The sequence below is a fragment of the Primulina eburnea genome, chromosome 2 (assembly GCF_022965805.1).
Source record: "Primulina eburnea isolate SZY01 chromosome 2, ASM2296580v1, whole genome shotgun sequence".
Lineage (NCBI taxonomy): Eukaryota > Viridiplantae > Streptophyta > Magnoliopsida > Lamiales > Gesneriaceae > Primulina > Primulina eburnea.
In genome coordinates this window covers 1174926-1310756 of record NC_133102.1, presented here as the reverse complement: position 1 = coordinate 1310756, position 135831 = coordinate 1174926, and the positions used below count along the sequence as shown (strand labels likewise).

The 135831-nt window shown below is 34.5% G+C and overlaps 24 protein-coding genes, 2 long non-coding RNA genes, 1 other non-coding gene and 1 pseudogene across 44 annotated transcripts in view; 15 read left to right on the top strand and 13 right to left on the bottom strand.

Annotated features, from left to right (window-relative positions):
• The window catches only part of LOC140824441 (protein CHROMOSOME TRANSMISSION FIDELITY 7-like), a 2996-nt gene extending 24 nt beyond the window's left edge, over positions 1-2972 (top strand). Inside the window, exons 1-6 of the mRNA XM_073186031.1 lie at positions 1-239; positions 709-970; positions 1063-1152; positions 1243-1311; positions 1633-1970; positions 2480-2972. The exon at positions 1-239 is cut by the window's left edge and continues 24 nt beyond it. Coding sequence (XP_073042132.1) covers positions 73-239; positions 709-970; positions 1063-1152; positions 1243-1311; positions 1633-1970; positions 2480-2618 — 1065 coding nt within the window. The 5' untranslated portion in view covers positions 1-72 and the 3' untranslated portion in view covers positions 2619-2972. The remainder of the gene's footprint in view (positions 240-708; positions 971-1062; positions 1153-1242; positions 1312-1632; positions 1971-2479) is intronic.
• Positions 2973-4649: 1677 nt separating this feature from the next.
• On the top strand, positions 4650-11323 carry LOC140824440 (exocyst complex component EXO70A1-like). Its single transcript, XM_073186030.1, has 11 exons — positions 4650-4935; positions 5094-5189; positions 5937-6142; positions 7171-7416; positions 8158-8296; positions 8379-8591; positions 9692-9897; positions 10082-10279; positions 10359-10458; positions 10708-10958; positions 11084-11323. Exons 1-11 carry the CDS (start codon positions 4741-4743, stop codon positions 11199-11201), a joined length of 1968 nt encoding a protein of 655 aa, XP_073042131.1. The 5' UTR covers positions 4650-4740; the 3' UTR covers positions 11202-11323.
• A 416-nt stretch (positions 11324-11739) lies between these two features.
• On the top strand, positions 11740-13203 carry LOC140824438 (NDR1/HIN1-like protein 10). The gene is made up of 2 exons (XM_073186029.1): positions 11740-12788; positions 12992-13203. Exons 1-2 carry the CDS (start codon positions 11919-11921, stop codon positions 12995-12997), a joined length of 876 nt encoding a protein of 291 aa, XP_073042130.1. The 5' UTR covers positions 11740-11918; the 3' UTR covers positions 12998-13203.
• Positions 13204-14811: 1608 nt separating this feature from the next.
• On the bottom strand, positions 14812-15489 carry LOC140823976 (uncharacterized). The gene has a single exon (XM_073185581.1). It carries the CDS (start codon positions 15487-15489, stop codon positions 14812-14814), a length of 678 nt encoding a protein of 225 aa, XP_073041682.1.
• Positions 15490-19667: 4178 nt separating this feature from the next.
• On the top strand, positions 19668-23839 carry LOC140817101 (transcription factor E2FA-like). The gene is made up of 14 exons (XM_073176696.1): positions 19668-20092; positions 20573-20765; positions 20988-21041; positions 21129-21209; positions 21284-21377; positions 21496-21550; positions 21743-21795; positions 21885-21935; positions 22028-22076; positions 22628-22693; positions 22773-22849; positions 22963-23188; positions 23461-23527; positions 23613-23839. Exons 1-14 carry the CDS (start codon positions 19841-19843, stop codon positions 23750-23752), a joined length of 1458 nt encoding a protein of 485 aa, XP_073032797.1. The 5' UTR covers positions 19668-19840; the 3' UTR covers positions 23753-23839.
• Positions 23840-23927: 88 nt separating this feature from the next.
• Positions 23928-28903, bottom strand: LOC140817092 (strigolactones hydrolase CXE15). The gene is made up of 2 exons (XM_073176685.1): positions 28101-28903; positions 23928-25004 (listed from the first exon to the last, which is right to left on the bottom strand). Exons 1-2 carry the CDS (start codon positions 28772-28774, stop codon positions 24698-24700), a joined length of 981 nt encoding a protein of 326 aa, XP_073032786.1. The 5' UTR covers positions 28775-28903; the 3' UTR covers positions 23928-24697.
• A 1518-nt stretch (positions 28904-30421) lies between these two features.
• LOC140817087 (D-lactate dehydrogenase [cytochrome], mitochondrial) lies at positions 30422-37798 on the bottom strand. The gene is made up of 18 exons (XM_073176671.1): positions 37423-37798; positions 37218-37320; positions 36913-37013; positions 36064-36112; positions 35794-35886; positions 35556-35670; positions 34982-35042; positions 34681-34717; positions 34549-34610; positions 33885-33981; positions 33292-33366; positions 32693-32801; positions 32207-32316; positions 31957-32019; positions 31227-31306; positions 30994-31124; positions 30805-30848; positions 30422-30694 (listed from the first exon to the last, which is right to left on the bottom strand). Exons 1-18 carry the CDS (start codon positions 37677-37679, stop codon positions 30575-30577), a joined length of 1707 nt encoding a protein of 568 aa, XP_073032772.1. The 5' UTR covers positions 37680-37798; the 3' UTR covers positions 30422-30574.
• A 2453-nt stretch (positions 37799-40251) lies between these two features.
• Positions 40252-40962, bottom strand: LOC140824437 (RING-H2 finger protein ATL70-like). The gene has a single exon (XM_073186028.1). The coding sequence runs from the start codon at positions 40896-40898 to the stop codon at positions 40392-40394; it is 507 nt and encodes a 168-aa protein (XP_073042129.1). The 5' UTR covers positions 40899-40962; the 3' UTR covers positions 40252-40391.
• A 1577-nt stretch (positions 40963-42539) lies between these two features.
• Positions 42540-44972, top strand: LOC140817083 (uncharacterized). Its single transcript, XM_073176659.1, has 3 exons — positions 42540-42903; positions 44291-44398; positions 44482-44972. The coding sequence occupies exons 1-3, from the start codon at positions 42601-42603 to the stop codon at positions 44791-44793; spliced, it is 723 nt and encodes a 240-aa protein (XP_073032760.1). The 5' UTR covers positions 42540-42600; the 3' UTR covers positions 44794-44972.
• A 128-nt stretch (positions 44973-45100) lies between these two features.
• LOC140817074 (myosin-binding protein 7) lies at positions 45101-49314 on the top strand. The gene is given in 5 exon segments (XM_073176646.1): positions 45101-45662; positions 45761-46384; positions 46386-47378; positions 48454-48500; positions 48922-49314. Coding segments are annotated over 4 exon segments (1545 nt in total). The 5' UTR covers positions 45101-45662; positions 45761-45982; the 3' UTR covers positions 49025-49314.
• Positions 49315-51702: 2388 nt separating this feature from the next.
• LOC140817065 (arginine-specific demethylase JMJ22) lies at positions 51703-54250 on the top strand. The gene is made up of 2 exons (XM_073176635.1): positions 51703-53180; positions 53811-54250. Exons 1-2 carry the CDS (start codon positions 51850-51852, stop codon positions 54049-54051), a joined length of 1572 nt encoding a protein of 523 aa, XP_073032736.1. The 5' UTR covers positions 51703-51849; the 3' UTR covers positions 54052-54250.
• A 991-nt stretch (positions 54251-55241) lies between these two features.
• LOC140817035 (calcium-dependent protein kinase 20-like) lies at positions 55242-59202 on the top strand. Of its 2 annotated transcripts, XM_073176606.1 has the most exons (8): positions 55242-55577; positions 55665-56807; positions 57118-57261; positions 57372-57524; positions 57904-58019; positions 58200-58367; positions 58540-58764; positions 58838-59202. In XM_073176606.1, exons 2-8 carry the CDS (start codon positions 55886-55888, stop codon positions 58916-58918), a joined length of 1809 nt encoding a protein of 602 aa, XP_073032707.1. In that variant the 5' UTR covers positions 55242-55577; positions 55665-55885; the 3' UTR covers positions 58919-59202. The 2 variants fall into 2 exon arrangements, with proteins under 2 accessions (XP_073032707.1, XP_073032699.1); XM_073176598.1 differs by having other exon boundaries at positions 55242-56807.
• LOC140817058 (uncharacterized) lies at positions 57904-58639 on the bottom strand. Its single transcript, XR_012114713.1, has 2 exons — positions 58517-58639; positions 57904-58056 (listed from the first exon to the last, which is right to left on the bottom strand). It is a non-coding gene; the product is annotated as an uncharacterized lncRNA (long non-coding RNA).
• Positions 59203-61428: 2226 nt separating the features above from the next.
• LOC140817047 (sucrose-phosphatase 2-like) lies at positions 61429-65849 on the top strand. Its single transcript, XM_073176617.1, has 9 exons — positions 61429-61600; positions 62815-62898; positions 62965-63264; positions 63376-63477; positions 63643-63837; positions 63918-64208; positions 65021-65207; positions 65368-65414; positions 65500-65849. Exons 1-9 carry the CDS (start codon positions 61445-61447, stop codon positions 65590-65592), a joined length of 1455 nt encoding a protein of 484 aa, XP_073032718.1. The 5' UTR covers positions 61429-61444; the 3' UTR covers positions 65593-65849.
• A 534-nt stretch (positions 65850-66383) lies between these two features.
• Positions 66384-69253, bottom strand: LOC140816989 (uncharacterized). 9 transcript variants are annotated; one of them, XR_012114707.1, is made up of 9 exons: positions 68954-69238; positions 68106-68669; positions 67953-68005; positions 67785-67877; positions 67625-67700; positions 67456-67527; positions 67260-67367; positions 66531-67012; positions 66384-66484 (listed from the first exon to the last, which is right to left on the bottom strand). XR_012114707.1 is itself a non-coding variant. In XM_073176572.1 (9 exons), exons 3-9 carry the CDS (start codon positions 68649-68651, stop codon positions 66686-66688), a joined length of 1275 nt encoding a protein of 424 aa, XP_073032673.1. In that variant the 5' UTR covers positions 68652-68669; positions 68970-69010; positions 69110-69246; the 3' UTR covers positions 66502-66685. The 9 variants fall into 9 exon arrangements, 8 of the variants coding, with proteins under 8 accessions (XP_073032673.1, XP_073032644.1, XP_073032658.1 ...); XM_073176572.1 differs by lacking the exon at positions 66384-66484 and having other exon boundaries at positions 66502-67012; positions 68970-69010; positions 69110-69246; XM_073176543.1 differs by lacking the exon at positions 66384-66484 and having other exon boundaries at positions 66502-67012; positions 68954-69010; positions 69110-69245.
• Positions 69254-72386: 3133 nt separating this feature from the next.
• Positions 72387-77307, bottom strand: LOC140816977 (uncharacterized). Of its 3 annotated transcripts, none has more exons than XM_073176508.1 (11): positions 76948-77307; positions 76257-76400; positions 76042-76166; positions 75539-75647; positions 75387-75426; positions 74995-75084; positions 74804-74903; positions 74592-74731; positions 74197-74299; positions 73285-74006; positions 72387-72971 (listed from the first exon to the last, which is right to left on the bottom strand). In XM_073176508.1, exons 2-11 carry the CDS (start codon positions 76393-76395, stop codon positions 72707-72709), a joined length of 1833 nt encoding a protein of 610 aa, XP_073032609.1. In that variant the 5' UTR covers positions 76396-76400; positions 76948-77307; the 3' UTR covers positions 72387-72706. The 3 variants fall into 3 exon arrangements, with proteins under 3 accessions (XP_073032609.1, XP_073032601.1, XP_073032620.1); XM_073176500.1 differs by having other exon boundaries at positions 76257-76437; positions 76948-77306; XM_073176519.1 differs by having other exon boundaries at positions 72388-72971; positions 76042-76151; positions 76257-76437; positions 76948-77305.
• Positions 77308-86742: 9435 nt separating this feature from the next.
• LOC140816971 (uncharacterized) lies at positions 86743-88030 on the bottom strand. The gene is made up of 2 exons (XR_012114701.1): positions 87909-88030; positions 86743-87334 (listed from the first exon to the last, which is right to left on the bottom strand). It is a non-coding gene; the product is annotated as an uncharacterized lncRNA (long non-coding RNA).
• Positions 88031-91318: 3288 nt separating this feature from the next.
• Positions 91319-96443, top strand: LOC140816959 (uncharacterized). Its single transcript, XM_073176484.1, has 4 exons — positions 91319-92045; positions 93673-93828; positions 93916-94602; positions 95008-96443. The coding sequence occupies exons 1-4, from the start codon at positions 91698-91700 to the stop codon at positions 96118-96120; spliced, it is 2304 nt and encodes a 767-aa protein (XP_073032585.1). The 5' UTR covers positions 91319-91697; the 3' UTR covers positions 96121-96443.
• Positions 96444-97039: 596 nt separating this feature from the next.
• Positions 97040-97112, bottom strand: TRNAR-CCU (transfer RNA arginine (anticodon CCU)). The gene has a single exon. It is a non-coding gene; the product is annotated as a tRNA-Arg (tRNA).
• Positions 97113-97211: 99 nt separating this feature from the next.
• Positions 97212-99399, top strand: LOC140824436 (uncharacterized). Its single transcript, XM_073186027.1, has 8 exons — positions 97212-97391; positions 97466-97672; positions 97806-97917; positions 98108-98178; positions 98263-98322; positions 98419-98525; positions 98834-98927; positions 99283-99399. Exons 1-8 carry the CDS (start codon positions 97271-97273, stop codon positions 99381-99383), a joined length of 873 nt encoding a protein of 290 aa, XP_073042128.1. The 5' UTR covers positions 97212-97270; the 3' UTR covers positions 99384-99399.
• Positions 99400-99531: 132 nt separating this feature from the next.
• LOC140823974 (uncharacterized) lies at positions 99532-100610 on the bottom strand. The gene is given in 4 exon segments (XM_073185580.1): positions 99532-99679; positions 99681-99702; positions 99790-99924; positions 100601-100610. Coding segments are annotated over 4 exon segments (315 nt in total).
• Positions 100611-101068: 458 nt separating this feature from the next.
• LOC140824435 (universal stress protein A-like protein) lies at positions 101069-102352 on the top strand. Its single transcript, XM_073186026.1, has 4 exons — positions 101069-101407; positions 101515-101618; positions 101730-101848; positions 101946-102352. The coding sequence occupies exons 1-4, from the start codon at positions 101122-101124 to the stop codon at positions 102037-102039; spliced, it is 603 nt and encodes a 200-aa protein (XP_073042127.1). The 5' UTR covers positions 101069-101121; the 3' UTR covers positions 102040-102352.
• A 444-nt stretch (positions 102353-102796) lies between these two features.
• On the top strand, positions 102797-105446 carry LOC140816950 (probable glycosyltransferase At5g03795). Its single transcript, XM_073176474.1, has 3 exons — positions 102797-103301; positions 103965-104529; positions 104741-105446. The coding sequence occupies exons 1-3, from the start codon at positions 102938-102940 to the stop codon at positions 105228-105230; spliced, it is 1419 nt and encodes a 472-aa protein (XP_073032575.1). The 5' UTR covers positions 102797-102937; the 3' UTR covers positions 105231-105446.
• A 2936-nt stretch (positions 105447-108382) lies between these two features.
• LOC140816940 (binding partner of ACD11 1-like) lies at positions 108383-111892 on the bottom strand. 2 transcript variants are annotated; one of them, XM_073176453.1, is made up of 8 exons: positions 111673-111892; positions 111494-111597; positions 111331-111406; positions 110234-110305; positions 110087-110149; positions 109491-109831; positions 109228-109351; positions 108383-108628 (listed from the first exon to the last, which is right to left on the bottom strand). In XM_073176453.1, the coding sequence occupies exons 1-8, from the start codon at positions 111676-111678 to the stop codon at positions 108608-108610; spliced, it is 807 nt and encodes a 268-aa protein (XP_073032554.1). In that variant the 5' UTR covers positions 111679-111892; the 3' UTR covers positions 108383-108607. The 2 variants fall into 2 exon arrangements, with proteins under 2 accessions (XP_073032554.1, XP_073032564.1); XM_073176463.1 differs by having other exon boundaries at positions 109491-109828.
• Positions 111893-113511: 1619 nt separating this feature from the next.
• On the bottom strand, positions 113512-118671 carry LOC140816915 (double-stranded RNA-binding protein 1-like). Of its 5 annotated transcripts, XM_073176424.1 has the most exons (7): positions 118147-118671; positions 117751-117870; positions 116041-116276; positions 115733-115949; positions 115286-115408; positions 113991-114289; positions 113512-113828 (listed from the first exon to the last, which is right to left on the bottom strand). In XM_073176424.1, the coding sequence occupies exons 1-6, from the start codon at positions 118502-118504 to the stop codon at positions 114024-114026; spliced, it is 1320 nt and encodes a 439-aa protein (XP_073032525.1). In that variant the 5' UTR covers positions 118505-118671; the 3' UTR covers positions 113512-113828; positions 113991-114023. The 5 variants fall into 5 exon arrangements, with proteins under 5 accessions (XP_073032525.1, XP_073032515.1, XP_073032531.1 ...); XM_073176414.1 differs by lacking the exon at positions 113512-113828 and having other exon boundaries at positions 113859-114289; XM_073176430.1 differs by lacking the exon at positions 113512-113828 and having other exon boundaries at positions 113859-114289; positions 116041-116189.
• A 2441-nt stretch (positions 118672-121112) lies between these two features.
• On the top strand, positions 121113-123552 carry LOC140816906 (membrin-11-like). Its single transcript, XM_073176404.1, has 4 exons — positions 121113-121480; positions 122464-122584; positions 122676-122822; positions 123052-123552. The coding sequence occupies exons 1-4, from the start codon at positions 121221-121223 to the stop codon at positions 123211-123213; spliced, it is 690 nt and encodes a 229-aa protein (XP_073032505.1). The 5' UTR covers positions 121113-121220; the 3' UTR covers positions 123214-123552.
• Positions 123553-124808: 1256 nt separating this feature from the next.
• Positions 124809-126974, top strand: LOC140816893 (large ribosomal subunit protein uL30x-like). 2 transcript variants are annotated; one of them, XM_073176389.1, is made up of 7 exons: positions 124809-124966; positions 125684-125867; positions 125951-126048; positions 126129-126186; positions 126308-126387; positions 126481-126583; positions 126671-126974. In XM_073176389.1, the coding sequence occupies exons 2-7, from the start codon at positions 125688-125690 to the stop codon at positions 126884-126886; spliced, it is 735 nt and encodes a 244-aa protein (XP_073032490.1). In that variant the 5' UTR covers positions 124809-124966; positions 125684-125687; the 3' UTR covers positions 126887-126974. The 2 variants fall into 2 exon arrangements, with proteins under 2 accessions (XP_073032490.1, XP_073032497.1); XM_073176396.1 differs by lacking the exon at positions 124809-124966 and having other exon boundaries at positions 125660-125867.
• A 1766-nt stretch (positions 126975-128740) lies between these two features.
• LOC140816884 (uncharacterized membrane protein At1g16860-like) lies at positions 128741-133209 on the bottom strand (annotated as a pseudogene).
• Positions 133210-135831: the final 2622 nt, after the last annotated feature.

Here is a 135831-nt window from a genome sequence, read left to right as displayed (position 1 = left end):
TGACAGTACCTACAATCCTCTCAATCATCAACATATCCAACGACGAGACAAAATTGGAGAGAAATCGGAGGAATGCAATCGAAGATTAGTACCTTCTTCAAATCCTCTCCTTCTCTGCGCCAGAAATCTCCCGACCGAGCTTCTCATCCAGATCATTTATTTAGCTTTGACGCCCAAAATTTGACCAAAGAGCCAGACATCACTGTCACGATCAAACGAAAAAGCCCAGACTCCAACAGGTACGTATCAAAATTGGTTTTTGTTGGGATCTAGCTAATGTAATACAACGCCTTTCGCATTTTAGTTCGTTTTAGAATTTGTTGGTTTGCTTGAACTTTTTGTGTTACTGCATTTTCAGGTTCAATTAAGATCATTTAAATGTTGGGGGAAATTTTTTTCTATATTTTAAATAATTTTCACCACTTTATATATATAGAAAAGAGCGCAATCGATTACTGTCACTAAATGTGAGTTGATTCCCTAAAAAATTGATGTTGAACTAAGGGCTTTTCAGTTATTCTTTTACATCAGTTATACCCTGTTTTGCACACGAGTCAGCTGTTTCAAACAAATCGCTATGTAGCCTGTACTTAGTATATGTAATAAGGTATGCCTATATATTAAAGCATGTGCGATCTTATGGTAAATACACGTGTACACTAAATTAACAGCTTTACCAAGCTCCATAATACTTTTTTGGATTGGTAGTGCGAATAATCACGCATCAAATCAGAAGGCATCGAAGAAACAGGATTCCGAAGGGAAAATGGACAAATTTGGGCTGGTTAAGTGTAAAAATGTTTTAAACAAGAAGAGAAATTATGCCCAGCTTTACTTGGAGGTCGGGCAGTCTGATTTTCTTCTACATACATGTAAAACATGCGGGTTCAGGTATTCTACCGGGGATGAAGGTGACGAGAAGGTTCACAAGACATTTCATAAGAATTACACTCATGGTATCCCTTTCAAGGTTGCAAGAAACTGGCTGCACGATCAATTGTGTACCTACAATTTACATTAATATCAATCGATTTAAATGATGCCATTTTTTATCATTTCAAGGGTTGGCGTAGCGAAAGGATTATTGATTCGCTCGAGAATGGACGTGTAATTTTGGTGCAAGAGGGTGATCCTGTCACACAACAAAAGAAGGTTGCTCAAGGCTATACTTTTCGCTGTTTGCATGACTTGAATTTGGTACAGTTTTTTTCTGTGATGTATATCCAATATTCCACTTTTCAGGTTCAGGATGTTGTGCACATGATGGAGATGGAGCTTGGAGAGGGGTGGATACTTCATAAGCAGTGTAAGGTTGCAAGCTGATATCATACTCTCGATATATTTCTCCTCATTTTTTGTTTAGATTCTTTATCATTCTTGTATCTTACAGTGTTATTAGCATCAAGTGTCAAATTTTCTGACTGACGCTCCTTACCAGGGATTGGCCTCTTGATTATTTTGTATATCTGGTCCTTTGTCATCACATAACCCAAAACTGCTGTTAGTTTCTCTACACGATTGGTAGAGAGTATATTTTTTTTCCTGTTGATTGAACTGGCAAAATTTCTGGAATCACTCGTTTGCTGAAAGTTGCAACTGGGGAGATGCTTTATGCATTGTTTTTTGTAGCAGGTATACATGTTTGTTTCATCTCAAAGGTTATCAGGATGTCTGGTTGCTGAACCAATAAAGAAAGCTCACAAGATTATCCCAGGCACAGTAGATGAAAAATACAACAACGTGCCTGCAAAAGAAGCAAGAAGTACGGTTGCACTTGTATTTGGCGGTGTTAATCTTCAGAGAGAAATCATGAGAAAATCTTCTGCTAAACCTTACAAAGAAGGGAGCCCTGATGGAGTGATTTTATGCGAGAAGGATTCTGTGCCTGCTGCTTGTGGGATTAGAGCCATTTGGGTTGCTCCATGTAACAGAAGAAAGCACATAGCCTCTTTTCTGCTTGATGCTGCCAGGTATGTCAGGACTGGTATATTTTACAAAATGCTGGCTTTTAATACTGCCCATAAAATTTTATCCGCGGTGGGGGCAAATGATACAATCTGGTTTTTGAGGTTTTGGAGCTGGTTTGTACTTAGAATCAAATTGAGTCAAAATAGAGCTTGGAAACAAAAGTTCCAGCCCAAACCCAATCTATAATGTTACTAGGAGTGAAATTCCAGTTCAAAATAGTTATTTCTCAAACTGAGCTCAAAAGAATTAGATGAAATTTTAGCTTAAACAAAATAGAAAATTTCGAATGATGATCAATTTGATTCATGCTGGCAAAACGACTCCAACTGTTGAAGCAGAGTAGGTTTGCTCCATTGATATGCATACGACATCATACCATGAGAAATGTGGCAATGGCGCTAAAATTCTTTTCTAAATGAATCTATAGACATTTTATAAGCGAAAATTTTGTTTATTTTCTTTCTCGAATATTTCTAACAATGCCTCTCCCATCTGTATATCCTGCCTTCAGGAAAAGTTTCTGCACAGACGTATATCTGGAGCAAATGCAATTGGCGTTTTCTCAACCCACCTCACTTGGGAAAGCTTTCATATCCAGTTATACTCGAACCACTTCTTTCTTGGTGTATAAAACAAGTAACGACGAGTAAGAGACGATTAAACAAGTGTACAAATACCACATACGGTAGGATCTGTCAACACTTTTGTTTGAACTTGTGCTTTCAGAATGTTGCATGGTTTCAGATTCTTATTACTTTAAAGAATCTCAATCTCTAAGGAGGTTAGAACTTAGAAGCATCCTACTGACTGCATCTATCTCACAGCAATATTATGAACACGGTCTGTTTGTTTTGTGGTAGTTTGAGAAGATTATACGGTATACCTCTTCTAGTTCAACTGCTTTCTCGCTACTGCTAGTTCCTAGTCCTTGAAGAGAATATACGGGGTGTTTGAAATGTTTCTAATATCATATGCTGAGTGATGATGATGATTTTTATCCCAAGTACAGTACTAATAAGAGTGAGGCTAACTATAATTTTCATTCAACCATTAAGCTAAATTTAGTAAACCTTTCGTATTCGATTTGAATTTTTTTAATGAATATGACTCGTCTATGTAAAAAAATGAACCATCTCGTCCTATTTAATGTATTTTATTTCTGTATTATTTCTCAAATGATAAATAAAACTGCTCCAAACTCCACTTTGTCCTGACTCACTATTATCTATTATCATTGCTCTTCTTTTTTTTTGTCCGAATATAGTTTTGATGTACACCAAGATTTCAAATTTGGAATGAAGTTTCAGTTCAATGCGAACAATATTTTTTCCAACTAAAAAAGACATGGTTTACGTAAAAATATTTGTAAGATACTAATTAATCATTCCTAAGAAAAAGTGACCGCAATTTTTTTTTAACATAGTAACATTAGAGAGTGAAGCTTTTTTTTTCCCCCAAAGGGGAAAATTTTACTACACTATTTGAAAAACACGATTGTGATAATAGTCTGAAATCGGAAATCTCCCATTACACGAAAATCTAATGTCCATTGTTTTAAAAAAAACATTCGAGAAGATAATAACCCAATAGTCACGCGTTGTGGCGGAGTTGTTGGTTAATAAGATCCTACCCATGTGGGCATTGCCTCCATGAGAGGATGGATGGCCAAGATCTTGCCAAACATACAATTTCAAAAAAAAAAAAGTGGGTCCTATATATGCATGGACAAATCTTGACCATCCATCCTATCATGGAGGCAATGTCCGCGATGAAATAAACCGGAGTTGTTGCTGGAAAACCAAGTAATCTCCCGGAGTCAATGGGCGAGTTGGCATGCGGCAGCTTTCGGATTGGCAGTGCTTTCGATTTACGCTTCTTTAGGAGTGATTCTAAATAAAAATAGTGAATAAAAAAAGCAAAAGTCACACAAAATATTTTTGTAGTTCCACTTCCACATTATGTTACAAGAACTTTTGGGATTTATAGAATGAAAACTACACACACATACACACATACACACACACACACATATATATATATATATATATATATATATATATATATATATATATTATGTTACAAGAACTTTTGGGGTTTATAGAATGAAAACCACACACACACACACACACATATATATATTTATATATATATATATTTATATATATGACAAAAAAATTGTGTGAGACGGTCTCACAAGTTGTATTTTGTGAGATGAATATCTTATTCGTGTCAACCATGAAAAAGTATTACTTTTTATGCTAAGAGTATCATTTTTTATTGTGAATATCGATAGAGTTGACCCGTATCACAGATAAAAATTCGTGAAATTGTGTCACAAGAGACCTACTCTATATATACACACACATAAAAGCTGGTGAATTTAATTAAATTTTTTCACATTACACTACCAGATCTAAATAATAATTTTTCAGTTATTATTATTATTATTATTATTATTATCTATATTCAATAATTATATTAAGACCGTAGTTTTTTTTGTTTTTTGTTTTGTTATTTGTCAATATTACTCCTATTCATTTTGATATTGCAAGTTTAACTCTGAAAAATCTGGCAAATGTAAAATTATCATATTGTTTTTATTCTATAATAATACCAAAATTTGTATGAAAATTGAATTAATCAAAGATAAAATTCCAATACGTTGGATATTAGAAATGAGTAGCAAGCAGTTAGATCAACAGCAGAAAACTATATAAAGCGCAGCCTCTCGATCCCACTCCCCCCCAGACGTTTTCCTTTTCGTTTCGCAGAATGATCCATAAATCTGTTCGGAAACCTGAAAAAATGGCGACACGCGACGCAGAAATTGAAACCCTAAGCGAACGAGCGGCTCAGATGAGAGAATCCATGGAGAAAACGCAGGCTATCACCGATAACATGGTGACCATTCTCGGCTCCTTCGACCACCGCCTCTCTGCCTTAGAGACCGCCATGCGCCCCACTCAGGCACTTTTACTGATTTTCTCTTCTCCGAATTTTTTAAGTTGACGGAGGATGGCACTGAGATAATAATCGCAATAATTGTTTTTTTTTTGGCACATGAATGCATGAACGTTTGCCGGTGGATATGTGTGATATAATTCAAGTTTTTGCTTCTCGTTTAGTTGAGAACGCATTCAATAAGGAGGGCGCACGAGAACATCGACAAAACGCTCAAGGCCGCTGAGATTATTCTTAGTCAGTTTGATCTCTCACGCAAGGTCCTTTCTCTCTCGCTCTTTTTAAATTTTTTTTAATCTTTTTGCTCCATCCTTTTTCATAATTTCATTTTGATTTTTGTCTTTGGTTCACTTCACTGCTTAATCTGCTGGTAATTTATTTCTTATACTATTTCAGTTTGATTTTTTAAGGGTCGATGCAATGAATTGTCATTGTTGTTATTATTCAAATCGTATCAAGGAGTATTGAATTGCTGTTATCAATTTCATATTCAAATCAAATTTCTTTGCATTTTTCTATGATAGTGATTTTATTGCTTAGGTGGCGAGTAATTATAAAATTTTTACGATGATTTTGATAGGCAATGGCCATTTAAATATCTTGGAAAATATGGGAAGTATCCAAGTCTCGAAGTAATGGCACAGGTTTTTGAATTGATCAGTGTTAATTAGCTGCCAGCTGGAGCGAACATTGTTTAGTGCTAACACTGTTCTTCTGGTCCAACTGTATCTTGTGACTTTCTACAGAAGCATGCCCTCGAACAACATTGTTTAGTGCTAACATTGGCCTCATACAAATGCTAGAGCAGTATGCATACATTATAGGTTCTTTTTACATTAAATTTGTATATAGGATATAGCTGCTGTATATGATATACACTTTGTGTTTCAAGTCTTTATGGAGTTTGGGAACCAAAGTTCTTACTTTTTAGCTGCTGCGCATACATATTAGCCCTAAATATGTGTGTGGCTTTCCACGCCCTTATCTCCACGAGTATTAACTTTCAGGCTGAGGCTAAAATATTAAGGGGTCCACATGAGGATTTAGAAAGTTACCTAGAAGCAGTTGATCAACTGAGGAGTATTACCCGTTTCTTCAGTAGCAACAAAAACCTTAAAAGTAGCATTGGGGTGATCAACCAAGCCAACACCTTACTTGGAAAGGCAATCTTCAAACTGGAAGAAGAGTTTAGACAGCTTCTCACATCATACAGGTTCTCAAACCCTTGAGCAATTATCTAACACCGTTTATATTTCCATTTTTTAAAAAGTTTACAAACCATTTTTATTGGCCAGTAGATGTCTCCTAGTTATAAATCTAACTTTTATTTCCCTTTTACAAAAAAAAAAAACCCATTTGCCGCACATGCTCCGTTACTACGTAATGTCCAAATTCTCATTGAGCTCTATTTAGTATCAATATGACTTCCTCATATATCCAAAGGGTAGTGCTAAATGATCATGCATGAAACAGTTGTTGACTTTGTTTGAGAGTACTTATACGAACAGACTTATTTTGGTCAGTGATTCAGTTCATTCAATGGTTATTTTAGGGCCTCCCATAAACATTTCCCACGCAAATCAAGTCCTGTTATTTGTATATTCAGTGTAGTGCCATTAGCGAACGACTGTATCATAAAACTTAATGTGAGTGCCAAAACAGTTCTGAAAGGATCGTTGATGTAATAATTTCAGATCAGGACTATTTCCTGGAAACAAAATTTCCTTCTAGTCTCGAACAGATCTTTTCTGGAAAAAAGATTAGCATGTTATGTGATTTTCTCCACTCAAAAGGAAACTTCACTTATCAATCGCGAGCTTGCACATATTATGGATTCTTTTTATACGCTAATTTATGTAAATTGTTGGATGCAATGTGTAAAAGAGGTAATTGAGATGCATGTGTCATTTGCATTGCCTTATGAACCAAGTTAAGCGTGCAATGCCAATTAACTGTTTGAAACTGTTGCTTGTAGCTGTAGAATATAAGAAAAATCTGCATACAATGCCAACTATGGAAAAACCATCGTATGTCCTCTATGAACAACCTTAAACCATGGATATTTTGCATCTCATAGGATATGAAATGATTCTGATTCAAGTCTTTTGTTTTCAAACCCCCTCCGCGATTCAACTTTATATTTTTATGGCTGTTATTAACATGGTTATTAAGTCCACGCCTCAGTATGAACCAAAACTATTAGTAAATTTTTTGGTGATATATGGTCTTATGCATTTTCAGCAAACCTGTGGAATCTGACCGCCTTACAGATTGCCTGCCAAACTCCACAAAGCCATCTTCAACAGCACATGGGCATGATGATTCCGCTGGACTGAAATCATCTCCAGAACATCTAAATAAAAGTTTGGAAACTGTTATTCGTCCCCCTCCAGCTCTAATTCCGCCCAGAATTATTCCCTTGCTACGTGATATTGCTCAGCAAATGATTCAAGCCGGCCATCAACAGCAACTACTCAATATATACAGGTAATATTCTAGATTTTTTATCTGATTTGATTTGTTTCTAAGAACTTTATAAGGCCATCTCTGGTTGGAAAACACACAGTGTTTCTTCCCAAAATGATGAGGAAAGTACAGAAGCTTTGTGAAATCCCAAAATCCTATAACATGGACTCATTAACAATAACACTCTGTTGTTTTCCATAATTATCACTGGGAAGAAAGTATGTCTTCAGATATCAGGAAATAATTAATTAACTTTATTTCATTTATGCGTAATTACCGAACATAGCTATGATAACAAACATTCTTCGTGGACTACTAATAATCCTGTAAAAATAATTAAATATAGACTGCCTCACTTAACATCCACCTTCACCTGGACCCAACAAAAAAAATGTAAGATTTATGTATTTGAAAAACATATCATTCCTGTGGGAAAAGTCGAATTAATTCAAAATAATTAGGCTTGAGTTTCTACTTGCTTCTTATAGAACCTTCGGAATCTTGAAATGTAATTAATGCGAGTGTCAGAATCAAACAAGAAGAGGTATTGTGAAGTAACCTTTTCCATCTCATTTAAAAATAACTCTCATTGAATCATCTAGTGAAGTGAATGTGTATGCTAGTGTAAATGTTGTGTTTATGAGCAATATGTCTTTGATATAGTATGCGTATATTTGATATATCTCATTCCCAATCCCTCTGTGTGTGCGCGCAAGCTCAGATGTACCTTGATCTAATTGTTGTCATGATCATTCTGTTTAGGGAAGCTCGAGCTTCAGCTATAGAACTGACCCTCAGAAAACTGGGCGTGGAAAGATTGAGTAAAGAGGATGTACAGAAGATGCAGTGGGAAGTTCTGGAGGCAAAGATTGGAAGCTGGATTAATTTTATGCGAGTTGTTGTAAGAATTTATACACAAATGCTTTGCCTTTTATATGCTAATTTCACATTTCACAAATGAGTTGTTTCTTTTTTTAAAACAGGTCAAAGTTTTGTTTGCTGGTGAAAAGAAAATATGTGATGAGATATTTGAGGGTCACGCTACTCTTAGAGATCAGTGCTTTTCGGAAGTTACAGCTAACAGTGTAACAGTGCTCCTTAGTTTTGGAGAAGCTATAGCGAAGAGCAAACGATCGCCTGAAAAATTGTTTGTCCTCCTAGACATGTATGAGATAATGCGAGAACTTCAGTCAGAGGTAGGACTGAGGAGGGTATCAGCTGTTTTTGGCTTGATGCTGTCTTGCTTTTCTTAATTAAAAAGAATATCAATTATGTGTTGAACTACTTCTTGTTATTCTGATGAATTTTATTTCCATTATTTATTTATTTCCCTTTGGAAAGCGGCCTTACTGCATGTGAGGACACTCAGCATGTGGTGATGGGAGAGGGTTTACCCCTAGGAAAAAAATCAATTTTTCACTTGTTATTTTCCTAAACATGCAAGTTTTGTCCGCATAAATCTATGAATCAACTCCCTGACTCAGTATATGACGATGGGGGCGGGTTTAAAATATTTCAAATTTTATATGTTATTTTCCTAAAAATCATTATAAAGTTTTGCCCCGTGTAAATCTGTGAAATTCACTGCTTGCAGGTTCAGTCTCTTTGCTATATTACTGCTCTAATCTGCTAGCATTTAAAACTTTGAACTGAAATGATCTTTGAGACTACGAATGATGGGGTAATGGATTAGATTAAGCCATTACGTTTCTTTATTTATTTATCTTACAGTTCCCCGTTTGCTATGTATTTGGAGCACCTCTTTTACGTTACATGTGAACCACATTAAGTTGAATTCTTTTCAACTTCTTTGCAACTTATCCTTCTGACCGGAGTTCAATTGCATTTTCTCAATCTTACTCTTATTGGTTCTGAACAGTACTCTTGCTTGGGGATTTTCGTATCATGTCGGTTTATTTCACCCTACCTTGTGAGGCACTGCCCCCATGAGGTGATCAAAAGCCCAGATTTAAACACATATACACCCCATGAAATGATCAAAGGCCCAGATTTAATCACCATGTAAAATCAATGGCTGAGATCCTGTGAGGGCACTGCCCCCACAGGTAGCATCTACTCTAACTATCATGTCTTACTTGGTGATTTTCTATTCAAAACTATTGTTGAGCACTGATGCTTTGTCTTTTGTCTAGTCTGTCAGGACAATGCTGTCTACTAAAAGCAGTCTCTGCAATAAATTTCAATATTTATTTTCACAATATGGAAGGAGATTAGATCTATATATATTCTTTGTTTTCTATTGTGTGACGTGGATTGGGGTTTTTGTTGTTGACAGATGGATACCATATTCAAGAGTAAATATTGTGGTGAAACGCGAGAAGCTGCCGTAGTATTGACAAAACGTCTGGCTCAGACGGCACGGGAAACCTTCAGCGATTTTGAGGAAGCAGTTGAAAAAGATGCCACAAAAACTGCTGTTCTAGATGGAACAGTCCATCCTCTGACCAGCTATGTAATTAACTATGTGAAGTTTCTGTTTGAGTAAGTTTTTATAGACGATTTTTTTTTTATGTCAGTACACAATATGATGTCTTTACTTTAGCCAACAACGTACATTCAACGGACTATATATTATTAAAAATTCCCACGCCTGCACATAGCTCAAATCCAGTACCCAAGTCTTAAAAGCCCAAACCGCTCCATCACTTGTATTTCTTGTTCTCAGCTATCAATCAACTCTAAAGCAACTCTTCGGAGAGTTTGGTGATGGTGATGTGGAAGAGCAATTGGCTTCTATAACAACACGTATAATGCAGGCTCTTCAAAGTAACCTTGATGGCAAATCCAAACTTTATAAAGATTCATCTCTAACTCAGTTATTTCTGATGAACAATATTCACTATATTGTAAGATCTGTGCGCAGGTATGGGTTAGTTCCCACATGATCCAAACATTCAGACTTTCATAGAAAATAATCCATCCTTCATGAAATTTTGTCTCAGGTCAGAAGCGAAAGATCTGTTAGGTGATGACTGGGTGCAAATAAATAGAAGAATTGTGCAGCAGCATGCAAATCAGTACAAGAGGATCTCTTGGTCTAAGGTTTTGTATTCCTTGCGAAAGTTTTTACGGAAGCTGTTAGTACGTACTTACAGAGTCCAATACAATAATGTTGATGCACTCAAATGCTAATTGTCCATGAGTGTAACTCTGCCCTTGTTTAATTCATATATTTCTTTTAATACTCTCAGCACCATCTTGATTATTTTAACTAGCTAGGCAATATATTCTGTAAAATCACTTATATTTGACTTGTAGCATTTTCTGATATCTAGAAATCGATACCTGCAGATTCTACAGTGCCTCTCCATTCAGGGATTGCAGACTGGTGGGAGTGGTTCCTTTGGAGAAGGTGGTAGCACGAGCGGTGTTTCCCGTGCAACGGTGAAAGACAGATTCAAAAACTTCAACATGCTCTTTGAGGAGCTTCATCAAAGACAGTCTCAATGGACAGTACCAGACAGTGAATTACGTGAGTCTTTGCGGCTCGCAGTTGCTGAGGTCCTACTTCCTGCATATAGATCCTTCATTAAACGTTTTGGGTACGATATTTTCATCATCATCCACCACAAATCTTATTTTGCAACTTATTTAGAAAAAGGATTTGGAATTGTCTTTTTAATTATGCGTATAGAATAACAATCTTTTGGAAATTTTCTTTTCTCAGACCTTTAATCGAGGGTGGAAAGAATCCACAGAAGTACATCAGATACAGTCCAGAAGATCTCGAAAGAATGCTGGCTGAGTTTTTTGAAGGGAAGACCTGGAACGAACCGAGGCGATAGACACTACTCATCCTCCTAGCTTTAGATGTTATTCAGTGTCAAACTGATGGATCATATAGATAATAAGTACCTAGCTAGTTCAATCTTGTAACATTTACTGCTCCAATTTCTCTCGTATAAATAAAAGATCATACGTATAATCTCTTTTGTTTTCTTAAATAGACCTTTAAATATTAATTGTATTTCATTCAACCCAATAATCTTCCTATCCTCCTTTATAATTTTAGGACAACAGATTAAAATCTGTAGTCTAAATCTTCCTGTTTGAAGTTTTCATATCTTATTTCACGTCAAAGAATGAAAGATATTTTTACGATAAAATCCAAATTATTTAACACACGTGTTACTTAATAAGCTATTGGATAATTTTGTTTTCTTCAATGGTCGTATGAATATATCTGCAAGGGTGGTTCAAATTAATGGTTCCATCTCAAGTTTGACTCACCCTAAAAACCAGGCCAAGCCATTTACAAACAGCTGACTCTCAATCCTCCCACACCAGTTATTCCGTTGACCATATCGTTTCATTACCACCTTTTATCTTCCCAGCACACACACTTGAACCAACATATTTTATACCATCACCAGATATATTATATCATTCCAAATCTTGAAATCCATTAATCCTCTTGATCCCATCTCACACCAAGATTCTTCTGCCTGTCCCCTTTCCGTCCCTACTTTGGTCGGAAAATTACAGGGAGAAGAATCTCAAAAATGGCTACCTCGACAACTTCAACATCGTTAGACCCGAAACAGAAAAAGGCACTCGGATACCCTTCCATGGACAGATACCATCTCTCACATTCACCTTACCCACAATTGCACCCTGAATATCCCGTTCCATTCCAGCCTCAGACCTCCCCTTCATCATCGTCTTTTCACAAACAAGGGAGATGTCCCAATTACGCAGCACAAAGTTCGCAGTCAGCATCATTTAACGGGTATTATTATCAACAACCATATTTGCCTATGATGCCTGAGGACAATAAAAATGTTTCATTTGGCCGTGTTATGCTAATCTTGATGCTTGTACTCGTTGCTGGAATGTGCATGATGAGCCTAGTCATGTGGTACCTTTTCGGTACCTACATTCCCCAATTCGAGGTCTCGTCTCTCAATGTTTCAAACTTCAGTGCCACAAATACTGTCTTAACAGGGAAATGGGATGCCAGTGTCGTGGTTTCTAATGCTAACGAAAAACTTGAAATCCATTTCGATCACATCAGATCATCGATTTTCTACAGGCAGGCTATGATGGGGATTTCTATATTGCAGCCTTTTCTGGTGCAGAAGAAGCAAAATATGGGACTTAACGTGAGTGTACCTGCAGAACCGGTTGTGAGCGAAGACGACTTTCAAAGACTAGTGCTGCCAACTCTTGCTCAGGATCAGAAAAATGGGTTGGTAGTTTTTAGCTTGAGGATGGCTTTTAATGCAGATTTTACATCTTCTGATATAGTATACAGAAAGGAGGCTCTGAGGGTATACTGTGATAATTTGCGAGTTAACTTTTCGTCGTCCGGTGAAGGGGCATTGACTCCGGGATCAGGGAGTGAGTGTTCGATGCGTATACGTAACGACGGAGTAAGCACATGAACTCCTATGTCGTATAATTTTTTTTCAATCTAATTTTGTCTTCCAGGATTTGTGCATGTTAATTCAATAATTCCTCTTCGGGCAAACCAAAAATAAAATAGTTGACGTGTTTGTTTCTTTGATATTTTGGTTTGTTTTTCGGAAACAGGCTTGTAGCCGGCTTCTAACCGATGTTTGTTTCTATTATGCAGTACTAGTCATGGTTTCGGACACGTATCTTGCTCGGACCTCCCTGAAGCAGTGGATTTGTTAGAAGGAAGGAAGAGTCTTCATCTTTAAATCAATACTACCGCAACTCAAATAATTGCAACTAGATATTGGACATAATTTTAGATTTGTCGAATTTTACCTTGAAGTCACGTAATTTCGGGACGGTTGATAATAAATCAACCAATAGACGAGAATGTCATTTGTGAGGATGTTTTAATTTATATTTTTTAGCATGGATCTAAAAAAAATAAGAAAATAAAAATTGGTTGGACGGTAGCCCATCTTAACTCAACGGTGACTCCGCCCCTGGTTTTGTGTCAATTTCATCTCATTTTTTCCCTAATATCTGAAATTCATAGTTTATAAAAAAAAAACCTGAGGATGATTTTGCAGCAATGTTTGCCGCAGGTACACTGTAGAATCCACACATTCATTTAAAAGCTAATTAGCCTTTTGGAATTAATTAATATATTGGCCGTCCATGTCTTTTCTTAATGAAGTTTATTGCATAACCTAAATTAACTACCCAAGATTCCTTATATATATATATATATATAATTAAAATAATATCTTCTTAAAAAAAAATTGGTAGGTAAAAAGATAAGAACATGGCCAAGTAAAATGTGAGCAATTGTAACAATAATTCAATAAAAAGTAGTTAGAAATTGGACTTTAATTATTTCCAATTATAGCATAATTATTGTATCTTGTAAACTAGATCCTTTATTAAATGAGTGGATCTCATGCTCTTAGCATAAAAAGTAATAATTTTTCATTGATGATCCAAATAAGATATACGTCTTACAAATACGACGACCGTCTCACAAATTTTTTTTATCTTATTTTTAAATAATTATTATAATGAAAACATTATTTTTGATTGCATTCGACCCTTTAATTGTTTTTAAATCAAAGTGATATAGATTATTTTGTTTGCAATATTACTTTGTTGTTGCTAACTTTCTACTTATTACATGACAAGTTATTCAACCAAAAGTTCAACCAAAAGTCGTTTAAAATTGGACATATATGCACATATATGTGTAATATATATATATATATATATGATATTTGAATTATGATAAAGACAAAATCGTGTCATGACATGATGTTACATGTTAGAACATCCAAATATTTCCTTTTTCAGTCTTTCTATTTTTTTTCCACGAATAATATTAAACAAATCTAAAAAACATATTAAAACCAGAAATTTTAAATTTCATATTTAAAAAAAAAACCATTGAACATACACAAGCTAATATAGTATAATATTTAAGATAAATGCATTGCTATCAACTATACTATATATAAACCCATGGATATTACATTATTTAAAAGAGTAGGTCTCTTGTGAGACGGTCTCACGAATCTTTATCTGTGAGACGGATCAATCAAACTGATATTCACAATAAAAAGTATTAATCTTAGCATAAAAAATAATATTTTTTCATGGATAACCCAAATACTCTCATAGAATACGACTCGTGAGACCGTCTCACACAAATTTTTGACTATTAATAATCTAAAATATAAGATATTATGTCTCGCATCATTGCGTAGATTTGGAATAATACAATAAATAAAACGACGATGATTAGTATCTTATTGTAATTAAAACGGGGATGAGCTGTTACTTATCAGTCCAAAATTATATCAATCTTTCATGCAACATTTGACTAATAAAATATTTACAAAATTACAAATAAAACTTTGTAAAAAAAAAATTACAAACAAAAGAAAATAGTAAAAAACAAAAAAAAAAATTAACGCAGAAGACACTCACCAGCGATGGCCGCTTACCCTACTGATCTCCAAAGAGACGCCGTTTTACTTCCGTAGACCCCGCGGTCTCCGTTGACCGCCCGTTGACTACCTCGTAAACTGGTGAGGCGGAGGGAGTGAAATACATAGGTGAATCATAGGGGGTCGAAAACGGCGTAGCATCACTCCAGTAGTGATCGTCGATCTCCACCGCCACGACCTCCGGAGGCTCATCCGCCTCCTCGAAACACTCCTGCAAGGTCACCCTGCTCCTACTGCTATCATCGACCTTCTTAACCTCCTCCGCAGAGAAACGAAGAGAAATCTCGGCAGGTGATTCCGTATGTTCCCCCTCCTCTTCTTTGATGGTGAACAGAAATCTCGGCGGTCCAAACATGCCATGAATTTTCAAGAGGTCAACGTCGATTACCTCAATCTCCGGCCGCGGATTCGAACCGAGGCCATCGGCTGTATCTGGAGCAGGTACAGAGTTGGGGTGCGACCTTACACAGAAGAAGTAGAGAAGCTCTTTGGAGGAGAAGGATGATCCCGACGACGAATGCTGTGAGAAGCGATCTCCTCCGCCCTCGTGACGGTGGAAGACGCGGCGCCGCCATAAGACATAAAATAGCTGGGTGAGTAGCATCACAAGTGAGACAGCGAAGATTATAATCAGCACAATTCCCACCATGCTCAGTCTGCCGCCGCCGCCACTCATTTTGCTCCGTGTTCTTGTTTAGCTATTAATCGCTAAATAATATATAGCGCAACCAATTAAACGGAGAATTGATGTCTTCCGGAATAAATAATATTTTTGTTTTAATATATTTTGTACGGTTGCCATATTTAGTTTCATTATAGGATTCGCGAAATGTTGTAACAGCAGTAGGAGCCACGTACAGCGTATATTTAATATATATTATATTATTAAATCTGAAACAAAATAACTAATTTTTAATGTTATATATATTAATAAAAATATTAAAATTTTAATCTAAATTACAAATAACTCGATAGATATAATTTTTATTTTCTATGCATCAAATTATATATTCAAGTCTTACTCGAATTTTTTTCTCTTACTTTTCTATTTATTTTTTTAATTCATACAAATTCTTACAATTAAATTTTTTATCCTCATTTAAATATAAATCAAATGAATTATAAAAATACTAGGTATAATAAATTTTGAATTTATATATTAATTAAACTCATCTTTAAATAAATAAAAAATAGGAGTAAATATATAAATTATAGACTATAGTTATTATTTCACGAAGAAATATCGCTTCCAAATCAGATTTTTGTGGGTATAGTTTGTTTGGAAAGCCGGTGAGATTTTTCAAAAAAGAAACACTATACTTGATATTTTAATTTATATATTATGAGATATTTAAATATCACTTCCATTACCATAAAACTTGCTTTATAAATAAAGGTATAAGTAAATGCATATTATCTCTATTTTTTTTCAAAAAATAATAATTATTATATATTACATTTATCGTTTTATATTTAACATATTCTAACTTATTCATATTTCAATGTCGATTTATGACATTTCTAATATATTTCTACTTATTGTGTATTATAGTAATAGATAGAAGTGAGGGAAATATTTTTGGCATTAAAATGACGACAAAAATTTGTTTGAGATGGTCTTACGGGTCGTATTTTATGAGACATATATATTTTTTGGGTCATCCATGAAAATGTATTACTTTTTATTGTAAATATCGTATGGTTGACCCGTCACACAGATAAAGATTCGTGAGACCTAATCTAAAATGACAGAAATGCGAGGTTACAATATTTCAATCCTTCCATCAATTCTATAAACTAATATATATTTAAAATAATGAATCTTGATAAATAACCCAAAATTAAAAGTAATTAACTTTTTTTGACAGCATGTGAAATTAGGACTTTTATTGGTAATGTGGATGCTTGAAATATAGTTGGCAAATTTATAGTGAAAAGGACGTGAAAGCGTAAACCATGTGAGCAGTTGCATGTCAAATTTGCAACTAAGCCAATAGTAACCTAACATCGTCTAAGCACTCATTAATGAGTGGATCTCATGTGAGACCGTCTCACGGATTTTAATCTGTGAGACGGGTCAACCCTACTCGTATTCACAATAAAAAGTAATACTCTTAGTATAAAAAAGTAATACGTTTTCATGAGTGACCCAAATAAGAGATCCGTCTCACAAATACGACCCGTGAGACAGTCTCATACAAGTTTTTGTCCTCAGTTAATAGGCAGGAAACAACAACAATACACCAGGTCAACGGCCCCTCTACAAATTAATTACGATATTTAGAATTTTGTTCCATCCCATTAATTTGTATTTACCTATTTTCGACAAATAGTTATAAGTTCATAATATTTATAGTCAAATATACAAATTAATATATATATATATATATATATATATATATATATATATATATATATATATATATATATATAGTGTATACGTGTGCGTGCTTGAATTTCGTCCGTTGTGTCGAGTGGTCATTTCGAATTGAGAAAATCGGTTTTCACAAAATTAAAGAAGTGTCTAATGTCACTTAAATAAATATCATCGAGTCGATTTGAAGTGTTCTTAAACTCATATTATGTGTTAGTTTATGTTTAATTTGATTGAAATAAAAAATAATAATCCGATTTTGATTCTGTTTCTACAAAAGTGATTATAGTAAAAATTATTATTATAATAACTTATTTATCAAACACTATCCATTTTTAAATTTAGTTTTTTATTTTTATTTTCAAACACTACTTCTCGTCTTTCTTTTGTAAGAATGGATGGTGACAGATTCAATCTAAAGGAAGAGATCTATTTGAGAAAACTTATTAGTTACTCACAACATTTATATAAAAAATATATAGAATCTCTCGTCAAATAAACATGTAATTCAGTTTAGTTATAGCTATATTCATATTGCCGTCGAAGACCTGTAATTTCATAATTTTACTACCCTTTTAATTTTATGAATTTACATACATAATCTAAATAGAGTAGGTTTTTATCTCTGAGATGATCTCACGAATATTTATTTGTGACACGAGTCAATCCTACCGATATTCACAATAAAAAAATAATACTCTTAACATTAAAAATAATAATTTTTCGTAGACGACCCAAATAAAATATATGTCTTACAGATGTGACCATCTCACTTGTCCTCTTTTGTATTATCAGCTTATGCGGTTTATTTTGAATCTGATCTCTATCATGAACTAGTTTAGTGAGCTGGTGCTCGATATCGAATAACTAATAGAGTGAGTCTCATGTGAGACCGTTTCACGGATCATAATCTGTGAGACGGGTCAACAATACCCATATTCAGAATAAAAAATAGTACTCTTAGCATAAAAAGTAATACTCTTTTATGGGTGACCCAAATAAGAGATCCGTCTCACAAATAATACCCGTGAGACCGTCTCACATAAGTTTTTGCCTAACAAAATTATGATTACATTTTTCACACTCATGATTCGAGCTATAATTTTGTGTAGATTTTACAATAGAAACAAGGAGAACATGCGATACCACAATTTTCATAGGATAGCCTTGCCAATTTTAGTGAATTTTAAAAACGAGAATATGCAAGCGACGCAAATTCTATAATCGTAATAAATGAAAAATGTACGAATATCAAGATAAGCGTTTTCAAACTCGAAAAATGATCCATAATTTAATGATTCTTTTATGTGATGTGTTTATAATGTTAATACACACTCCTTCGATGAATTTTTAACCACTCCCGATTTGGAATTTATCAAATCTTCAACAAACCAATGATTCACACGTGTATTTGATTATATTGGCGTGGTATACACGAGATCAAATCCCAACAAAATGTGTGTACGATTTATCGTTAGGCAAAAATTCGTGTGAGACGATTTCACGGGTCGTATTTTGTGAGACGAATTTTTTTATCTTGGGTCAACATGTCCTGATGATTAATAATCGCAATTAGCCTGGCATATATATATATATATAATAATATATTATATTATATATTATATGGATAATATATTAATAATATGGAATTTCATTATTTATAAAAATTCATATGAAACAATCTTATTAGCCAATTGTATGAGATAACTATCCGATCCTATCTGTGATATAAGATACGTACTATCAACTATTTGAATATTTAAAAGCACATGGATTTATATTAACACATATAACTTAAATCCATGGAAAAATACGACATTAATATTGACAATTGACTATCGATCAAAGGCAATAGAGTAGGACTTTTGTGAGACGGTCTCACGAATCTTTATCTGTGAGACATATCAACCTTACTGATATTCAAAATAAAAGTAGGCAAAAACTTGTATGAGATGGTCTCACGGATTGTATTTTGTGAGACATATATCTTATTTGGGTTATCTATGAAAAAGTATCACTTTTATGCTAAGAGTATTATTTTTTATTGTGAAAATCGGTAGAATTGACTCGTCTCACAGATAAATATTCGTGAGACCGTCTCACAAGATATCTACTCTAAAAAGTAATATTTTTTCATGGATGACCCAAATAAGATATCCGTCTCACAAAATACGACCCTTGAGACCGTCTCATATAAATTTTTTGCCAAGACAATATATATAAAAACTCGATCCACATTTGTGAAAAAAGAAACAAAAAATATAAAGAGAGAGAGATGAGTACAATTTTAATACAAAAAACATAGGCCAAATTTTGTCTGACTTTTAACTTGTAAATTGCGCTTTTTGGAAATTATGTAGATATAAGTTCAAAGATACGTCAAAGAGGGGCAAATATATAATAAATTCGTAATAAACGGACTAAAGTGCAAAACCGTGGGGAATGATTAATTTCATTTTCTCTACACTTCCCTCCACACTATCCGAACCAAAAATTCCCTCCCTTTCCTCGTTTTCTGCTTCCCCTAACCAAATACTTTCTCCCAGAAAAATATCAAACATAAAACCCTCATTTTCCCTCTTCGCTCCAATTCCCAAAACACTTCCAAAATTCTGTCCAACCGTGCTAATCTGTTCCATTTGATTGGAAGAAAATGGCTGGGACTGGAATTTCCACCCGTGACGCGGCGGCGACGCCTCCAGCCCCAGCCGCGGAGAACGGGCGGATCTTCCCACTGCAGCAGACGCCGCCGACTGCGATCAGGAGACACCTCCCCTTCGCGTCTATGAAGCCGCCGTTTGCTCCGCCTGATGACTATCACCACTTCTCCACACCGGCGCGCGCCGCCGCCTCGTCCGGCTCTGCGGCTGATCAGCTGCCGGATGCGGTCGTCGTCAAGTCTACCGTGGGTCCTCCATTTCCGTTGCTAATTTTTTCGTTTTAATTTTGTTTGTGATGTTGGTTGCCAAATTTTTTGTTTTTGGATTTCGACTGTGCTATTACTTTCTGTATATATAGCAATTAATTGAGTTTTATTGTTCGCGGGCTCTTTAAATAATTGATCACGAAGATAGCTTGATGAATTGTAAACTTAGGGGTGGTTAGATCTGTGAATATGGCTGAAACAACGAGAATATTGATACTCTATTGATGAAATGGGGGAGTTCCATTATTTTGAAAATTTAATTGGTAAAATGTGCTAGCCTGCAGTTGAATCGTATGGATTGTTAATTCTTCCGTTATATATCATGTATGCAAAAGTGAATCATCGAAAATATCCTTTCTCATCGTTGACATGATTTACCATATCATCCTAGTCGAATTACTTTGATTCAATGTCTTTTTGAAGAGCTGATTCATAGTGCTCCAAATTGGCCTTTAACAGCCTTTGAAGAGGAAGAATGGGAGTGAGAAAAACGAAGCTGAGTCTAATGAGTGGACAACAAGTCCTGGCTTCAGTGATATGGCTAACAGTCGCTTCCGAACTCCTGTATCTGGTAAAGGAGGAAGGCCAAATGGTCGGTCAAAAGTTACCAAAAACAACAGATCTATCCCTTCAACCCCCATTTCCAATATTGGTGAGATACTCTTATAGTTTTGTGACAAATCAATTCAGAATCATTTTACTGATTTCATTGTTCTTGAGTGAAGCAACTTATTGACAGGTGTCAATGTTCCAAAAAAGATAAAATTCGATAACAAACATGAGCATATCTCGATATATGGTCATTGCTCTCTGTACTCTGCATAATTTGTTTGTTTACGATCTGTATTAACGGTATTGTGACATTAATTTGCAGACGCTCCATCTCCTCTTACTCCTGCCAGCAGTTGCCGTTATGATAGCTCCTTGAGTAATTACATCATTCCGTATCTAGGTTTGAATAGTGAACGATAGTTTCACGAGATTAATACTGACAACTATCTGTGATGTTTCTTAGGTCTTCTGACAAAAAAGTTTGTCAACTTAATAAAGCACGCAGAAGATGGCGAACTTGATTTGAACAAAGCTGCTGACTACTTTACAGGTGATCAACCGGTAGACTTGTATGTATTTTTATAGCGTGACTCAGATAATTCAAATGAAAATATGTTGTACAGGTTCAGAAGAGAAGGATATATGACATAACCAATGTCCTTGAAGGGATTGGTCTTATAGAAAAAAAGCTTAAAAACAGAATCCACTGGAAGTAAGGATGAATTGCGTCTAAAGATAAATCTTGAGCTTTGAGATCCCGTATTATAATCCATATAGGGGATGACACCGAGTAGTAGAGCTTAATGAAAATTCAATATATTGCTTTCTAGGGGACTCGATAATTCGAAACCCAGAGAAGCGGACGAGGATGCCGCTCTTTTGCAGGTATGTACATAAAGACTGGTTTCATGGAAAGTATCCTTGTTTGTCCTTTGTGTCTTTAAAGTTTAACCATGGACTAATTTGCACAAGGTAATTTCCGTTTATCGCCTCATCTAAATTTACTTGTAACGAGGATTCTACTAGTTTGAGTAGATTTGAAGCATTAGCTATGTCATTTGTTTTACATGTTTTCAGGCAGAAATTGAAAACCTTTCTATGGAAGAAAGAAGTTTGGATGAACAAACGAGGTAATAAAATCCGAATGTTGAGAAACTACATGGTGCAGCTGTTATCTGTTATGATATGTGCTTACTGCTCAATTTTCACAATGTTGCAGGCAAATGCAGGAAAAATTAAGATGCTTGAGCGAAGATGAACACAATCAAAAGTAATTGTCTGGATAGCTTTAAATTCTGTTATTCAACTTGACTAAATGATTTTCTAGTTTACTAATGTTATTATTTCACTTTGGCTGTTTAGATGGCTTTTTGTGACCGAAGATGACATTAAAGGTTTACCCTGCTTCCAGGTTCATTCCTTGTCCTCCCATGGTGCTTATATGTTACTCTGTGTGTATATATTATGTGTATATATAAGATGACTTGAAGAAAGGATGGGTGCAAGATTTCTATATCAATTTTCAGAAGTTGTTGAATTGACCAAGTCTTTGTTTCCGTGGATTCAAGAGGGGTGACCAACTCTTTTTGATTACTGAGTTGTCAGTCGTTTGTCATTAATTGTCAACCATTTCCACAGAGAAAGTTGTTATCTCATTGTCATTATTCGAGTTTAGTTTTCTTTTTTATTTTTGCTATTTTTTAGTTCCTCCTGCGAGTTTGGAACATAAGACGTTCTTTGTTGTACTTCGATAGGAGTGTTGATAGAATATTTTTAATAGTATTTTGTTCTTGGTAGGTTCAATGTACTAAGACAGTTGAGTATGTAATTGTTTTATGTCACACTTTAAGTTCGAGTGAAAAAATATAGAAGAATATTCAGATACCTTTATTGACAGATGCATGGACCAGGATGGTCTCCTCATCTCTCCTGAATTTTAACTTTAAAGTTTAATTGTGACAGAATGAGACCCTTGTAGCAATCAAAGCTCCACATGGAACCACTTTGGAAGTTCCAGATCCTGATGAGGTATTGGTAGAATGGATCTTAAGCGAGCTTTACTACTGATGTTTCTTGTCATTTGTTCAAACTATACTTCTGTCTTTAGGCTGTTGATTATCCCCAGAGAAGATATAGAATTATACTCAGAAGTACAATGGGTCCTATTGATGTTTACCTTGTCAGGTATCATCTTATATTTAATTAGCCATGAAAATTAATGGTCTACCTCCTTGTGTTAGAAAACTTGTTCCTTTATTATCTGTCACTGTTCTGAAATATTTTCATTTTGGCTCAAGCCAATTCGAGGAAAAATTCGACGAGATGAATGCAGTTGAACAATCAACAAGCTTTCCCATTGCCTCAATCTCAAATGAAAATCCAGCAATGCAGAGGACCTGCTTGCCAGACAACTGCCAAGAAATTGAAGCTGCGGCACCAGAGAGTCGAGGATTTGATTCTAGTTTTGCTGCTTCACAAGAATTTGCCGGAGGCATGACAAAGATAGTCCCATCAAGCATTGGTGTAAGTGTTTTCTGGATGTTTAAATCTTACTTTGTTAAACAAGTATGTTGATCCTTGGTGTTGTTTCGTAAGGATTTTTCACTTTTACTCTGTTGTTGCATCACAAGTGTCTGAAATCTGCCATCTACGAACAAAAATGTTGATGGAACTTTGTGGATTTTGATTGTTAAACCCTGAAACTTGTTTATTTCTTTCGATTTCAGTTAGATTTTTTTTTAATATTGCCATGTTTCTATAACTCATCCATCCTAAAGTCGTGTTCTTTTTTATAGGATGAAACAGACTATTGGCTTCTATCGGATGCAGATGTCAGCATCACAGACATGTGGAAGACAGATTGTATCGTTCTGTCCATGCTCGTTGTAGTTTCCGTAGTTCTAATATCCTAACCACTTTTTAATGCTTGATTTTCTGATATTGACAGCGGGTATCGATTGGAATGGGATGGATATACTTCACGAGGAGTTGAATATAGCTGCAACTGGTGCAACAACACAACTGACCCAACCATCATCATCTGGTACTGCTGATGTACCACCTGGGGTCGATTTGCTACCTAGATGATAGGCTTTGTTTTATTTGTCCGACAAACAGAGTTGTGTCAAATTCAGATGATAAAAGCGCATACTGTTTCATTCTGCATTGCTGATTCTCATCTACAGCCAATTGAAGGCATTTGGTCGATTGGCAATGGATTTACTGAATGAACTGCAAAACAAGGAGCAAATACAGATTCCTGATAGCTGAGGATTTGCTTGCCCATCTGTGGTTCAGAGGTGAATAATTTGTTCATTTTCCAACAATTCCATGTAATGTGGTAAATTGTTTGAAATGATCTGCATTTACCGATCTGGGATCGAATTCTAGCAACTATAGGCCTCGGAAATAACATTCTATTGCAAATTTTAACAATTTTCTAAGCAGTCTGTTGGTATATGACGACGCTGAATATCCCATGTATGGTTGAACAGTTTGAAACCAAATCAAAGCAAGGAAATCTAGTGCTACATTCGCTACTCAGAATTTAAATGTAAGTTCTTAAGATTCTAAGTTTTAGTTCCCCCTTTTCTTCAATTGTTGGATTATTACATGTGTAATTTTGCTCAAGATCTTGATTTGTTAACTCTCATCAAAATTAGTGGAAGTCATCCTTGGTATGTTTTGTGAAGTTCCGTCCTGCATGCATGACCTGATACGTAATTAGACTTATGATTAATTTTGGTTTAAATATACTTATGAACGGAAAATGACAAGGGACAAATATGTATCTTATATGAAAATTTCCTCGACCTTTTCAATTTCAATAATATAAAAGTACTTATTTTAGAAGTTTTTTTTTCATGCTATAGTTTCAATCATGGGCGAAAACAGTTGAATTCAATAGAATATCAAGATATTTTTCATATTCGAATTGAGGTGGAGTCTTACTAGAAATGCCAACGAGCTCCAATAATTTACTCAAGCATCAAACTCATACAAAACAAGAAGTGCATTAAGTCAACTCTATTATCAATAAGAATTTTTAAGCATGAAGTTTCGAATCTCCTCCAAAACTTTGTTGCCCACTTCTGAGAAAGGTTCATTTACGAAGAACCCATGCTGCATCCCTTGATACTCTATGTAGTCAACTTCTTTGCCCATCTCCTTCAATTTCTTGGAGTAATTGTCTATTCTGTCCTTCATCACTTCTCTTCCTCCCACTAAAACCAATATTGGGTCGAGCTTTATACTATCTAGTCTTGGGCTTTCTGGTCCAAATGGGTTGGCCCATGGATGGTCTGAATTGTTTCCTTCTGGCAATGATAGCCTCCAAAATCTAATCTTAGGAATTTTTAAACAATTAATAAAGATGGACATCAAAAGTAGCCAACTTCGTCAATATAATAGTGATACGGCACGTAAGAAATAAATATGACAATGATTAAATTAATACTGGGAATTTTTTTTTAAAAAAAATTCAAATAATTTTTTTCTCCCACCCGAGTGGCCCACGTTCTACACACATTTAAAAAAATTTAACGTCGTATTGACTTAGTTTCAGTACAAAGAGTGAGTCTCTCACGGTCATAATCCGTGAGACGAGTCAACCCTATCCATATTCACAATAAAAAGTAATCCTCTTAGCATAAAAAGTAATATTTTTTCATGGTTGACTCAAATAAGAGATCCTGTCTCACAAATACGACCCGTGAGACCGTCTCACACAAATTTTTGCCTTATATGAAACTATGACACGAATTTCTTGAACCATTCAATAATAATTGACTAATTGTATAAAATTGAAATAGGATAAACTTATCCAAATCCAATCAATTAAAAATAGTAAATCCTATCCCCTAATATTTTTGGCTACTAGTATGTTTTCGGATGAGGATACAATAATCTTATCACGGGGTAAGTCACTACCTTTAACAATAAATTCCAATAGGTCAATTATTAAATTCCTTCCTTAAAAATTATTGCTGAAATTAAATATTTCATCCAATGACACTATTATTTTTATTCCTTTTTTTCGTCTAAGTGTGCCCGCTACCCGATTTTAGAAAAAATGAACACACAATATATATTCCGTATGTCCGCACACACTCATTCACACGTGCGCATGCGTGCTTAAATATGAAATTTGATTTCAAGCATATTAAATTTTGACCATGTTTTCATAAAAAATGCATCTAGAATGCCGAAATCGATCCTCTAAAAGTTATTTTCTTGTAGTGTTTGTAAATATTTTAAAAAGTGATTATGAATTTGTATTTCAAATAAATTTTGTATATTTGTAAAGAAAAAGTTCATAATAAATTTTTAAACATTTATAAACACTACCTTAATTAATATTGCATTACAATGATATAAATACATTTACGAAATAACTGCTTAATCTAATTAAATATATAACATCATTATATGAGAATTTGCAGTCGCTATTTTTCGATATCTATTAGGTAAAACCCTGAGTTTAAAGCAGTAACCTGGAAGTCACGTTAACATGTAAACCGTACTGGACAAATTCTGTATGATAAACTCACACGAAAAAGTGTTAATCGAAGATATCGAGATCCTAAACCATTTATCAAACAAATACGTAATCCACCTGCATTTTTTTTATATTTTGGTTCGATATAATATAAGGCGTCTAAATTTAGAAGATATAGCGAATCTCGTGACAACGAAACATATCGTCCCCATAAATGTGGAGTCATCCTCAGCAGAGGTGTCATTTGCATTTTGCAGTATAAAAGATTTTACGGATTGGGACTTTTCGAATTTATATTATTAATCAGAGTGGGAAAATAAAAGATTTTTATGGATTGAGACTTTTCGAATTTTATTATTATTCAAAGTGGGATTTTCCTTTGGTCTACAAAAAAAGGTAGGAATTTTCTTATGATGCATTATTATTGGTGGACCATTTCCATTTTCAATGTCGTATCCTTTATTTTGGGATTTTTCTTATTATACATTATTATTGGTGGGCCCTTTTCATTTTCAACGTGGTCGAAAACTTACCTGAGACGATCTTACGGATCATATACTATTAATATCTGGTTCACTAGGAGTTTTAGAGATTAACAAATTTAATCAAACCGATATACGAGAACATGAAATTTGTTTTGAATTGAGAATTTGATGGTAGATGAATTATAAAAATGAATTTCAGAATTAGAAATTTAATATATTAAAAAGATGATTTAATATGTTATTTTGTAAACCGATGCTCAAAATTCATTTGAGGGTACACGAAGAAGCTAAAAACCTAGAGCAAATAATTGCTAGGTGTATGTTAGTATGGATGTGTGTATGTATATATATTCCAAGAAATGAGATTGTCCAATCATATAAAAGCTAGATAAGATAGGAGAAAAAGGTTGCAATAACCTTTGGGAATAATGTTATATTCAAACACAGACTAAGCACATGTGTGATGTAACACGAGCCCTACACAATTAATCATATAAAATATATATCATAAAATTTTATGTTACGTGTAATTTATTCAAGGCACACACATTTAACATATATTATTTCTTGATATTTTAGCAATATTTCAATTATATATGTATATATATTATCCAAACAAAATTTTAAAAAATTGGCACGCGCATGCATTCAGCTTTCTTGATGGGATGACAACATTTGTCTTGAAGCTCAAATCCCTCAACCTTTAGACTGTCTTTGTCATAATAAAGTTGATATCAAGAAAAGATTCTAAGATCCAAATTTCATCACTTAGTCCCCACTCTCATCAGCCATCACACAAATTTAAACCCACCATTGATTTAATTTTGATATGAAATTATAATTTGCGTACTCTTCAATTAATCGTTTTAAAATCGTGAAAATAAGGAGAAAAGTAAGTTTCTTACGAGACGATATCACAAATCTATATTCAATAGACAATTCGATCATGTCTATATTGTAGTGAAAAAATGTCACAAAAATAATATGTTTTGGGTCAAGTCAGGTCGGGTCGAAATTTGTCTCACGATCTCATAATCTTCATATGAAAACTATTACATTTAGGGTTTCTTCCTGCTATAGCTATATGCTTTAAAACTATATATATCCATGATTTTTTTTTTTTAATTACAGAGAGAATATGAATACTGTAAATTTTTATGTATGTTTGAAGTCATAAAGGATAAACTATTAGGTGTAAGTATAAATTAGGTGTGTGGGGTAAGTGTGCAATAGAAGGGGCATGTGCAAGAAAATTGATTTTCAGTTGCATTTTTTCTTATGTATATGGCTTGAGATTTCTGGGATCCATCAAATTATTATGAAGATATGATTTGGTTTCGAAATCTCTCTCTTTTTTTTTTTTAAGAAAAAAAAGAGAATCAAAATTAAGGCGCAGCTCATTCCCATGCAAATGAAATAACACGTAAAGATAAAACGAAAAGGCTTAAATTACCTGTCGAGAATCTCCAAATTCAAGAATGGTTCCAGCGGGTCTTCTTCCTCAGACTTGGTTCTTACAGTGCCTCCGAAAAATGGAGCCATCAGAACGTAACCCCGCACACTTATCGGTGCCAACTCCGGAGACCCGCGCCGGAGCTGCACCGCCAGATGGTGGGCCAGATTACCGCCTGACGAGTCGCCCACGATGAAAACCCTATCAAAGTCAACCCCTCTATTCGCAAACCATCCATCACCAGCACCACCACTGTTCGATAGAAGCGCCTGGTTTCGGAGCCACTCCACGGAGCTCACAGCATCTTCCATAGCAGCGGGTAGCCTGTGCTCTGGCGCCAACCGGTAGTCAGGAGCCACCACAAGAGCATGCAGACCTGAGGAGAGGCGGAGGCAACAGCTGTGACAGTTGGGCCAGGTTCTCGAGCAAATGCAAAAGCCGCCGCCGTGGAAAAAGAAGACGATGGGGAGCTTGGCAGTGGAGGGTGACCGGGGTTTGTATAAGCGGAGATGGAGGTTATGTTTTTTATCGAACAAACAGTCTTTCCAGACAGCAGAGCCGTCGTCCTGAACTTTCATTGGGAAGTTAATGTCCGAGGGTCGGGAAATGGAGCCGTCGCTGTATACTAGGACAATTCCGAAGCAGTCTTCAACTATACGAGGAAGAGATCCCATGATTATCTCTCAATATGTATATAATAAGCTAATCAGCTTCTCTCTCTACTGTAATTTTTCCCTGATCTGCTTGAGGATGGTTGATAAAGAAGAGTAGGAGATCAACCCATATAAATAGGACGAATGGCATAGAGCAAATTAAAGAGCTCATAATAATTAGTTTTATTTGATTATTGGTTTTTTTTAAAAGAAAATATTGACGTGACGTCATATATATCAATAAGATATGATGTCATATTAGCAATGATTGACATCACATTAACAATATATGACATCATCGTCAATACAAAAATGATTAAAAATAAAAAAAAAATCAAATTACTGTGCTAAAATCAAACTTTAATTATTGTGCAGACCAAAGGCGAGAGCAACTTGAATTTTGTAATTTTTTCCTTATGGCCACACTACAAAGTTCCATATAGTAATATTCATCCTACATGCTATAGGACCAATATATATATATATATATATATATATATATATATATATATATATATATATATATATATATATATATATATATATATATATATATATATATCCTCCAGTAAGGTATAATTCATCTATCGTGTATACAAAATAGATGAGTGAAACATCTTTGATGAACACGAAATGAGGGGAGAATTAATTCCGTACTATAAGCGAAGTGAGAAATTAAATTTTTTTTTTCACGCAATCCTAATTTTAGTATTTTAGAATAGGCCAGATATATAATATGATAGAAAATGTTGATTTGTAAAAAAATCAATTTGTATAATTTTTGCTATCGCTATAACGATTCACAGTCACACCACATATATTTTATCACATACATCAAAAATACTCACTTTATTATTCTATATATATCATCAATCAAACCCTAATTTTTCATGGAACAACATGGTTATCAACAATTAAATGCAACGACTACGCTCGCTATTCGTGACTTGATATCTATAAAGACAAAAACTTGTGTAAGACGGTCTCACAGGTCGTAACTCTTATTTGGGTCATCCATGAAAAAAATATTATTTTTTATGTTAAGAGCATTAATTTTTATTGTGAATATCAGTATGGTTGACCCGTATCACAGATAAAGATTCGTGAAAACCTACTCATCTATAAAAAGTAAGAAATACAACACAAAATAATAGTCATATCTAATTTTAAAAAATTGCAATCAAATCAATTAGACTGGTTTTTGTCCGATATTACAATTTCTACCTTGAGGAGTGATTGAATAAAAATAAACCTTTGGATGTGCATGGTACAACTCATGCTGCCTTGGTTATTATTTTTTACAAATAATATTTATATATTGCATGTTACTTAAACAATATTTGCACTCGATGCACATGCTTTTACCTTTTGCCATAACAAATTAATAATATAGAAATGCTCGATTATTTATTAATGTACATTTAATTTAAACCATTTTGGCGTTTAGCTAGGGTTTTGATTAAGTCAAGTCAATTTGGTTTCTTGTTTGATCAATGCATAAAAAATTTAATCCTTTCCATCTGCCGTGTTTGTCTTGTTCACAACTTTCAAACGAAATGGCACAATTCAATATTCATTATATCTATACTGGTGAATTATATATACATATACATATATATGTGTGTGTGTATGTGGGAGAGATATATATAACATAATTTTGTTTAATATATAGGAGCAGACATTTGTCCGACTTCTATTTCCCAGGAAAAATAGGACGAACATGTCTAAAATCTCTTTTCCAAAAATGAGATACAACACAATTGTGTCCTAAAAATGATATTATTAATTTCCAAAATGTGATGATGGAAAAGCAAAAAATTATTACAAACAAACATGTGGAGGAATGAGTTTTCCTGGATTCATTATATTGTTGGGATCTAAAGCAACTTTGATCTTCTTCATAGTCTGTAAAGCCTCCATCCCAAGTTCTTTTTCCAGATACTGACACAAGAATTAGCACTATTATTTACATGTCATAAAAGAAGAGACTATCTTGGCTAATGAAACGTGTATTCAAGAACTGGAGTAGAAGAAAGTACGAATCAAAATACCTTCATTTTCCCAGTGCCAACGCCATGTTCCCCGGTGCACGTTCCTGCTCATCGTACAATTACAAAATATAGGTAAACTCCATATATATCTAGCTCATCAGTGGTCAATAACACCAGTATTGTAGGATATAAAATTACTTGGATTTACTTTATTAATGCTAAAAGGTGTAAAGAATTTGATCCCAATACCTTCCATGGCTAAAGCTGTATGAACCATGAAGTGGTTTAATCTCTCAGCTTCCCTTCGTTGTTCGTCATTATCGGGATCAAATAATACAACGGTGTGGAAGTTTCCATCACCAGCATGAGCGATAACCGTGCTGTACTTGCACAGATGCAGAGTTGGACTAAATCCTAAATAAATGATTAAATATCGCTACCTATTAGCAAAAGGTGTCAGGGATCACTCAGCAAGTACTTACCATATTAAAGAAGAAGAATCTAGCTCTTTTTTGGACGTTGATATCAGTTCTGCAAGGTGTGACAGCGGAACACACACATCCTGCAAGGGTGCGAAAACATAAAGTTTCAACGCCAAAACGAATTATGAAAATGTTACACTCTTTCCTGTTTGTTTTATATAATCTGTTATAAATCGAGAATTTGCAAGATAAATGGAAAGTTTACTTTAGAAAAATATATTCTGATCTCCATTAAATTAAACAGTGCAACTGTCAGGGCCATTACGTATGAAAAGCATACGAGGTCCATATGAATTACACAGGAACACAGCAAAATGAGAAAATGAAGTATGTTCTACCAAGGCCATGGGTTTTCACTCCACTCCACTTGCACAATCAGAGTGATATTCGAGGAGACTGATGAAAATTGAGCTTGGTTTGAAGCATTGATTTTAAATGGAGATTTAAAAGTAAGTCGCAGTCAACTCGAATTGCCATCAACCCTACATGTCTCGTATTCCATTCCCATGCCGAGAACCATAAACAGACAAGATTTACATGGCCAGGGCAGAAAAAAACTGAACAAGATTCAAAACTGACGCAACACAAGGTTACAAACATCATAATTGCATCATGCCCATCGAAAAGTTATTTCAAGGGAACCCTAAAGTGGGTTTCAAGAATTGGCAAACTAGATGCAAATAAGGAATCATGCACAAGATAAATTCAAAAACTAAGAAAAAATACTGACAGTTATCATTGCTTCAAAAGTTGGTTCCATGGCAAAGCAAGCCCAGAGTGCTTCCTTTCTTATCTACATGGTAAACATACGCGAACAGTTATATTAAATTACAATCGATATAAGTGTTTGATTCAAATTTAACTTCCAAGAGAATAGCATTTGGAGGCATACAATATAAATTAGCAACATAAAGAATAAAGAAAGGAAGATAAACCACGAAATATTCGAGTACATCAATGCAACATATCCAACCACAAACCTTCCAGAGTTCCTTTTTTGCTTCAGGATCCTCTGCAAAAACAAAATCAGAGCCATTGTGTTCTGAAGCTATCTTTTGAACTATTAGTGTTTGTTCACGAGAGTATGCTTCTGTCAGTAAGAACAACAAAAACTACATTAGCAATCACAGAGATAAGATCGATTCAACAGCAGATATGCGAAGCCTGTGCATGTAGACCAGAGGCTGACCTTAGCTAAAAAAAATGTGAGCCTAGTTTTAAGCAATCTAGTTACTTGTTAGTTTCAGGGGCAATAGTTTACATGGCTAGCAAGGTTAACCTAACAAGCCTCACAGTCATTAAAATGCCCATCCGAGAGCAGGAAACAAGTTCACTCTAGTCCATTGCCTAGCCAGCAACCGGGCTGTCACCGGGGCAATATATTTAAAATTTTCTCAAGGAAGTATTTAAAAGTACGACAAATCCAAGTACAACCAAAATTAATTGTACAACAAATGATATTTTACCAGTGCCAATAAATTCAAATAGCAGAGTTGGGACTTCAGGTAAAGTTTTTCCATTAGCAACATTGATTGCCTTCACTTGAACTTCATCCAAAAGCTCCACCCTTGATACCTAATGATAATAATTGAAAATGTTACAGAAAACAAAAGTGTGAGGATCTTCCTTACTGTTATAATTGTAGTTATTCTTAGTGATTCGTGTTGAATAGCAAACATAAACCTAATTTCCTCCTCCCATGAAGTTTAAATAGATGAGCAAATGCATCGAGCAAAATTTTTTATCGATAAGAGATGCGGTTAATAAACTACAAAATGTGAGTAGGCATTAGGCTACCATGTGCTGCAATTGTTTCATGCCCTAACCCTCTATAACTATCATCATAACATTTACATTGAAAGCTGAGAGCACTAGATGGGCTGAAAGAAAACCAATAACAACAATGGACAACATACAGCGCTAAGAGTACTACACAAAATGAATTTGGTAGAAGAAATAAACAAGCATCACGGCATAGAAAACGAACACAAAAATCATGATTTAACTCGTGTATAGAAAGATGACCTGATGCAGATAACATATATTGTATGATAAGTTTTCTTACCTGTATACCAGACAGCATGGTGGCAATGGCAACATCTGCTGCATCTTTAACTGTAGGAAAGTTACACATTGCAACCTACCCATGATATTGAAATAAAAATCAATGATCACGAAGATATCAAATATAAATAGCCCGTCGATCCTGTATTCCTCATAATAGATATAGTGATGAAGGTGTGCAAAATGAATAATGGGAAAATCCAAGAGATAAAGTGATGGAGCTGCAGAAGGCAAAAACTTCCAAACAAAATTATCAGACTAAAGCCTAAAGGTATCTTAGTCATACTTCAAAGAACTCCTAAATTTGCATAAATCCTACCCGAGGAATGTTAACCCTATGAATTTTCAGCCCATGAGATTATCAACCTGGTAACATCAATAATTACTATATTATCCTGTTATCTTTATGTAGAAACATGTATATATATCTCTAAGTTTTAAACTGACGTGCAGGATTTTTCTCTAGAACCTAAGCCAAAATAAGGCAAAAAAATATCACGATATAATGTCATGATTATGATAAGAAGGGAACTAAAAGAATCTTCGTACAATACATAAGAGAGAAACGCCATCACGCAAGGACTAAAGAACTACCACTGAGTGTTGAGGAATCTTCTGCAGGCGCAATGTAACTTCAGTTATAACACCCAAGGTTCCTTCACTCCCAATCATGAGACGAGTCAGATCATACCTATTCAATAGAACTCTGTAAGCTGAGAGCACTAGATGGGCTGAAAGCTGAGGGCACTAGAGAATGCACATAAAAAGGAAAAAATTTTGTAAAGCGATGCACATAAAAAGTTATTTTTTGTTCTTTCTTGTTACCTCAACAAGAGATCAATACAACATAAAGTCTCAGATTAAATAAATGGGACTAGGATTGTTACTTCGAAATGTCACTGTGTGTGGACAAGCAGAGGTTTGTGCAGACAGGAAGCATCTACCGTCTAAAATAGAGAAACACAATAAAAGAAACTAAGCCTAAGAGCCAGGCTGTCAAAGAAAAATTATTTGTTTCTCTCAGTTAAACACAAGAGAGAATTTTTCATAATAATTAGCTATATCTGCGGTTTTCCATTCTGAAAGAAATTTAATAAAACATAAATGTTACCCACTGAAGCTACCATAGAAAGATAGAAGTAAAAAAGGTAAATGGGTCATGTGTGCGCTGACAATGTCTGCGAGTTCACAAGGAAATGGTGGATAGACAAATACAGATTAGAAAGAAATTTGAAAAAACCAAGAAAAGGAAACGCACCCTGCAGCACTCTTCCTGGCACGGGAACCTGTCTTGACAATATCTCCATTGGCTAGAACAACCTGTGAGATAAGAAGCATTAGGACAGTGAAGTTGCTGACCATGATGAATTTATTAATGTTTGTCACTAACCTTCAGGTTGATGACATTATCACGCATAGTCCCATATCTACATGCTAGGAAAACCATGATAAGCTCAATTAAGCAGTAACAAAATTACACCACCAATAAGACTAGGGTAAAATCATTAACTAGATAACAATTCATAAAGATGAAAAAATTGTATACTTCACGTGGTAACTCAGCAGCCAAAAGCATACATAAATGATATTACATGCATTCAGACTTCAAGATTGTGAAGATTGAACCCTCAGCAGGCACGGTTCCAGTGATAAATGATATCCGGATTAAAAAATTGAAACAGAGCAACTACCTCACTGCTAAAGAACCAGAGCATCGTGTAGCACACATTCCCCCAATTGTTGCCCCTGGACCTGCGAATCAAATGGTTTCGGTTACATAAAAATTCAACATGAAAGCGATAAATGTCATTCTAGACCAGAAAAAGCAAAGCTGAAAAATAATATCCACTTAAACTCCACTGGGGAAATCAGTCTTAATCAGTTATATGGTTGACATGAAAAGATGGAGTGTACATGCAAAACATAGGGAAAGGCCACACAGGTACAATTTTCTCTTTCGTTATAGTATCAAAATGTATGTCTTATACATATCATCTATATATTAATAATGCATACCTCAAATTAAATAAAATATTTAGAACTTGTTCCTTAAAATAATTAGAAAGGAGCCTATAGAAGTTGGCTTAACGATGTGCATTATTGAAAGCCTTCACTGTTTATGAGAAACATAAATATAGAAGCTTCTGGTTCAAAGAAATACTCATTTCATTAAACATAGCTTATTCTATAACGTAATAGCTCAACTAAAATGAAATTCTATTAAAAACATAAGCATAGCATCAGAAAAACAAAAAGGAAACTCACCAGGATCCAGAGGAAAGAATAAACCATAAGGCTCCAAGTATTCATTAAGCTCCATCCAACCAATCCCAGGTTCAACCACCACATCCATGTCCTTAACATTTAATGTTTTGACACGCTGCACACCAAATAGCTTGGGAGGTCATCAACAGTGCGACTTCCAATAATTGTTGCAGTTAATACTGAGACCAGTGGTAGGAAGATAAAAAAAAGTTATTATCGAAATTAAATCTACTCATACTTTCATTAATGACATGTCAATGCAGACACCACCATTAGGGGACAAGGTATGGCCCTCAATGGACGTTGCACCACCATAAGGCACAATGGGAACCTGCTAACAACAAAATATTTTGAGGAGATCTGGTCATGACTCACTCCATTATCAATTAGTTCACTTCCACATTTCATTGCTCAAATTACAGTAAAATCTTCAGTGCAATTTGAAAGCAATTACTCTAAAAACAAGGGTATTATGCCTGCAATATTGTCATATAACAGAAGCTCCAACCTTGTGCTTGTCACAGGATTTAAGTATTTTAGACACCTCCTCTTCAGACCTGAATAATAAAAATTACAGATATAAACATAGACACCATGTATAACATGATATATACTCTACTTTTATTCATTATTCTTCAAGGAAGAAATAACTCGACATTGAATCATCATACCTTTTCATTCGTGTGAAAAGTATGAACAGAAGAGTTCAGGTCAACATATTTTTTCATCCGTATCAATAATATTTAAAACTTAACTGGTGTAGCCTAACAAAGTGAAGAAAAGCCAAAGACTACAACGGATAAAACACATTCACCCCTGGTTGAATAACAAATCACTCAGCATCAAATCTGACCTTATATACCATAATAATAACTATTTTGTAAGATAAAACCTCAAGCCCTGTTTGTTTAAGGTATCCAGCTCATCTCAAATCCATTCAACTAAAAAATTCATCATTTTGTAAAATCGAGTCTAAAATCTTTACTCGACATATCGACTGTAAAAGTTTCAATCAAATCATTAGTTTAAACTTTAAATGAACTATTCAAAATCATCGTATCATCACATACTTTTCGCACTACTTTTTTCTCAAATAGTCGTTACTTATTTCTCCTTTTCCATTCAAAAGTAGCAACCAACCTAAGGACTTGGTAATTTGGTTTCCACATCACCCTACATCAAGAACTCAAATTTAACTCATCATAGAAGCATGTCCTAATCACCTATATATTTCATTCAGCGGTAAAATTTCACTCCTAATATTCAGAAACTGCAAATATCTCCACAAGTCTATGTAAAACGAAAATGCAAGCAATAGAAGTACACAAAATTCTGAGAGTAGATGAATCGTCCCCACCTTGGAAACACAACTACATCAGGAATATTCACTGCTCTGTGAAAGCTATTCTGCGGCTTCCCGTGGAAATATCTCTCATCGTAATCCAAAGTCATATTGTCCTGTACATGGTAGTCAGATAGCAAACTATTGGTCTCAAAACAAAGCTTTCCAAAAATATAGTTTACGGTTCACAGTGAGAATGCAAGGCAAGAATGAATACGCAGAAGGTTTCAGAGGAAAAAAATAGAAATCATATCAGAAGTTACAAAAAGCACAAAACTTTAGTAGTGAAGTTCAGAGTGAGCACCAAACGATGCTACTACCTTACAAATGGCCTTCAATTCTTCGATAAGCTCTTGTGGTACCTTTTTATGTGAACCTTTCACCAAATAGTCTGTGCTTTCTTTACCACCAAACCTCTTACCTCTAAATTACAAAAGAAAAACTTTAACAACACACACACACACACAAAATTTTAAAGCACCGAACTTTACCCATAACCAAAAAACGATACATTGAGATATTTACGTTTGATCAAGATTTGGAGCATCACAGAATGATGCAGAGTCATTGTATTGTGATTGAAGAGCAACAGAACCCGCAGAGACGGCGAGGGCCATTGGAAGCAAGGAGATGATCCACGAAGATTTCCTAATGCTTTCAGAGCTCTGTATACCTGAGTTAAGACTTGTGGATAGAGTTGTGTGGATAAAAGAGTTTCTGAATTTGGTGAAAATTGGTCTAGAGTGAGACCGCAGACGAAAGAACCATGAAGGGAACGCCATGACACGACGGTGCGACGGCGGATATCGGCGCGGAATAGTGATGAGTGGGGTCAACTGAGCGACAGGAAGAGCCTTTGTTAGCTGAATTTAGTGTTAATTGCATTTCTTCCCCTCAAAAAGTGTAAATGTTGAGAAAACTCCCACTTAAACTATAATAATTCAATATGTACCTGAAAACACGGAACATATAAAGCAATTTTTCTGTCATGGACTGTTGGGTACTACCAACCAAGTTATTCATGGAGTTTGTTATGTTTTCAAGGTTTAAACTTCTATAAATCCTAATGCCCGCCAAGTTTATCTATTTGCCAGTATATCGTGAACACGGAACATATTTCCTGGCCTTTGTAGAATGTTCGTAGATGCACTATTTTACAACAATTTTGAGAAAACTCCGCGACGTTATCTCAGTTTATTTGAGACAACTCTTACTCCGAAGTTCTGATCCTCATTTATGAGTATATACCGCATTATGCCATTTGAAACTTAATTTGTTTTACTAGTTTTAGACTGTAATTAGATTGTCTCAGCCAGCTTCATTTTCAAAAGTTATATGTCAAATTCAAATTCTGGAGATTCTTTGTTTTTGCTTTTCTCTCAACTATTAGGTTCTTCTGTAACATATGCCGCCTACCGCATGACTGGCAGGGAAACCATTGCTACGTAGTACTCCCGTATTCTTGAATTACTGATAAATGTTTGGGCATATCATAGCGGTAGACGAACGATGTATGTAGACCCCGAGACAGGTTCAATGCAAGAACAGCACATGCTAGAAAGTCGAAGAGGTCGAATATTGATTGAATGGTTCGAGTTCAGCACTGTCAAGAGCATGGATCAAGACTTGGCCGAGGAGTTTGACTATGCAAACCCGGAAAGACACTGGCAATGGCCGTCAAAGGGTGAAGTGTTTTGGAAAATTGCGGTATAAAGAAAAAGAAAGGAGGCAGCTGCAATGACTTAGAGAAAGAATACAGCGGCTGAAGCAACGAACCCCGTCAGAAAGCCTTGGGAAAGTACGTTAATCCAGATGAGTCAAACTCAACCAAATCTTACTGAAGACTACGTACTTTGAATGGCATTAATTAATATGTACCCTGTGAATCCAGATGGGAAAGCTTTCAGTTTTGTCAGCAGGATTGAAAGAATAACATGCATATATAATATAAGGTTATTGGATTATTAGAATTAAATTATTTAAAGATTGCTTTGATTCACAAACACGTTCGGTTTTTTTATTTTTTTTATTTTTTATCGATGATTTTAATTTTGAAGCATGTAAATCATGTATAATACTGATATTTACCACATATAATTTCATGTTAAATATTACTGTATATCATAGTAAGTAAAATAATTCATATTTCTATATTATTACAAATGATGGAAGGTGAAAAATAATTAATTTTGTGTCAATTAATTAAAAGCACCCCAAACAATTATTCTCTACATATTGATAGTCAACAAAATAAGTATACATTAATTAAAATAACCAAAATGTCAAACTTTTAAAATATTCACATAACCCTGTCACGACAATTATTATATTCTAATTGATAATAAGAGATTTTGTTTTGTTCTCTTCGCAATTTTGGTCATCTACGTTGTCAAATTTCAATTTTAATATGTTATATTTTTTTTGAAAATTTTAGTCTTTTATTTTCCAACGTGAGACTGACGTACCAATGTAATGCTAATTTGACGTTGACGTGTTTAATACCACATCAGTACTCCTGATAAAAAAGATTATAATTGTTAAAAATAAGAAGATAAAGGACTAAATTTATATTTGATAACATGGATGACGAAAATCACAATCTTATATGACCAAAAAAAATAGTTTTCCCTTGTAATAATACACACAATAACACATACTAAAATAAACATATCATTCCAACTAGTTATAAGCAAATTTTACTAAAAAAAATACCTTGAAATTTCTTGTCATTCTAATGTTTTCTCAATCATTTATAATTTTATATATTAACTGATTTAACTACCAAAAATATTTTTTAAAAAAAACAATGAACCATTACATGACTACAGTATTTAATGTCATGGTGTGTTAACAAAATAATCACATCACTTACGATTTCTTCTTTTTTTCTTTCATTTTTTTTAAAATATGTTATAAAAGACGAATGCTGGTCGATAAGGATGGATGGGGCAAATAAAAGGGCGAGCTAACGGTGAGGTGGAGGCCTTCGCCGTCGCCAAGACTGAACTGACGTTGAGGATTAAACTGAGCTGAGACGGTGGCCGTTGGAGGTGGAGTCGCGATGTGCGAGATTGTAGTCGAGAATGATTCGAAGCCAACTGCGGATTGATTGAGATCATGCTGAGGAGGTGATCCAGACCAAACTGATATTGAGACTAAGCTAAGGAGGTAGTTGTGAGTTGTGACTGAATTACTAAAGTTATGTGGGTAAATTTTACATGATATTTTTATAAATATGATATATTAAATATACTTTCAGATTTTTATTGAAATATTTACAGAGTATTCAGTTTAATTTTCAATATTCAATAATTAATGTTAGTCGAAGTCTCTTGAATAAAAAAGATCGTAACAAATCGGAAATCTTGGTAGAGACTATGAGAGATTTATATATGTCTGATCTATACAACAAAAAAGTTGCAGAAATAGAAACTAAAACAAGTAACTCAATTCATAGCGCGCAGGTTTCACCGCCAGTTATCGTGTATATATAATCAACCAATAGGCCTGGTTGCCAATGGAACCACCTCCGCCAACGGCGTCGGCAGAGGCGTAGGAATCGGCGACGTACGGCAAACCGGGCAAGTAGGGTGGTGGCGCAGCCATGGATCGACGCACTTCAAATGGAAGAGATGACCGCACTCGGGCAGTCTCCTGAGCATGTCCGTATTCTTGTAATCTGCCAAACATATGGAGCAGCACGACACCGTCGAATCCTTGTGGTTCACCTTCGCTTCAGAGTACATCATCTTCGGGTACCCATTCAGCGTAGCATCATCCAGCCCCATCTCCACCACCCAGTGCCGAGGATCATCAGCCCCCTGAGGATCCCGCGGCGGTGTCGTTGTTAACGAGGTCGTATTGTTCCTGGTGCAGTAGTAAGAGGCCAAGGTTATGGTGGTGATGAGCAGGAGGATCCCCACCGAAACTCCGATGCCGTAACCGAATCCGCCTATGTTATCTGAACCCTGGAAGCCTCCGGAGGCGTCCGTGCTATTCATGTTGGTAATGAAGAGATTTCAGATGGTCGGCCATGACAGGAGGTGTTATGAGAAGGGTGTGTAGCTGTAATATATAGAAAGTCAACAGATGCAACATGAGATGAGGTTGATTGCATACTTGGGGAAAACTTTATCGAGGGAGTTGTTCGAGATTATTCTATGTTATATTCACATTTTTTTAAATAATTATATATATATATATATATATATATATATATAAATTTACGTTATCTAATAAAATTGAAATATGAATATAAATGTTTTTAATATAAATTAGACTAAGAATTTTATATGGCAACGTGTCACTATTTTATGTGACTATATATATATATAATTTTTCTCTATTATTATATTTAAATAAATACTGTAAATTTTAATTTCTCGACCTAGATGTATATCATATTATTCAACTTGTATAAAAAAAAGTCGTGTCCGATGCAAAATTTATCTGAAACTAATATATTTCTATCAGAAATCTAATACGTTTACGTTGACTATTTCTTGTTATTATAAAAATCATATAAAATTCATTTTACAAGGAAAAAAGAAGTACAATTTGTCTTTCTTCTCCCACCCCATAATAATAATAATAATAATAATACAAGTCTGATTTTCAACTCTGTGGCTCTTGCATGTACATTGCACGATCTAGGTCGCACTCACTTCCAAATATCTATTTAAGTAGCATTTGAATGCTGCAATAAAACAACTACCACGCAAGGTTTGGTTGATTTAATGTATTTGCATTAATTAATTACAAGATGGTAGCAACTAGCTATTTATTTTATTTTTTTTATGTGTATATTACAAATGGGATATTTAGTTTTTCACCTAATTGTTTTTTTTTTTTAAAAAACAACAGATATCTAATTTCATCATTTTGCATAATTTTTTGGTTCCCCCGCCTTGAAAATTTCAAATATATTGACTTCCGCTACAGATATTTTTATGACACTAATAAAAATATTTCAATTCTTACAACATAAATATCAATGACAAAAATTTGTGTGAGATCATCTCACGGATCGTATTTTATGAGAGGATATCTTATTTGGGTTATCCACGAAAAATATTACTTTTTATACTAAGGGTATTATTTTTTATTGTGAATATCGGTAGAGTTGACTCGTCTCACAGATAAAGATTCGTGAGACCGTTTCACGAAAAACCTACTCAATATCAATAGAAAAAGACTTTTTTGGGTTCTAATGTTGACTGTGTAATATGAATTGAATTTATTTGAAAGTTTTTCTGAAAAAATAATAATAATTTAAGGGTGTGTTTGGTTGAGTGGATTAAATAAGGATAGATTAATAGTCCAATATTTATCGTTAAAATTTTAAGTTGTTTTAATAATCATTTTGACCCGATTTAAGATCCAATTTTATGGATAACTATTTGATTAATAAAATTGGATCTTAAACCGGGTCAAAATGATTATTAAACCATCTTAAAATTTTAACGATATATATTTGACTATTAATCTATCTTTATTTAATCCACTCAACCAAACACACCCTAAGGACTAAAAATATCGAGGTGTTAATGAATACAGTTAATTTATGAGGTATGGATTTGTAGTTTTGAAGCATTGAAGGGGCTGTTGGGAATTATTAATTAATCAAACCGAAAAAAGCACACATTTTTGATTTAACAGCGAAGCTTTCCCTTGAATCCTCTTTTCCGAAGGATTCGACCAAAAATGGCGATTTCGAGATCATCGTTGAGCTTACTTTTGGCGATTTTAAGCTTAATCTCGTTGGGAGAATCGAGAAGTGATACAAACAACGTGTACTCTCCTTGTGCCGACGCGTCGGTTCAGAGATCCGACGGATTTACTTTTGGAATAGCGTTTGCGGACAGATCCGCTTTCTTTGTCAACGCATCCGTTCAGCTTTCTCCGTGCGATCACCGCCTCTCACTGTCTAACTCACAGCTCGCCGCCTTCCGTCCCAAAGTCGACGAGATCTCCCTCCTCACTATCAATACCTCCAACTTCATGCCGGTACTATTGCTGTTTCTGAAATAGAACATTCATACTTTATTGCTTTATTGATTGGCAGGATGATGTAATATGTGTAGACTCCTGAGCTTGTTCTGTTTGTGAATTTGGAGATTGTGTGGTTTCGGCTTTAATGTGGTTCCTATGATTTTTTAATTTTTGTGTATTTGATTTTGAAAAGGTTTGATTCTTGTTTTTGTGGAGGATTATGGCGTCTGATTATCTTTTTTTTTTTAAAAAAACTTGAAACTGTCTTTTACCGATTCTGCCTGGGAGATGTAAACAATAATATCAACAAGGCTCAGGGAAAATGTTGAAAGTGAATGCCTAGAAATATGTCTTAGCTTGTGCTTGAGTGACAGCCGAATACTTTTAATCGTATAGAGCTTATATCAGAGTTTTAGCTTTCATTTGGGAACTTAGCAAATGCCAACCTTTGGTCTCTATCTCACAGATTTCTTTTGTTTCCTTATTTGTTTGTTTTTTTGGAGTAATTTGCCAAGAAAGGTGACAGGGGTCAGAAGAGGTATTTGTGGTGATATTAGCTTAGAACTTTAGGTATTTAGTGACATATAAGTTCACAGCTGCGCAAAGGAGTTTATGCTTGATTGTATCTTGCCTGTAAGTGTGGGCTGCTAGTGGTAAATTATGTCATGAAACTGAGTAGAGTGCACGGATTGAGTGTGTCCATTATGTCTTATGAGTTATGTCTTAGATGTGTATTTTATGAGGCACTGATGGAGACATGCTATTCTAAAACTACTTATTTACAGGCATTCATATATTATAAATATTTGGCCAGTGTTGCTTGGATGTCCTTTTTGCGTTGAGTTTGCTGTACAATATTATGTGTTATATATTGGTAATAATTAATAAAGAGAGCGTGCACAGACATAACAATTTCACACTCATGTGTTTTTGGTATACAACAAGGAACTTACATACACAGTAACTCTTTCTGTCTTGAGTGTACGAAATTAGAGAGGCTGTTTATGATAAGGTTTTAAAAAATTAACCAGGAAGAAGGCTTTTGAAGTTGTTTGAGTATTTCCTTTTTTTCGTTTAGCCTCAGTCCTACTTGAAATGTGCATCTGTTTTCCGCAAGATGGTTAACCACGAAACTGGTATATCTGGTCAAATGATGGTGATTTATAGACAAAGAAAAAGGTAATTCAAGAATTTGGTTTATTCAACATTTTAACGCTGGATGAATTGTTGATGTCGCAATAGGAATCCAATCATTTCTTTATTAGCCTCTCCATCGAGTATTTTCTATATTTGTTAATCTGTGGAGTGTATCAGGTTTCTGAATTTTGTGATACTGATACTGTTACCCTCGTTATCTTTCATCTGCGGTAATTACTTACAAGTTTTGATTTATAATTCCTAGGATTCTGTCGGAGGATATATGGTGGCATTTGCGGGTCGAAAATATGCTGCAAGGTCAATCCCTGCTTTTGTCGCGAATAACACCTACATCGTGACCAGTTTTACTCTGGTAAGAAGCTAATCAATGCCAAGTCAATTTTACAAAGAATTAATATATATTCTTGTTACCTCATCGATTTTATAATGATTCAGGTTCTTGAATTCAAAAAAGGAAGACTGGAAAACTTGTTCTGGAAAAGAGACGGTTGTGCTTCATGTAAGGGTCAATCCAGCTTCGTTTGCCTAAACAATCAAGACTGTGCAATAAAATCTGGCGATTGTAAAAACCGAGGGGGGCCTGTAGACTGTAGCCTTGCCATACAACTAGCATTCTCCGGCACAGACAAGCACCATGCCGTTTTCAATTCGTGGTATGAGGTTAGCAACCTTCGACAATATTCCCTCGTTAACCTTTATTCCAGTCTCAGGGACTCTCTCACCAGCCAATACAACAGATTCATCTAGAAGTTTGTGTGGTATTAGATTTATCAGTGTTGTAATTTTTCGCTTACGCTTGTCATCTTGAGATCCAAACCACTGTTTTGTATTTTATTTGATGTCGACTGGTTTTGTAAATTTGCTCATTTTTCACTTACTAGACACTGATTATCCATCTCATTGTTTGGAAAGTTGTATTGACGCCCCATTCAAATGACTTGTTTATAATCGCTTAATATACTTATGGGTAAATCGAATATATCTTTTTTCTTGTTAGAGGTGGATACGTACAAATACAATTGGGTTGATATATAAATCTCACTAGATTGCGAGGATAAAATTCATCTCTGATTGACATCAGGAAATATGGGTCTCATATTATCAATGTTTTATTTTATTTATAAATATAGAACGGATAAAATTTTATTTCTAAAGAGAGAAGTTAATTTGGGTGGCCATTTTTCAATTGAAAATTCCCAGTCAAAGGAGTGCTGCCCATTGGTAAATGTCCATATCATTACCCCTTGTTCTCCACTACCATTCAAACACCTCTCCGAAATAACCAACCATACAGAATATACGTAACTAATTTCTCTCTCCCTACAAACAGAAGCCAAAGATTTTCACGAAACACGAAGCAAATCCGATCAACAGCTTCAACGAGCTAGAGAATAATCTAGGGTTTCGAATTCCGTATCCAGCTCCACCTCACCTCCGCAATATACTATTCCCCTCGTTTTTTTTTCAACTTCAATTTCCAGGAAGATTGTTGTCCATTTCAGATCAGGATTCCCGGGAAAATTCCTGCACGATTTTTGCAGCAACTGTTTCCGTTTCTGAGCTGCAAGATAAAGAGAAGATGCATGCACGCGTGCATTTGACATGTATCGGTATTGGTATTGGAATTGTATTCGATCATACGTTTTCATGAGGGAAAAAATCCTGAGGTTTCGAAGTTATGCCATTTCATGATCTTTTGTTTTTATTTTTGTAGGGATTAACATTTTGATCTGAAATTTTGATTGCAAATTGAGGTTGTCAGTAAGAAGGGGGAATTTTCATACATAACGGGAATGAAACTTATGGGTATATGCAGAGGAAGGTGTTAGAGCTTTATATCAAGCCGTGAGGAAAATTTCTGTAGTTTTATGTGAAATTTTTTTTCATTGTTGAATTTGAATCACCGGGTTTGAGGTTTGCTGGATGTTTTTGGCATATGGAGTCTAAGAGCTCGCCCCCTTCAGCCAGCCTGGTCAAATGTTGCGACTGCGATTGTAGCTGTTCGGTGATGAACAGGTCTCTTTCAGGGACCTATCTCCGGTCTGTGAAGCGCAAGTACGATGATTTCGAGGAAGAAACTGAGTTCAAGATCCCAGGGTTTGTTATACCGCAAAATGCACGTGTGGAGATAGGAAATGAATGTGCGGCACTGCGTGAAACAGTCAGCAGTCAGCAGGTTACCATTCAGGACCTAATTTCAGAGTTGGAGGAGGAGAGGAATGCTTCATCTTCAGCTGCCAATGAGGCCATGTCTATGATTCTGAGGTTGCAGCGGGAAAAGGCAGAGATTCAGATGGAGGCAAGACAATTTAAAAGGTATGCGGAGGAGAAAATAGGCCCATGATCAGCAGGAGACATTGGCACTGGAGGAATTGTTGTATAAGAGGGAGCAAACCATCCAGTCACTTACTTGTGAGGTTCAGGCTTATAGACACAGGATGATGAGTTATGGTCTCACAGAAGCTGAGGCTGATGGAGAGAAGGGTATGAGCAGAAATAATAGCATGATTGAGAACCTAGAAGGGCAACTTGAGATTCCTCCTTATGAGATTTATCCTCCTCTGAAGTGCTATTCGCAGGCTTATGTGGATGGCAATGATGAAGCTGGTGACATTGAGAAATATGCCTTTGGAGAAACTCCACGTTCTCGAGATCAATTAAAGGACTTGGAGTATCGAATCAATCAATTGGAGAAAAGTCCTAGGACCATTCAACCTGATGGGGACTATAGTAGCGCAAAAAATGTGTTTGAAAAGGTAATAGTTGGTCAATCTCCTAGGCGACCTAGGCATCTCAGAAAATTCTCAACTGACAGCTCAAATTCACTTTTTGTGATGAGTAAAGAAGCATACCCTGATTTTACCACTGACTCTCCAAATTATGTTGGTAGTTTCAAAAAGACGGAATTTTCTCGCATCGATGAAACTTCTAATTTAAAGAAAGTGGGTAATGCATCAGAAATTGGGGATGACATGAGTGACAGGGTTTACACAATTGATTCTGTTCATCAGGAGGCTTCATTGAATGGCGTCATGGGCCTAAAGACTTCAGTTGCACTTGGTGATGACTTTATGATGACTCCAAGGGAGTCACCCAGCTATTCTCGCCTTAGAGATATAGAGATTCAGAAGCTGTATGCGAGGCTTCATGCTCTTGAGGCTGATAGAGAATCAATGAGGCAGGCCATTATTTCCATGGGCACCGATAAAGCACAGATGGTGTTGTTGAAAGAGATAGCTCAGAACTTGTGTAAAGAAATGTTGCCAGGAAAAAGCATGCCAGCCAGGAAACCATCAGTGGTTGAGAGTTTCTCCTTCATATCAATATTTAAGGTGAGCGTGATGAATTGAATACTATTTATTTTTTCTTTGATCAAAATCGAGTTTAAATCATACTGATTTTCCTCAAGCATGTTTCTTTCATTGACTTTGTCCCTGAATTTATTCTTGTTTGATTTGCAGCTGTCTTTAATTGGGTGATGTGATTGTAATGCCCTTTCACCAATCACCATAATTCAAAACCTTTCAAGCCAGCACATTGATCATATTTCTAATGTTCAGGGCTAGAACATTCCCAATGGACTGTTAATGAAATATGAATATGTAGGAAGAAATTGGTACTTACTAGTGTGCATCAAATAATTCTAGAAATCACTGGTAGCGTGTTCATATCGTTTAGGACTGTTACCTTCACTATGGTCCCATTAATAAAATATGGTAATGTGGGTCATATTTGGTACTTACTAGTGCAGTAGCGCTGGTCTACCTTGAGTTCGTGATAATTGATTTCAGAGTCAATGATAGAGTTGGTGGTGAAGACAATAGTCCACGAATCTAAGTTTCTTCCAAGTAACATTATGTTTTCCACTTCAGAGTGTAAAAATTCCAATTTGTTGTGTGGCCACTGATTATAATATTAAATCCGTCATTTGGTATAGGATTCTGTATGCGTTATTATGTGGTTGAAATCACCATCGTGAGAAGGCTGCTATTTGTTCGTATTCTCCATTCTTCAAGTCTGCTCCATGAGTTTTCTCTCTCTGGATTGACTATATTTCTCTTATCTCTCGAGTTATTAAATTTCTCATCTCTCGCTATGTGATTCCAACAGATGTGTTTTCACCATGGAGTCTGTTGAGATGTTCACTGTGCATATTGCATCTGTTTTGGCTATTAAACTATAGAAGTTACCTGTTCGGTCTCATAGTCATGGCTATGTTAAAAAATTTTTCTTAAGCAATTTCAATTCTTTGAATCTTCAATTGATTTTTCCTGGGATTGTGCACGAGAAAAGAAAATTGTAGTGTTGTATAAATTTCAGCATGATTATTGCTGCATGTAAGCATCAATCGAAGAACATTTTTGTATCTCAGACAGCTGACTATTATTTCTCCTGTTTCTTGTTCAGTGGGTAACATCTTTTGTTTTCTGGAGAAGAAAAACACACAAATGCAGGTGAGTACATGCATACAAACTTCCAAACAACTGAATTCTAATTTGTATGCTCTTGTTAATTGATACTTGATTGCTATAAGAATATACTTACCAAGCATTGTGTGTCTACTTGATTACATCTTTCCCATTGCCATATTAAATTTGACATTTTTGGTTGAATATTTTGATATATCAAATTCATGTTGTCAAAAATAATATTTAACTAGCGGGGCTAGGAAACAAAAAGGATGAAAAAGACAGCTCGCACAATGCAATTGCCGTGGTACGATTGTATAATGTGTTGTGCGCACAAATAGGGTATCCCTGGTTTTCTGTGTGCATTGAATTGTTTTTTCTGCTTGATTAAGCTTCTTAGAGACTGAATATTAACAGCATTCTTGAGAAATTGTAGCACTTGCTAAATATTATATTGTTGGTTCAGGCACATGTTTGGATTATCAGCCAATAATGCAGGCTTGCTTGTGCTTTTAGAGCGAGGACCTCGTGGGAGGCAGTGGAAACCTGTATCACGTATACGCTTGTGAAATGGAAACTTCATCGACAATATCAGCACAAGACTGATTCAAATACCTCGACTTTTTTTCTGTGATTACTATTTTCTCTGGCTTCTTCATTGTCACGGAATTTGATTCGATTAATTTGTTCATATTGTTCATCCACTTCTAAGTATCCTTGTAGGAATTGATTAGCTCATTTGGCTTTGTTGTTTTCAGCTAGTTTCGAGTTCCATTGTGAATCACTTCAATGTCTACATGCTACAAATATGTATTTTCATTCTTTCTTTCTTTTTTCTTTTTACTTATGTAACTTGCATCGAGCTGAATGTAAAGAAAATATTTTACGTATACTGTTAAAAAAAAAACTGATGAATTGTCGTTTTTATTAATTCATAATATATTGGATCACAATAAAGTTGTATCAACTAATAATTACAAAAATATATGATATTATTATGTTTATTATTCTCAAGTTATAACTCAAAATTTTGTTAGCTCGCTATTGTATCAACTGACCATCTTTTTTAAAAAATAAAATATTGATCACAATAGAAAGTTGTATCAACTAATAAGAATATAACAAAACACATTTGTAAAAAGAAATATCAGTTGATAGTTCATAAAAAAAAAACTCTCAAATGATAATATATAAAACTCAATGAGATCATGATCGTTGTTACACAATATACATGATGATATTGATTCACAAAATATACAATATATTTTTTTCTTCAGTTGATGGCGTTGCAACCTCACATTTATAAATTTATTCAATAGTATATGCAGTTCATCAAATCACTATTCATAAAAAATATTGACAAATGATAAATCATGCTTATTTTATTTAAGACAAAAAAACTTGTGTGAGACGGTCTCACGGGTCGTATTTTGTGAGACATATCTCTTATTTGGGTAATCCGTGAAAAAATATTACTTTTTATTGTGAATATCGACAGGGTTGACACGTCTCACAGATAAAGATTCGTGAGACCGTCTCACAAGAGTTTACTCTTTATTACATTCATAACAGATATATTATTTAAATCAATATAATGTCAATATTCTTTAATAAATCTTAAAGTATTGGGTATCATGTGAGACCGTCTCATGGATACCAATCCGTGAGACGGGTCAACCCTACTCATATTCACAATAAAAAGTAATACCTCTTAGCATTAAAAATAATACTTTTTCATAGATGATCCAAATAAGAGACTTGTCTCACAAATACGACCCATGAGACCGTCTCACATAAGTTTTTGTCATCTTAAAGTATTTACGTCTTCTTTAGAAATATTGACAACTTTATATCTTACATGGAATTTCTTTAATAAATCATAATGAATTTCTATATTTATAAATCCTCAAAATTTTTTCAACCAAAAAGAAATTAAATTAATATTTTCAAGAATATTAACAAATCTTACACATGTGAACAAATATTTCTTTATAAATATTGATATAATTGACATTAGATTTATTTATTTTGATAATATTTATAGATCTTGAATATCATATCAGGTCTCAATAATAAATCTTTTTTAGAGTTTCAATATCTTATATTGTATCTTTATTATTATGCTCTTTAGATTTTCATTATATTAATAGCGAGTCTTATGTGAGACCGTCTCACAGATTAAGTATGCTCTTTAGATTTTCTTTATATTAATAGTGAGTCTTATGTGAGACCGTCTCACATATCTTAATCTGTGAGACGGGTCAACTCTATCGATATTCACAATAAAAAGAAATACTCTTTACATAAAAAGTAATACTTTTTCATGGATGACCCAAATAAGAGATCCGTCTCACAAATACGACCCGTGACAGTCTCACACAAATTTTTGCCCTATATTAAATATTATATAAGATCGTAATCATGAATTTTTCTCAATATAAAATCATGTTATACTACTTTAGAGTCATAAACATTATTAACACGAAAATTCTCGCGTGATCATCTCACGAGTTAATTTCCGTGAGACGGATCTCCAACATGACCCAACTCATGAAAAAACATTACTTTTTATAGCAAAAATAATATTTTTCATGGTAATTATGTATCAGATTGACCTATTCACATATATAGATCCATAAAAATGTCTTACAAAAAACCAACTTGTTATTAAATCATGATACTTCATGAGCATCATGTATAAATAATCATATTGTGCTACTTCTAGAGTACCATCAAATCTCTCATAAGTATTGACAACATATTGTATTTTTTCAGGAACATCAATATAATGAGATTTATCTTCATTATCAATTTACAACATCGTGTTGATATCGTGTTATGAAACATATATAACAGAGATAAATTGAAAGAATTCATACGAGTACATACTCAGCTCAATTTTCAATGAACTCAATTACTAATTAAGCGGAAAAATTACCAACTACAATACAAAAAGTTTGGTGTAATGTGTGTAAATAAATTTTCAATAAAAAATATTTTAACCCCAAAAAATGTTTCCTAAACTAAAAAATTGACATATTTTGTATCCACTAAACAAAATTCGATTAAAAACATGCATCAACTTACTGATGCATGCTTGAATTGCGGAAACATGAAATTAGGGATTTAGGTTTTATAAGTTAGGACTGAAAACTTCGGGCTTTAGCCGTCGATTTAACGGCAGGAGCAACTCGGGTGCATTTTTGAAAGATTATGGATTATTTCGGTCCATCCAAAACATCAAGAATGAACCGGAAAAGTCATAAAACATTGGGACTTTTGCGGTGTAGCGATCGTACCCGCATTCGACGGGGTTTCCCTTAGGAAAATTCCTTGCCAAAACTTCCTCCGGCGGCGCGAATCTCACTCCGTTCGCCATTGCCAATGTTAAAAAATGCTTAGACAGAGGAATCTGTTGCTCAAGAAGAAATCGAAGAAAAGAAAACTATCCCGCGAATCTTCTTCTTCCAAGCAATATATCAGCACCCAAAAACAGAAACTTGCTTCCAAAAATCGATACTCGGTGTCACCAACAGTAACCCAGATAGAATCCGAAGATGAAGAACATGAAAAGGTAGAAGGAGGAGAGGAGGGTAAATTTGACTTGAAAAACTCAGCACCATCGCACTCACATGGTGTCCAACCATTGGGTAATCTTTACTTCAGCGCTTCATCCGTTAATTCGAGAAACACCGGTCTTGGAAATCTTCGAACCCTCACGGATGAGCTTATTCTTGAAGTCCTTGGACTTTTGAGCGGGACTCAATTAGGGGTTTTATCAACTGTGAGCAAATCTTTCTATATTTTCTGCAACCATGAGCCCCTATGGAGGAGTCTTGTGTTGGAAAGTTGTAAAGGTGGGTTCGTGTATAAGGGTTCTTGGAGAAACACCTGGCTTGGCGAATTCAAGTGTTCGTATAACATGGTCAGTTCTGGAATTAAGGTTAGAGATTTTTATTCTGATTACCTGTTTCAAAGTTGGCTCTGTGCTAATCTTGAGATGAAGTCTGAGTGGCTTGAAAGGGATAATATAGTAAGGAGGAAGGAAATTTCTGTTGAGGAATTTGTGTCGACCTTTGAGGAGCCGAATAAGCCGGTGTTATTGGAGGGTTGCTTGGATAACTGGCCTGCATTGAAGAAATGGGATAGAGAATATTTGCTCAAAGTGTGTGATGATGTAAAATTCTCAGCTGGGCCGGTGGAGATGAAGCTCGATGACTACTTCAGGTACTCAGATCAGTTGAGGGAAGAAAGGCCATTGTACCTTTTTGATCCAAAGTTTGCTGAAAAAGTTCCTCAATTGGGTATGGATTATGATACTCCAGCTTACTTTAATGAGGACTTGTTCAGTGTTTTGGGTGATGTGAGACCAGATTATAGATGGATTATTATAGGACCAGCGGGATCTGGATCATCATTCCACATCGACCCTAATTCGACGTCTGCTTGGAATGCAGTGATCAAAGGTTCCAAAAAATGGGTATTGTTCCCACCTGATGTGGTGCCACCAGGGGTTCATCCAAGCCCAGACGGTGCAGAGGTGGCATGCCCTGTTTCTATAATTGAGTGGTTTATGAACTTCTACGCTGATACCAAAAGCTGGAAAAAGAAACCCATCGAGTGTGTCTGCAAGGCAGGAGAAGTAGTCTTTGTGCCAAATGGGTGGTGGCATTTGGTCATTAACCTTGAAGATTCTATTGCAATAACTCAAAATTTTGTTAGCAGGTTTGTCGCTTTTATTTCTGTTCTTTTATAATTACGTTCTGATTTTCATTTTCCTAACGTGGATCCATCTCATGATTAACAATCGGTCTCCTAGTATTTTTGGGGAACTAAGTTAATAGTAGGTTTTAAATTTTAATCACTAGTAACGTGCGCAGATATGGCCGAGAAATAGCAAATTACCAACTTTCTTGGCTTCTTCTAATATGTAGAATAAAGAGTGAAGACCATTCTCTGATTTAGGTTCCGAGTTTTATGTATCAGGTGGAAATGGATAATTAGCATGTGTGTGTGTGTGTGTGTCAGCAGTATATAGAGATTTTAGAACCTTTAAGAAGTCAATGAAAAGCTCACTCTCCATGTTTGTCTCTGGACAGTAACACTTAATATTCCTTGAACAAGTGGATATAAATTTAATGTTTCCTTTTTTTTCTTTAGCTGGAACTGTATTCAGGTTCTCGGTGCTATTGATGGCTAATGATAGTCGAGAGGTGCCTGAGGATGATAATCTAGCGATGATATAATGATATGGGAAAACTTGAAAATTTATGTGGGTTATCTTATAATTTACATGTACGATGCATGGTTTTGCAGAAGAATTGGAGGTCTGTGATATTTTTTATCCTCTTGCAGGAGGAATATATTGAATGTTTTGGATTTTCTAAAGAGGCCTAATGCATGTACTCTAGTGTCCGGCACAAGAGATAGAGTGAATTTGCACGAAAAGTTTAAGAAAGCTATCGAGTCATGGCTGCCCGGAACCTTGGATCAATTGAGAATGAAAGCAGACGAGAAAAACAATCAGGAGAAAAAACTCTCTTTCTGGGAGTCGGCAACCGATTCCAAGGCAGGTGCCTTCAAGTTTTCCTTTTAAAAACTCATCTAAGGCAGCCTCCAGGACAAGGTCAAGGGTGATACTTCTTAATTTGATTTTAGTTTCATATTTTTTGCAACCGTAGAAGAATTGAGGAACAATTTTGATTTTTAAGTTTTGTTTCACATTACCAAATAATAGTTTTTACAAAAGAGTCGACATTATTGATTTAAGCAAACTGATCTCTTTCCTTCTGTTCGCTGCATGGATTTTTTATTTGATCAAGAGTATATTGTGTTGACACTTCTCTGTATTTCTGCTCGATGCCGTGAAGTTTCCATTAGTTTAAACGTTCTACCATGGATAAATTTTGCAGAAACTCCACTATTTTCAGCAGCTAGAATGTGTTTATCAGAGTGTTGATTTCGTAGGAACCCGGAAAGTTTTTGCATGAACTAAATATGCCACTTTTCATGATCATTTCACACTACATATCAAGATATAACAACTTAAAATCGGGTTGAGAATTCAACGTTTATGGGCAAAATTAACCCAAAAACTAATCGAAACAAATTGGGTTCAAGTAAATAGCTTTGAATATATGATATGTTACTCACAAAGTCATTAAAACTAATTAAAAAAAATCCTTGAAAAATTCTTCGACTGTTAAACACAAAATATTTAAATAAAACTATTAACGATAGTTTTTGGTAAAATAACAAACGGTTCTCCGCCAAACCCAAGAATAAAAAAAAACCTAACAGAAATAACAGAAATAAACAAAAGGAGAAGGTGGAAACATTTTTTGATAAATACGTGAGACTAAAATTAACATTCACTTGAGATCGGGCTTTGTCCAAGTGGTTTCACCCTCTTTTCCACTGTAAACGGCTGGAGTTCGAGCTCTCCCCACCCTATAGTTTAGGAAATAAAAAAAAAAAATTTAACATTCACCCATTCAATTCGACATGTCAGGGTAACTATCTTATGCTAGTTTCTCGTTAAACGATAATTCGGTAATTACCTTTATAAACACCAATTTCCACATTTGTCCGAATAATCTTAGTTTCCAAAATATTATTAAGTAATGTTTCTTTCATACGTAAAACGTGATTACCAAATATATTGTTTTCCAACAGAATTATGATTTGATTGAAAAATAAATTTTTTATTACAAATTTAGTATATAATAATTTCCTTGTTTGTATTATTTTTTGAATAATGGAATGAGAAAAATGGAAGCTTGCCACCATACATGCATTTATTTACGTGGAATAATATTTCCTGTCCAACTTCATCTTCATTTTTCGAGAATCCAAAACCAATCAAACGAATCGATCCATTGATGTTTCCGGCCGAGTTGACTCAACAACTCACTTTTCACATTCCCCATTTTCCTCACTTCTTCCTCCATTCATTTTTCTGTTGATCTTTTTTTTTTTTTTTGGTTTTGATCCATGATTCCTTAGGCTTATAATAAAATATACGCGTTCATTTGCGTCCCCAGATTCTTATTATCATTAATGATTGAATTTTGTTGTTCGTAATTCATTATCGCGCAGGCTTTAAAGTTGCATTCGTTTACGGTACTGCAAATTATTGGGTTTCTTGTTCAAGATTAATATCGTGTTGTATTGCTTCAGAAATATTTTGTTTTTCTTGCTTCAATTTAGGTTCCATTCATCAAAAAGATTGAGATTTTCCGGGTAGTTTCTCTGTTACATAGTCAAGATCGTCTTTCGGGGTTGAATTGTTTGAGGGCTTTTAGATTAAGGTTGTCTTGATCTGATATTGATGGTTGAAACCTATGTGGATACAATGCTGTGAACGAGATCAACGAGGGCATGTTTGGATTCAAGAGGGTTAGGTATTATTTGAGGCTATCCAGCATTTGATGGGGAACACATGTGTAGGTCCAAACTTGGGCAAAAATGGCTTCTTACAATCCGTGACAGCTGCGGTGTGGAAAACTCGGCAGCCGGAGACCCTTCCGCCTCCCAATCAAGAACAGGAAGCCAGCAGTACTAAACACAAGAATGGCGATCAAAACAGTGTCAGCTCAGTTAGTCCAGATATCAAAATCTCTGATTCCGATCAGGCTTGTGTACAAAGCGTCCCGCCAACACCAATTAAAATTGCGGCCGAGGAAGCCAACTTCGTGGATCCCCAAAATCTGGTGAAGTCAGAGGTGAAGGGAGGTGATCATAGTAGTACATATACTGACAATACCAGTAACAATCCCAAAGATGAGACAAAACATAATAAGCCTAGTCATATCAAGAGAGTTTCGAGTGTAGGACTGCAAATTGAATCAGTTTTACAACGAAAAACAGAAAATCTAAAAGAGATATATAGTTTAGGGAAGAAGTTAGGACAAGGGCAATTTGGAACAACATATCTATGCGTGGAGAAGGGAACCAACAAAGAGTTTGCCTGCAAATCTATTCCAAAGAGGAAGTTAACTACGGAGGAGGATGTGGAGGATGTTAGGAGAGAGATTCAAATAATGCATCACTTGGCTGGACATCCTAATGTAATATCTATTGTAGGAGCTTATGAGGATGCCATGGCTGTTCATGTTGTTATGGAGCTTTGTGCGGGAGGAGAACTATTTGACAGGATCATACAAAGGGGCCATTATACAGAAAGAAAGGCCGCAGAGCTTGCTAGGATAATAGTTGGTGTTGTAGAAGCGTGTCATTCCTTGGGGGTTATGCATAGAGACCTGAAACCTGAGAATTTTCTTTTCGTTAATGAGCAAGAGGAGTCACCTCTTAAGACCATTGACTTTGGGCTTTCAATGTTCTTCAAACCTGGTACTCATGCATGGGACTTTGATCTAGTTTTGTTTTGTGTATTTAGATATATGTCTTAGAGTTTCAGGTAATTCTGGAATAGACCTCACAGAAATGGCCATTATTATGATTGTGTGAATTAAATGAGGATGGAATGTTGTATAATCTTATCATTAACCTTTGTTATTAATTTTACGTGATCTTGAATGATTTAGTGCAGAAATGCATGAATTTTCGAGATTAGCTAGACTCCCTCTCTCTGTAGACCTATATTTTGTATTCTAGTCTTGTTTTCTCAGTCCTGATTAGGTTTGAAATTATGATTTTTCAGGTGAAACATTTTCTGATGTGGTTGGAAGCCCATACTATGTAGCCCCTGAGGTTTTAAGGAAGCACTATGGCCCAGAATGTGATGTCTGGAGCGCAGGAGTTATTATTTACATTTTGTTGTGTGGAGTTCCACCTTTTTGGGATGGTAAGCAATTTTTCTCCATATTTCTTGTTTTCTCTCTTCATACGTATCTTATTATGCTTGAATCTAGCAGTTATCTGATTCCTTGCTTGAAATCTTGTGTTTTGAATCAGAATCGGAACAAGGAATATTCGAGCAGGTTCTTAAAGGGGAACTTGACTTTGTATCGGAACCTTGGCCTTGTATATCTGAAAGTGCAAAAGATCTAGTCAGAAAAATGCTTGTGCGAGATCCCAAGAAGAGGCTCACAGCCCATCAAGTTCTTTGTGAGTATACAGCATGTACATTTATGAATAGCTTTATAATATAACACCTCCTATTTACTACTGCTGTCCTCTTGAGAAAATGCAGTTTCGTAGAAGGCCCGAAGAATTAATTAAGAGTTGACCTAGATATGCATAAGAAATTGTTGATGGTGTTGACAAGGCTCATCATTCTGAAGGAAATGCATGCAATAGAATAGAAACTTTCATGAGTTGCAATCGAGCATTTATTTAAAAGAATTTATTGTACTAACTACTTCCTCATACATCTGCATATTTGGAGGAAGATTTGATAGAGCATGTGAGCTGTAGTCTTTTGACTGCTTAAGGGTGAATGGATTCAAATTGTGAATGAATTTATAAACACAATACATTTGTGCAGGCCATCCATGGTTACAAGTTAATAGTGAAACTCCAGATAAGCCTCTTGATTCAGCTGTTCTCTCTCGTCTGAAGCAATTTTCTGCCATGAATAAACTCAAGAAGATAGCCATCAGGGTATTTTATTACAGTTTTTTGTTGTTTTACAGCCCACCTGTGGCAAAAAAAAAATGAACGCGTTGAATTCACCAGACTTCATTCACTGAAAATCTGCCAGTGTTTTTCGTCCTAAAAGAGAGCAAAAAGTATGGTAGATGCATTTTTCTACTTTTTACAAATCGATTATCTCATCACTAGGTTATAGCTGAAAGTCTCTCAGAGGAGGAGATTGCTGGGCTGAAGGAAATGTTTAAAATGATAGATGTGGATAACAGTGGACAGATCACTCTCGAAGAACTGAAAAATGGTTTGGAAAGAGTTGGTGCCGATCTGAAAGAGACTGAAATAGTTAGCCTGATGCAAGCTGTAAGTACAGATTATTATCTTTGAGAGAAATTTCATTCTTTAATCGTTAATCCTAACAATGAATCTTTGAAGTATGACTAATCCCCAGATGACTTCCTGAATAAGGGATCTGACATCAAGAAAATTTCTACCAGTCAACATCCTAACACCTTTTATTTCCTTGATAATTCAGGCTGATATTGACAATAGTGGAACCATAGACTATGGAGAATTTGTGGCAGCAATGCTGAATTTAAACAAAGTTCAGAGAGAAGATCACTTGTTTGCGGCTTTTTCGTATTTTGACAAAGATGGTAGTGGTTATATCACACGGGATGAGCTCCAACTGGCTTGTGAGCAATTTGGACTAGGAGATGTTCACCTAGAAGAAATAATACGCGAAGTTGATCAGGATAATGTATATTATTTTCTCTAATATGAACTCACATTTGGAAGAAAAGATTGTCTTACCAGTTTCACACATTTTTCAGGATGGTCGGATTGACTACAGTGAATTTGTGGCCATGATGCAAGACACTGGTTTTGGGAAGAAGGGACTCAAAACAGTTTAAAGATGGGGCTAAAGGGCACTTGTAAGTCAAATAATCCTTGAAACAGTCATGTTCGTTACTTGTGTAAATTTTGCTTTTGATATGAAAGGAAAATTTGATGCATTTTGTTGTAAAGATCAGGTTGGAATTTAGATCAGGAACATGAGCATTGCCCTGTCCTTTTAGTTCGAACTTTTTTTTTGTTCTTTCCATAGGTGGTTTTTTTTGTCATGAAATTGTTGATCTGCAATTCCATTTAATTTTCTTAATTTATATGATCTGAGCCATGTAACTGATTATGACAATCACCGACTCCTTTCTGGTTGTTAGACAGTATAATATACTATTAAGTCTAACCTCTAGTAGGAAGTGGGAATTAAAAAACTTATAAGATAATGTAATTTTTGGATCAAAACTTTCATTAGTAGGGAAAATAATTAAAATCCTCTCTTTTTCCCGGAGATGAGTTGTACCTGTTATGTGCTTGTTGTGTCAGTTTACCCCCATTCAACGTGTTTTCAGTTGCTCTTCACAGCTTTTATTAAAGGGGGTAATTGGCTAAACAACCTCGGTAACTCTTTTTTTAAGAAAATGATCTCCTCAAGTGTATTTGAATTATATTTGAGGAGGTCATTTTTCTAAAAAAATAGTTGACCGAGGTTAAAAAATAAAATACCCCATTTTAAAGCTGATCTAGAAGGTTGCTCTACGGTATGATTGACTGATATTATTCAATCCTGTGCTTCGTTTACTCTCATTTCAGATTATCGAAATTTGTTATTGGCCACAAAACGGTAAATATAACTTGACATTTTGACTTTCTCCAAATCTAACAGCCATTAAGAAATGATAAAGAGAGTTTATATTGTAATCATAGACAAGATGGACAGGTCATATAAACAGCCCTCATCGACACGCCACACCCGATGCCCACCTGTTGAACCTTCTCATGCAAGTATCCTTAACCAACCAAGTAATCGAAGAAGTTGTAAAAATGTGAAGAATGTGGTTTCCTTCTGGAATCAAGAATGGTTGGAATGCTAAAAAAATATACTTCCATAAGAATCTTCTAAAATTTTCCAATCAGCCTACAAATCGGGTATCAGGAAGGCGAGATAAATAACAAAGAAGTAACTCCCCATTCAGAGCTCTGAAATCAACATTTTACCTTAAGTGCAAAATGGTGAAAATCAGTATTTGGCGGCTTTAACTCCCATGTGTATAGACAAAAACGATGGAGCTTTAATATATAATCTTTGAAAACTTGCTTCTTCTTCAGGCAAATTTTCCATTTTTAAGAGCTTGCGTACTAAAATAAATTCACAGTAACATGAATATGTGTAAAGTAATCGAACAAAAGAGCAAGCACATCAAGAAATGGCGAACCGAGTTCATGGGAACTAACCAAATTTATCCCATCTAGTGCCATTCGAGATTATGGTCCTTGCAAAGAATCGCCTCCCATCTGAAAGATTCACCCCCACCTGCAAGAAAGGGGAACGAGATATCATCACACTAACAGATCTTAAAACGCAAAACACAGTAACAAGTGACTCGGGAGCTGTTACACTCACAGCTTTTCCATTTTCGACCATAATATTTGTTGCATTTGCTTTGTCTGGTATCCCCTGATTAACCAAGCCTTTTGCTAACGACTTAGCGATTTCTCCAACTGGATAGTTGGTTTCCACTGGACTGAAAGTAACTTATTTTGTAAGATGATTTGGGTTCAGATTTAAATTGTATAATAGATATAACACCAGGGATTATCTCACGTGGTTCATAATCTCCCTCACCATATTCTTACTGCAGTCCGTTTCATGCACTGTACATAGACAATGTGTCCTGAGGCAAATTTCAATCTTTGTTCGACAGCTTGCTTAATGAACTTCTTTCGATCTTTACAAAGCTTAACAGCCTCTTCGTCATCCAGCTTCGATAGCGAACATCCCATTTTTCTGCAGCTTATTATTTCTTGCTTGAGACTCCATTTAACTAGCTTCTTCAGATTTGAATCAAAATTGTCTTCGCCAGATACATAAAGAATTCTACTATCTATTCAGGAGGAAATAAGGTATGTCTATGCCTAACACTGAAATCCAGGAAGGCTCAATGTAATATAAAAACGCAATTCAACAACACCATAATATTTCAGGCATACGATTATCTCAAAAATCTTCATCTTTAACAGATAAACTTGTATAAAGAACAAATTTCATGAAAATTCATGTGATTTCTAATAGGAACATATGATAACTGATATATATTATTTCCAAATACACAAAAACTCTTGTGATGATATGATATTATGAATTAATTTTGTGAGACGACTCTTTTGTTTGGGTCACATATAAAAAATATTATTTTTTATTGTAAATATGATCAATGTGACTTGTCTCATGGATAAAAATCCTCGACTTACTAATATTGTATAGAATCTTCTAATAATTTTAATAAAATATTAATAGCAATATAAATTAATTCTCGTTGGCTCCTATTTTGCATTACCCACCCGTTCATGATTGGGTTAACCCAATCATACCCGAAATGCAAAAGATGGCGAATAAATATAATACATTTTTATTGAAAATTAATATATTTGTGGTGCACCATCCTCTGACAACGAACATTCCAATTTCGTCACCTTTCTTCCTCGTTCGCTGTTCTTCCACCCCCGTCACGGCAGCCGCGGCTATTTCTCAGGTACATAGGAACACCCTTTTCCTCTGTCTACGAATGTTGATGTATATTTTTATTTGTTGAACGACGGTGGGTGTGGTCTGGGGCTGTGTGCGGGCACGTGGGATCGATTCGTTAGATCTCTGTAGCGAGATATTCTGCCCATTTCCTTTAAGAAATGGAATCTCGTGTTATGGATTTTGATTTATGAACCGATTATAAGTTTTGAATGTGATTATCTTAAGGTTTGTACGTGTGATATTCTTTTTCCCTTTGTGTGTGGATTGTGTTTTTTTTATTTGCTAAAAGTTCAAATCTTATCTTTGCCAATATCTTGTTTACAAGAAAGGTGTGGTTTTTTTCTTTTCATTTATAATGATATACAATTTGCTCTCTCTTGGTGAATAAATTTGTAGTATGTCAAATTTTTATGGATTTTGGACGAAGTAGTTTGGAATTAGCTTTTGAATCTTAGTACTACTCCATTTATTCTACTGTATCGTGTAACAGGGGAAAATTTTGATTTGGTGGTAGAGGTGTACGTTTTACTTGGTCTGAAATTGATCTTCCTAGACCCTAGTCTTAGTATTTTGCCCCAAATAGTTTCACGTTTTTGAAATATAGCTTGATCTCTTTGCAAACTGACATTGCATCAGGTGAGAGCATGCTAAATAGATGAACATGATATAGTGGTGAAGGTGGAATTTTTTTTTACCTTTTTATGTTTTCCATCAGTTATCTGAGTGTTATGTGTGATGGATCAGTGCCGTTGGATCAATTGATATGTTCTGATTGTGAATTACATTGCAGTTTTTCTGATCACCATATTAGCATTTTGTACTATCGAATCTTCTACAATAACGTTGATACTCTTATTTTCTATGACTAAACGTTTTGTAATCTTCATTTTTATGTTTGCTTCATTAGTTATTAGTTATAATTATATTATTGAATCATGTGATCTGTATGTGACGATGGTGTTATTTTTGGAGTCTTTCTATTTTTGTAAATTGTTTACATTTAGAGTAGATTGTAAAAGATAAGTCCTAAATTTAGTATAAACTTCTCAAGTAAGTTTCTCTCTCTCATTTCAGTGTCATAAAATGTATAGAATGTCTATGCCTTGTATGCCTTTTAACTATATTATTGTTGAGAAGGAGGAACTGTTTTTTAAAAATGAGTGGTGGTAAAAATTATTATTTTTTTACTTTATCCCATTGTTACCTATTTATTTGTAGATTGAACCTTACCTTAGGACAAGCATGGACAGGCTTTCTGGTGCTGCACGCCTCATGATTGTCTCGGATCTTGACCATACCATGGTAAGTTTTTACTTTTGTTATCCAGTTTGTGTGGATGGAACTAATATGAGAGACTGTATACTTTAGGTTGACCATCATGATCCCGAGAATCTGTCTCTTCTTAGATTCAATGCCTTGTGGGAATCCAAGTATCGTGAAAATTCCTTGTTGGTGTTTTCAACTGGAAGGTCACCCACACTATACAAGGAGCTAAGGAAAGAGAAGCCAATGCTAACTCCTGATATCACAATATTGTCTGTTGGAACTGAAATAACATATGGAAACTCTATGGTACCAGATGAAGGCTGGGTTGAATTCTTAAATCATAAATGGGACAGAAACATAGTATCTGAAGAGACAAAAAAATTTTCTGAACTTAAACTCCAGGTATTGTTATAGATACATCATAGAGATTTATATGAATCAAATATTACCATATTGTTAGTAGAGTTTTCATGGGAATATATGGTCTATCTTAAATATTTTGTGGCCATGCAGTCGGAAACAGAGCAACGGTTACACAAAGTAAGCTTTTATGTTCAGAAAGACAAGGCTCAGGAGATTATGAAGGCTCTTTCAACGCGCTTGAAAGAACGTGGGGTATGGTTATTATTTCCCATTATGTGTTGCCATGTCAACTTCAACTAAGTTATATTTATGCAAAATCTTGTTATTGTATGCCACTGGAAATGAAATAGAAGTGATCTATATTCAGCGTTCTTCTTTTTGGCTTAGTCCCTCACCTCGCAGCTCTTTGATTTCCAGTTGGATGTCAAAATAATTTACAGTGGGGGAATAGACCTGGACATACTGCCACAAGGTGCTGGCAAAGGGCAGGCACTTGCTTATTTGCTTAAAAAATTCAAGGCTGAGGGAAAAATGCCTGACAATACACTTGCTTGTGGCGACTCCGGAAATGATGCTGAACTCTTTAGCATTCCAGACGTACATGGTGTCATGGTCAGTGTTTCACAAAATATTTGCTACAATTTGCTTACCCATGATGGAATCCCAAGATGATGGCAATTAGTTTTTTACAGGTGAGTAATGCCCAGGAAGAATTATTGCAGTGGCATGCTGCCAATGCAAAGGGTAATACTAAAATTATACATGCAACGGAGAGATGTGCGGCTGGTATTATACAAGCTATTGGTCATTTTAACCTTGGTCCAAGCACATCTCCGAGAGATGTTACAGATCTGTCCGACTCTAAGATGGAGAACGTTGATCCTGCTTATGAAGTTGTGAAGTTTTACATATTTTATGAGAGATGGAGACGTGCTGAAGTTCAAAGTTCGGAGCTGTATTTAGCAAATCTGAAAGCTGTTTGTGTATGTTCGTTTCTCTATGTAACTTTTTATCTTTATGCACACATTGCTTGCATGCTTTGGGTTGCTGTTAATCTGGTCTTTGTGTGTGTGTGAAAATCAAACGTTTCCAGATTCTCTGCTGCATGAAGTCTGGGAGCGTGATATTTTTATTTATTTTGTAGGTTCTTTTGCTATTCACTCTGGTGTGAGCTTTTTATTCATTATCATTTAAATGTTGACAACTGCTATACGTTCGAGACCTGAACTGGCTTTGGGTTTTATTCTTTGTCAGAATAAATGAGCCCAGGATAGATTAGCATATCAAAGACATTTGTTATCTTTGTTAAGTGAACCTGATGTTGTTGGTTTGTTTCTAAAGGAAAAAAGGGGGATTTAAATGTTAAAGTGGGCAAGTCACAGCACGTTTTCATTTTTTCTATAATCCAAGACATGCCAATTTTTCGCAGATGGTTGTTTGCAAGTTTCAGTTTGAAAAACTGTGCTGTCAAGTGTTTGGCCCAAATATATATTATCAACTGGAAGGATGCACTCTCTGTACCCAGATCTATGGTTTTATATTTTCCGTGGTTTATTTGAATTTGAACTTAAACTTTGAAGCAGCCGACTAGAACAAAATTGAGAAAAAACTCCATTAATGTGTTTATAATCAGCTTCACCTCCTAAATATGATCGTGCCATTCTTTCTTTGTTTTTTCCTATATTGACAGTTTGTATTGCTGTCCTACTAGGGAAAAAACGGTGTTGGAATTTATTTCTTTAAATTTCCTGGTGACATATAGCTATTGATCTTCACTATTTACTTTCTTTGGCAGTCACCATCCGGGATTTTTATTCACCCATCTGGCATCGAGCAATCTCTTCATGACTGTGTAAACTTGCTTAAAACGTGTTCCGGTGACAAACAAGGGGCAAAGTTCCGGGTTTGGGTGGATCAGGTTTTACCCTTACAGATTGGTTCAGACTCATGGCTAGTGAAATTCAAGAAATGGGAGCAACTTGGTAGGTCCCGATTTCCCTGCTTGCTGGCATTTTACTCGAGCATCCTTTGAAAATGAAGCTTTTTTATTTATTTTTAAATCACACTAAAGTTTAGTAGTAGAAACAGATACCATGACGAATGCCTTTTTTGATTTGGTATATAAGCTGTTGTATTGTGCAGGCGAAGAGCGAAAATGCTGTCTCACCACTGTTTTGTTAAGTTCTAAGGTACTAGATTCTGAATTACATTTTGTGCTGACTCGGATCCATTTCGTTGCGCTAATCCTTTTGCATATGATGGGTTTACCCACAGGATATGAGGGTGGCAGGACTTACTTGGATGCATGTCCACCAGACCTGGTTTGATGGGGAAGGGCAAAACGGTCATCCAGACTGGCTATTCTAGGCTGCATTTTAGGATTAGTGCCATTACTACTTTCTCCAGGTATTAATAATTCACGTATGCCATTCAACCTCAGAAACATGATGGCTTCTGTTTTTACGTGTACTGTTAATAATTTACATATGCCAGTCAATTCTCTTCACATTCATGTGAGAGCTTAGAAAAATGCCAATAAATTATATAACGATTTCAGTGTACTAAATTTGTTCAAAAATAACCAGCAATTATATAAAAAAATAGTGGGAGAAAACTCACAAGTCCCGTCATTTTTAGCCGCTTTTGTAATGGTTTTGATACCGTGTTTGTTTACGGTTTGATAGGGCTTGGAATATTATAGTAGAAAGACCGATAAATTCAATCAAAGATGTGTGATGGTTTTGAACATCGATACTTCCCATAAATTTTGCATGCATGCAGGTATTGATATGAAAACTGAATATACATGGCCGCCGAGAATTTTATTAAAAATATGTATGTTGGCGTGAGAACAAATACAAATACAAACTGATAAATACAAAAATGCGATTGCATGCATAAAGTAATTGATATTAGGAATTAATTGAGGGGCTAGATGTTTAGATTACATCCTTTGAAAATGTAAAGAACAAAAACATATTTTTATTATGTTAGCGTAAAGAACTTGTACAAAATTCAAATTTAGGGGCAAAGGCCGCCCGTGGTCGCTCCAGCAGTCACCCACGACGTAATTCTCTCCGCATACGACCATGGAGAGAATTACCGATCATCATGCGCAAGGGAATCATATAGATGCCATCAAAATAGACTGAAAAATAGGCTCACAGCCACGCCATACAGATTATAAATATACCCCTTAAACTTGTATAAATACATGACAAATGATGGTATGGTATGGAACACAGATATATATATATATCTGTGTGTGTGTGTGTGTGTGTGTGTGTGTGCTATATATATATAACTCAAACTTTAACATTACATAAAAATTGTAGCTCTATGATACAAAGCGATGAAAAACAACGTTCGAAGAATTTGAATCTTTTACCCTTCAATCCATCAATCGATGACTTCAGCAGGTGTCCCTTTTGAATTTTTTTGAGCAAGAGTTGAGCCATGTTCATCGGTAGACTTCACCCCCTTCCTGTATTGGCTCCTCGAGCGATTCTACAATGCAATGAGGCCGATTTTGTGTTTCTTCCAAGTCTTCTGTCTCAGCAAGTTTCACCTTTCTTGGAGTCGAGGATTCACGAGATTGTGACTTGGCTATAGAGTTCTTGATGGATTTCTTCAAAATAGCGTTACCCTTTTCACTGTTTCTTAAGGGAATCTTTTGTGATTTGGCATCACCTCTATGCAAACCACCATTGTCGTGGGTGTTGCTAGAGATGGAGGCAATTCCCTTGTTCCTTCCTAGCTTGGGCGATATCGGACGAGTAGTCGGCAACTGATGATCATCACATGGAAAAACTAATCATTATTTTTGTATTGCCATTATAGCCAAAGAACATTTGATGTCCTTCGTATGATGCACACACTGCATGATGATTCATCATAGTACTGAAGTTTGAGCTACTTCTTTGAAATCCAACATCAGTTTTTTCATTTACTTGAATAACTATCAAATGTGTGAAAATAATTTTACGCAAGAATCAGTGGAAAATGATGTACTCGAGGTAGCTATTAGTTATTACCTTCTTGAGCTCAACTTTTGCAGGGGGTTCTTTGTAGAAACTTGGCATAGGTGTAGCTTTAAACGTCAAACTCTTTCTCAGTTGCTTTATTTCTGCCTCTTGATTTTCCTATTATCGAACCCCAGAAAATAAAAGGACTAGCAGTTCAATGAAAACAAAAGTACACCGAAAATTAGAAGCTATCTTTATCGAGAACCTTTGATCGTGCTTGCAAGTTACTTTTCTCCACTTCCTTGGCATGTATCTTCTCTTCTATCTTTGATAAGAACTGATGAGCAAGATTAAAATACCCATATTTACATCATGCCTCCATGCACAAACAATTCGATTTCTAAGCAATTTACGATGACTTTTAAATTATCCACCTCTTTTCGTTTTTCAGCTCGCTCCTCCAACCTAAAGATGGGGATGTTGTTCTTCTGTGACCGAGGAGTGGCATTTCTATTTAGAGTACGAAATTCATCAACATATCATTCATTAAACTAGAAGAAACGTGAAAAAAATGGCTCGATCGACGAGCATTACGAAGAAGTGGTGGACTGAGCATCATCCTCCTTCGCGGGCAATGAAACATTGTTGCCACTTTCTGCACTTTTCTCGATCAATCTGCAACCATTACTGATTTCAATACTCAAAATGAGTGAATACATACACTTTAGAAAAATCGAATTGAGCATAACACAATATCCTTACACTTCAGGTGCTAAGTTGGGTGCGGTACCATTAGCGGATGCATGTTTCACAGACTGGATGTAATATAAAAGTTTCAGAAAACCATTAAGAAATGATATTCAAAGAATCAAGAATTAATGAGATAGGAAATTTGAAGGAGAAAGGTTGTTTTACTATAGATTGACGAAGGCTTGAACTAGATGGTAAAGTTGTTCTTCTGCCAGCTGCCTTAGGAGACGACACCTTCTCGGATGAGTTCAAACTTGAACCAGAACTTGAGTCCACTTTTGAATATTTGGACTCAACCTTTGGACCGTTTTTATGATTCTGCCTTGCACGTGTTTTAACCGGGTGCAACTCGATGCTTCGTTTCATAACATCAGAATGGCGGCCCCTAGCTGGGAATGACAGGCTTTTACTCAAACCTGGTTTCGTGTTTCGTCCGAACACAGCTGTTCCTTTTGAGTTCGATAGATTCTTGGCCAATTTATTGGTGTTGAGGACATTATTTTTTGAACCTTTGATCGTATTTGGTGATTTGGTATCCAACATTTCGACTTCTGCCGCAGATATTATGCAACCATGTTGTTTCTCTTTGGTCACCTGATCATTTGGTTCACTGCTACTAGTAATCTCGTTGTTTAGATCAACAGTTGAGTCTTCTCCATGAAAGATAACTTCTTTTTCATCTTCATTATGAAACACAGATTCGGTCTCCATTTCCAATAAATTGTGGCCCTAAACCAAGTAGGCAAAGACGTTAGGAAACTGCAGACCAAATTCCTCATTTTTTCCCCAACTCAGAAAATAGTCGTGAAATATGCAAATATGATAGATTGAACAAAAACCCAGAAATCAACTGCAAGTTTTAGAGATCCAAATGCAGAAACTATTCAAAATCTGTAAATTTAACACTTGTTTTCCAGTTTCCATCGTACTTCCACAAAACCACACCAAACAAACAGATTAAATGATCGAGAAACCCGAAACCGTAAACCATGAATTCAAACTAGAAAACTTACAAAAGATCAGACAGACCACCGTAAGAGATCCTCAGAACATTGGGTGCACAACTGCAGCTGTAAATGATCAAACTCACGATTGGATCCTAACAGCAAAGAATCCACCTGTACAGAAATCAAGAAACGGAGCATTTAGACAACTCACTGTAGCATTACCTAAGGCTTAAGGCTGTGGATTGAGGGAGGATCAACGCTCACAACAAATGATTTGTAACGAAGTTGAATGTTGCTTTCAATAAAGGCTGAAATCATACGTGGTCCCTTCCACAAGGTGACTAGTTCCTTTCTTCCATTCCATGGAGAATTTCCAGTGTTTTTTCTTTTAATAAATAATAAATGGATTGCCTGGTTCTTGGGCACCGTAAATTACTAAATTGCCCATGCCCTAACTACCAGTAACTGCTACTCCAACTTCCAAGGGAAAAGAAAGTATACTATGTATGGAATGCAACCAACAAGCTTATATTTAAAAATGAGAAATCTAATGTTGTTGTAGTAAATAAGAAGACTCAGATTCACGTTTTCAGGAGTATTTCAACTTCGACTGAAGTGTTTCGTGTATTGACATAAATTTATTGATTTCGTGTTGTATTTATGTGTTTCAAACTTCTTTATCTTTTGGAGATGCTCAGTATATTTGTATTTTAAAAAAATAAAACATAAATATATTATTTGGTTGTTAATGATCATTGACAAATAAAAATTTGAATAAAGCAAACAAAAAACTATTGTATAGTTAAAATTATAATATTTGGTATAATTACAGGGTTATGGATGCATTATGTCTGTAACGTATTGTACAAATATTATGTTTCATATACATATGATATAATATTTATTTGTCGAATTTTTAAAAAATCATATATGATATGAAATGATTTTTTCGTTTTCAATATGATTTTTTTTTATTTTACACTTGAGAACATCATTTTCTTAAAAAAAAAATTGACTGAGTTTATTTTACAAATTTCTCCAATAATATTCTACTTATTTGAGGCAATTTCTCATCATACATTTTGACATTCTTGCAAACACAAGGGCATAAAAGTCAAGTTCGTCAGGTCCCCGCAACACAGCCAAGGGTAATATAGTCATAAAACATAATAATAGAAGAACGTGGGGGTGGGGGCTACAATATAGAGAGGCTGTGGTTGTGGTCGTGGTCGTGCAATAGGCTGACGTGTCCCGATGGTGCAACGTGATTGGCCCCACCCTCGACCTGTTCCCACCAACCGTTGATCCTGAGTTGGCACAAAATGTCAGATGAACGGTCGGGATGTCTCAAGGAACACATCTCAGCCGTTGTTTGGAAGTCAATTCATTTTCAACATCCAACATATATTATTATCTATACTATTTATTAAGGCTGAGCACCTTATAAAAACTACCAAGGAGGACACCATCTTTTTTTCCAGTTTTACCCTTATAGCTATATTAATATTACACTTTTGTTTTTGTTTTTTTTTTATTTCAACAAACACTTTTATTTTTATTTCAATCATTCAAATATCAATTTAGTTCCCCCATAATTTGTCAACTTTCACTTTAGTTCATCTATAATGATAAAAAAGATTGTACACACACGCAACGCGTGTGCAGAGTAACTAGTTTAAATTATTTATTTGTGTGGGTTGGACTCGGAGATTACAGGGTTTTATGGGTTGTATTCAAGGCTGGCCTTTACGACTGGAATTTCTTTTTAATTAATTGTTTTGTTTTAATTTAATTTAACGAGTTCATGAAATCATCTTTTTTAATTGAATACAAAAACATTTGGAATTTTACGTAAGTTCGAACTAACGTCTCTCTCTAAAAAATAACCTACCCCTGCAGGTAGTGCCCACACAGGATCTCAGCCATTGATTTACATAGTGATTAAATTTAGGCCTTTGATCACCTCATGGGGTGTATGTGTGTTTAAATCTGGGCCTTTGATCACCTCATGAGGGCAGTGCCTCACAAGGTAGGGTGAAATGAACCGTTCATGTCACATTATTGTCGAGTTACTCGAAAGTTTAGAGATAATGTCACTCAATCGTTACATTTTTTTTTTTGAGAATCGTATAATTCAAATGTGTAATGATAAAAACTATCTATTCAACTTGTATAGTTACAAACATATTAAATGTGTATTATTCACTACAACATAAAGTAGTAATTCTTTAAAGGCTTTTTCCATATTCCACAACTAATCATCAATAATTGAATTCATGTTCATACTATGTTATGTCTATTATTGTGAACACCCACCAAAAATATAATGAAAAATCAAAATCAATCTATTTCAAATAATCTATAGATTAATTTTATACTATGTTATTGGTAAACATTATACATAAAATTACTTGAATTTTAATGTATTAAATCATGAATTATTGTTAGTGCGGTGGCCATTCTTGACTAACCTTAAATGAAGGGAAATGTGCCCATCTTTATCCTCAAAATGAAATGTCATTAAATATCAGCGGCGGAGTTAGGATGGAAAATTTTAATTTTTTTATATTTAGAATTATTTTTCCTAAAAAAATCTAGAATCACAAAGGAAACGGGAAAAAAATAATATTTTTCAAATTTATAGTTAATCACATTTATTACCTATAACCGTGCATATGGGGGTTCATCTGTGTGTATTGAAATAGTTTAATTTTTTTGGAAGAACTATATTAAATTATTTAAAACTTTCATGAAAAGTTGATGACTCCAAAGTATTAATGATTTGGGACAAGGAAGTGGTGGCCACTTGACCAACTTTATTGAACAATTATTTAACCAAGCCATTATTAAGCAACTAGCAAGTAAATTAATTAACCAAGCCATTATCACTTCATCCTGCACACTAGGGGTGTTCATCGGTCGGTTCGGTTCGGTTCGGTTTTCGGTTTTTTATTTCGGTTTTTTATTTCGGTTTTCGGTTTTACAAATATATAATCCGATATCCGAACCATTTTTCTTCGGTTCGGTTCGGTTTTGTACCGAAATGGTTCGGTTATTTCGGTCGGTTATTTCGGTTTTGATACAATTATTAAATTAATAATATAAATATATTATAAAATATAATATTTTATTTTTTTAAATGATTTCTTAGTAAAATATTTAAATATAAAGTACAAATAAATTACATAAACAACAATCAACTAAATATTATTCAAAATAAATGTTCATTCACTAATATCATCTCAATAAATAATATAAAATAAAAATAACATTATTAATTTAATTAAATTTCGGTTTTTTCGGTCGGTTCGGTTTTGACATTTATAATCTGAAACCGAACCAAATTAATTTCGGTTTTAATATTTATATCCGAATTATAAAATTCGGTTTTCGGTTCGATTTAGTGTTCGGTTTTTTGGGTTTGGATTTTCGGTTTTTTCGGTTTTATCCGAAGTTTGAACACCCCTACTGCACACATTGTAACCAAAAAAAATATCTTTTGATGGTATCAGAACTCACTCTGAAATCTATATTCTGAGTTCTTTAGTTTATATGAGCCAAAAATCTCAGATAGTTCTGTTAGAGCAGTGTAGAATTTAAATTTTTGACGATTCTGAAAACAAAATGACACACCTAAATCAGCATGACTGCAAAGCAGTACAAGCTTAAACAAAAGTCGATCTTGTGACAGTCACCAATAGCAGTTCTTGTGCATTCTTCCATGCAATATGAGCTGCATAAAAATGTGTTGATGCACAAAATCTTGTCTAAAACTTCTCCCCCTCCGAATCCGATGAATTTCAGTAGTTGCTTCGCTCTTTAGTTCCCAGAAATGGAATGGAAGCAACAATATCGATATCTCTTCTTGTTTCTTGTCTTAGTCTTGATATGTCCATTCGTCTTGTTTATACTAGCATTCATGGTGCGACTCTCTGTCATCTTCTCACTGAGTGGTGATCCAGTTTTCTGGTCTATAAAAGAGCCTGAAGCAACATGCTTGGTGTGAGAGAAGGATTCATCATGTGAAGCTGGTGCATCGTGGCTTTGGTTTGTTCCCTTTGAGTAAGGTGTGGACTTTTCAAGCCTGAAGCAAGATTTTCATGAGAAAAATTAGAGCAGAGTACGTTTGGCTCAACTTGATATTGCACACTTGGGAGTACAGGACTTTATTTTGTGACAAGAAAGTGAGAGCTAAATCATATTATTATTTATTTGTCTGAACAGATGGTGTTTGATTACGGGACTTGATGGAAGCCATAAATAACTAAGACCAAAAAAGTAATGTGAATTGTGGGTTAAGGACAGTAGCTAGCAAGAACAAAATTGCAAACAAGCATTAATTTTACTGAAATTTGTTGTCTTAAATATCAAATTCATGTTCCTTATATATTTCGTACCTGGAAGCATGATGGTCAGAGCTGTTTCTGAGTTCTTGTGAGGTTGTTTCTATTGATTCCGTTCTTGAGGATTCACAATTCTCGCTTATTCTGAACATCCGATCAGCTTCGGAGCACGGAGATTCTTCCACATCATGTTTCTCTAAATTCGCTCTTGTATGGATTTTGGGATGAAATTTTTCTTGTTTACCGTTAGTCTCCCGATACATGTAAATGATCTTTTCCAATGTTTCGAGAGCTTGTTCAACCTCTGAACTGACAATCATATTCTTCGTCTTTAAATTTTCTGCAATTTCATGGGTTGTTACTGAAATTTGTTCTACCTCTTGGCCTGTAAAAATTTCCTTGCCAGCCCTTTCCGTAATTTCTCTACTTGAATCATCACAAGATTTCTCAATATTCTCGAGTAATGATTTGCTTCCTTTAGTACTGTTTTCCTCAAACTCCTCGATTTCATCACTTGTATTTCGATCTACATTCACCACGTACTTTGAGGCAATAACAGAGTCATCACGACCATTATTCGACTCAGAATGATTATATTCAAATTCTTTTGTCCCTTGTTGTTCAAGCTCAATGGCCGTGCTTTGTTTCAGATTTTCTTGTTCAGGGGATTCAACTGATGTATTTCCCATAAAAAGAGCCTCGCGGATACGAGAGTACAAGGGTTCTTTCAAGGCCTCTAAAAATTTTTCATCACCTTCCGAAACAGAAGCAACTTCCTGCAGTTGTCCCAAGACAACTTAGATAAGAGCCGTGCTAACGAACAGCATGAAGTAAAATAATATGCTGGTGTCCATTTGATTAAAGGGACGACAGTGTATCCAACCAAGAAAGTTTTCCCATCTATTATTAATCATACGATCATATCAATCAATAGATGCCTTTAACAAAGCAATTTTCAAAATTTACCTTTTTATAGAGCTTAAAACCACTACCTACAAGCTGCCTCGAGATAAAATTGATTAATGCCGGAGGAACGAAGTCCAACTTGAGATCCATGTTTGCAATTGTCCTGTGAAATTGGAAACACTGTGACCGGAGTCGGGGTGATCGAGAAAATATTCAATTCGAAAATGAAATAATGACACTAATTTCTGAACTGTTTTATTTTGTTGTTGGCTTGAAATGGGAATGGAAAAATGGAATTTAAGGCAAAATTGATTCACCCATTTTCTGAAAGTAGTATAGCAAAGATTGCTTCATACATATTTTTATGCACACATACTTCCAGGTCTAAGGCAAGAGCGATGGAAGTTTCTGGATATACACAAACTAGGATAATGCAATATAGTTTTATGTCCTACCTGAAGAAGCTTCTATCTGCAGTAACTTTCTGTATAGCAAAGCCTCCCACCAAGTCTATTCTTACTACATCCTGTGCATTAGGTATCCCATCTCGAGTGAACCCATGAGTACGAATGTCAATCACCTCTGAGTCGGAGATCTGAAAATTTATCCATATTTATATTTCGAAGAAGAGAGCCATTTGTCTGACAAATAAATCATAATAATTTACCGAGTTGAGAAGCACCACGAGTAGACCATCCTGGAAATACTCAAATGCAAAACCATGTATTAGAGCCTCTCTACTGGAAAGTGGCCATGAAACCTTCATCCTTTCTTCCAAATAATTGGGCAGATATCAGCATTTTATAGCCATGATCCACATCCATAACTACAGCAAAAATTATGGGTAGCAACACATACCTCACCAATGATATGTTTTCACCTGTTCTAACTCTTCGTAAACATTGGGAAGAGACGACTTTGAATGTGGGAATTGCAATTTGAGGCCACCTGGAAGGATAAAGCTGGCAGCATTGTTATATATTCAAACACGGAAGAAATAAAGGATTTTGGGAAACAACATTTTGCATCTGTGGATAAATATACATCACAATCTCCATTACAATTTTCCAATATTTATTTTCATCTCTCCTAACATAATGATTACATTAAATTTTTATTTCCCAAAAATACTCAAATATTATAAAACACACTCAATATAAAATTTTAAGATACCAAAAAAACTAATATATATCATGAGCTCGGAATGGACAGAAATGAAAACAAACATTGCCATACAAGTTAACTCGTACCATTTTTGATACAGATCTGACTCCCATGAAATACACAGACCTGTCAGAGACGAAGAAATGTCTTCACAAATATGGCGATCCGTAAAGTGGTAATGCATTTCATATAACACTCTGAAAAAAGGCAAATATCTGAGTATTTAAGTTTATCTTACAAACATCGAGAGGTCCATCCACATAGCCTTCAACAAGCAGTGAATGAAATGGAGTGCCCTCTGGTCCTTCTCGATACATAACTCGAAATTCTTCTGTGTCTTCTTTTACCTAAAAAAAGGAATGTTAAACATACTTGCTACCCTAAACCCAGATAAGATGTATATCTACAGTCAATGATAAAGTAAATCAATACGAGCCATCATGGATAATCAACTAACATACTAGAAAAAAGAGCTTTCAAAAGCTAGATAAAATTTCCCTGTCCAGATAGGACTAAAGCAAAAATATAGGAAGGCCAAAATGTCAAAGTTTAATCTTTTAGAGCTTTCACATGCCAAATGTTGAATCTCAAGGTGACAAATTTTTCACAAAATCTCAATAAAAAAACAAACCAACAGCAATTCAAAAAAAATAATAATAAGATGGCGGCATCATTGATCGAGTTCATATTAGAAAGATTGCAGATAAAAAACATTTGGTAAAGGGAAGACGGGCAGCATACTTTCCAGCCACGATGTATATCCTTGCTGCTTGATTTTGTCGCACTCCTCAACATTTCTAGGAATTTAGAAACTTCCTTGCTTTTTCTTTCCACAACGTTATCCAGATATTCTGAATGTAATGTAACTAAAATCATAATATTCCATAAACGTAAACTTTGTACATTAATAATTGAGTTATATATGCATCAGACAATTCAGCTATCAAAAAACAAACCTTCGAACTGAAAATCTGATGATTCTAAAATTTGCTTCTTCACAAGGGTCTTAATTGTCTCATCATTTGTCAAGTCAGGAGATGCTAAAGTCTTATCCAGATTGCTTCTATAATCAGATATATCACCTTTCCTCTCCATATTCGCTATCAAATCAAAAGGGGGAAAACTCCCACGGAATATCTAATTATCAAAACAAACAAATTGATATCTATTGATTATGGACATACAAGTGCACTACAACAAAACGAAATATTATTTTTCGAGTCCAAACTAAAAGGGCATAATCTATAAGCCATAAAATAAACTATTTGAATATGAAACACAAAATTTAAAACAAAAATTTTGAGATTTTCTCAAATCATCACACTAAGTAGATAAAGTAAAAAAAACAAGCAATTGGTGCCGTTATAACTATTTACATTATGACTCATCTAAGATGTATTCATATTACATAAACAGACCATAAAATTTCATAAAACCAACCGTAGCAGTACAATAAATGAATGATTCAATAAATTCTCGCCAAGATTTAATCTTTCAAAGCACCCATTAATATAGAACGCAAACCGAAAATACTCAATCTACTAATTGTTTGAATAACCTTCAAATAGCACAACGAATATGTGTACAAATCTCATAAGCAAAACCAATAAGATTCAACAAATTGCCATAAAAAGCAGGTAAACTCACTTGCAGCTGTATTCAATAAAAAAACCCAATTGATTTTGATAAATTTCTGAACTCCGAATAGGCTGGACTTGGGATTGAAGAAGATGAATCGCAAACAGAGATGATCGCAAGAGGGGTCGAGTCAAACCAGCTGATACTTTCTATACAAGCCTAAAATAGGTCTCTCTTGAACACTACGAATTCGCATACACGAGGCAGAAGAGAATGGTGCGGCATCAGATTCTTGAATGTTCTTCGAACTGTGCGTTTGTGGTAGAAAATTCAGGAATATATTCAATGCACGGCGAACTGTTTCTTGTTCTAGAGTGGAGGGTTAATTAGTTGACAGCTTATTAAATACTGGCTCCAAAATCTTTTGAGGAACTAATCGGAAAATAAAAATATTTTGATATTAAATCTCTGGCGTTTAGTTGGAAACAGTCGAGAAATGAAAGATTTTACCGTTGACCGACTGAGATTTAAGGATTTTAATGGATAGTTGCTGTTTGCATGTCAAATCGATTTTTTTTAAAAAAAATTGATTTTTAATAAGTTTTTTTTAAAAAAAAAATAGTGAATCTAATTTCAATGATTTTTTTTTAATTTTTTATTTTTGCAATTTGATAATTATGTCACCTCCAGAACTATCCTCTAGGATTATTTGGTATGTTAGTTTGTGAAATAAAATACAAGGAATTAATAAAGTTGATAAATAATATTACAGTAATTTACGAAATTGTTAAGGGATAGGATGAGAATTAGGAAAGTGGTCACATCACCGTATTTTTCACGCTTAATATAGTATAGAGATATTTACAACTATTTTATTTTATTTTATTTTTTCATTTTATTCAAGGAATTGTCTCATATTTAAGTGGTATTATCCTAATTTAATTAGGATCTATGCTTATTATTAGCAAATTATATAGTTCCTTTGCAACTTTAGAGGCTAGGGACAACAGATATAGAACAAGGCAAAAACTTGTGTGAGACGGTCTCACGAGTCGTATTTTGTGAGACGGATCTTTTATTTGAGTCATCCATGAAAAATTGTTACTTTTTATGCTAAGAGTATTAGTTTTTATTGTGAATATCGATAGGATTGACATGTCTTACAGATAAAGATTCGTGAGACTGTGTCACAAAAAACCTAGTCATAGAACAATTCAACAAATATAATATAAATCTATTATTCTATTATATATCTAAATATGTGACTTTATATGTGAATTTCCCATTTACCCCTTATTAATTACTTGTGTTACATTAATTTCTTATTTAAATTTGTCTTTTTTTCCCTCTCCTTATTAATTACCCCTTTATTAATTACTTGTGTTACATTAATTTTTTATTTAAATTTGTCTTTTTTTATCTCCTTATTAATTACTTGTTTTACAATGTGCTTTCCCACTTATTTATCTTATTAAGTGAGTGTCTTTTTTTCCTCCTTATTCATATTTTAAATATGCGTGATTATTAATATTTAATTTTTTATGTCTACACACATTATAATATTTTATTTTTATCCGATGATATCTTTTCATTATTAATTGAGTGTCTTTTTTTCCTCCTTATTCATATTTTAAATATGCGTGATTATTAATATTTAATTTTTTATGTCTACACGCATTATAATATTTTATTTTTATCCGATGATATCTTTCATTATTAATTGAGTGTCTTTTTTTCCTCCTTATACATATTTTAAATATGTGTGATTATTAATATTTAATTTTTTTTATATCTACACACATTATAATGTTTTATTTTATCCAATGATATATTTTCATTATGTGAATTAGTATTTGAGGTTTTTTGTGCCTACCCACATTATAATATATTATTTTTAATCCAATGATTTAGATTTTTAATGCACATTAATTTCTTATTTAAATTTGTCTTTTTTTTCTCTCCTTATTAATAACTTGTTTTACAATGTGCATTCTCACTTATCTCCTTATTAATTGAGTGTATGTTTTTCCTCCTTATTCATATTTTAAACATATGTGATTGTTAATATTTAATTTTTTTATGTCTACACACATTATAATATGTTATTTTTATTCTATGATATCTTTTCATTATGTGAATAGGTATGTAGTTTTTTTTGTGCCTACCCACATTCTAATATGTTATTTTTAATACAATTATTTAGATTTTTTATTTATCTTTTCATTATGTAAATTAAATTAATTAAAGTTTAAAAATAACTCATTATCGTTTGTGACGTGGACTATAACTTATGCGTTTAAAAAAATATTTTTAGCAAAGGTTTATATTAAAAAATATTTTAACAAAATATGGTCAAAAAATTTATTATGATATAATTTTTTTATAAAAATATTTTTAAATTTTTAAATCTATTTACTTGTGACAATTCGTTATAATTTATGTGTTTAATTAAATTTTTTTGCAACCGAAATTTTTTTACGGTTTATATTTATAAATTATTTAAAGAAAACATGTAAAAGATCATTGTGATTTGAGCCGTCGATTTGGGTTGAAATTTTGTCGACTCATTTAAAGGTGAGCCTAAATGAGCTCGCACGAGTTTATATTAAATATCTATATATCTAATATTATCGATTTTGAATCATGAATTATTGATATAAAATGGAAAATATCATTTTGATTTTAAAATTGTGATATTACTGTGTTGTCTAAAAATTGTGGGTTGTCGAGACATTTTGGCAGTCACTCAAGAGTGCCAAAGTTGACATTTGAGTTTTATTTTTGGATTCCTGACAATATGTTCGTCAACATATTATTTTTAAGTTCGTTTTATCAGTATCGTGAGGAGTAAATTTGTTTATTACAATAAATAAATATTATCATCTCTTTAAATTAATATTCACTTTCATGTATGTGTCTTGGTAAAATGAGGAACAATAAATTCAAGAAAATGAATACACAAAAGTCTGGGGCGAAACCAACATTATATGGTAGCGGGAATTAATATATAATTTTTTGAATTTATCGATGTTAAGACGATGTATAACAAATCTTATATCATAATATATAAAATTTCAAACTTATAAATGAAATAAATCGAACATATATGAAATATATAAAATTTCATTACATATACGATCAAGTAATTATTTATAATTGTATTTTATTATACAAGAGTTCTTGTCAAACTCATCTAACATCTATTAAATCAGCAAACTAAAGAGCGAGTCAATTAAACTAATCGAGTAACCATATATTCTTGAATTTCTTAATTAATTTTTTATCTTGATAATTTGTTTCATTTAATATTTTAAGATACCGGCACTATAACTAAAGACATATTTTTTTAAAATGTTCATGAAGACTCAATCACTAACTCATATGGAAAAACATTTATCTATATATTGTATTGAAAATATTCTAATTAATTCAGCGCATGTGCTGAAAATTTTATAATTAATTAAGAAAAATTCATTTACAATAATCATATTTAATCTTTTTAGACTAACATCATTTATTTCATAAGATATTCATCGCAATTATTTATTTATATGTTAATCTTTAAATCTGAATTATGATGTCTATTGTTTTTCTAAAAGTTCTTAAATAATGATTTAATACATTTATTCAACACTTCAATATTAACATTATAAAATATATTAAGTTTATATTGTATGTGTGCAACATTTCTGATCATGATTATAAAAATTCAAAAAAAATATCTAAAAATGAATTAGGTAGAATATAAAAAATTACACAATTAATCAAAAGAGAGAAAATAAAAACTAAATAATTGTCTATTACATAATAAACTACTAATACCGACTTCTAAAGATTGAAGTCGATGAGAGTGGAAGCACTATGTACTTAAAAATAAAAAGCTAATGCTTGAATGAGTCATACTGCAAAGTTAGTGAAGTAAAAACGAAGGACAAAATGAGTTAATAAAAATATTATAACGGACTAACTTGAATGAATCTCGTATATATAAATATCTCACTTGGTCCCACATTATGTTTTGTCATTGTACAAAGCGAAAGTTCATCAGTATTCTATATTTTCTTATTTTTCTCTTGATTTCAAATTTAATTTCATCATCTATTGATCTTTAGAGATATATTAGAATTTTTTCTAAACATCTAATCTTAAATTTGATCAATTAAAAAAATAATTATTATACTTTGTATATAATAATAAATAGATTAATATATTTGAAGATAGAAAAAGTAACGAATTGAGAAGAATAAAAAATGATGTTAGAATTAATACTATAATTATCTAATTTCGATATTAAATTTAACATCCTATATTCGAAAATATGTTTATTGAGGTAAAGACTATGATGATAAACTAAAAACAATATTTTATTTATCATTGTAATGTAATCATAATAGGATCATTATTCGGAATCAGAAACTGATGTACTTTGACTTTTTAATTAAATTGTATAAACAATTCTTTCATTATTTTTAGTGGATATACATGTTAAATTTATTAAAATTAAATAGTAGAATTTAATGATGAATATGAATGTATTAATTCAACTTTCAATTTGGGTTTTGGGATTTTTTGAACATGCTATATATATATATATATATATATATATATATATATATATATATATATATATATATATATATATATATATATATTTTCTGATTTTTCGTTTATTTTAAATATAAATTTTCAAATAGACGAAAAATGATTTTTGTTCTCTATTACTTATGTAGAATATCAAGTATATATTCTACTCAAATGTCTTATAAATTCATATGATTTAGTAAAAGGTTATTTGCATAAACCTATTTGTTGGATACAATAATTGATCATGTTGGGTAGAGTAATTGAAATTTTGCGCTTGAGTTGTTGCACTATTTAAATGATTTGATTTGCACTGTTACCATAATCTATAGGTTTTGATAAAACAGTAAACGCTTGAGCCAACAATTGGTATCAGAGCCAAGATCGCGACTTTGATTTTCATTGATTGCAATTGATGCAATTATTAGGAGATAGATTGTTGGGTACAATAATTGTCCACGATGGATAGGCACTTGAGCTGTTATACGATTTAAAGATTTGACTTGCATCGTTAGTATCAGTTATAGCTTTTGGTAAAACGACAAACGCTCGATCCTACATTATTCAATTGTAAAGCTAGCAGAAACATGTTGCGTCAATTTTTTGTTTTGAATTAGTCCCTTACATGTTACTCGATTTTTAAATTTAGAAGCATTCTACAGTTTTCAAATATTATTATATATTGAATTATAATAAATCCATTTCAAATTGGATAAATATAGAATAAAAATCATGTAAATATTATTAACAAAAACATTTATATGAAATACTGGCTTGGTCGATAATCAAAATAAGAAATAAACAAATTTTGATCTTTGAGTGAGAAATAAGATGTTTAAAGAAAGTTATAATTGACACAATGAAATAGTGCACTTACATGCATTTGTCACTGTATTTTGCAACTAAAATATCAAAAATGTTTCCACATATTATTTTTATATCATATTTAAAATAATTAGGAATCCTGATTTTTATTATTTTGAGTTGACCTTTGTTACGAAAAATCATTGTGAATAAATTGTTGAAAATTCTTATATCTATGTATATCACATATTAATATATCAACCTAAGTTCAGGTATTAAAAAACTACAAAATAAACTTATTCATCTTCAATGTACACAAATTATATTGTAAATATATATGACAATTAAGACAATGAAGTAGAATATATATATATATGTTCACATATAACAAAATATATAGACAAGAAAAACAATAAAAAATATTTTTCTAGATATAAATATTTTTTAATAACTTTTTACATTGAGTTAGAGAAGATAAAAGAGAAAAAATATTAACTCTTTTGGGTTACACAAAAAATAGAAATGGAAGAAGTGTTTGTCATACAATGAATTAATTTTTCAAATTAAATGTATACTATAAAGTTATATTTACTACTCAAACCTTATAAATGCAATGAATTTTTCTCAAGATAAGGGTACACAAATGATCCCGTGAAGATATTTAAACAATTTAAAAAAATAATTATATTATTTTTCTGGATGTAATACCAATATGACATTAGTAATTTAATTGTGCTAATTATACTTATGAGTTAATATGAAATATTAAAATAAGTATAATAAGAGTCAGTAAAAAGATGATTTATCGTAAAAAAATATCATTATTATAAATTACAAACAAATGACAACATTTAATCAATATTTTTTTAAATCGGTCCATCAGTACTTTTTATTTGATGATAAATTATTATAATAATATGTAGTTTATAAGTTATCAAGTATAATTGGGTGTATTCAATTCAGTGTTTTGATGACTTTTAATGACTTTTTTAAATGATAGACTTTTATGGATTTGATAAATTTTTATTGACTTTTATAGAATCTCACAGATTTATAAACAGATTTATGTAGACTTTTTTGCAAGATTTTTATAGACTTTTGTGGATTTTTTTTTATAAAATTTTATAAATTTTGTACTTAACTATAACATGTGATTTTTTTATTGATTTCTTTGAACCAATAATTAATTGACATATATATTATATTCAGTTTGAAATTATTTTCAATATTTATATTAATAAATAAATTTACTTATTTAAAAGTTAAATCGTTTAATCCTTACATGTGTATATATGTGGGTTTATATGCATGTTTGTAAATTTTTTAAAATACATCAATTAATTAACATGTAACATTCTTTTTAAATTGATAAAATACATGTGAAAATAATATTATTTATTATTGTGTGAATATAATTTCGTATAAAAATATTATAGCTTACATATTAATTGAAAATACTAAAATGAATTTAAAAAATCATGGTTGTTACCAGACTATTTAATTATTAAGTATTAAGCAACATTTTTTTGATCATCTTTTATTATTATTGAATATTACATTAATTTGTATAAATCATAAATTAAAACTCACAAAATCAATTCTATAATTCAAAATTTCCCGTGAACAATCAGCCAAAAAATGAAAATTTTAAAAAGGAAAGATGAAAATATATATAGAGATACACTTCGGAAATTTGAGAGAATGATAGAAATAGATGAGAGGAGAGAAGATAGGAACATATGTGATGTGAAGCGACGGAAAAAAATAATTAGCTTGTGTATGAGTTAGAAGTTTTAAAAATCCATTCAAATCTTTGGGGTGAACCAAATACAATATTTTACAATTTTTAGTTGTACCTTAGGCTTTAAAACGTATGTCAATGAATTCCATGGAGTTATTAAAAGTTCATGGAAAATTTGAATACCTATAGACTTTTATAGAGTTTATAAAAGTCAATGTTGAATACCACTTGACTTTTTAAAACTCCATGAAAGTCTATTTTGAATACCACTAGACTTCTATAGAGTATGCAAAAGTCTTGATTGAATACCTCTAGATTTTTACAATCTACAAAAGTCATTAAAAGTCAATAAATTTCCCAAGTTGAACACACCCCCCGTGTCCAATAAATTAAAGGTAACTAGGAAATTAAAAGTATCTGGTAGAAATTATTGATAATTTACATGAAAGAGAATAATAATCAAATAACATTGTAAATAAAAAAATTGCAGATCATTGATTGTCAAAAAAGATTTGTAATAATTGAATATTTTAATAAAATATATGCATTATTGATAGAATATGACAACTAACAAAAAAAAAAAACAATATGATAAAAAATATATAAAAAAATTTTAGTAGTCTAATTTTTTTTAAAACTAAGAAAAATGTTTTTTTCCTAATTAGTTACATATGCTAATTAACACGATTGTCAAAATTTACAATACTATTATCATTACTTTTTGTTGAGTTAACTAATTTTATTTCAAATTATAATTATTTCAACATATGTTTTCTACGTGCAACGCACGTACATTATTTCTAGTATATATATATATATATATATATATATATATATATATATATATATATATATATATATATATATATATATTAAAAGAACTAATAATTATTTTAAAAAACCTCATGAAATTTATATCAATATTCGTCATTATTTAAAATATTAATGTCAATTAATTAATGGCATATCAACTAATAACAAGATAATAATGAGGATGAGTAATTAAAGGCGATGTTAAAAATACTTGTAACAATAAAGATGAGTAATTAAAGACGATATATATATATTAAAAGAACTAATAATTATTTTAAAAAAACCTCATGAAATTTATATCAATATTCGTCATTATTTAAAATATTAATGTCAATTAATTAATGGCATATCAACTAATAACAAGATAATAATGAGGATGAGTAATTAAAGGCGATGTTAAAAATACTTGTAACAATAAAGATGAGTAATTAAAGACGATATTAAAAGTGATATTGATTATAAATATTTGTAGAACACGTATATTTCTCTTGATTTTTCGATTTGAAACTTTAGTTTGAATTCTCAACCTCCTCTCAAACGAAGGTCCACCGTTATTACCATGATTATGTTCTCCTTTCAAGCCTATCCATCCTCCAATCGAGATCATTTCTCTTTATCGCGTCGGTAGCGCACGCCTTACGTAAAATACTTGAAACACCACCCACCTGGCCACCTCGAGAGCTCATCACACATTTAATTAGAGCCTCACCTCATTCGTGTAAATATCCGAGAATTCAATCCACATAATTCGATCTAGACCAATAAAAATCGGAGGACGAATAGGCTTGAGGAGAGGGGAGGACCAAATATTAGGTTAATATGAGACTTTGACGTTTGGAGCAAGTGCTTCATGCTAGTGAAACTAAAAGTGTGACACATTTACTTGTTATTATCATAAAAATTAACCATAAATATATCCAATCTTGTGGTAATCCCTCAAATGAAATATCGATAATTTAAAGAAACTTGTTATAATTAGTAATTGAAATATGGATAAATTTTTTTGATAAAAGTTCCACTGATGTACGTACATTTTTCTGAAAAATATCATTTAAATCAATTAGTCGATCTTGGCTGCTTTCCAGTCCATGGTCCATCGCATTCCTATCAAAGACTTCTACAATCAAAGCAGTTCGAAAAATATTGATGGCTTTGTTGAAGGCAATTGATGGCTTCGTAAAAGGCATTAATTGTTCTGCCGCATCTACTTCGATTGATCTACCATTTTAAAAAATATTTTAAAAAAAAAACACTAAACAAGTGGACAAATTGAAAAAAAAATAGACCCGATGAACCATTTTTTAAAAACATGACCTCTCCAAACATATATGAAATACAATAGATGATGTCGTTTGTTTTAAATCTTCCATGGGATTTGAAGTAAATCTTCACGATCCATTGTCGAATAATTTGATTTAGGACAATCGTCACTCAACTAATAACCAAGACATAAAACAAAACACACACATTCAACCAATCACAGCAACATATGGTTTTCCCACCTGCACGCGAACGGCGGATATCAGGGGGAACTTTCCCAAGGTTGTGGAAGCTATCAGTTCAGCTACGGATTCAACAAGATTGTGAGGTGTACACTCGGCGATTTCTTTAGCTATGCTGCACGAACACGGCCAAATTATCGAAGAATCATCTTAACTAGCACAGGCAATATCAAAGACTGCGACAATTGGGTCATGGGGTAGAGTTTGCTAGCTTTCTGTGCGACGATTTATAGGTAATGGTAATCAAAGTTAAAGATTAACTTTACATAGTTTTTGGCAGTCACAAGTTTTATCACAAAGCTAAATGTTCGATCCTACACAACATATAAAAATAAGGCCAATGTTTATAAACACAGAGCAGAGCAAGTAGCCATAATTTTCAGTTTAAACATCATATCACACCCTGAAACCAAAACTGATCTGTTGAAGAAAAGCATGGGAAGCAATAAAACCAGAGCCTCGACAGACTAGTTCGTACAGTCAGTTTTCTTCGTAGTTTGAGCCTCGGGAAACAGCCTATTGAACACTAATTAAGGGAGGAAAAATCCTGCTAACTGCAAGAAACCAACCACCAAAATAATACGGAGACAACATGTAAACACTGGATATTGAATTTAGTGTCAAAACTATGTTGTGACAAGTGACTCCAGTTTAAACTTTTAGCTAAATCATCTGAAATATATTATCTAATTGTTAGATAAGATAACCTTTGAAGTTCGAACAGTACAGCTCAGCTGCTAAAGAACTCAAAGATTCAATGTCGAATTTTTGGTGAGCAGACTTCCCCATTCCAAACTCATGCATCTCTAAACTCCTAGTTATGTCTCACTGAGATCTATAGCAGTATAACTGATGGTATCTGATAGGTCATCCGAATTACCGGCAGCTCGAAGATCCACCCAGGCATCAACCTCTATCAAGAATTTCTGACCCAACACCCGTTCATCGGGCTTTACCCCGTGGTACCCATGGAACTTTAAACCCCTCAACACAAGCTTGTCTCCCTTTGGCATTTCTACATAAGATGCGGCCGCAACAGGTAAAAACGATGGCTAGAATTAGGATACACTACTCCGACAACACTTTGGTGACAAATCAAGTACCATATAGCACAAATAATAATAATTAAAAGTGTCTCTCGTAAAAAGAAGTGCAGAGAATAGGCTACAGGAGTACATGATCTCGAAAATTTCTTGCGCATTAGTCCGACTGAGAAATTTTGAGCTCAAACACGAGCACATAAATAATTTTTCAAGCTCATTCGCAGATTCCCTGATCATGTGTCTTGGGCCTTAGCTAATAAAATCATGGATTCGACAGATAACAATCACACAAAGAAGACACCATTCAACAAATTTCAAAAAAAAAATCAATACAGGGAGATTAGGACACCTGATGGAAGTTAGGGATTTGAAGTAATACTAGTAAAATCAGCTCTCCCAAAAAAACTAGATCCTCTGAACAAATTATAAGCAACCCGCGCTTGCGTTTGTGCGTGATATTGAATATGTGCAAAAAGATTAACCAGATTCCAGCTACAAACATGTAGATTACGTTGCACAGAGAACAGAGATGGGTGACGTACTCACCATGGCCGGGTGACGTCGTGAGGATGGAATTCGCTGGTCCGGTAAGGTGACGCAGTGCTTCAAAAGTTCATGCGTTCGCGACGTATTTGGTTTCCTAAATGGGCCTTACCCAAGGCAAGACTTATGGGTTAATGTGATGTTATTACAATCCAACGGGCCAATTTTTCTTTGGTTTTAGCAAACAACAATTCAATTTTTTTTATTTTTTATTTTTATGTTGGTTGAGGAGTTTGTTATTTTTTAGCAAAAAACAACCCGATATTTCTAGTTGGAAGAGGAGTTTGTAATAAAACAAAAACTAATGTGAGACAATAAATATCCTTAAACAACCCGAATATCGTAATTGAATCACACATAATAAATTATTTTATATATCAAAAGTATTATTTTTTATTTATTATACTCGCTTAACGAATAAATATCCTTAAAATTGTATCACAAGAGAACTAATATTGTTATAATTAGATCTCGAACTCAATAATTGATCTCAAATTCAATACCTCGATGTTATTAGACACACGATTTTGACAATAATATCTGTGAAATGGATTTATTTAATATTTTAAATAATATTAATAATATTTTTAACATAACATATAATATTTTTTAGAACCAATTGAATAAGATATCCGTCTCCAATAACTCAAACACTCTTGGAGACCATCACTCTGACATTGTTGCACTCATGGTGTATAATGAATTAATGACCAAATCCAAATTGAATAAAAATATAATTCACCCCACAATTATTTTAAATGGGCATTCATCTCAAAGGACCAAACACGCACCAAAATTAACATCGAACCGATATTAAGATAGATCAGACAAATCTTGATTTGTTTGGAGACGACAACAACAATAATGTATATAAACGCATTACTTGTAATGGTTTTTTGGATAGTGAAAAAAAATATTTATATAATTACTACTTTACCTAACTTGGACAAAAGATTCTGCTCTCACTAAATCCCAAAAAAGGTAACAAAAAAATATTAGGTTTTTTGGGTGGCCTTCACATTTGTTTTTTTAAATTTCTCGTTGGTTCTTACTTAATCGGCGGTGTGTGCCATATAAGAATTGGTCATTGTCAAACTTAGTGACCGATTGATTAAATCAAATGGAGTAAAATACACGTAGATTTAATTTAAAAAAAAAATAGTGAGACGTGAATGTTTTACATGATATTATAGGATTACAACCTAAAAAGGTAGGTTTTTACTTTCTTTTTCAATGACGCGGGATTCGACAATCGCTATTCTTTAATGTGTACTGAGTAAATTAATACCCAGACTAACGTAATTAGCTTGTAAACTACGTTAATCAGGTAAATCACATTAGACATGATCTGTTAAACATGTTAGTTCAATAAGATGTTGGAATGAAAAATCGAACTCATGATAATTTGTCAAAAGCTTATAGGACGTAAGTTAGACATTTTATATAACAAACATTGAATTGGACGACACCAATCAAAATTAAATGCCCAGCTGTAAACAATAACTTAGTCTGGTTTTATACGCTAATAATGTCACACACATTAATGACTTTAGATTATAAATCACATATTAACTATAATTGTATTAAATAAATTCGATAATTTATCTCTTAGGAAAGAAATATTTGTTCTTACTGTTTGAATAATCGAAACATGATGTTTTCGGTATTTGAATGTTGTATAATTTAAAAGATTATAATTACAACGCTATCATTACCTATTATTTTTGGAAAAATGGCACAAATCCGATCTAACAATCGATATTTAAATCAATGACATGTATTCGATTTCAATATTATCATATATCATTTTACACATGGATTAGAAAAGTAAAGTATCCATCGTGAAGACCCGAACAACGTGTCCACCTCCCAAATTAAAATATATGATCCCTAACTGGAAATGATAGAAGTAGCAGTACAACGTTATGGTTTGCATTTTTACAACAAGGTCTGCATTATTACCATTACATATTACGATAATAATACCAAATGTTGGACACTGTCACTATCCCGAGGCCAATACAAAAATTATTAATTAGGTACGTCATAAAGTGCAAGTGGACCCTTACTACAAGATTAATCATCCATTCTTCCCACCAAGGAACCAAATAAAATAACATCACCTTTTTTTTCAAAAAAAATTCCTAAATCTAGGGTTCTTTGTGTAATTTGTGTTTGAGATTACTAATTACAAAATTGAAGTGAATTTCAAATCCATTCATTATCGGATCATGCAATTTCAATATAATACAAGCTAAATTTCACTTACATCTGATACGAATTTTACTTGAAATTCTTCTTTGAGCACAAAGTTATTTAAAATATTTTGAATCTCATTTACAAGATTTTGATGAGTGGATTATAAACATTAACGGTCGTAACATGAGCTATACTGAAAAAGATCGTTTCTTGGATTTCTCAAGATTGCAAGAGATTATATTTTTGCAAATCGTGCACAGTATTGACTTATATGTCCAAACAAAATGCCATCCCATCCAAATTATAAAGGTGAATATTCAATATCTCATGGTTCGATAGTTTGACTTTTATTTTGATTATAGTTATACTTATTTTGGATTCATAATATAATCACACCATAATTACTTTTAAATTAGATTTTAAGAGGTCAACGGGGCAATCCCACTCCGTCAAAATTTGACCAAGAACCATGTTATATATATCACACACTCTGAATTATGAAATCGTCAATGTTCTTATCCATAAATTTTATTTCAGTACTATTTGATTTATTTAGCTTAACCAAATTTGAATACGAAATTTCAGAATTTTCAAAATCCAATCATACAAGATCACAAAAATGAATAGTAATAAACCGAAAAGTAGATATTTTGTCTATCTGGTTCATATCTACATTGAAGAATAAAGTTTTTAACGTAAAAAGAAATACACGAGACTTTCTGTGTAAATAAGAAGAATAAGTCTCTTGTGAGACGGTTTCACGAATTTATCTGTGAGATGAGGCAATCCTACCGATATTTCAAATAAAAAGTAGTACTCTTAGCATAAAAAATAATACTTTTCATAATGACTCAAATAAGAGATCTGTCTCACAAAATACAATTCTATAGGAAAAATTATATGTATTTGTTTACAAACCGTCTCATACAAATTTTTCCAAATAAAAAAGACAAATCTAAATCATCTTAGAGCTATAATGACAGGAAAAACCCCATAGAAAAAAAATATATGTATTTGTTTTACAAAAATATTAATATAATTTATCCATATATGAACATAACAGATATAATCGCATTAAATTAAATTGAATACATAAAAAACAGGAAATCTGAAATTGAAAGAGGATAACTAGACGTCAGAAGTAACCCAAATACCTAATCTTGATTTGTTGACCTTAAAAGCTCCAAACTTGGTCAACTTTCTACTCACCACGCCGTTTTCATTGGCAACAAACTCACCATTTTTAGTTTTTATAATCCAATTTCATAATTATATTCAAAACCAGATAGATAACGGCAAGATCTTCTCTATTTTTCTTTCCATCCCACTCACTTTTCAGGAGGAAAGTCCGCATTTTTTTTAAAAAAGAAGAAAGAAAGAAATAAAAAACACGGTCGCATTGTGGAGAACTTGCATTTGTAGGATCAAGAAAAACCCATGTAGAATTCTCATATCTTTCGTTGTTTTCTTGTATTATCGGTTATATATCTCACCTAACATACGATATCTTCAAAATTTCGAGAAAAGTAGGACTATTTGTCTCAAATTTTCTCGTTTCCCCATCTCTTTTCTGTTTCTTGGATTGATAATAAGATGGTGGTGAAGATGATGAGGTGGAGGCCGTGGCCTCCACTGATTTCAAGAAAGTACGAGGTTAAACTCATAGTGCAGAGGCTCGAGGGTTGTGATTGGGTGTATGAGGGTGCAGAGAAGGATAATGGTGGCCTTGCGGTGGAGATCAGGTGGAAGGGTCCCAAGATTTCGCTGGGTTCGTTCAGGAGGACTGTTAAAAGAAACTTTACCAGAGCGGAGGCTGTGAAACAGGGTCAAAACGGCGGCGTTCTGGTGGAGTGGGATGAGGAATTTCAGAATGTTTGTAATTTTTCTGGGTACAAGGATAGCGTGTTTCATCCCTGGGAGATCAATTTTACTGTTTTGCATGTGAGTTACTTGCTTTGACTTCTTCCTTTTTTCCCAATAAATGAATATTAAATTTTTGTTTATGCATTTTATTGGGTTTCTCTTCCCTTCATTAATTCTTTTCGAAACTTTTTGTTTCCCTTTGATTTACTTTTATGTCGAGTTTTTTTATGGGTTTCGGATTTCGATTTTGCCCCGTATACTTCGGCTATACAGTTAGAAATATGGCCATGTTGACTTGCCAACTCTTCCAAGGTTCACACAATTAAGAAATAATTGCTCAAACTGTTAGTTAGAATGTAGGATATGCTGATAGTTTCTTTTCTATGCATTGTGGACGATATTTTTTTGGTTCTGTTGGTAGCACCATTTATCTGTGTTTGTTCTCAATCTTATCACTCATCCTTGTATGAGAACGTCTTTATGATTTTAACAGACAAATTGATTCTTTAATCTTGAGTTCTCAATCTTATCACTCATCCTTGTATGAGAACGTCTTTATGATTTTTACAGACAAATTGATTCTTTACTCTTGAGTTCTCAATCTTAACACTCATCCTTGTATGAGAACGTCTTTATGATTTTTACAGACAAATTGATTCTTTAATCCTGAGTTATAAGTGCAGTTGCTGAAAACCCGTCAGTTGAAATTCATTTTTGACTGTCTAAATAACTCTTTGCGAAGTTTCATTTACTGAAGTCGAATGCACTCCCTAAATGGTGATCTCTTTTCAATCAATTCAAGGGTTTACAAATGTGATCTCTTCACATCCATGATTTATATCATGACGGGTTTTTGTTATCATTTAGCCGCCGTTTTGGGAATCTGTTGGGCCTTTATTATTCATATTATTTGGTAGTGTATGTTCTTGTTATTATGTGGCTATAATTGGATCGTGTTAGATGCTATTCCCGTGTGTAAGTAGTTGTAGATTGAGGATTTGCATTGTGATTTTTATGTTTTTTGATTCTGATAATGATCTTCATTGAGCATTTTTATGTTGATATGCGTGGAGATTTGTGCTTTTAGTTTGTTCGATTCAACGACCGTGTGTATCATGTAATCCTGCAACTTCAGTGCTAACTGTTTGTAGATTAAGGATCTTTGTCCAGAACAAGGTACCAATGAATGACACTTGTAAGGACTTTAGATTGTACATTAATTCTCTTGATAACGGTCACATGTGACAAATAATTAACTGAGTTAACTGGTAACACTTTTGACTTATACGAACAAAAAAACCATTGGCATCTGAATTTTTGTCTTGAAGAATGATCTATGTATGCATTACCATATTGCAGATCCTTCATTGGCAACTTTACATTGATGGAAAACACTTGCTGCCACTTTGATTAGCACATCAATTTCCTGCGTATTCGAATTCCAAACATGCATGACTTAAGAAGCAAATGATTTTTAATAAAAAAATTAGTTAGCCGTAATTGCATTCAGTTGAGTTGTTACTTTAATATTTCTACCTTTTTCTTCATTTACAATTAGATTAGCTCTATGCTGCTACATCATCGGTTTTGAATTATCTAGAATCAGATGTTTTTAGAAATTTTGAATTACTAATTATCGTGTGAGAAAAAGTAGTCTTTAGAGAGATTATTTTTATAGTATTTAAACCGTTTTGCATTGCATCAGGAGCCGAATCAAGGAGTGAAGAGCAAGTTTTCTGTCATTGGTTTGGCAACCTTAAACCTTGCTGATTGTGCTTCAAAGACTGATGGCTGTGTGACTGAAGTCAAAATTCCTTTGGCAGTTTCTAGAACTGTGGTCGAGCATCGTCCTTTGCTCTGTGTGAGTAACTGATATTTAACATCATTTTTTAGTTTTAATTTACCGACACTTACTTCTGACTATGTCCCATTTTTATCTATATTCCAGATATCTCTCAGCTTGTTGGAACTTAGAAGTGCGCAAGAAACACTGGAATTGGTTTCAAGTCCAATTGTGCCTGTTCCATCCCCTTCAGTGTCCGGAGAATCTTCCACGGAGAAAGATGAGGTTTCAGCCCTTAAAGCTGGTCTCAGAAAGGTTAGAATTTTTACCGAGTACGTGTCATCTCGAAGAGCCAAAAAAGCTTGCCGTGATGATGAGGGTAGTGAGGGGAGGTGCTCTGCCAAGAGTGAAGAGGGTGAATTTGCTTACCCATATGATTCTGACTTCGCTGAAGAATCCGTAGAAGGAGAATCCGAGGAAAACAAGGAGGATCCCAAATTTCGGAAGTCATTTAGTTATGGCACGCTGGCATATGCTAATTATGCAGGCGTGTCATTTTACTCCAGTGCAAGAATCAACAATGAGGATGAGGACTGGATTTACTATAGCAACCGCCGTAGATCAGATGTTGGCTGCTCACTAAAAGATGAACTAGGATCGATTATTACCGAGCCTTCCTTAATACAAAACTCTAAACGTAGTATATTACCTTGGAAGAAGAGGAAGTTGAGTTTTAGGTCCCCTAAATCTAAAGGCGAGCCATTACTGAAGAAAGCATATGGAGAAGAAGGTGGTGATGATATAGACTTTGATAGAAGGCAACTGAGTTCTGATGAGTCACTCTCTTGTGGGGTAAGAAATTTTTTGTTTATTATTCACTTGCAAAATAAGAACCACAAAAATAGATGTTCTTTGAGCCCAAAATTACTGGTTATTTTGTGGTTGCTTAAGTACGAAGACTCGGTGCTGTTTTCATGCGGTACAGCGGTAGTCAGAAAAGATGTTATATCAGCTAATTATGCACTTTTTATTTATTGACAAAATTGTTCCTCATTTGGGAATACACCATCATCTATATTAACGAAAGCCTTCTTATTCTCCCACATGTTCCGGGTAACTTTATATCGATGCAATTTGCTTTAGGGAATGTGCGGTATTTGCCATTATATTTTATCGTAAAATACAACAATTGCATGCATTCCAACTTAGTAATATTTCTACTCAAAGTCTAATTAAGTGGTGGCTAATTTTCTTCAGTGGCATAAAATTGATGAATGCTCAAACGCAAACCGATCACCAGTTTCCGAGTTTGGCGATGACAGTTTTGCTGTCGGCACTTGGGAGCAGAAAGAAATAGTCAGCAGGGATGGAAGTATGAAGATTCAGACACAAGTCTTCTTTGCCTCCATTGATCAGCGAAGTGAACGTGCTGCAGGAGAAAGTGCTTGTACGGCCCTCGTCGCTGTTATTGCTCACTGGTTGCAGACCAATTCTGATCTCATGCCTATAAAATCACAGTTCAATAGCTTGATCAGAGATGGCTCCTTGGAGTGGAGAAAACTTTGTGAGAACGAAGCGTACATGGAACGGTTCCCAGACAAGCACTTTGATCTTGAGACAATTCTCCAAGCGAAAATATGCGATCTTGTTGTAGTTCCTGGGAAGTCATTTATCGGCTTTTTTCATCCGGACGAAAAGGTGGGTGGAAACTTTGATTTTTTGCAAGGCGCAATGTCCTTTGACAATATCTGGGACGAAATTAACCATTCATTGAAAACCGACGCTCAAGTTTTCATTGTCAGTTGGAATGACCATTTTTTCGTCCTCAAGGTTGAGAAAGATGCCTATTTTATTTTCGACACACTAGGTGAGCGACTGCATGAGGGATGCAATCAGGCATACATACTGAAATTCGACAGGAATACAACCATCTATAAACTGCCAAATACCGAACAACCATTGGAAGAAAAACCCATGGAAGAGCAGGCTGCCGTTTCTCCAGCAGTGGAGTCTTTGGACTCAGGTGCTCAGCCAAACAGCTCAGGGGAATATTCCAAAGAAGAAACATCAGTTACAATACCTGAGGAACATATGAAAGATGAACCTGAAGAAGAGGTGGTTTGTCAAGGGAAAGAATCGTGCAAAGCGTACATAAAGAGTTTCTTGGCAGCAATTCCAATTAGAGAACTACAGGAAGATATCAAGAAAGGCTTAGTAATGTCAACACCCCTTCATCATCGACTCCAGATCGAGTTTAACTTCACGCAATTACGGCAACCAGCATCATCAGATACCCAAGGTTGCTGCTACTTCAACACTGCGCCAAGAACCCCGGTAGCTGTACATTTGAGTAGCCTGACTATGGACTGACTTTATTTTCTTCCCAAAGGGACACCAAAAATAGCTTGTTGGGGGTGTCTAGGATTCAGAACTACAACCATCTTAGGTAGGAGTTAGTTTGATTCACCACATGTTGAATTGCCTATATATCACGTAAATGACTGCTGACAACTGATCTTTGTGCTGCGTAATCTTGTTGAATGACTCCTTCAATTTAGATAACCAACATCAACATGTGTGCATAAGCATAATTTTATGAGTTTTATTCTTCAACATTTGTCGTTGTAAGAGATTAATTTCTGAAAGGATTTGGTTGCACATGTTCTTGCTTATTGGTGCATGCGTGCAAAGTGTAATAACGATTTTCGGTAAGCCATTCTTAGTTTTTTTGTAACTAGATCTGTTACATATTGACTTATCATCATGTTAATAGAACTCTTTTTGGGGGGAAAAAGGACGGGGAATCAAATGAATGTCTTAATTTTCATCTGTGTTTTAATCTGTTTCTGAGCATGAAAAATAAAAATTGAACTTGATTTATTAATCTATACTATTATATTAAGGATGAGCACATGATAGTAACTACCTAGAGGACATCTATACTATTATATTAAGGATGAGCACATGATAGTAACTACCTAGGAGGACACCAAGTTTTTTTTTCAATTTTATCCTTACATGATATTAATATTACACTTTTGTTTTTTGTTATTTTTTTTTCAAATTTCAACACACACTTTTATTTATTTTTTTATTTCAACAATTTAAATATCAATTTAGTCACCCCATAAATTATCAAATTATACTTTAGTACATTGATAATGATAAAAAAAAAATTTACACACGCATCGCGTGTGTATAGTCACTAGTATTTTATTAAATGTGACATAGCCAGAGTGCCAGACTACAACGGAGAAATTTTAAAAAGTTTGATAAAAATGAATTGAAGCGCGCCAGGTAGGGGTCGAACCTACGACTTTCTGCTTAGGAAACAGACGCTCTATCCACTGAGCTACAGGCGCTTTTAATATATGTATTTACAACGTAATTTATATATATTCTTATATTAAAATATAAGAGATTTTTTATTTGTTATTATTTCAACCTTTACCCAACGAAATTGTTTCAAAAAAAAAGGGCGGTCGCAGATCTCGAGAGAGTCAGGGAGGGAGGAGCGAAAATGGCGTCCGTGGAGGAGTCGATTGGGAAATTCAGCAAGACGGTGGCGAAATTCTGCAACCACCTCCAAAGTAGCGGTGCAGCACTCAAAGAGTCCGTCGACCGCCGTCCCATACCTCTCGGTAGCAATTCATTTCCCCCTAATCAACAGGTTGATTGATAGTGCTGTTCTCGATCTCTTTATTTATATGCGTAGACTCTGCGTCCACTACCTTCATACAAAGCGTTAATCGGAGGGTAAATGCTGCCGGTGTTGACTTGAACATGCTGGAATCGATGACCTTCGGAACGGTTTCCTTTGAGGAGCTTTTGGGGCACTGCAATGAGGTCTTGAAGAAGAATCAAAGCGATCTTCTTGCCCTCCACGATCACCTCGGCTCATCATCCAACTATAACCCACCTCGTACGTTTTTTTTGGCACTAATTTGTACTTATGCCACTTTCGTCGGCAATACTGGTGCTTTGGGTAGCAAGGGCTTTCTCCTTATTTTAATTCGATATTCGAGATTTACTTGGTTTTTCCTTGGCTTTATTAGTTGATTTAGATGAAGATTTGGACGTAGAAGATTGCGATTTGGAACATTTCTCCACGGGTAGTGAAGATTTAGGATTGAAAAAGAATAACTTGGTTGAAGAAGAAGACCCTTTGTATCCTTATTAATTCAATGCACAGCAACACCAATATGATGTCGATTGTAGGAGTCATAAAACGCTTCACATATGTTTTTTTCATTTAACTGGTTTGTGTTTGTAATCTAATCTATTGAAAATGCGTGAGAACGGATTTGTATGCTTTTCTGCTTACATTTACTGCTCAAGCACTTAACTAGTGATATAGGCTTGATGATTCACTGAGTTTAAAGAAGTTTGGAATTTCTGATGTTTGTCTTGCAACAATTGCATCTCAAGGTGAGTTGACTCTTTACACAAGAGCATAAATCCATTTACGCATTTGTTATAAAACGAACATTTTCTATCGTCCATATTTTGAAGATAGGAGAATGGATGAACCTGATTTTGACCCCCACATGGATAGTTTGGAACCGATCCAAGGTGTGTACATATACTTAGTTCTTTATATGTTACAGCTCTGTCTTCTTTCAATTGCAACATATAGTTGATCAATCCAGATGTTTATGCTGAACCCAGGTGAAACAAGAGACAATTTAAGCCAAGGTAAAATTTGTCTTTTAAAAGTCTCGAGAGATGATTATGAAAGTCTTCCCAAACACATGAAAGGTTTGGCATCTTGGGAGGTACATTTTATTGTCAATTTTTACGATACTGGCTTCTAGTAACTGAGCAAGAAACTGAGTACTGCCTAAATATTCCATTCTTTTTAGTACTACCAAATCTCCAATATATCATCTGTTCAATTTTCTTATCATGTATTTACGTTAAGTACATGATATTAATTCACGCGCATTATTCGGATTAGAGTTTTGGACTGAAAATTAACGCCCAACATGTTGTCTTACATAAAACAAAATATCATCTTTATGTTCTCCATTGCTATCCATCGTCTAGGTTGCCTCCATAAAATATTCAAGTTTGTCATTCTCAGGATCTATCTACTGCTGTTGAAAAGATGAACGCATACATAGGGAGGAAACATCAAGACTCTTTCCGTCAAGAGGAAATTGAATTGCTAGAACTGGGTATGTCTTTACGCTTAACATACTCAATGGGGAGTGTGTTTTGAAATTCGATAGTTTAATTCTACTTTATCAGTTTTGATGATTTTGATTCAAGAGAATTTCAAATTTTCCCATAAAAAACCAAATCCATCATTCAAATAGAACCTTATACTATTTCTTAATCTGAAATCCGTCCGGTTTGATGAAGGTCGGTCATCTCGTCAGCAGCAAATTCCCTGCCGTTTAACTCTCATAGTACCTGTGACTCTAATACAAGAAACTTCCACAACTTGACTAACTCATTGCGACTCAAACTCAAAATCTCACCGCTAGTCTAACGGACTGATCATGCTTTATTTTGGTTTATGTTGTGCAGGTTTCAAAGCAAGATCATATCTTCTGCTGCTCATAAAAATGAATCGGGTGAATGTCGAGACAAAGACAGGTGTGATCTCTTACAGAGTGTTGCAACAATGAACCAATTTGCTTTTTTTTTTTTTAAAAAAGAAGAATTCGTGTGCAACAATTATTTAGTGTGATTGTTTTCCGATTGAAAATTTATATGGTAAAAAGTTTCACTCTTCTCCAACTTCAAGAGACAAATCCGCATTGTATAGTCGGTCTGTCACACTTGACATCTCTCGGCTGCCACATGATTTATTATATCACGTGAAATGAAAGGTAAAAATGCTGTTGGGATTGTCGGTTTGTATCGACGATATGCATCCGATGGCTTTATTATGAGAACAGGACACTTTGCTTGGTGAGCCACAGTCACTTACACTTCCTAAGTAAGGCCTTTGTCACGAATAAATCCAATCTTTTATTATTTTTTTAAGATTACTTCCTCAAGGTGTGAAGTTTTCAAGTAGTAATTTTTTGTATCTTTTAATTTGACCAAGGCCGCGGCTACCTACAACAATGAGATCAGCATGCATTTGTTCTGCGGCTTCACATATCATTTCCTTTGGATCAACTTCGAGAATTGATGCACTAACTTTGTCCCATTTAAATGTAACTGGGAGAAAAGTTTTCTAAAAGTGAAGGTTCAAAATTTCATCGAAGCTTATTTGAAACTTCAAGAAATTAGCTACAGAAGTATAAATTGCGAGACAATATGCAGGAGAACTAACTCGTGCTCCTGCGCACATGCAAGCTGCGTGAGCGAGTAGGGTTTCTTGTCGATTTCTGTTTGCAGATTGAGTTGTCGACGTCGCAGGAAACACAACTACATATATGCAATGCAACAAGTTGGAATATTCGTTATATATATATATATATATGTATATATTATATATAAAAGGAATGACAAGTCTTTCTTGGACTCCTGGAAAGACAGTGGGGGAAAGGCTACAAGACATGGATGATTGTAATTGATGGGATGGTGGAATATGTTGCAAGTTTCGGAGAACAAATAAACTCTCCTGGCTCTCATCGATCGCCCCTATCACCTTATTCGTACCCTTGTTTGGTTATTATCGATTTATACAAATGGGATTTACAAACTAATAATTTTTATTGTAGATATACATTTGCACACATTTTTATATTCTTTAAAATATAAATTAATTCACTTATAAAATAAATGTGAGCCAAAAAAAAGGCTCCGTTGCATTGATAATTTGTTTGGAATAATCATGTACTCTCCGATATGTTTTCAATATTGGCTCTTCAATTTTGGTCATCGACCTTACTTTCAGGCATCTTATTATTATAGATTCACAAAAACTTGTTTGTTTTTTATTCGAATTATTCATATATTACATAAAAAATATTAAAAATGACTCACTTATAAATTTTATTTATGCACGACAAACTGATAAGAGTAAGCCAAACCGATAGGTCTCCATCGACGTGGCCGCATTTGCATGCATTTTTCGGATATTTCTTTGCGCATGCAAGACAAGTGTTATTTTTTATTTATTGTTAGGAGACTGTCACTATCTCCCTCTCTTCTCTGAGACAAGAAAGACAATTTTAAAATTTAGATGATCCAATCCATACATTTAACTGTGCTTTAGGAATTAAATATTTAAATATATAATCCAAGTAAATAAAATTTACAAAAAGAAAAGATATAATTTTAAAAGTAAATAATTCATATTAATTTGTGCCGAAAGGGTATTATGCATATATATAAAACCATCGCGTCAACAGATTTTATTAATTTATCGAAATCTAAAATATTTGGCCATCATCCCAAAGTGTACAAGCTATGGACACCGGAAGGGAGCTGCCGCAGACGAGTGCCAGGGAGCCAGCTGAGGGAGCGGAGTCGCAGCCCTTGACCGCATCGGAGTCTAAGAAACTGAATATTTTGGTGGCTCTTGATGAGAGCGACGGCAGTTTCTACGCCCTGAGTTGGGCTCTCGATCATTTCTTCACTAGTTTGGTCACCGCGGCTGGCGGAGATCCCGCTCACGATCAGTTAGATTCAAGCATGGTTACTCTAGTCAATGTCCAGCCTCTTTTCCATCCTTTCATCTACCCTGCTGGACCAGGTGTGTGTACATATATACTGTATACACACACATATATATGAAAATTTTAGATAGTCTGTTGTTGTTTATATATGTATGTCATGTGTGTGTGTGTGTTGTGCATGCAGTTGTGTACGCGACACCAGCAGTGACTGAATCTGTGAAGAAAGCCCAACAACAAAATTCTGCTGCTATACTCGGTCGTGGTTTGCAGATGTGCAAAGAGAAGAAGGTTTGCCGGCGAGAGCCATCATTTACTTAATTACTTCCATTAATTTATGCATATATATGATCCCTATATATATCCCAAGATATATTAACCTTTTCGTTCTTGGGGTTTCAGATAAAGGCAGAACCTTTGATCCTTGAAGGGGATCCAAAAGAAAAGATCTGTGTGGCTGCTGAACAATTGCATGCCGATGTCTTAGTTGTTGGAAGCCGTGGCCTCGGCGCCATTAAAAGGTACGTAATTATAAATTTATCAATTTTTAGTTATTTCATAGATATTGAAGTCAAATTTATGATTGGTTCAAAAATTTTGCTGTGTATTATGTTGCAGGGCGCTGCTGGGAAGTGTTAGCAATTACTGCGCTCACCATGTTCGTTGCCCGGTTCTTATTGTGAAGCCGCCTGCGAAAGTTGCTCCTTCGTAACATGGAAGCTGCGCGCTTATAAATTGTGTTGTTTATTATAATATCAGTAGTCCATGTGGTTGAATTAAGTCTCCCTTCACTTTAATAGAACTCCACCCCACATTTTGAATTGCATGTATATTGATTCAACTGCATCTCTTTTTTAACACGAGACTTGGTGTATGTGTTGTGTTTGATGAACTCGATCGAGACTAGTTTATTTCGTATAGATATATAAAATATTCAAAATGTTTGGAGTTTGATTCGATTATAGCTGCCTATCCTACAATTATGTTTAAGAAAATGATTCCAAATGACATTGAAGTTTCCAACTTTTTTTAAAACGTAAGACGAATAGATCATTTATTTATATCAGATATTATTTTTTATTCTAAAAGTTTTCATAGATAAATAAATATATGTGAGATCGTGAAAATTCTTAAATGCTATTGGTCGATGCATACTAAGTATGTTAATATAATAACATGCAAATTATGGTAGCCACGTTGATTTCTTTGTTATGTGTTTAAAGGTAAGACAATGTTGAATTGTATGCACATGCATCAAAGTTGACCGCTGGTAAAACATGAAAAAATTGTGGGATTCGGTAATCGGATAAAACTAGAATAACTTGTAAATTAAAGGATTTTATATATTTCGATTAATTTAATTTAAAAATAAAAAATGTAAGAATAGTCGCTGAAAAATTTCATGTAATTTATTTACAAAGTCTGTATTTAATTTATAGAAAATGTTATATGTACACATGCTGTTATATATTGTCTTTGAAATTAAAAAATAATTGTTTCCAATATAGTCATTTAATGCCCCCAATCAATAATCATCTTCCTACTTGCTCCACTGTGCTGTACATTTTGCACTTTCCAACGTTCCCTAATGCCTAAGAATCATCACAGCAATGGCCACTTCGTCTTTATTCATCCACACTCTGCTCACGCGCCGCCGCGATCCTAGCACACATGTCTACGGGCTCAAGTCCCTTTACTTTTTCATGCCTGCCACCTTAGCTCTCACCACCTCCCTTATTATACTCCTCTACATATCCTCCACTTCCAATCTCTTCTTTATTCATCCTCGGCATCTCCAGATTTCCGGTTCTGGAGATGGGGATTTTTTAATTCGTGATAAACCCACAAAAGTTTTCACCTTTTATAGTCCGGAATCTGTTGGGTACGGCGAGATTCGTCGTTTTGCGGAGAGGGGGATTGTTCCGGGAGAGACCAAGGGTCGAAGTGATACGGGGTTTGATAAGAGATCACGCGGTATGTGGAATTTCATGTCTTTTCCTTCTTTAAGCTTGGTTGACTCTTAAAATATATATTTTTTTTTTTGGGAATATTGTTGTTTGTGGCTTTATTGTGCAAGTATCATCTGTGAAGGTGGAACATTGATGGAAATTTTCTCAGCTTGCTATAGTTCACTCTTTAGTCTTTCCGATGGAAAACAGATTTCTGTGTTATTTTGTTTAGCTATATTGATTGGTGAATGCTTGCTGCTGTGTCAGAAGGGATGTATCATCGACAGGCCGGCCTAGCCCGGGGAGCAGGGTTTTTAAAATTTCCAAATATCATTTATAACTTCTAAATTATAAGTTTCTCAGTCCAAAACAGCACCAACTTTTCTGCTCTGACTGTGTTAATATCGGTAGTCGGAGATTTTTCAGTCAGCATCAATTCATAATTGAGCAAACTTGGTTTCTTGTTTGGTGCCTCCTAGGTTGTTCGTCTGGTTAAAATGTACTGTTATACTTGTCCGCTTCCGAAGTCGAACTAGAATCTAATTTGGACATGCAATGTTATTCTGAGGCAATGATACTTGATGAATGCCACTAAAATGTTTGCTGCAGTCAAGACTCGGAATCTTGCAGTGCTTTCTAAAGTTGATTCCTTGTTTTTATGGTTCGAAATTGCTGGTTTTGTGTTCAGGGATGTATGATAGTGACGCAAAAATATTCCATGACAGAGATTCCTTCCTGAAGAACTACAAGGAAATGAATAGAAGCTTAAAGATATTTGTTTATCCACATAAACAGGATCATCCCTTCGCTAATGTGCTCTTACCCGTGGATTTCGAACCCAATGGTAATTATGCCAGTGAAAGTTATTTCAAAAAAGTTCTTGTAAACAGTCATTTCATTACAAAAGATCCTTCCAAAGCCGATCTCTTCTTTTTACCTTTTTCAATCACAAGACTCAGGCACGACCCTCGAGTAGGGATATCTGGTATCCAAGACTTTGTTAAAAATTATCTTACCAACATTAGTCGTGAGTACCCTTACTGGAATCATAGTGGGGGAGCTGACCATTTTTACGTTGCCTGCCATTCCATCGGACGTTCTGCAATGGAGAAAGCAGTTGAAGTTAAACTTAAAGCAATTCAAATTGTATGCTCTTCAAACTATTATCTTTCTTCTTATGTCGCTCATAAAGATGCATCTTTGCCACAAATTTGGCCTAGGCTGGATAACCCTCCAAATCTGGAACGTGACAGGTGTGTCGATGCTTTGAATATCTGTTGATTTGGTTGCATTTGGATCGATTTATTGAATTAATCTTGACTGCAGAATGATCACATTCATCAATGCAATTTAAAACTAGCTTCTAAACTAAGCTATTCACCGGAGTTCTCTAACAAGGTTTATTGTTTTGTGTTAATTAGAATGATCTTAACCGATCCCAACTTGTTTTAAACAAACTTTCAGGTTCAAGCTGGCCTTTTTTGCCGGATCAATAAACTCGCCAGTACGCTCAAAGCTTCTTGAGGAATGGGAAAACGACACTGAGATATCTGTTCACTTTGGTCGCCTCGAAACACCCTATTCGGAGGAGCTTTTAAGAAGTAAGTTCTGCCTTCATGTCAAAGGATTTGAAGTCAATACAGCCCGTATAGGTGATGCATTGTACTACGGTTGTGTCCCTGTAATAATAGCCAATCACTATGATCTCCCTTTCGAAGATATACTTAACTGGAAGAGTTTTTCAATCACCGTTGCCACTTTAGATATCCCTCTTCTGAAGAAAATCCTCCAAGGAGTAAGCTCAGAGAAATATTTAATTTTACAAAATAATGTCTTAAAGGCGAGAAAACACTTTCAGTGGCATCTTTCTCCTCTGGATTATGATGCTTTTTACATGGTTATGTACGAGTTATGGCTTCGGCGGAGTTCTTTAAGAATCACTGTTTTAACTTAAGTAGATATAGTTCCAATGGGATGTTTCTGTATATTCTATCAACACGTATATAGTGACTGCAACTCAACCTCCACGAAACCAACCGATCCCCGACCACATGAATGGCTGCCGGCCGGTTGTGGTCGAATCAGCGAGTTGCTATAGTCGTATGTTTTGCTGCATTCCATTTGATCAAAACTTAAAACACCGGATCTGATTACTTCTACCACTTTTATATTTCTACATGTTTTGGTAGTTTCAACAGTCATATGCTCTGAACAAGATCAAACAATTTCTCCTACTAAAACTCAAATAAAAATTCATGACAACCCCTGCTGATCATTGTGATCCAACATAATGAATGATCGATCTAGTCACATATGATTTTGCGTACATTTTTGTTTCAAGATTCATAGTGTTTTAGGTTTAGAAACAAACTTACCGATCAAATCAGAACTTTAAGACTACCAAATGTTTTTTGCTATCTAACGATGTTGACACTCGTCAAATTGATGGTACTGCGTAAATTAAAATTGAAGTCGGCTTTACTTGAGCGAAGGAGAAGAAATGAATGGCAAAATCACTGTCTGTCTACTTTCTATCATACAAGACAACAGGATAACATATCGATTGTTTTTATACCGTCTTTGTTCTATCCAACGTTTGACTCAAGAACTACATTAACCAAAGTTATATTTCCTCTTATCATTCAGATCTTTCAATTTATTAGAGTTATATTTCCACTTGTCATTTAAATCTTTCAATTTATTATCCATATAAATATTATATGATCTTTATTAATTATCTTATTCCATGAACCAAACAGTCTTAGTTAGTAGATTCGGAGTTATAGACGGAATTATTTTAATGCCAGAATATGATTCTTGATATCAACATGGTTCTATTCAATTAGATTTTCTAATGCCCAATCCAAATAGCTTTACAAAATCTTTTGGAAATAAAAAAAAAAAATTCTATTTCATTGCCGCCGCTGCTTCTTTGTAGATTGAGAAGGTCAATGCATATAAATTTTGCAGATGGACTTGTACCAATACGGCAATACCATGCACGTAAATGATATGTTCCATTCAATCTGTTAGTGGAATAGGCATGAGAATCATAAGATATCTCATCGAAATCTTTGAATCCCACGAAATACATTCATTACATACAAAGTCAAAGAGAAACGTATCTACGCCAAAAAACAGATCCAAATCCAGAACATTGTTAAATGAATGAATGAAAGAAAGATAACGAATGAGACAGTATCAGATAAACTCATAACCAAGCTAGGTGAAGAAAATGAAATTTGACCTATCCTGTCGAACATGAATGTCAATCACACCTCTTTAACAAGGAAAAAGAAAGCACAATTTTATGAGTTATTCATCGAATAGATTCGACGGGGTTTCGTCGCCTCGAGTTCTAATAAATCGGTCACCTCCGATCCCTCCCCGAGAATATTCTTAGTTCCGACCTTGGAAAGTGGGGTGTGAGGAATGAAGCCTGGTCCGAGATCTTTCTCACGTTCCATGTCGCGACATGGAAAAAGATGAATCTTGAAACAGCCTCCATTCCAAACATCCCCCATCCTCGATACAATGACTCCGATATAATTTCGACAACGGCTTACAAATATTCTTGCGTTTTATATAAGATTTAGTAAAGAGAATCTTCCACCACCAAGGCCTGGAATAGTGTGCGGGAGCGGATAGACAAAAGGTTTAATAATAAAGGAGAAAAGGTAAAGGGTCCATGCATACAAGTTGAAAGACAAGTCATTTTACTGATTATGTGTGGCAATAACAATAGATAAATGACGGAACAAAGTGGAAAGGTTTTGGAATAGAGTTCTTGTCTTATTCTCAAAGTTTATTGAGGTATGGGCTACCTTTTATTTGTGTATAATGAATAATGGTGCATTGAAGATAACGAGATTCATAGTTAAAGAACGGAGCATGTACCTACGTTGCTTTCTATGTTTCCTGTTTTATGATTACAAAACAGGATAAGAACAATGGTATTAGAGTTCAACTCGAGATCCCTTTCGGATGTTTGAGATATCACATTAACTAGTTGATTCGCTCCTACCTAAGGCCGCAAAACTACAAGGGTTGATCCACTATTGAAAACACGTGCATACGATTTTTCATGTGGGCTATGCAATGAACTACGTACGTGAAAAATTATACGTGACTCATTGTATGACATTGGATCAACTCTTGCCTTAAAAGTAGGTTCGATTAATAATAACCTTAACTTCGTCTCTCTAGTCAAACATTGTGTGTTTTTGTTGATCAACCCGAGAAAGGAAGAAAATGAAACAAGTAATGGAGCGGACATGATGGAAGTTTTGATAATCAATTCGTGACAATGAGAGGTTTCCTATCATCACACTTGAGAGAACTTTCGTGTTGCCCCTTCAGCCTTATCATGAACTTCCTCGTCACATGCTTCCAGCACATGTCCCATCTCCTTTTTGGTGGTCCATTCTTTACATTAGCTCCAATAGATCAAACGTTGATCTTCTGCAACACTTTAAGTAACATCTATCATATTTTTAAACCATGCTATGATATCCAAACATTTAGCAGAAACCATACTACTTGTACTCGCAAGTCAGCCGGAAAATTTGCTATGCACGTGTTCTTGTTTCAAAATCGGTAAACAAGAAGACATGGACGGAGGTCATATAGAGACTATAATGGCAGAGACAATTCGTGTACAACTTTCATTTTCTTTGAATATTCCAGTCTTTTTGTTTCCAAATTGGCTGCCAAACCTTGGAAACACAAGTCTTTGGCAAAATCCCCGTTCCTTTGATAGCCTAACACATGACAGTATTTGATGATTTCTCGTGGGAACCACATTTTGTTCTTGATCACGTGATTTTTGAGTAATTCACTGTTTATTTTTGCAGGTAAATGTAAAGGCAATGGTTTGAAATTTTGGTTTCGATCACATGCATATCATAATTTCAAATAAAGATTGCACAAGGCCACCAAAGGTTAAGGGGCGGAGTAACATCTCTCCGGTGTAAAAATGAAAAACAATTTTGGCCTAGTTTGCACCTCTGTAGCTTCTTTTTTTTTTTACACCTCTGTAGCTTGACAACATCGAGGTGAAAATAATGAAATCAATACAAGGGAAAGAAATATAGAACACAATTTGCAGGTCCCTAAACATGGATTACATTTAGGCAAATGCCACGAAATCCACAACGCGGAATCAGTTCACACGCTACGGAATCCCCCCCACAAGGTTCAACAAATTAAAGCAATAACACAAATAATAGATCTCAGTGTATAGATTACATCAAAATCATACACAATATCTGACAAAGATTAACCAATAAAAAGAGAGAGACCAAGCGGTTTGCTGCAGGCTCCAACCTTGATTCATGCTGCAATTGATGAGTCCTGTAAATGCATGCAACCAAAAAGAAAGGAATATTAGAATCATATAGAAAAGTTGACGAAAGTATAACAATGATCTTTTTCACCATTACAAATTTGGTTTGGACAAGAGGTCTCGATCGTACCCATGAAGAGATTAAGGACTAGTCTAAGAAAACATGATAATTTGGTGAATCGATCTTATTTTATGCTATGGTATTATCCACATAACTAGAACATGTCCAAGCATGTCATCCAGAAGAATCGAACGAAACTGCAGAAGAGAGTACCAATATGCTGTAGTAGAAACTGACAGTCTAATAAAAAAAAAACGAAAAGTAAGCTCTAATCAAGTGTTATTATTAGAAAATATCAAACGGCATTCTCTATTAGAGCGTGAAAAGGTTGAGTAAAAAATAAAGATTTCGGAGGGCAGCACTATGCCGTACTGGTAAAGAGTCGTGGCTGACAAGTGACATGAGCAGAGACATATTTAGAGATGAATATAGCCAGAAACAGACAGAGAAACATCCCAAGCTCCGTATTCCGCCTCTTTGATTCCTCGTCTATACTGACGCATAAAACATCACATGGCACAGGAAAAAAGTGGGACTAGAATTAACCTTTGCAGTCAAATTAGAAATCGCCACACTCCACTTCTCTCTAGTTTTTACACCAGCTACTTGGCCAGCTTTAGCCACTTTGTTAAAAGCACCATTCAGCCAAGTTGTTCCAGCTGTCACATACCTGATAAATTCATAAAATTAAATCCAAATTGAGTCAATTCATCTAGTTTTCAACCAAGAGAATGCAAAAATCCTCTTCTTTTTTGCTTCCAGGATATAGTTACAGAAACGTTAAATAATACTGCACATAATTCACAAACCTGCTAGATTTGACAGCTGATCCAGTATCATTTAATTTCCTTTCTGCAGCCATAATAGCAGCTGTAGTTTTATCAGATACTTGAAATCTTTGATCCACAGATTTCACTTTCTCATTCACCACCGAAATTCCAACTGTAAATTTTTCTGAAAGCCCAACTCTCCTGTCAAAGGAAATAACTCTGGCAGATGCATTGGCAGTCAACCTATGTTTTTCATCAAATGCTTTGGCCTTGTTCACAGCATCTTGGCGTATAGCCGAACCTTTTGCAAGCATATTTGACACAACATCTTGGGCTTTAGTCACATACACTCTCCCATTATTTGGGCTCATTTTTCCCTGCTATGAGAGAAAAGAAAAACCGAGACTAAACAATCGAAATTCAAAGAACTTGAAAGGCAATGAATTAGTGGTCAACAATTGATAGACATCTGAACAAAGAGTGCAAATAATGTTATCACATCTTCTATGCTTGTGTTTGCTGCAATCCACATCATCAAAACCACCAAATGAGAACTTCAAAAGTAGTGCAAGTGCCACATTGTCATATAACCCACGTGCCATTAAAATTTTAACAAGTTTTATGTAATAAAGCACCTCAGAAACCGGAGAAGTATTAGCCTGGGAAACGCTCACATCATTGTCAGCAATCCTTACTTCCTGAAATTGCCAGTGCCTCAAAGTTAATTAAATGAATAACATGTTGAAGATACCATAAATATTGCATGTAGGGTTACCGGCTACCTGAATATCAGGTTGTGGTACATAATTTTGTACTGCCGTTATGGTAACCACCTGGTCCACGATGGTTGCTCCCTGCATGACAGACAACCAACACAATTATAAATATAAGATCCACTTGTCCCTGGTCTATTTCACAAGGTTTCTGAAAGTTCCAGGCGATCGGAGAACATATTGCCTTCAAAAAAATGTTGTGTTGGATATCAAATCCCATGCCGTAAAAATCGCAAACATCAATATGAACCTTGAGCCCTTGACTCAAAAATTGCCACAAGAGCATTGATTAGGAAGACAAGTCTCCAAACACGACGAGGTACAAAAAAATGTTCAATTTATAACAATTGTCTGAATGCCTGAGCGTTTCCATTCTGAAATATAGATTCTAACTTTACTATCCTGTCGTACATGATTATTGATGTCCAACAACCATTTGCAGATATAAATTCTAGTGTATGCATATAGAAATTCCATCCTGGTATTTCAGGTAACCCTATCCGTTAAAGATGTGATCCTGAAATTTTCATAAACTAATCATTGACCCACGAGTACAGGTGTACTACAAAAATATCAGATAATGAAGATAATAGTAAAGTTATCATACTTGCCCTCCATAAACTGGAAAACAAAGTGAGAAAATCATCGGTAAATAGCGGCAACGGGAGGCTTTTGAGATTATAAAAGATTACTTACAGTAACCATGATAACTCCTCGTACTTTTTGGCATAAGATATGAAAATCGCAGATCAGGCTTAACCTCCCCAGCGGCCGGCACAAATAATTATAAAAGTATTGTTTGGTGTGTATTTTGCACTTCAACTAAAAACAACATTAGTTGGGGCACACCTTCTCTTTGCAAGGGAAGTCCGTCGCAAGCCCCTTAAATTCAAAAATTCCCCCATTTTATGGTAATAATAAGTGGGATATGTTACTAAGGGACACTACAGAACTTCGTATATTCTAGGTCACTTGTCTGTTTAAGCCAGCGCAATAAACATACTTTCTCAAACTGTAAATAAACAATCAGAATTTGTTCGGAAAATAAAAAAAAAAGGCTTTAAATAATTTATTGGTAAAAAAGGAGGAAAAACAGAGAGCGTTACAGATAATAACAAGGCGATTTCTAGAGCCTTGGCATCCTTGAAGGTGACAAACGCAGTTTTCGCCTGCCCTGGCTCTCTGCAACCACACACAAGCACACCAAAATCGGAAACAATTCTAACTCAATTCAAAATCGAATCAAAGAGAATAAAGCAACAAGGTCACCTTCGGATCTCAACGTGTTCAATATCACCGGAAAACGAGAAGAACTCGTGGATTTCTCTCTCCAACGCTAGATCTGACAATCTCTTAACTTGAACCGTCCTCGTCTGCATCAAAAATTCAAAAACAATGTCAAGTACAACGAAACCGGAAGTAAAAGTGAACATAAAAACCAAAATTACCTGCATTGTTCGCTAAGTCTCCCCTTAATTCTCTGAACTTGTGCCAATAGTTGAAGAAGAACACGCGCGAGGATGTGTATACTTCGTAGATGCTCGACTGTTGGCAGGAGATTAGGAGAGAGAAGGGAGAATGTAAGGGGAGCGCAGGAGAATGTTAAAGTTGAATTCAAAGACTTTTTTCCTGCTTTAGTCTAATTTATCTGTCGTTAATAATTTTTCACATATCAGCGCTGGCAAGATTCCCGCTGGTGGTGTTTACAGTGTTGGGGGATTTTGGGATTAAGTTGTGTTTGGATGTTTGAGACGCAATAAACGGAAGAAATTTCAAATCGATCTATATTTTGTTTAAACAAACCTGAATTATTAAAAATAAATATATTAAACACTTGTATAAAAAAATAGAATAAATCAATGGCAAAACAATTTATTCATTTATTTTTTTAAAATATGTATCTATATTTTATCGACATTATTTATAAATATATACTTCCAACTCATTTTTACATTCTACGATAAAATCTACATTAGTTTAGAAATTATTATAAGTATTATGATATACTTTAACATAATATATATATATATATATATATATATATATATATAAGTAAATATGTTTTGGAGAAAAATATTGTATTAAAAATATAAATGGTAAAATATTTGGCTAAAAATAATATAAATAAGTACGCTTTTTTTGGTTGATTAATTTTAAAAATAATTCTATTTGACATATCCAATTCATTCTGCCACCATAGTGAGCTATAAAGGGCAAATCTTTCAGCTGAATCCGTTCGCAGGAAGGCGTTGCCTGCTGAAAAATGTTGTTACCTCTTCTATTCGTTTCTGAAAATCTGGTCTTGAATTACGAACAAAATAGCAGCAAAAAGATCAAGTCGAGGTAAGGATTATCCTTTGTCCGCAAGACGAAATTGCCAGTATCAAAGTGCTATACGTTGGAAGCAATCGTCACCAAGATGCAACGACTTCAATCAAGAATTTGCAGCACTACAAACTCTTGAATACCACGAACAAAAATTACGCAGAGCTTTTAAGTGTTTTTCGAAAATTGGAATATGACAAGAGGAGAGACCACAAAAATTTAGCAGCCTTTGAATATGGTTTGAGGGATTATTTATAGATAATCACCGGTTGTTTTGAAGAGACATGTTTCTCTATACCAGATGCGTAGAAGAGACACATTTTTAGGCAAAGGACACACGGTTTGGTGGAAAAACAGCCATGAACGGATGTTTAGAAGCCAAGGGACGCGCATGTTCTTCTGAAACAGTGCAACGCGCGCTGCCGCGCGACGCGCAACGCACTTTCACAGTAGGGCGCGCACCCTATTCTGGCCCGAGTGCGTGCACCATGTTGTGCATTCTTGTTGAGCTAAAATTTAATTTCCAAATAAATTTGGTCTAAAAAGATTAACTTTGGTCAAAACAGCACCGAGACGAGCGCGCGCGTGTGCTTCCCTTTCTAAAAACTTCTGGTACCCTTGGTAATGAGTTTATTTTACAAAAATAAATTTGATTGTAAGCATAAGGTGATTTTCTGAAGTTTATTTTTTAAAAATAATAATAATACAAATCGAAATCGTAAATTATTATCAAACAAACATATAAATATCATGAAATTGGTAGAACTATATTTTATCCCAATAAAAAATAAACTGGTGATGAATATGATAATAATAATAATAATAATAATTTATTAATAATAATAATAATAATAATAATAATGGCCAAAATACAGGCAAAATATAGCCATATTTAAAAACCCCGCTGAGTAGTGGGTAATTTTTTCAGTTTCCTATTAATGTGGTGTACTAACTGAACAACGTAAATTCCATTAGTACGTTTTTCATCTGGTTTGGAAAAATGGCTCAGGGCAGTTCCGCTCTTCGGGGCGGTACACGGCATCTTCCAAAGTCAAATCATGTAGATTTATCCATCTAGTTTCATTCAATGATTTCTCATTCTATGATTTCTGAAATTGTTACATGCTATTCTTCAACTAGGGAAACTAGAAGGGCTTCTCCCTTCAACATTTGAGGTTTTGTGGATAGGTAGATTCCCAGACCTCAGTAAATTACCAAGCTCTTCGCTTGCATTTTGTCGCATGTTGTTTAATTGTTCCTTTATGCCTTGAAGCTTTAGCTGCGATTACTAATGATTAAGCTGACCAGGTCAGCGGTTAATATCATTTTCTTTGCGAAGGCATGGATTCTACCACCACGGAGTTTGTTAGCCAGTTTTAACAAGAGAGATGCACTGTATCTATTCAGTTGGTCATCTGTTACACTAGATGTACAAGCAAACCTATGCTGCTGCAACTATGCGGAGGGTTCCTGGTTAAGCTTCCACTTTATAAGCAACCCATTGGTCATCGCTACAGGGCATCACAGAGGCACCATCCGGAATAGGAAAATCTGATTTGCGAGGAAAAACCACTGTTTTGCTACGAACAATGCGCGGGGATTCATGCTGCCCGGAAACAGGTTCAGTGACAGGTTGATGCTCTACTTGTGCAGATGAAACTTCAGGAGGGAGCAGAGCCGGCAAATTGGCTGTCTCGTTTTCAGGAGAGCGTTTGACTCTTTTGGCATTAATCTCAGTTTCTGGAGACAAAATGAGTAAAAATGAGTGCTCACTTGGACTAGAATCAATTTAGAATTAGAATCATAAAAACAAAAAATCATCATACATCATAGAACTAGAGATGCAACATCGCAAAATGAATTTATAAATTTTATAGTGAAGAGTAAAGATACAGTGAGAAAGAAATGAATGATAGGCACCCAACTAATAATGGCGACGCTTTAAGGAGATCACACCACGAATTACAACCAACAAGAACTCATCGTACCCAAACAATGGTAATTTAAAAGGTCACAAGGGTGGTGATCCTAATTCCTAGGAGGCCAATTTTGATATTAGGTTTTCTATTAAAATCAATGTTCAAAATGACGGGAGGCGGTGGCGGGGTAGGCGGTCAGTAGCGGTGCCTAGACGGTCGAATTTTGTTTATCAATTTTTTTATATGTAATTATATATTATCATAATCATGCAATAAAATTATAAATAATCATATTTTTTTATGTAATATATGTAATTAAATAATGTTTATGCATACAAAAAAGCTTCGCACAATATAATACAATCTAGAAAATGTGCAAATAAATATAAAGATACAAACTAACAAGATAATTAAGGCGGCGGCTGGAGACTGTTTGAGATAGGTGGTGACTGATGGTGAATGATACATGAAACCAAAAGTATATACAAAAAAAAGTGTGAGGTGTTTTTATTACATCTAGGTTTTTTAAATTGATTGACTTTAACTAGTTTTAAAAATTATTCGACTTTAACAGTTGACTAGGATTTTAAAATCATTAACCGCCTCTGTGGCCTGCTCACCCACCTCAGACAACGGCGGCGCTAGAGGGCCGCCAACCGCCTAGGCGGCCGCCTCAACAGCCATTTAGAAAACTAATTAAAATAAATTGTTACCATTTTATCCACTGCCAACCTTTGTATATAAAGACCATCCATATACCGTTGACATTAAACCACAAGCATACATGGGTGGAAATATTTAAATTTTCTGAAATCACCTTCATTTGCCACAAATTCATCTCGTTTCATTGTTTCCGTGGCCAGTGAACTCTGAGTAAGATTATCGGAAACAACACATTCCACGCTAGCTGATGCCTTTGAGCATTCTGTCACAAGGGATGCTGCAAAAAGATGTCCCTGGTAAGCCAATTAACAGCATTCATTTAAAACTACAATAGCCACAGAGGTCTATTACCAAAAATCAATTTTAACCAAGTGGAGAAGCACATAATAAACTTTCAGCAATTGAGCAGCTACTTAAATGGAAAAAAATTGTCAGGACATCCATCGCAATGAGGAATGGAAGAGCTTCTTAATTAAATTCTTATTTAAATTACATGTGGAGCTTACAACAAAAACAATCCATCATCATAATAAATTGCCATGCACAGTACCTTACAGACGCTAAAACCAAATCAACACCCAGTAAATTCTTAGTTTCTTACACTCTGTTAGAGCACAGTAAGCGACTGTGGCAGCATTCATCTCTGCCTGCTTTTTGTTTTTGGCTTCGTCACCACGAAATGTACTGCTCCCTATCTCCACAATGGACTGAAATACGGATCTGTGAGGTGGACCCCATTTGACAGTTTCATATGTTGGACAAAGAAGACCCCTCTTTTGTGCCAGTTCCTGTAGAAGGTTTTTGTACAAGCCTCCATCCTGATATGTTATTTTCAGATTAACAATAAATAACAAATTAGCAACATAATAATAAAATAATTGAAAATTTATGATTTGTTTCAGCACTAGCCTCTTGACTCTGGTCGATTTGCAACATCTGACAAGCAACCATTGCAACCGCATGTTCAGCCTCCTTTAATGTAGGGAAAAATTCCATTGTTTCGTATGATTTCCCATCAAATGACACTCTTGACTTAAAGCGGCGAGTATGCGGAGGCCCTTCGGATTCACAAGTGTAAACAGGTAAACTAAGATACCTCTTTTGGGCATGTTGTTGCAACCGGTTCTTATACATGTGCAGTGAACCTTTTTCAAAGGAAAACGAAAAAGAATAACGATGATATAACATTTTGGAAATAACAAATCCTTCCATCCACATTTTAAATCTACCATTTCAAATGTGAAACAAGATACAAGTTTTTTTTTTTGAGTGAATCTTGCATATTCCCATGTTTACCTTTCAAACATAGGGATGGATGTCCCAGTCAATTAAATCATGTGTTGCAAGTAAAAGGACTTTTTTAACAACAAAAATTTATAGAGTACGTTAGTTTCAAACAATGGAAAACGAGTTAGCACCGAATCATCGGATAGGAAACCATGATTCAATCTGTGTATTGACAGAAATGCTTTTATCGAATTGAATTATGGAACACAGATTTGGGAATCTAAACGGTGTCTTTTCAAATTTTGGTTTATCTAACAATGTAGCCAGGGGAAAAAAACTATTCCACTCGTCTTTATTGTATGTCACATAAATTGAAACCATTTTATGATTAGAGTAACTCATAACCGTTAGTCATTCTATAATTTTCCCCTTCACTCTAATCACATGCCCGGATTTTACCTATTGCACATCCCTACTCAGTTTTACAAACTTTTAGTCAGTAGGTCAACCCGGATACGTGCAGATGATTAAAATGGTCAGAATATATGATATTTGCAATCATATAATTAACAATAGACAAAAGAAATTAAATTTGATCAAAGGGATTTCTTCATGTCCAACCACCTTGGATAGAAGAACTTAAATTCTGGACCTGGATGATTGGTGTCAGACACACGGCACAAAAAAAGTACTTGCCTAGCACATGGTAAGTGAAGAAGGAAAGCTTTTCTAGCCAAAAACATGCTTTATAAATGTCGCTTCAATTTTTTATTTAAGTTTCTCCTTATGCAAAAGCCCCAAACCATGTTTTTGGAGTTAACAGGCCACTTTTCTCCAAAATTGGATGCTCTCAAAGAAAAAAAGAACATAAGAAGAAGAGATGAAAATTCTAAATGAACATTTCCCATTTGTAAGGCATGACCAGAATGGCTACATATTATCCCTGTAGGCTGTATTAAAAAAGGATAACTCCATATCAAGTTCGAAGTTTGGCCCATCATGCTAATTACTAGATGATGTAAGCCAAAGTTAAGAATTAAGAACTATTGATTTCATTTGGGAATATCTCATTTGTGTTCAAGAATTTAACAATTGTGACCATTGATTTCATGGGAATACTTTATCTGTGTTCAAGAACGACTAACAAGCTGATCAGTAAGACAGTAACTTATCATTCAATTTAGCAGTTGTGATGCAAATGCCCTTGGTTTTATAGTAGATCTTAAAGGCTCTGAAATATACAAATGTTTATCACCCAGCTGCCACCAAACTTTACGGAATATAAGTTTACACAAAAGTTCACAAATTGATAAAGGTATTAAAGAAATTAAGCCCACCAAAAGATCGTAACACTGAATAAACAAACATTTTTACGATCTTTTGAACTCTTACCGCCAGAACCTATTGGTGTTTTGTAAAGCGTGGAAGTTTGTGTCGTATCTCCCATATTCGGCTGCATCATGTCCTTGTGGACAGGTTCTGTAAGTGCACTGTTGTTTGGTGCCAAAAGTCCTGAAAATATTACAGAGATGCTCAAACAACGCAATGAAATACTTAACATCTTCAAATTATATGATTGTGAAACTGAAGAGTGCAAATTCTGCGGTCGAATTGAACTGAAAGGGATATAGTATCTAAAGGCTATGATTAAGTACCAACTGGGACTCAACATGGAGGTAAAGTAGTTTGTTTTTTAAGAAAAAAATAAAATGTGCTGCAGAGGCCAGTCTACAACAGCAGTCACCCCAAATTATTAAAATTAAAAGACAAATAAATCAAGATAAGTACCGGGAGGAGGAAGTGGAAGCGATGATGGAATTGGAGAAACTGGAACAGGCTCAACATCATGCGGCATAGGAGCGAGGGGGGAAGAACACGCCGGAACCACAGGCTGAACAAGAGCGGAGGGAGACTGTTGGCCACGAGGAGGCGTCGAAATATTGATGTGATCATAGGCCACTTTAGCCACCGAGTTTTGAGCTTCTTTAGCAGACTTGCATTCAGCCGGAGTCTCGAAATTGAGGCCGTTAACAACAGCAATAGCTTTGAATCTGGGAAGATGATCTGGGCCATCTTTGATGGTGGTGTATTCAGGTAGGTTCCAGCTCTTCCTCTGGCACAGCTCCTGCAATTTACACTTGTACATTTTCAGTAGGAATGAATCGAAAGAGGGATTTAGGGTTTCGGGGATTCGAAGGGATAGCAAAGCAAAACAAAACAAACAAAACAAATCTCGAAGCTTTCCGGTGATTAAAACATTTACTTCTGCTCTGATCCTTCTCTAACGTACGGACAAAATATGGCTTTTTTCATATAAATTAAAAAAATCTGATGTCACCCATTTCCGCAATTAACCATGAAATTTGAACTGAATTTTCTCTTTCTTTTAATAAAAAATGATACATTTATGATTTTTTTTTTGAAATGATATACATTTATGATTTATTCATTCAAAAAAACGAAAAAAAAAATACATTTTTTTATTTTGGAATTTATACAATTTTCTCTTTTTGACTTCTTTTAACAATGAAATCACATTTTTAATCTAATAAATTACATTTCTTTTAATGCGATTACGATGATTTTCAATTTTAATCATGTAACGTGTATGTTTTTTTTCCTTGCTTAACCATAGTCTGTCATGTCTGTCGATTAAAAAAACATCAACAATGAATTTTTAACTCTTGCATCAATTTATACAATGAATTTTGGATATTAAACATGAATATTTAAAAAGAGCATCCATATTCATCAAAACTTAGTATAGTATAGGTACACTAATCAAGTTCACAGTGCTCCCGTTTCCTGTCTTCAAACACCTTAAAAGCCTGCTCAGCCTAGCAAGATTCTGCAGCACATCATATTATTAGCCGCAACCTAGCTAAAATCCAACACCAAAAAATTGAATCACACACAAAAAATGTACCATAATTACCTCGAAATAATGTTGATCCCGAAACAAAAAACTACATAAAAAAGAAGAAAAATGAGCAATGAAATCTGACATTTTCTTCTATGGCTAGGGCATGAAGAAGCATGTTGTAATTAAAATATCCAATTCCCATCAAAAGCAACTAGCAATATATTAACAGTGGAGATATTTCCCGGCTTTCCCGCTTTCTCTATCAGCTCTGTGATTTCTTCTAATTTATCAATCATGTCGGGAAGAGATCAATTTAACAGTAAGAGTAATTTTCTATTTTAGAAACTGAACTAAATATGTCAAACATGGCCTCAGACCTTTGCAAAATCCGAATCCTACAATTGTTTTATACATATAACATTTTGATAAAGCAGAAAGTTGGTAGATCATGGCCGTGGGAAGATCTACATGCCCACACCCAATAAGAATGACAACGCCTAAAGTCCCGAGAATGGAATTAATTGAGTTAGTTTCCCCTCACCTTCTCAAAATCAGGAAGATCTGCAGTGGATTGCAAAGGGTAAAATGTAAAACAGTGGCAAGGGAAATCATGCACATAATAGTATTCCATACGCCAACAGATTTCGTGTTTTGGGGACAAGATCTCTTATGCAAAAATCAATGACGAATCAGCCACAGTAGGCAACTATTTCTTAGCATTATTAAATGAATGAGGAACCCACAAAATCACTAAAAAACGATGGGAGTGGAATGCCATCTATAAGCATGGAAAATTAATAAAATACCCAACATAAAGCAAATTGACAACCATTCTAGCTGAAACCAGTGAAATGTTCGAGTCTGTTATGTTACTCATCCGTGTGCATGCACAGAAAATTATGGAGTCAAAAAGCATTCCTTCGTTATCGCTGCTAATTTCATCATTTCCACGGCATACTGGAAAACAAAAAATACTTAATTTAGACGACATCCCTTCTAGAAAGAATTGAATTTTTATCTCTAAAGAGGGATTTGGTTACCGCAATCCCTTCTACCAAATTATGGAGGACGACCAGTACTGAAGAATGGAACTCACCTTTTGAAATTCGTAAATTCAAAGCAATTTTATTCACGATTTTATTTTTAAAAAAGGAAGAAAAAAACCAAAGCATATTCTCTCTACTTGTGTTTTTGGTAAATTTATGAGGTGGCCAGGTTTTCTTGAGAGAACAATTTCACTAGAAAACTCTCTAATGTAATTAATAACAACAAATTAAACGAGTAAATGGAGAGAAAACAGTACTAGAAATAGAAGACTGGTTTTAACAATCTTCTAAATATCTTTCAAATTATTAAGGTTATAATTATGTAAAATTAACACATATTTTTTAAAATTCTAAATTGTTTTCTATTCCTATGCGTAGTACCACGACTTTCGTATCCTGTCACCTGCAAGAAACCATGAAAGATGTTACATTCAGTTGTGACTGTGGAACTTTCTAGTCTGATCCGTCTGTGATTAGTGAAAAGCAGTTTAAGAGGATAGATCGGAGATTCACATGAAGAAGTCGCCGTCGCCGTCTGCATCAAGTTCAGCAGCAAAATCCGCTATGCTTTTCTCTAGTCTCGCCAACTCATCGTCGAAGGAGGGGGTGCATTTCATGAAGTTGTCTTTTCTTGATTCTTTCTCATCGGAACCGTCATCTAAAACAACAATATCCGAACTGTACTACACAAACCTATAATACAACACATCCGCTCTATATAAAAAATAATAATTTTTCATTAATGATATAAATAAGATATTCGTTTCATAAAATGTGACACCATCTAGATAAATTTTGCCTATTAAAAAATGGAGACGTGTGCATAATATAATTTTGATAAAGTTCGGCGTGCAAATGCGATGCCTAAACTTTCAGAAGGAATCAACCTTTCAATTTATTTCCGCCTTAGAAAAGAACGTTAATTTTACAAATCATCTCTAAAGAAATTGGCCATGGAGGCGGAAGGAGGCGGCGGTACTCTATCGGAGCTGTACTCAATCTCCAAGAGGCTGTTACTGAGGACGAGAGACGCCTTGGAGAGGCTCGAGCGCCTCGAGTACTCGTCGTCAGCAAATGCTGTCATTCCCGGGGCACCTGATGATCAATCCACTGCGGTTCGACGAGATATCAACCAGATCCAGTTTTTGTGTTCCGACATGGATCGCCAATGGCGTTCCATCGCCGCCAAATCGCAGCGTGATCTCTGGAAAAGGTGCCGTTAACTTGTTTTTACGTTTTTTTTCCTTTTTATTCATTGGTGGGTGTAAATTTAGGTCATGAATTGGACGGATTCTGGATTGTTTGGCACGTTTGTTGTTTAATTACTCTCGATTTGTGTGCGATTCAGGAGCATCGCTTCCTAGTTAGATTGATTCATGGAGTAACAGGAGGAGAGGGGGATTGTTAACTTGTTGGAAATCGAAAAGAATTCATTCGATTTGATTGCTGTATTTGGAATCAAGGCATATCAAATCTATTATTTAGATTAATCGTACTTGTTTAGATACTTGTAGGTAATTTGATTTCAAATTCATTCATCATCAATTTGACATCCCCAAAAATAAAAATCATTTGAGTATCACCTATCAAATGTTTTCATCAAATATTAAATCCATCAACCCAAATTTAATCCCATGGGTTTCCTGAGAATTTTGGTTTGCTTTTGTTGCAGTGCAGGGTTTTGGATCTGTTTGGTGGAACTGGGTATGGCTGGTTATGATGGTTATGCTAATTTCCTTATATCCTGGTTCAACTAAAGTGATAAAGAAATGTTTATATATTGATTTGTAAATAACAGAATTACTTATGTTCATTGCCCTCTGTTGGATTTTCCTCTGTTACTACTTGTTTTTTTTTCATGTTGATATCTTTTGTCCTGATTGCATGTCAAGACTCTTGTACCATTTTGTGATAAAGGAGGGAAATCTTTTATCAAATATTAAAAGATTTCCTAAAATCATATGTCGTCAGTGCATTTAGAAGGTGAAATAAAATTGATTCAAGCTTTGTTCAACATAGAAGCAGGAGGTTGAAGAATGGACTACTTTTGTCAGTGGTCCTTGTTTTATTCTGATGAAATCGTATGCCTAATCATTAATGTTGTTTTAGATAGAGTTCAACCTCTTGACTTACCTTTTATCAGAGTTTATAATTCATGGAGTTGCTCAATTTTTTATTCTCCATGATGTTGCACAGAAAAGTGGAACAAGTCAGCGAGGAGGCTGAGTCATTAAGAACTAGTCTGGATAAATACTTATCACGGCATTTAAAGCGAATACAAGAAGCCCAAGAGAGGGCTGAATTAATTGGAAGAGCTGTATGGACTCTTGAAGATACTCTCTAGGACAACTGTTTTTGTTCAATTCTTTAAATCAACTTATTTGGTATTGATTTCCCTTTTTCTTCAGAATGGAGATTCACATATATTGAGAATTTTTGAGGAGGAAGCACAAGCGTCAGAGTCTGTACGCAGGTCGTCCCATCTACTAGAGGATGCTTTTGCGACTGGAGTTGCCATTCTTTCAAAGTATAGCGAGCAAAGAGAACACTTGAAGGTAATTATTTGCTTCCGTGGCTAATACAATCACTCCTTCCTCGGTACTGTCATAAATGTTGGTATTGAAATACATGTAGCAAGTAAAACTTTTACGTAACATAGCAAAAAAAAAAAGAAAATACACTGGAATTTGAAGATTTTTGCAGTTGAGGGTTGCAGCGTACCGGTTTTAAGCTTACATTTACTGGTTTTGATACAACTCTTTACCCGTATGCAACTCTGAGCAGAGGGCCCAGAGGAAAGGATTGGATGTGCTCAACACTTTGGGGCTATCAAATTCCCTGCTAAGGCTGATTGAAAGGCGTAATCGTGTTGACAAATGGATCAAGTATGCTGGCATGGTTTTTACGGTGATTGTCATCTTCTTTTTCTGGAGGTGGACCAGATGATCCTATCAGCGTAATCAGCTCCCAAGCCAATATAGTTCCAAGTTTGATATCCTGCATGTTATTTTCTTATGGACGTTTCCGTGTTAAAGTAGGTCGAATCGATTGTTGTTTGGCATGGGTAAATGATCGAAAACACCGTAGAAGGAATTTGTCATCCAAAGCTACTTGGCTACAAAGTTTACTCGAGCAACGGAATCGATGGAATCAGTCTCACCTTCATCACATGAAGAGACAGATGTACATGAGTTTTCAAAAACTGAGAACATAATATTAAGTTCAAATTTTGTAAAGAAAAATTCATAATATTTTTGTAAGCATTTATCAGTATTCTTTTGACAACCTATGTTATTTTTCTTAATGACATTCAAGTATAAATTTCCATCAATTAAAAAAATTATGCAGCAAGATGATTCTTGACTGTTGTTGGGCAATTAAATGTGTGCGACGAAATCGGATCCATATATTAGTTAACTTGAATTGATATAAAACCGTAGGAATGCCGCTCAATTCTAGAGTTTTCTTTAATAGAATCAATTTAAATTTAATTTTTTTAATCATGTAGTTTGATAATAATAATAACACAAAAATTGATATGAGATTACTTATATGTTAATTTTATAAGGCACTATCGCCTATCTTTCGATCAACTCATGGATGATCATAACCCCAAAAACATAACAAAACTCCAAATCATAATCAAACCGGAATTTTTTTACTCTTTTAAAACCTTTACGCCCAAACCATGTTCCTAACTTGTTGAAAAGAGCTTACGTTTCACGGATATACATCTTCATACGTTGATCTTTCAAAAACATAGAGATTTCTCGCAAGAAAATATCATATAATTAGAATACACACATCAATATCAAAATACATAATATTGTTTGGATAGTGCTTCAAAATTTGAATAAAACTTGCATTTGATCTTCAGTAGGGAATAATTCGGACTTTGGGAACACAATTTTAGTCTTCAAACAAACGAACTACTCGAAAATATTCCTAATCTATAGGGTGCAGTTTTCGAAAAGTAGAGGAAAGGGGGAGAGAGGCGGCTATACGTAGAAAAGGATAGGAAAAATGGTTTTGACTGCGTTAGAATTGAATTTTAAATTGTTAACAGAAAAGTCTATGGGCCGGAAACTGACCCATAAAATATAATCTTTTAAAATACTCTTCTTCTCTATATTTTAAAATTAAATATTATACATACATTTTTAAATAAAAACTGCATGATAAACATATATTATTTTAAAATTCTTAAATATTGCTCATAGGCTAGCCTCGATTCTTTTTGTTTCATCGGAATAAAGAGATATTAATAATAAGCAAAAACTTGTGTGAGACGATCTCACTATCTTTTATTTAAGTCATTTATGAAAAAGTATTACTTTTTATGCGAAGAGTATTAGTTTTAAAATGAATATCGGTAGGGTTGACCTGTCTCATTGATAAAGATTCGTGAGACCGTCTCAAAAGAGACCTAATATTAATAATAATAATAATAATAATAATAATAATAATAATTAAATGTTCATACATAAAATTTGAAACATTATTTCAAATACGGGTTCACCCCTTTGACTATATTTACATTTGGTCAAATCTCAGATGTAATGGGCCTCGCCAAGCCCGAAAATTACAAAGTAGCGCCGCCGATATATGAACTAGGGCTGTTCCCCTTGCACCAATTGAAGTACACTCACTACAGCAGGGAGCCCTAATTCTCCTCGCAGAGGCGCCAATTTGATCTGAGGTAATACGCGGGCATGAAGCTCAGCAGCATTTCCGTTTTAATTATTTTTATTGATTTCCTTATTTTGTTTATATGCATGATGGATGGATGGATGTTTAATTGAATGATGATGATGAGTGAATGACAACATAGGATACGAAATCTGAATCCCATGATTCTATTTCTTGTCTCGAATATTTCTGGAAATCTTTATTCTGTTTAGTTCTTCTAGCTAGACGGTTCTGTTTGATTTGTTGAGCCCTGGCATGCAGGATAACTCCAAAGAAGATAAATTTGTTTAATTTTTATGTTTGAAGCATTATTGGATTAGTTAAGATTCTGGAAAACGTTCTTAATTTTGCTAATCTGAGGTCTGAGATTTGAGAAGCAAGAGAAACGTATGGAAATAAGGCGTCCGTAGAATTTAAAATTTACCGAATGTCATTCAGATGTTATGCTGCACAATCTTACCATAAATCTGTACCAGTGGACTGGTTAAACCTTACATTGTGAAAAAATCCCATCTCATCACTGCCAAGTCCTCCACGAATAAAGGCGAGCATGCAGACAAATTCGTAATTCCTGATACCTTGTTGAAGCTAAGGACGTATTTAGACACATTTTATTTAAATCTGTTAGTAGACTAATAACCTAGTTTGAAAGTTTGTAATATTAGAGTTTACCACCCTCAAGGCTGGTTGTCATTTTTTGTTTTGTTCTACTTGGCTACTGGGATAGAGAAATGGGTGAGGAGGTCAAAGGTGAAGTAGTACCTGAGTCAGTTTTCAAGAAACAGAAGAGGAACGAGGAATGGGCCCTTGCTAAGGCAAAAGAGCTCAATGAAGCAAAGAAGAAGAAATCCGAGACACGAAAGTTGATATGCTACAAGGCAAGGCAGTATGCTAAGGAGTATGAGGATCAGGTATTAGTTGAATTGTTTTTTTGTTAGAACCAAAATGAAACATAATATTTGCTGAATGTCTTTGTTTGCTCTACTGTTTTCAGGAGAAGGAGTTGGTTCGCTTGAAGCGTGAGGCTAGATTGAAGGGTGGATTTTATGTTAATCCAGAAGCTAAGCTTTTGTTCATTATCAGAATTCGTGGGTAAGGCATTTACTTTTCAATATAATTTTATAGTTATATGAGCATCTCCAAGCATTTTCATGCTGTCATTTGGCTTTCAGAATTAATGCAATGCATCCGAGAACCAAGAAAATTCTGCTGCTTCTTCGGTTACGTCAGGTTATTGATCCTAAATTTTATTGGAATGCTCCATTTATAAGTTTTGCTCCTCTTTTCAATCAAGTGTTTGCTTCCAATGTTTTTCTATATTCTAATTAATCATTTGTTTACTCTTGTGTAGATCTTTAATGGTGTCTTTTTGAAAGTTAACAAAGCTACAATGAACATGCTCCACAGGGTTGAGCCTTATGTTACTTATGGGTAAGCCACTGCTTTCATTAACCAAAATAACATCAACTCTTGGGAATCAAAAGAACTACCAAGAAACTTCTCACTGCTATATAATGTTGTCAGGTACCCTAACCTCAAAAGTATTCGTGAGTTGATTTACAAGCGTGGTTATGGGAAAGTAAATAAGCAAAGAAATGCCTTGACTGACAATTCCATCATCGAACAGGTTGAGACTTGGACAATGTTTTGTTAAAACTGCTGTTAATTTCAAGTTTTCCCCCTTTTTAATTTAGTTGTAGCTGAGCTGTTGTAGGTGCTGGGTAAGTACGGTATAATCTGCATGGAGGATCTTATTCACGAGATTATGACTGTTGGACCCCACTTCAAAGAAGCAAACAACTTCCTATGGCCATTCCAACTCAAAGCACCTTTGGGCGGTTTGAAGAAGAAGAGGAATCATTATGTTGAAGGTGGTGACGCTGGTAATCGCGAGGATTACATCAATGAGCTGATTAGGAGGATGAACTGAGTATCCTTCATTTCTGCTTTTCACAAAAGCCTTTGTTTTAGTGCCGAGATTTTTTATTTGAATTAAATTGAAGCGACTTTGGTCGGTTGGCTCTTTTACCTTGGTGTCTCCTTTAAGATGCCTGGGATTTACAAGTCAAGTACCTAACGATCGACTTCGAACTATATATCTATTACATTTACTTTAATCCATTTATCAAGCGAATAATAATTCTTTTTTTAATTGTTCTTAATTTTTGGAAAATTTAATTTATAATTTCACGATCTTTTGAGCTGAAGCACCTGTCAAATGCTTGCCACAGTCCGTGCAGATGTATCTCCTTTTAACTACAAAGCCACGAGGCAGGAAGCAAATCCGACACTTGATCTCCACATCCACTGCAACCACCTTGCCAATTGATTTTCACAACATTATTTCACTTGATCTCTTTCCTCCTCACCACAAACATGAACGCAGCTCATATTTATTAGTTAATTTGTTGCTTTTCTTCCGCTCTGATTTACTTTTCTTGCCTGCTCTTTTTTAATATATGAAGGTGAACTTTTGTGATGAGTTACTCTTACGTACGGGGTTGGGAGGACGCACAGGGACTGATCAATTGGCCGCTTGGTGGTTGTTTGGAACCAGACGCAATCCTTTACCAATCAATCGAATATTGATTAATACGTAATAGACAACAATATAGTATAATTAATAAAACAAAAATAAAGGACATCGGTTAATCGACAATCACAAATAATAAGTCAGGTTCGAACATAACTTATACACGATCATAAACATATGTTAAATAAATGGAAAACCGTCAGAAAAATGACGAAGTCAAGGGCGATACACTCATCGTGCACACTTATTAGAGCACCGATGAAGTATGTAATGAAATATATCAAAATTGTGCATTATATAGATGAGTATCATCTCATTGACACTCACGTAAATGTACATGATGGATATACAATATATCAAAACTATATATTATGAGTATAATTCCAACGGTTGAAATTTATTTGGGCCATGGTGTACTCGCAGCTTTGCTTTCTAAAAACACAAAGAAGAATTCAAAGTAGAAATTTGAATTCATTCTTTGAAACTAATAAATATTTGGATTCTTGCATATTTTTATGTTATATTTGAAAAATGTACCTCAACAACATATATGATGGCATTGATTACACATTTCAGATAATTGTTTATGATTGATTGCCTGTCGAGTGTACGATCAAATACATAACATAATTGACAATGAAACAAATGGCCAATACAATCATGTCTCTTCAATTCTAAGCAAGAGGCCCACGCTCATTCATATACAACTCCAATTTTGATATAAATCTGAATCAATCAACTATAATAGAAAATCTTAAAAAGAATTAATCTTTTAATGTAATTGGTTTTCGATCACTGATAGTACTATTGCATGATAAACACATTTTCGATTCAATCCGACTCATGAAAAACATACTTACTGTATTTTGAAATTCTATGAATCTTTAAATTAATTTTCTGTGTATCACATGCATGCATCTCATAATCACGGGTAAATTAGAATGCTGACGAAGAATAATTTTTTTAAAAAAAATCAACATATATATAATATAAATAATTAAATTCACTCAAGAAAAAGTTGAACAATGGTAGGTTGAAATTAGATTATAAAGCCTCATAAATTGCATTTGAGCAAAAATAGATCTCCATGTTGTAAAATTTAGAAAACCGAATTTTTTTGCCCTTTCTTCAAAAATGTTGGTCAATACCGACAACCTCAAATTCAAAAAGATTCAGACGTAAAAAGTTACAACATAAGTACATACTTCATTTCCAAGCAAAAGAGAGTGGCAAAAAGCCACAAAGAATATCTCAAGACGAAGAACATATATCCTTGTCTAGGAGTATTTGCCATCTTCGACACAACCAAATTTTCACAAGATCAAAGAATAGTCAATTAACCAAAACAGTTCCAACAGAACATGAATCTACAACTTCTGGTAAATTGTCAAGGCTCCTCCACAATACCTAAAATAATCACACCAACGCTCTTTGAAAAACTTCCTGATCAAAACGAAATTGAGTTGGAAGAAACTACACGAAAACTATACAAGTTTGCCTTCATGTTCTTGTGTTTCTAATATTTTACTCTCTGATAAGAGAAACCCGTTATGGTATGTAAATGTTGCCCACTAAACTGGTATAACATCTATCTTTGAGGTGTCCTCGCATCTCAAAACGACACCTTCAAGACTTGCAGGCAGAATGCATTTACTCCACTGGCATCCGGTTGAAAAGGGTTCTGGAGGAGGAACGATCATTAAAACATTCTCATTTCGCTGCACCACGCCCATAACACTTACGGTGCTGCCTTCTTTGATGTACCTAGCAAGTGTTCGAGATAATAAAGGTCAAGCCTGGCTAGTAGGTTGAAGCCCAGATAACGGCCAATTTTCGATACTATAATTGGAGATATGCACCGAGTTTATTGATCATCAGGGAATATGCGAATTCACATTATCTATCCACAATGACTGCACTTGGTCAATTACTATAGGCTCAGACAATGAGAAACCAAATTACCCATCTTTCCATTATTGCTCCATCGTTTTCAACATTGCTTGCATAATAACCATTAGCATGAAATTCAACAATATAGAATGTTTTGCAAGAAAATAAATATCTTACCCTTCTTTCAAACGCATTACACGGTCATCTCTTGAAAGATTCCTTACTCCTAACCATCTGGAAAAATCAGAAGATGCATCCCCATTCGATGGATTGATTTCAACAACCACCGATTCATCAACATAGGGCGTCACTCTTGCACCATAGCCAGTCTTAACCAATGCCCTCAATCCAGATTGGAAATCGGATATATAGAAATCAACCACGTGCCTCTGCAGTCAGACAGTATCTATTAAGGGAGTGTGTGAATTTGGGAGGCAAACAACACGTGGATCAAATACATTTCACAATTAACTAACTCTGAATAAGTGAGATTCAGATAAGTTTCGATCATGGCAGGCTGCAGCAACCAAATGAAAGCCAGTACTACTCTAAAGTGTAGACTTATGAAACATGCTTGATACAATACAAATGGACAACATAGAAAACTTGATAATAACAGACAAAAGGTAGCATGCAAATAACTCAAATGTGCAAATCAAGTTAGTTATAACAATCGTCGTTTTAAATAAAAAAAAAATCCGTGAGTAATTCACGTGAAAGAGCAGAGCCAACTAGTTAATTTTCAGAAGGACAGATAGTCCTTTCTCACCTCTAATGCGCGAAGGCCCCAGGTAAAGCGGCGATGAGTGGGATTTGCTGCTTTTGAATCCCATCCCCTGTACTCATATAAACTTGTGGAGGTATAAACACAACGGGGAACTTTCTGGAATGATGATTCAAGAGGAACATTTCCACATGTGACAACCTACAAAGTCAACATTTTACTGGTTAGACCAGTTGTTTAGAATTCATCAATTACATGAAATGAAATCAAGCAATACTTACTATTCGTTGATGATACATACAGTAACAAAGATGACAAACTATCATCATACAAAATCAAACATAGTGCCAACCTAAAATTTCCAAAGAAGAAATTAGATGAAATGTTGTGTGTGATGCCACATGAATTAAATTGTCACATGCCAATTTAATTCCAATGTCATGAATATCGGATGCCAATTACCATTTCAAAAAGAAAGGACAACTAACAAAAGTTGGGGTGAGAACTTAACATGTCACGGCTTTGCTAATGAAAATTAAGATCTAATATTAATGATTCTCCATGGGAATATCAAATACATAATTTTATAATCCAAACTATCATCTAGCCGATATATTCCCAGACAACCCTTCAATTTCCATGCTACCATTACAGGCATGTCTAACCGCAGGATGTTTCTGTATAATCATTTGACAACAATCACATAACCTAGCTCTCTAAAATAAAATGTGAGCTAATGTTCCATATAAATCCAGAAAATACTTGATAAAGCAGAGATACGAGGCATGTAACATCAACTTCAGATAACATGGAAATAGATATTTCTAATCTGACTTCTTGAAAAGAGGCAGGGGCACACAAAAAAGCAGGATCAGCGTAAATTATTCATAGAACATGTAACATGAAAACTTATATAAGCACAATTCAAGACATATCAACCCCCGAAACTTTAACAAATTGGCCATCTTTCGCAGTTCGTAATTCAGCATCAGGATAACTAGCTATATAACTGGTAACAGCTCTTCTTCCCCAACATGTATTCCAGGTAAATACTGTAGCAACAGCAACAAAAAGTACAACAACGACAAGAAGAAGAATAGGATTGTGAACAGCTCCAAGAATAAAACCGCCAGCAATAAACCCCATCACAAAGAGAAGAATGATGGACCAAAGAATTGGCTTTGGAAGCTCCTCCGGAAGGAATATTCATCATCCTGACTGAGGTGGGTAACAGCCTGATTATTCACAACAGAAGCATTGTGCAACTTCATTGATCCAATCGACTCCAAAGGGCCAGATGTTTTCCTAGGAGCCCCAGATGAATTCAGTGGACCTGAAGTAATAGGTCCAGATGTAATTAGACCCGTGGTTGGAAGAACTGGTGGAAGAGGACCAGAATTTTGACGAGAAACAGCTGTTCCTCCTCCTTGAGGACCAGATGATTTTTTTAATGGTTCCCCATGTTTATTAAGTGGACCAGAATTGGTCTTCTTCATAGAGGCTGACCCAGAAACCCCTCCAGAAGAAACAGAGGCACGATTGACAGAATTTAATTGGCCTGAGTGAGAAGATGTGCCACCAAATGACCCCGTTCTTGTCGGAGCATTACTTATAGGACCAGATTTTCGGGACCTTGAGCTGTCCATAGGGATGTCAAACATCTTTCCAAGCTCTCCAGACCTTTTGATATCACCACCAGTGTAAGGCATGGCGACTGAGCTCATTGAGGGAGTCTTCTCTTTTGGTTGTTCAGGGCGGCCAGACACATATAGGCCATTGCTCAACTGATGTGAAGGAAATCGAGAACCCATATCTCAGCCGCAACTCTCCTCAGAAGGCCAAAGGACAGACTTTTGAATAACTATACACCGAACAGCCACTAAATTATGATGATAATTACAATGCAGTTCAGAAGCTCAACCTAGCGTGCTCGCTTCCAGTAGGATATTATACCTACAAATTAAAAAATAATGATGATCACATTTACATGCTAAACAAACTCCTCTAGTCAAGTTGAAACTCAAACACATTGTTCAAGATGTAAATATACCAAATTTGAGATAGCATCAACAGATGCATTATGAAAACCCCAGAAAGCAATTCAGTAACTGGAAATGAGAATTAGAAACCGAACGAGAATCCACAGCAAATTCAACAAAACAAGAACAGAATCTGAATTAGCAAATTGTACTAAAAGGCCTCGAGATAAAGTGATTGTGATAGAGCGAACAGCAGAAACTCAACTATATCAATTTTATCCTAAAATGCAGGAGAACCTCATCCTTAAGAGGACCATATGCACATTTCGCACAAAGAGGTACCGAAGATTACCACAAGGGCAGAAGAAAACTACACTATAAACGCTAGATCTGGAAACAAGTAACTAATTCCAATCATCAAGACAGTAAATAAAATCCAAAAGGCACATAGAATTACTCAACTTCGGCTTAACATTATCAGGAAACAATAAAACACCAGACTTCGCATTCATATCCAGTCGAGCCTCGAGTGGAGTAGGCAACTTCACAGATCCAACGAAAAACAGACTACAGCAAAATTACCCAATCCCTCATTGTATTAGAATGTGACGAATCAAGCGACAAACGGGAAAATAAAAGATCCATTTTTGGACAGAGAATACAGGAAATTACAAAGATCAAGTTCTGAAACCAGAAATCCAAGAAAACTTCAAACCCATGCCACAAACACATAATCAAGAAAACCCATGTCTTCAATTTGAACCCAAAATGGGTGGAATGGATAGATCATCGAACCCACACGCAAGTCAAAATCAAATCAAAACAAGAAAAATGTAAAGCAGAGTACCTAAAGACCACGGAGACATTGGGGGGTCGAAGCTAAAGAGAGAGAAGAGTTAGTTGCTGAAGAAATGCTGAAGAAAAAAAAGTTAAATTTGGGTATATCAGTAGACGCAGGGAAGAAAAGTGTGAAACTTGAAAACCCACACTTCCCCCTTGTCGATTTCTGTTGGTCCATCGGTTTTCTACTGCTGATGTGGATGTCGAATGACGGTTTTACGCTTCCGGTCGACATGGAATACCCGTCCTACCCTTCTTCTCCCAGTGTTGCTGCTACATTCCAGGGCATGTTTGGCTCATTTTATTTCTTTCTCACTCCTTGTTTGGGAACTATTTCGATACGTGACTTGATGGTATTTTGCTTGTGTGTTTGTTTAGACTTTACTCAAGACAAAGATAAGCATTGGCCAAAAGTGACGTCTCGATGTCGATGATTTATAGCTCATTTGAAATCAGAATTTTAAATAATAGTTCGAATTCGAAACTTGATTATAATAATCTATCATCGTTCAACTAAAAAAAATGGCGCGAAACAAGATTCAGTTAGTTTTCGTTATTATTGTATTTTGTTGTTATTTATTATCGAACGTTACAACATGGATAAAATAACTATGTTTGTATATGTAATATTTGAAATTTTCACTACTCATACAAGAGTGGGTTTCGTGTGAGACCGTCTTACGGATCATAATATGTGAGACGGGTCAACCTTATCCATATTCACAATAAAAAGTAATACTCTTAATATAAAAAGTAATACTTTTTTATGGGTGACCCAAATAAGAGACTCATCTCACAAATACGACCCGTGAGATTGTCTCATACAAATTTTTTTCCATCTTACAAACGTGAGATTATAGAGAATATGACGTATATTTTACCTTTTTAATAGATATTATTATGTTATGAAATTCCTCTTTTGTACCATCATTATCTTAATGTCAACATGACACACGTCTCAATAAACAAATTAACATTTAAATGATCACGCTATGCAAACCTCATTAAATAAATTACACTATATTTTAATATAATTTCTTTAAAAAATTATATGTTATTCGTATAATTTGTATCATTAATTTTTTTTTTGAAAATACATGTTTTATCTAAACAATAATTATGAAAATTTAAAAAAAAAAATCAACTGTACAAGGTTTGACAATTCAAAAACTCAAATCATCTTTATCTTTTACAAAGAAGGCATAAATTTGTGTGAGACAGTCTCACGATCACGGGTCATATTTTGTGAAACTGATCTCTTATTTGGATCATCCATAAAAAAAGTATTGTTTTTTATGCTAAGAAAATTATTTTTTATTGTAAATATCAGTAAGATTGACCCGTCTCACAAATAAAATTTCGTGATACCGTCTCACGAGAAATCTACTCTTACAAAAAAAAAGATAAAATCTTTAATTTATTTTTGCCATACAAAATTGATCCATGTATATTATATGCTATCTAGATTTTATTTTTTTCCTTTAATTGTTGAAAATATTTTCTATGTTCTACGTTAAATAAATGTATTATGCCAGAAATCGTGAAATCAAGCCCACCAATATGCACTTGCAAAGGTCAATCTATTATTATATTTTATTTGTTTATACCTAACTCTTCAATCATTAGTTATTGGATATTTATATACCAAATTACCCTTGAAAACACAAATTAAATGCACCACGTTTCTAGAATTGAAAATATACTTTATTAAAAAAACTCAAATAAAAACTTTAGTTTCCACAATGCCTTTTTTTATACCATAATAAATATATTGCATTTTATGATTTTTTAAAAAATACTTAGGATACTTTTGATTGCACGTCTTTCATATTTATTTATCATTTCGACCTAGATAATGCTTGACTGGATTTATAAAATAAGTTGTTCGACAGCTTATAAATTTTCGATTATCCTGCAAGATATGAAAAATGAATAAAATTAATCGCTTGTGATATGAGTGTCCAATCGGGGTGGTATATAGGGCAGGGGACAAATTTTGTTGGGATGTTGGTGGGCACACTTTTTATATGTTGCTTTTCTTGTAGAGTTACTATCAATCATGAGAATGTCTTTTTTTCAATCAATTGCGAATTTAGTTACACCTTGGATTTTTTTTTTTATGAAATTTAAAATATATTGGTGTATGTAGTAGGACGGGAAATTGGCCTTCAGTCTCCAGTCGTCGATTTTTTTTGTCTTCAGTCCCTAGGTACTTTTTTAGTACCACATTTCCACATGAAGTGTACCATATTTCCACATGAAGTGTACCACATTTTGTATGATATAGTACCACAATTTTGTGGGTAGGGAGTGAACCCAAATAAATGTTTTGATTGGGGATTTTTTACCAACTTTCCCGTTGTAGGAAATCTGAATTATTATCATTTTATTAATTGGTATATTAAAATCCAGAGAATTTTATGATAAAATATTAATTTATTTTAGTACGTTTGAACGATAATGTCTAAAGATTGAGTTTAAATTACATACTTGAATAGATAAAAGATTATTTATTCGGGTTCGGGTGTACCCATTTATTTTTGGACTGGGCTGTTGAAATTTTTTGTAGGGCTAAACTGAATGAAAGCCCATACATAAAACTTTGTTGTGTCTTCTTTCATACACGGTACATCTCCTGAGTACGGATTTATTTTTTCCTTTGCTTTAATTAAAATTTTACAAAACCTTTCATCGAAAATTTTATTTTTTTGAAAAATATTTAATATCATTTTCATTCATATTTTAAAATCAATAAATATCTTTATATATATTAAAATTTTTAGAGAAATGAAAAAAATCATTAATTTGAAAATAACAAAAATTATCATGTCTCAAGTTATATGATTGTCCAAGTTTATATGAAAAAATATATATTACAAAACACCATAAAAGTTTTTTAAAAAAGAACT

What these genes read in the sequence shown, in the direction of transcription:
- LOC140824440 (XM_073186030.1), top strand. Translation starts at nt 4,741, where the DNA reads ATGATCCATAAATCTGTTCGGAAACCTGAAAAAATGGCGACACGCGAC. An exon ending in TGCGAGAACTTCAGTCAGAG is followed by an intron (nt 8,592 to 9,691) that starts GTAGGACTGAGG and finishes TGTTGTTGACAG; the next exon opens with ATGGATACCATATTCAAGAG. An exon ending in TCCTTCATTAAACGTTTTGG is followed by an intron (nt 10,959 to 11,083) that starts GTACGATATTTT and finishes TTCTTTTCTCAG; the next exon opens with ACCTTTAATCGAGGGTGGAA.
- LOC140824438 (XM_073186029.1), top strand. Translation starts at nt 11,919, where the DNA reads ATGGCTACCTCGACAACTTCAACATCGTTAGACCCGAAACAGAAAAAG.
- LOC140823976 (XM_073185581.1), bottom strand. Translation starts at nt 15,489, where the DNA reads ATGAGTGGCGGCGGCGGCAGACTGAGCATGGTGGGAATTGTGCTGATT.
- LOC140817101 (XM_073176696.1), top strand. Translation starts at nt 19,841, where the DNA reads ATGGCTGGGACTGGAATTTCCACCCGTGACGCGGCGGCGACGCCTCCA. An exon ending in CGGTCGTCGTCAAGTCTACC is followed by an intron (nt 20,093 to 20,572) that starts GTGGGTCCTCCA and finishes GGCCTTTAACAG; the next exon opens with CCTTTGAAGAGGAAGAATGG. An exon ending in AACCCCCATTTCCAATATTG is followed by an intron (nt 20,766 to 20,987) that starts GTGAGATACTCT and finishes ATTAATTTGCAG; the next exon opens with ACGCTCCATCTCCTCTTACT.
- LOC140817092 (XM_073176685.1), bottom strand. Translation starts at nt 28,774, where the DNA reads ATGGGATCTCTTCCTCGTATAGTTGAAGACTGCTTCGGAATTGTCCTA. An exon ending in AATTTGGAGATTCTCGACAG is followed by an intron (nt 25,005 to 28,100) that starts GTAATTTAAGCC and finishes TCCTAAGATTAG; the next exon opens with ATTTTGGAGGCTATCATTGC.
- LOC140817087 (XM_073176671.1), bottom strand. Translation starts at nt 37,679, where the DNA reads ATGGCGTTCCCTTCATGGTTCTTTCGTCTGCGGTCTCACTCTAGACCA. An exon ending in ATAATGTCATCAACCTGAAG is followed by an intron (nt 34,611 to 34,680) that starts GTTAGTGACAAA and finishes CTTATCTCACAG; the next exon opens with GTTGTTCTAGCCAATGGAGA. An exon ending in TACAGCTTTAGCCATGGAAG is followed by an intron (nt 30,849 to 30,993) that starts GTATTGGGATCA and finishes TACGATGAGCAG; the next exon opens with GAACGTGCACCGGGGAACAT.
- LOC140824437 (XM_073186028.1), bottom strand. Translation starts at nt 40,898, where the DNA reads ATGAATAGCACGGACGCCTCCGGAGGCTTCCAGGGTTCAGATAACATA.
- LOC140817083 (XM_073176659.1), top strand. Translation starts at nt 42,601, where the DNA reads ATGGCGATTTCGAGATCATCGTTGAGCTTACTTTTGGCGATTTTAAGC. An exon ending in ATACCTCCAACTTCATGCCG is followed by an intron (nt 42,904 to 44,290) that starts GTACTATTGCTG and finishes TATAATTCCTAG; the next exon opens with GATTCTGTCGGAGGATATAT. An exon ending in TCGTGACCAGTTTTACTCTG is followed by an intron (nt 44,399 to 44,481) that starts GTAAGAAGCTAA and finishes ATAATGATTCAG; the next exon opens with GTTCTTGAATTCAAAAAAGG.
- LOC140817065 (XM_073176635.1), top strand. Translation starts at nt 51,850, where the DNA reads ATGCTTAGACAGAGGAATCTGTTGCTCAAGAAGAAATCGAAGAAAAGA. An exon ending in ACTCAAAATTTTGTTAGCAG is followed by an intron (nt 53,181 to 53,810) that starts GTTTGTCGCTTT and finishes ATCCTCTTGCAG; the next exon opens with GAGGAATATATTGAATGTTT.
- LOC140817035 (XM_073176606.1), top strand. Translation starts at nt 55,886, where the DNA reads ATGGGGAACACATGTGTAGGTCCAAACTTGGGCAAAAATGGCTTCTTA. An exon ending in CACAGCCCATCAAGTTCTTT is followed by an intron (nt 57,525 to 57,903) that starts GTGAGTATACAG and finishes ACATTTGTGCAG; the next exon opens with GCCATCCATGGTTACAAGTT. An exon ending in TAGTTAGCCTGATGCAAGCT is followed by an intron (nt 58,368 to 58,539) that starts GTAAGTACAGAT and finishes TTGATAATTCAG; the next exon opens with GCTGATATTGACAATAGTGG.
- LOC140817047 (XM_073176617.1), top strand. Translation starts at nt 61,445, where the DNA reads ATGCAAAAGATGGCGAATAAATATAATACATTTTTATTGAAAATTAAT. An exon ending in TTTCTGAACTTAAACTCCAG is followed by an intron (nt 63,265 to 63,375) that starts GTATTGTTATAG and finishes GTGGCCATGCAG; the next exon opens with TCGGAAACAGAGCAACGGTT. An exon ending in CTGTTTTGTTAAGTTCTAAG is followed by an intron (nt 65,415 to 65,499) that starts GTACTAGATTCT and finishes GTTTACCCACAG; the next exon opens with GATATGAGGGTGGCAGGACT.
- LOC140816989 (XM_073176564.1), bottom strand. Translation starts at nt 68,651, where the DNA reads ATGGAGACCGAATCTGTGTTTCATAATGAAGATGAAAAAGAAGTTATC. An exon ending in GCTCAGTCCACCACTTCTTC is followed by an intron (nt 67,701 to 67,784) that starts GTAATGCTCGTC and finishes TACTCTAAATAG; the next exon opens with AAATGCCACTCCTCGGTCAC. An exon ending in CAAAAGTTGAGCTCAAGAAG is followed by an intron (nt 67,013 to 67,259) that starts GTAATAACTAAT and finishes GATGATCATCAG; the next exon opens with TTGCCGACTACTCGTCCGAT.
- LOC140816977 (XM_073176508.1), bottom strand. Translation starts at nt 76,395, where the DNA reads ATGGAGAGGAAAGGTGATATATCTGATTATAGAAGCAATCTGGATAAG. An exon ending in GGATGGACCTCTCGATGTTT is followed by an intron (nt 75,427 to 75,538) that starts GTAAGATAAACT and finishes CGTCTCTGACAG; the next exon opens with GTCTGTGTATTTCATGGGAG. An exon ending in TCTGACCATCATGCTTCCAG is followed by an intron (nt 72,972 to 73,284) that starts GTACGAAATATA and finishes ATCTTGCTTCAG; the next exon opens with GCTTGAAAAGTCCACACCTT.
- LOC140816959 (XM_073176484.1), top strand. Translation starts at nt 91,698, where the DNA reads ATGGTGGTGAAGATGATGAGGTGGAGGCCGTGGCCTCCACTGATTTCA. An exon ending in AGCATCGTCCTTTGCTCTGT is followed by an intron (nt 93,829 to 93,915) that starts GTGAGTAACTGA and finishes TCTATATTCCAG; the next exon opens with ATATCTCTCAGCTTGTTGGA. An exon ending in ATGAGTCACTCTCTTGTGGG is followed by an intron (nt 94,603 to 95,007) that starts GTAAGAAATTTT and finishes AATTTTCTTCAG; the next exon opens with TGGCATAAAATTGATGAATG.
- LOC140824436 (XM_073186027.1), top strand. Translation starts at nt 97,271, where the DNA reads ATGGCGTCCGTGGAGGAGTCGATTGGGAAATTCAGCAAGACGGTGGCG. An exon ending in ATCCAACTATAACCCACCTC is followed by an intron (nt 97,673 to 97,805) that starts GTACGTTTTTTT and finishes TGGCTTTATTAG; the next exon opens with TTGATTTAGATGAAGATTTG. An exon ending in AAGGTTTGGCATCTTGGGAG is followed by an intron (nt 98,526 to 98,833) that starts GTACATTTTATT and finishes TGTCATTCTCAG; the next exon opens with GATCTATCTACTGCTGTTGA.
- LOC140824435 (XM_073186026.1), top strand. Translation starts at nt 101,122, where the DNA reads ATGGACACCGGAAGGGAGCTGCCGCAGACGAGTGCCAGGGAGCCAGCT. An exon ending in CATCTACCCTGCTGGACCAG is followed by an intron (nt 101,408 to 101,514) that starts GTGTGTGTACAT and finishes TTGTGCATGCAG; the next exon opens with TTGTGTACGCGACACCAGCA. An exon ending in AGATGTGCAAAGAGAAGAAG is followed by an intron (nt 101,619 to 101,729) that starts GTTTGCCGGCGA and finishes TTGGGGTTTCAG; the next exon opens with ATAAAGGCAGAACCTTTGAT.
- LOC140816950 (XM_073176474.1), top strand. Translation starts at nt 102,938, where the DNA reads ATGGCCACTTCGTCTTTATTCATCCACACTCTGCTCACGCGCCGCCGC. An exon ending in GTTTGATAAGAGATCACGCG is followed by an intron (nt 103,302 to 103,964) that starts GTATGTGGAATT and finishes TTTTGTGTTCAG; the next exon opens with GGATGTATGATAGTGACGCA. An exon ending in CCAAATCTGGAACGTGACAG is followed by an intron (nt 104,530 to 104,740) that starts GTGTGTCGATGC and finishes ACAAACTTTCAG; the next exon opens with GTTCAAGCTGGCCTTTTTTG.
- LOC140816940 (XM_073176453.1), bottom strand. An exon ending in ATACTTCTCCGGTTTCTGAG is followed by an intron (nt 109,832 to 110,086) that starts GTGCTTTATTAC and finishes TTTCTCTCATAG; the next exon opens with CAGGGAAAAATGAGCCCAAA. An exon ending in TTTCTAATTTGACTGCAAAG is followed by an intron (nt 108,629 to 109,227) that starts GTTAATTCTAGT and finishes ATGCATTTACAG; the next exon opens with GACTCATCAATTGCAGCATG.
- LOC140816915 (XM_073176424.1), bottom strand. Translation starts at nt 118,504, where the DNA reads ATGTACAAGTGTAAATTGCAGGAGCTGTGCCAGAGGAAGAGCTGGAAC. An exon ending in GCTTCCACTTCCTCCTCCCG is followed by an intron (nt 117,871 to 118,146) that starts GTACTTATCTTG and finishes TAATATTTTCAG; the next exon opens with GACTTTTGGCACCAAACAAC. An exon ending in TTACTGTGCTCTAACAGAGT is followed by an intron (nt 115,409 to 115,732) that starts GTAAGAAACTAA and finishes ATCTTTTTGCAG; the next exon opens with CATCCCTTGTGACAGAATGC.
- LOC140816906 (XM_073176404.1), top strand. Translation starts at nt 121,221, where the DNA reads ATGGAGGCGGAAGGAGGCGGCGGTACTCTATCGGAGCTGTACTCAATC. An exon ending in CAGCGTGATCTCTGGAAAAG is followed by an intron (nt 121,481 to 122,463) that starts GTGCCGTTAACT and finishes GATGTTGCACAG; the next exon opens with AAAAGTGGAACAAGTCAGCG. An exon ending in AGCAAAGAGAACACTTGAAG is followed by an intron (nt 122,823 to 123,051) that starts GTAATTATTTGC and finishes AACTCTGAGCAG; the next exon opens with AGGGCCCAGAGGAAAGGATT.
- LOC140816893 (XM_073176389.1), top strand. Translation starts at nt 125,688, where the DNA reads ATGGGTGAGGAGGTCAAAGGTGAAGTAGTACCTGAGTCAGTTTTCAAG. An exon ending in TTCATTATCAGAATTCGTGG is followed by an intron (nt 126,049 to 126,128) that starts GTAAGGCATTTA and finishes TTTGGCTTTCAG; the next exon opens with AATTAATGCAATGCATCCGA. An exon ending in ACAATTCCATCATCGAACAG is followed by an intron (nt 126,584 to 126,670) that starts GTTGAGACTTGG and finishes GAGCTGTTGTAG; the next exon opens with GTGCTGGGTAAGTACGGTAT.